Source organism: Panicum virgatum, chromosome 6K (genome assembly GCF_016808335.1).
Source record: "Panicum virgatum strain AP13 chromosome 6K, P.virgatum_v5, whole genome shotgun sequence".
NCBI lineage: Eukaryota > Viridiplantae > Streptophyta > Magnoliopsida > Poales > Poaceae > Panicum > Panicum virgatum.
In genome coordinates this window covers 6,264,256-6,407,678 of record NC_053141.1, presented here as the reverse complement: position 1 = coordinate 6,407,678, position 143,423 = coordinate 6,264,256, and the positions used below count along the sequence as shown (strand labels likewise).

General features: G+C 49.9%; 3 protein-coding genes, 1 long non-coding RNA gene and 3 pseudogenes across 10 annotated transcripts; 5 read left to right on the top strand and 2 right to left on the bottom strand.

Annotated features, from left to right (window-relative positions):
* The first annotated feature begins 39,789 nt into the window (after window positions 1–39,789).
* LOC120711465 lies at window positions 39,790–46,009 on the top strand. Of its 4 annotated transcripts, none has more exons than XM_039997001.1 (2): window positions 39,790–39,972; window positions 40,166–41,950. In XM_039997001.1, the coding sequence occupies exon 2, from the start codon at window positions 40,192–40,194 to the stop codon at window positions 41,545–41,547; it is 1,356 nt and encodes a 451-aa protein (XP_039852935.1). In that variant the 5' UTR covers window positions 39,790–39,972; window positions 40,166–40,191; the 3' UTR covers window positions 41,548–41,950. The 4 variants fall into 4 exon arrangements, with proteins under 4 accessions (XP_039852935.1, XP_039852938.1, XP_039852937.1 ...); XM_039997004.1 differs by lacking the exon at window positions 40,166–41,950 and adding an exon at window positions 44,197–46,009 and having other exon boundaries at window positions 39,827–39,972; XM_039997003.1 differs by lacking the exons at window positions 39,790–39,972; window positions 40,166–41,950 and adding exons at window positions 43,799–43,995; window positions 44,197–46,009.
* Window positions 46,010–52,163: 6,154 nt separating this feature from the next.
* Window positions 52,164–55,560, top strand: LOC120711463. Of its 4 annotated transcripts, XM_039997000.1 has the most exons (6): window positions 52,164–52,302; window positions 52,743–52,841; window positions 52,922–53,134; window positions 53,231–53,248; window positions 53,323–55,002; window positions 55,066–55,560. In XM_039997000.1, the coding sequence occupies exons 5-6, from the start codon at window positions 54,052–54,054 to the stop codon at window positions 55,321–55,323; spliced, it is 1,209 nt and encodes a 402-aa protein (XP_039852934.1). In that variant the 5' UTR covers window positions 52,164–52,302; window positions 52,743–52,841; window positions 52,922–53,134; window positions 53,231–53,248; window positions 53,323–54,051; the 3' UTR covers window positions 55,324–55,560. The 4 variants fall into 4 exon arrangements, with proteins under 4 accessions (XP_039852934.1, XP_039852932.1, XP_039852931.1 ...); XM_039996998.1 differs by having other exon boundaries at window positions 52,973–53,134; window positions 53,323–55,560; XM_039996997.1 differs by having other exon boundaries at window positions 53,323–55,560.
* Window positions 55,561–56,482: 922 nt separating this feature from the next.
* LOC120711462 (stomatin-like protein 2, mitochondrial) lies at window positions 56,483–60,266 on the bottom strand. Its single transcript, XM_039996996.1, has 8 exons — window positions 60,014–60,266; window positions 59,683–59,929; window positions 58,326–58,475; window positions 57,924–57,981; window positions 57,714–57,839; window positions 57,311–57,402; window positions 57,140–57,199; window positions 56,483–57,043 (listed from the first exon to the last, which is right to left on the bottom strand). Exons 1-8 carry the CDS (start codon window positions 60,145–60,147, stop codon window positions 56,819–56,821), a joined length of 1,092 nt encoding a protein of 363 aa, XP_039852930.1. The 5' UTR covers window positions 60,148–60,266; the 3' UTR covers window positions 56,483–56,818.
* A 2,068-nt stretch (window positions 60,267–62,334) lies between these two features.
* LOC120711461 lies at window positions 62,335–65,980 on the bottom strand (annotated as a pseudogene).
* A 1,674-nt stretch (window positions 65,981–67,654) lies between these two features.
* On the top strand, window positions 67,655–70,907 carry LOC120711460 (annotated as a pseudogene).
* A 20,318-nt stretch (window positions 70,908–91,225) lies between these two features.
* On the top strand, window positions 91,226–93,120 carry LOC120711459 (annotated as a pseudogene).
* Window positions 93,121–100,630: 7,510 nt separating this feature from the next.
* LOC120711458 lies at window positions 100,631–101,263 on the top strand. Its single transcript, XR_005690296.1, has 2 exons — window positions 100,631–100,893; window positions 101,064–101,263. It is a non-coding gene; the product is annotated as an uncharacterized LOC120711458 (long non-coding RNA).
* Window positions 101,264–143,423: the final 42,160 nt, after the last annotated feature.

The following is a 143,423-nucleotide window of genomic DNA, read 5'->3' as shown; positions in this document are numbered from 1 at the left end:
TCCCAACATAGCCATTACCCACCATAGCTAAGCCTGACTAGCCATCACGGGATGTACCAAGGGGTCATCGACCGTTCACTCAGGTATAACCGGGCATAAGTCGCTCAGGGCTTATCCCTTTTCCTTAGTCACCCGTTGCTCTCAGCTCTCCTGATGGCTACCACACCAACTAGTGGGATTTATGCTACGCCGTTGCCCATACAACGGTCGAGTGGTTTGCACGATAGTGGAGTTAGGTGAGATGACACACCAACTCGGTCCTTAGACGCGACAAGATGGATATCTCCCTTCTTTGCCCTGCCACACAGGCATAAGCACACCAATCGGCACATCGCACAGAAATGCCGTCCATCTCGCCCATACTCATCTTTCGAAAATCCACGTTTTATCCCTTCCCACACGCACACATTTTCTTTATAAATCAGATAGTATTATGAGTAAAGTCCTAAGCATTCTAATATCGATTAACGTCCAAACAAAATCAGACATTAATCTAGGTGGTCAAGGAATGGTCATCACAAATCAAGGGGTGGCTATCCAACCGTGTTTTCATGCAAGTAAGACATATGCAATTTATAAAACAGGCCATTGGGTTGTGTTCATAAAAACTAGGACAGAAACATGCATCAAAGGATGGGATTGAACTTGCCGTCTTCAAAGCCTTCGGGGAAGTCCTGTCCTTCGGGCTCGGGGTCACGGATTGGGTCCTCGTTCACCTGCTCACAGCTCTGCTCGTCAACGGGTTCTCCTTCGTTCACTCCGTGGTCTACAGCGCACACAAACAAACATTCAATCAAAACAAAGATTTGTCGTCGAGCTCGAAACGGGAACACATGAAATATAGAGCATAGATTGTTATTTTCGAATGGTTTCTGAATGGTATGGCCAAAACTGAGTTAGGAGAGACGGGGTAAAATTTTAGGTTAAACCGGGGTCGTTAGGCACATAAAATGATAGGTCAGGGGAGCGTTTAGGCCCTAAACAGGGGTCTAGGGACCTAGTTGTAATTAGGATTAAGTGGGCAGGGGCTTGGTTTATATTTTAGAAGTTTCTTGGGTTAATTAAAAGGGTCAGGGTTTTATTTGTAATTAGGTTTATAAGGTGGGGGTTTGTTTTGGAAATATAACAAAGGGTAAGGGTTTAATTGCAAAAGGGCTTAAAAGGGCAGGGTCTCTTTACTGATTAAAGGAAAGTTGAGGGGGTTATGGGCAAAAACGCCCTTTCTTCCTCCTCCCTCCACGCTGGAAAATAGGGGAGGGAGGCCGGTGCTCGACGGAGCTCGCGGGCCCGCGGCCTGGGGGCACGGCGGCAGCCCGGAGTAGGGGGAAAAGGGGGCGGGCGCCGTGGGAGGTCGATTCCTCCCGCTGATTCGGAAGATGGTGGCTCGCAGGAGGTGGTTCGACGGCGGCGGGCGGCGACCAACCCTGGCCGGTGTGGCGGTGGCGCCGCAAAGCGTGACGGCGGTTCGGACCCGGGGAAAAAGAAGATGGGGAGCTCGGGAATCCCAGTGCCTACCTTGGCCTGAGCTGCAGCGCTGCGGGAAGGGGGCTCCGCGGTGGCCTGCGCTAGGGGGCGGCGGCAATGGCGGGGGTGGTGCTAGGAGGTCAGAGAGGTGGCTGTGGAGCTCGGGGCTGGGGATGTGGGGCGGAGGAGCGGCGTCGGGGTCTTTTATAGGCGCGAGAGGCGGTGGGATTCGGCGGGACGCGGACAGAGGCCGGCGAGACTTGTGATGCGACTCCTCGGCGGCGTTAATGGCGTGGGGGGGGGCGGCTCAGAGCTGGGCGTCAACGGCGGCAGCGGCGAGGCGGCTACAGGTGACAAGATCATTCGGGCAGGCGCGCGTGGGCAAGGGCCGACCACTGTGTGAGCGTCAACGGCGACGGTGGCGTGCTTGCGCAGCGAATGGTGCGGCGTGCGCGGCGTGCGCGCGCGGGCGTGGCGAGGAGCCGGGCCTGGTAGGAGGGGCGTGCGGAGCTGGGCTGCGTGGGAAGGAGGACCGGCCGGGCCGGGTGTGCTGTGCGGCCGGAGCGGGGTCCAAGGTGGCGTGTCCCGGTGGAGGGCGCGGCCGGGTGGAGCAGGGGGCAGAAGGGGCCGGGCGGCGCTCGGGAGCAGAGAGGGAGGAGGGGGCCGAGCGCGCGGGGTAGGGAGGAAGGAGAGAGGAAGGGAGAGGGAAGGAGAGAGAAAAGAAAGGAAATGAGAAAGAAAATGGGAAAAAGAAAAGAAAAGAAAAAGGAGGGGAGAGAAAAGGGAAAAAGGAGAGAGGGAGAGATTTGCGGTGATCCCGCCGGTGGCGACAGCGACGCCGGTCGGGCACACGCGGCTGTCGCGGCCGCGGGCCGCTGCCAGGCGTGAAGCACGGTGGAGGGGAAAAACAGGGTTCTGGATACGGGTGTCGGGTCTTTGGGGAAATCGGAAGATCTGGCGGAACAGGGAAGTTCCCGAAAAGCTGGGGTTAGGGTTTTAAGGATGGATCGAGCTCAACGACGAGAAACAAATTTTAGCGCATGATTTATTTTGATCAATTTTTTTTGGGATGTTACAGACCTACCCCACTTAAAATGAATCTCGTCCTCGAGATTCGACTGGTTCCTAAACAGGTGGGGAAATTCCTTCTTCAGAGCATCTTCGCGCTCCCATGTAGCTTCTTTTACTCCGTGTCTGCTCCACTGAACTCTGCAAATTCGTACTTCGGAGTTTCTGGTTCTCCTGGTGATGGTGTCTAGAATCTTGACCGGTACTTCCTGATATCGCAGGTCTGGCTGTAGATCTATCATTTCTGCTGGCACATGCTCTGCCTCGGGTACTCTCAGACATCTTCTTAGCTGCGAGACGTGAAATACCGGATGTATATCTGACATTTCTTCTGGTAATTCCAATCGGTATGCTACTGCTCCAACTTTCTTCGAAACTCGGTATGGTCCAATGTACCTAGGGGCCAATTTTCCTTGTACCTGGAATCTCCGAGTTCCTCGAATGGGTGATACCTTGAGATACACGAAATCTCCTGGGTTGAAACTTATTTCCCGTCTTTTCTTGTCCGCATAGCTCTTTTGTCGGGACTGGGCTGCTTTTAGCTTTTCTCGAATCTCGGCGACTCTTTCTTCGGCTTCTTTTATGAGTGCGGGGCCTGACTAGGGCACGTTCTCCAACTTCTGACCACATCAGAGGGGTTCTGCATTTTCTTCCATAGAGAGCTTCAAACGGTGACATGCCCAAGCTTGCTTGGTACCCGTTGTTGTATGAGAACTCGGCGTAGGGTAGACTCTGCTCCCAATCCTTGCCATAAGTGAGGACACACGCTCTCAGCATATCTTCCATAATCTGATTCACCCTTTCCGTCTGACCATCCGTCTGCGGATGATAAGCGGAACTAAAGTCTAGCTTGGTGCCCATGGCTTTATGCAAACTCTTCCAAAATCTTGAGGTGAACTGGGTCCCTCTATCTGAAACGATTCGGCTGGGCACACCATGCAATTTCACTATGTTCTCTATGTAGAGCTTAGCTAGCTTCTCCCCGTCATAGTTGGTCCGTACGGGTATGAAGTGAGCTGATTTAGTAAGGCGATCCACTATTACCCATATGGAGTCATGTCCTTTCTGGGTTCTGGGCAAGCCCACCACAAAGTCCATTCCTACTTCATCCCATTTCCACACCGGGATGGGTAGGGGTTGCAGTAATCCTGCCGGCTTCTGGTGTTCAGCTTTGATTCTCTGGCAAGTATCACAACGGGCGACAAATCGTGCAATATCAGCCTTCATCCCATTCCACCAATACTTCTGTTTTATGTCCATGTACATTTTGGTGGATCCTGGGTGAATTGAGTAGGCCGAGTTATGGGCTTCATCCATGATCATCTGCCTGAAATCTCCTTTCAGGGGCACACAAATTCTGTCTTTATACCACAACATTCCCTTATTATCAACTCGAAAGTCTGGGGCCTTATTTTCTCCGGTTTGCCTCCGGATTTCCATCAGTCCCTTGTCCGATCTCTGGGCTTTCCTGATTCTTTCTTCTAGAGTGGATTGAACGTTCAGCACTTGGCTGGAGCCTCGAGGGACAATGTGCACATTCAATCGTGCCATTTCTTCTTGTAAATGGTCATTCTTGGGCCCGTAGGATTTCCGACTTAGGGCATCGGCTACTACATTGGCTTTACCTGGGTGATAATGAATTTCCAAATTATAATCTTTGACTAATTCCAGCCATCTTCTCTGCCTCAGGTTTAGGTCTGGTTGGGTGAAGATATACTTCAGACTTTTATGATCGGTAAAGATTTCGCACTTATTTCCAATCAAATAGTGCCTCCAGATCTTAAGTGCGTGCACTACGGCTGCAAGCTCCAAATCATGAGTCGGGTAATTTTGCTCATGAGTCCTGAGCTGACGGGAAGCATATGCAACGACTTTCCCATCTTGCATCAGCACACAACCCAATCCTTGCCGGGACGCATCACAATAGATGACAAAATCCCGATGAATATCCGGCAGGGTTAGCACTGGGGCTGTCGTCAATCTTCGCTTCAACTCCTGGAAACTTCTTTCACACGACTCCGTCCAGGTGAATTTCTTCTCTTTCTTGAGCAGCTCTGTCATGGGCCGGGCTATCTTAGAAAATCCCTCAATAAATCTCCGATAGTACCCAGCTAATCCGAGGAAACTCCTGATCTCACTCACATTGGTCGGCGGCTGCCAGTTGGATACTGCTTCGACCTTCTCGGGGTCTACTGCCACTCCTTCTGCGGTCAAAATATGACCAAGGAAGGCTACTTTCTCCAGCCAAAATTCACACTTGCTGAACTTGGCGTATAGCCTATGCACTCTCAGTTTTTCCAAAACTACCCTCAGGTGCTGCTCGTGCTCCTGAATGCTCTTCGAGTAAATAAGTATGTCGTCAATGAAGACTACGACAAACTTATCTAGCTCGTCCATAAAAACTTTATTCATGAGGTTCATGAAATAGGCCGGTGCATTTGTCAGTCCGAAAGACATCACTGTGAACTCAAACTGTCCGTATCGGGTGACAAAGGCTGTCTTCGGGATGTCGCTTTCCCTAATCTTGAGCTGAAAATATCCGGACCTTAGGTCAATCTTGGAAAAATACTTGGCTCCTTTTAACTGATCAAAGAGATCATCGATCCTGGGAAGGGGGTACTTATTTTTGATAGTGACTTCGTTTAATGCCCGGTAGTCTACACACAACCTCATACTTCCGTCCTTCTTCTTGACGAATAGAACCGGGGCTCCCCAAGGTGACGAACTTGGCCTGATGAAGCCAATTCGTTGTAGTTCCTCTAATTGTTTCTTTAATTCTGCCAACTCGGTGGCTGCCATCCTATAAGGTCTCTTGGCTATAGGGGCAGTCCCAGGGACAAGGTCAATGACAAATTCTATGTCCCTATCTGGTGGCATACCGGGAAGTTCTTCGGGAAAGACATCGGGGTACTCATTCACTACTGGGACTTCCTCCAAGGACTTGGCTTCCATGCTAAACACCATCGGGTTTGCTCCACTTTCCCGGGTGTGACAGGTCACTCGGACTCCCTCTGGGTTTGTTAGGTGGACTACCTTGTCCGTACAACCTATGAGGCCATTGTGTTTGCTCAGCCAATCCATTCCGAGGATCACATCTATCCCTTCTGACTTAAGTACTACTAGATCTGCTAGAAACTCTACCCCACTTAAATTAATCCTTACCCGTAGACAACCCAGTTGACACCTGATGTCTCCTCCGGGCGTCCGGGTTAATAGGGGTGTTTTTAGTAGTACTGTAGGTATTTTATGTTTCTCCACAAAACTCGAGGATATAAATGAGTGTGATGCTCCAGAATCGAACAGTACTGTTGCAAGAGTTGAGCTGACAAGGTACTCATCGAGTACAACGCCCTGAGCTCCTTGAGCTTCCTGCGCGTCGATATGGTTGACACGGGCTCGTCCAAAAGACTGCTGGGATTGCCTCTGCTGGTTGTTGTTGTTGTTGCTGTTGCCACGGAGGGGCACTCGGTTGGCACCGGTCAGAACTGGCTTGGGTCCGTTCACTGTGTTGGAGAAAGCCGAAGTAGCAGGCTTGTTCTTGGCATAGGGGCAGTCGGCGATGAAGTGACCTGTCTCACGGCAGTTGAAGCAGGCTCTCACGTTGCTGTTGTTGTTGGTGACCTGGCTCGCATTATTCTGTGAGGCCCTCATGGTGTTCTGGCTTCTGGGCTGTGTGTTAGGGGCCCGTGGTCCTGTCACTTGAGACTGAGTTTTGTACTGCATTGGGGCTTGGGACCTTGGTGCGTTGTAGCTGAGACTTCTGGTCTTCTGAAAACGATCCTGCTGGCGAGACTTACTCTCCAGAAACTTGCGTTTGTTCTCTTTCCTTTCATCAATCTTAGCCTTCTCGGTGAGGATTGCCTTGTTCATCAAGGTGTTGAAATCAGGATAGATCTGAGGGGTGAGCAGGGTCTTGAGTTCTGGGTTTAGTCCCTTCTTGAACATGTCCTGCTTCTTCTCGTCATCGTTCACTTCATCTGGCGCATATCGAGACAGCTCCATAAACTGGTGAGTATATTCTTCCACCGACATATTCCCCTGCTGAAGTGCGCGGAATTCATCCGCCTTGCGCTTCATGGTGGCCGAGGGGATGTGGTAACGGCGGAACTCCCTCACGAATTCATTCCAGGTGATGGTGGAGGCATCTCTGGCAGCAGCGCAGTAATTCTCCCACCAGGCCAAGGCAGTCCCGGTGAGTTGATGTGCAGCCAGAAGAACTTTATCTCGATCCTGGCACCCAAATGGCTCGAGCTTCCTCTGGATCACGCGGAGCCAGTCATCTGCATCCAAGGGGTTGCTGGATCCGGCAAAAGTGGGTGGCTTGGCCCTCAGAAAAGCTGTCAGCTTGTCATTAAAGGTCTGCTCTCGTGGCTGCCTGTTCACTAGAGCATTGGCCAGTGTCTCCAGTATGAGAGTCTGGTTATGGATTACTTGTGCCAGGTCCACGAAAGGTGGTGGTGGTGGTGGTGGCAGCTGTGCACCATGATTTTCTCCTCTGCCCTGACTCACTTCTTGTTCTTCCTGGGGATGGTTTTGCCCGTCAGGGTGTACTCCTGCATCAGCAGCTGCAGGGTCCCTGACGCGGGAGGCCCTTGTGAAGCTCCGGGAAACCATCTGCAGAACGAGCGGATTGGGACTAAGATTAGGTGATGTTTAAGTTGGTTAAGTCGTATTTTTGAAAAGGCAGTATCTATTTACTGCCGGCAAGCACACAATCAACAAGCAATCATCACAAACAACAAGCACAAGCGACTTTATTACAGCAAGGGTGATACAACAAGGGGCAAGGTCAAACGCGTACTACACGACCGGGTACACAACTACAAAACAAAAGGGGCACTGATCTTCTTCGGACCACACGGCTTCATCCCTTGACGGTCGCTAGCACTTTAGGCTGACTCATTGGCTTGAGTGGGTTCCTCCCTCGGAAAGGAACTCACGACCTCCGGGGAAATGAGTGGTCCCGGTTCGCCATCCTCTAGTCCTCCGTTTTCCCGGGGTTGCGTTGTGGCTTCTCTTGCGGCGGCGGCCGTAGACCTTCCAGGATTCTCGGGTGGGGCTAGTGGGTTTCCAACGAGTGGTCCCCATCCTAAGACGGGCGTTCCGAGCAGAACATGGTCTTCCCCTATTGCCGGGACTGGGGTTCCACTACTAGCCCATTCTTGCATACGCCGGTCTCGGGCTTGCCTGAGGCTCTCCTGAGCAACTGCTTCACTGCTGACCGCTGCTGCGGCTCTTGCCTCAGCTTGGACTGCTCGGATCTGTTGCAGTCTTAGTGCGAGCTCTGCTTGCTCGGCTCGATGGGTCTGTTCCCTCAGCAAGTTGGCTTGCTCGTCAAAGAGCTGATCCAAGGAGGCTAGGTAGGTAGCTACTTGGTACAGGAGGACTTCTTCATGGCGGCGTCGTTCCAGGCTCCTCATTCGAGCTTCCCAAACTGGAGTCCTGATGGCTGGTGGGAAGAACCTCATTGGTGTGGGGGTGAGGTGTCCTTCGAAAATCCGGCACAGATAACGAAGTGCTTTCCTGACGGCTAGGGGATAGGTGTCCTGGTGCCTAAACCCTGTAGCAGTCACTCGCCATGACAGGATGTCGGGGTAACGGTCGCTTCTGGCGACGACTAGGATCACCCTGCAGCGGAGAGTGCCATGATGCTCGTACTCTCTGCTGTAGTACCTTGGGCGTTCCGAGACGCCAAGGCTCTCCAGGGCGTTGATCAAGAGGCTGGGGAAGCCGGGTGCAGCTTGGCAGTCGCCCTGGGTCCATCCTTCCTCAGCCATCTGAAAACAAGGATATGGTGAAAAACTTGCACAAATATTTAAGGTACACAAAGGGTAGATGATTTTTATTTATGGCGTCATGGGGGGGTACAACTCCATGGGTACACGATTATTATTAGTGCAAAGGTTCTAGCTTGGAGACAACTCCTATCATGGAGACTCTTCCTCGATCCTAAGAGGGCGTTTCTTCAGTGGGAGATACTGATCTATCATGCCATCTTCGGTCTGAGTTCCTTTATCCCAGTGGGTCTCTTCAGGTTCTTCTTCTTCAGTTTGAGTTCCAACATCCCAATGGGTTTCCATGGGTTCTTCTTCTTCGTCCTCCTCTATCCATCCTCCTATTCCCCAGCGAGCCTCGTACCTCCACATACGAGCTTGGAGAGCGGCAAGCGAATCCTCGGCGCGTGTGGCTCTTGCCCGCTGTTCTTCCAGTTCTTCCTCTTTTTCATCCATTTGGACTTGGAGGGCGGCTAGGGAATACTCGGCATGGAAAGTCCTCGACCGTTGTTCCTCCATCTCCTGGGTTGCTTTTTCTGCTCTGTGGACCTGCTGTTTCAGTTGTGCTGCTTGCTCGCGATAGAGCTCATCCAGGCCGGTGAGATAGATGGATAGGTGAGAGACCGTATCTTCTAGGTCTTCTTCTCTTCCAAGTCCTCTCATCCTGGCAATCCATGTGCGTCCTCTTCCTTCAGTCGGCGGGAAAAATCCCATAGGAGTCCGCTGGAGGTGATGCCTGTAGATCACACGCAGACGTCGCAGGGCTTTGCGGGCGGCTTTCCGATAGGTATCCGGGAAACGGAATCCAGTGGTGGAGATGAACCAAGGGTCCACATCCGGGTAGCGGGTGCTCCTTGCTATGAAGATCATCAGGTCACACCGAAGAGTGCCCTTGGAGTCATACTCCCGGTAAAGAAACTCTGGCGGATCCACAACTCCAATGCGTTCCAGGCTGAGTATCAACAACTTAGGAAGGCCGGGCTCTGCGAAACAGATTCCGCCGATCCATCCATTGTCAGCCATCTGGAACAGGGCAAGAACCAAGGGTAAGTGTTTGTGTGAGGAAAGGATTAAGGATAGAAAAGTCCTAAGGTAAAGGGTCTAAAAACGGGTTTCGCTCCTAGGGTCACGTCCTACGGCCAACCTACGGCTCTGATACCACCTGAAGCGTCCCCTCATAAGAGAAGACTTAAATGTGATACAAAACATCAGTCACAGGAGGCTGATGCCACATTTATTACATCAGATGGTTCAAAACCTTACAAACCTTGGCGGACACTCGATACAGATGATAATAATAATTAACCAGGCTACGACATAACACCAGACCGCGAACCACATAGGGTCTACTACGGGCTCAGAGTACTGCGACAGCGGAGGCATCTCAACAGGGCCGGTTCCACAGGCAAGGTTGGGTGTAGAACGATGACCCTATTCGGCGTCGTCTGGAATGAAGTCCGGGTCTTCTTCTGTAAAAAGTGAGAATGGGGTGAGTACGAACGTACTCAGCAAGTCCAACCACACCCACGGAGGGGTTAAATCAGAATAATATGCATAGGTAAATCAAGGATAAGGTTACGGTTTAATTTGCAGAAAAACAGTACTTTAAGCAGGGGTTGATTTTAAAGAAAGTCCCTTTTAGAAATCAGTTTTTGTAGCAACACGGAGTTCACGTCTTAAAACTGCTACCGGACTCCCCGTCCGTCGTAGCCCACGGCACAACTGCCGGACACAAATCCAAAACAACTCACACCAGCCCATCCCATAGAAACACTAGTTATGTGACCACACCATAACTCGCCCAATACCGTGGGCACGGACTATTCGAATAGATTCTTAACTCTGCAGAGGTGTGCAACTTTACCCACAAGTAGGATACCACAACTCGAACACCGTCGTGTCGGTGTAGATCCCAACATAGCCATTACCCACCATAGCTAAGCCTGACTAGCCATCACGGGATGTACCAAGGGGTCATCGACCGTTCACTCAGGTATAACCGGGCATAAGTCGCTCAGGGCTTATCCCTTTTCCTTAGTCACCCGTTGCTCTCAGCTCTCCTGATGGCTACCACACCAACTAGTGGGATTTATGCTACGCCGTTGCCCATACAACGGTCGAGTGGTTTGCACGATAGTGGAGTTAGGTGAGATGACACACCAACTCGGTCCTTAGACGCGACAAGATGGATATCTCCCTTCTTTGCCCTGCCACACAGGCATAAGCACACCAATCGGCACATCGCACAGAAATGCCGTCCATCTCGCCCATACTCATCTTTCGAAAATCCACGTTTTATCCCTTCCCACACGCACACATTTTCTTTATAAATCAGATAGTATTATGAGTAAAGTCCTAAGCATTCTAATATCGATTAACGTCCAAACAAAATCAGACATTAATCTAGGTGGTCAAGGAATGGTCATCACAAATCAAGGGGTGGCTATCCAATCGTGTTTTCATGCAAGTAAGACATATGCAATTTATAAAACAGGCCATTGGGTTGTGTTCATAAAAACTAGGACAGAAACATGCATCAAAGGATGGGATTGAACTTGCCGTCTTCAAAGCCTTCGGGGAAGTCCTGTCCTTCGGGCTCGGGGTCGCGGATTGGGTCCTCGTTCACCTGCTCACAGCTCTGCTCGTCAACGGGTTCTCCTTCGTTCACTCCGTGGTCTACAGCGCACACAAACAAACATTCAATCAAAACAAAGATTTGTCGTCGAGCTCGAAACGGGAACACATGAAATATAGAGCATAGATTGTTATTTTCGAATGGTTTCTGAATGGTATGGCCAAAACTGAGTTAGGAGAGACGGGGTAAAATTTTAGGTTAAACTGGGGTCGTTAGGCACATAAAATGATAGGTCAGGGGAGCGTTTAGGCCCTAAACAGGGGTCTAGGGACCTAGTTGTAATTAGGATTAAGTGGGCAGGGGCTTGGTTTATATTTTAGAAGTTTCTTGGGTTAATTAAAAGGGTCAGGGTTTTATTTGTAATTAGGTTTATAAGGTGGGGGTTTGTTTTGGAAATATAACAAAGGGTAAGGGTTTAATTGCAAAAGGGCTTAAAAGGGCAGGGTCTCTTTACTGATTAAAGGAAAGTTGAGGGGGTTATGGGCAAAAACGCCCTTTCTTCCTCCTCCCTCCACGCTGGAAAACAGGGGAGGGAGGCCGGTGCTCGACGGAGCTCGCGGGCCCGCGGCCTGGGGGCACGGCGGCAGCCCGGAGTAGGGGGAAAAGGGGGCGGGCGCCGTGGGAGGTCGATTCCTCCCGCTGATTCGGAAGATGGTGGCTCGCAGGAGGTGGTTCGACGGCGGCGGGCGGCGACCAATCCTGGCCGGTGTGGCGGTGGCGCCGCAAAGCGTGACGGCGGTTCGAACCCGGGGAAAAAGAAGATGGGGAGCTCGGGAATCCCAGTGCCTACCTTGGCCCGAGCTGCAGCGCTGCGGGAAGGGGGCTCCGCGGTGGCCTGCGCTAGGGGGCGGCGGCAATGGCGGGGGTGGTGCTAGGAGGTCAGAGAGGTGGCTGTGGAGCTCGGGGCTGGGGATGTGGGGCGGAGGAGCGGCGTCGGGGTCTTTTATAGGCGCGAGAGGCGGTGGGATTCGGCGGGACGCGGACAGAGGCCGGCGAGACTTGTGATGCGACTCCTCGGCGGCGTTAATGGCGTGGGGGGGGGGCGGCTCAGAGCTGGGCGTCAACGGCGGCAGCGGCGAGGCGGCTACAGGTGACAAGATCATTCGGGCAGGCGCGCGTGGGCAAGGGCCGACCACTGTGTGAGCGTCAACGGCGACGGTGGCGTGCTTGCGCAGCGAATGGTGCGGCGTGCGCGGCGTGCGCGCGCGGGCATGGCGAGGAGCCGGGCCTGGTAGGAGGGGCGTGCGGAGCTGGGCTGCGCGGGGAGGAGGACCGGCCGGGCCGGGTGTGCTGTGCGGCCGGAGCGGGGTCCAAGGTGGCGTGTCCCGGTGGAGGGCGCGGCCGGGTGGAGCAGGGGGCAGAAGGGGCCGGGCGGCGCTCGGGAGCAGAGAGGGAGGAGGGGGCCGAGCGCGCGGGGTAGGGAGGAAGGAGAGAGGAAGGGAGAGGGAAGGAGAGAGAAAAGAAAGGAAAAGAGAAAGAAAATGGGAAAAAGAAAAGAAAAGAAAAAGGAGGGGAGAGAAAAGGGAAAAAGGAGAGAGGGAGAGATTTGCGGTGATCCCGCCGGTGGCGACAGCGACGCCGGTCGGGCACGCGCGGCTGTCGCGGCCGCGGGCCGCTGCCAGGCGTGAAGCACGGTGGAGGGGAAAAACAGGGTTCTGGATACGGGTGTCGGGTCTTTGGGGAAATCGGAAGATCTGGCGGAACAGGGAAGTTCCCGAAAAGCTGGGGTTAGGGTTTTAAGGATGGATCGAGCTCAACGACGAGAAACAAATTTTAGCGCATGATTTATTTTGATCAATTTTTTTTGGGATGTTACAATCTTAAACCAACTGGTACCCTTCAGCCCTTACCTATTTCATCATAGAAGTGGGAAGAAATTGGAATGGATTTTATCACTGGATTACCCAGGTCTTCTCAAGGGTATGATTCTATATGGGTAATCGTGGATCGTTTTGACAAAATCGGCTCATTTTCTTCCAGTCAAAACTACTTATCATGCCAAGCAATATGCGGAGTTGTACCTTACTCGCATTCTTTGTATGCATGGTGTCTCTAAGAAAATTGTCTCTGATCGTGGTCCTCAATTTGTTTCTCACTTTTGGAGAAGTCTTCATGAAGCAATGGGAACCGATCTCACTTATAGCAGCACTTATCATCCTCAAACCAACGGTCAAGCCGAGAGAGTCAACCAAATCCTAGAAGATATGCTAAGAGCTTGTGCTCTTATATATGAGAAGAAATGGGTTACTTGCTTGCCATTCCAAGAGTTTTCCTATAATAATAATTATCAAGCAAGTATCAAAATGTCTCCTTTTGAAGCTCTCTATGGAAGACGGTGTAGAACTCCGATCAATTGGCCCGAATCTGGAGAAATGCCTTTCTTTGGCCCTAATTTGGTGAAGGATGCCGAGGATCAAGTCAGAATTATTCGTGAGAACCTTCGCATTGCTCAATCTCGTCAAAAGATTTATGCTGATCGTCGTCGCCGAGGACTCCGCCTCAAAGTTGGCGATTATGTCTATCTCAAGGTTTCTCCATTTAAGGGCACTCACCGTTTCCAAGTAAGAGGAAAGTTAGCGCCACGTTATTTGGGACCTTTTCGGATCACCAAGAAAGTTGGAGCAGTGGCTTATCAATTGGAACTTCCTCAGTCACTCTCCGCCGTGCACAATGTTTTTCATATCTCTCAATTGAAGAAGTGTCTTCGTGTTCCAACCGACACCATTGATCTCGAGTCACTTGATCTTCAACCGGGCCTTACCTACGAAGAACACCCAATTAACATTCTTGATCGTGATGAAAGAAAAGTGAAGCGTAGCATGGTGAAGTTTGTAAAGGTTCAATGGAGTAATCACTCCGAAGATGAAGCCACTTGGGAGCGTGAAGATCGATTACGTCAAGAATACCCTGATTAAATATTCTTTCTAAATATTGGGTAAATTTTCTTTCTGCCACACCCTACTTCCTTAATGAAGTTCATCTTTCTAAATATTGTTATATGTGGACACAGTCACCATCAAGGAAACTCTAAGAATGTCTCATCACATCACATCATCCATGTCTTTGTGCATCATCTCTTAGATATTTATCTTGTCTAGGTGAATATGGCCTCAACCTAGTCTGAGTTTTATCCTTCCCCTCTTGTCTACCTAAATCTCGGGACAAGATTTTCTCGGGACGATATTTTCTTAAGGGGGGAGAGTTGTCACAGCCCAAAGAAAAAAGAAGAAGAAAAAAATTTAGCTCGCCCGGGCCCACCCGTCAGCCTCCTCTTCTCCTTCTCCCTGCTCTGCTCGGCGCGCCCACACGCGTCGCCACCGCCGCCGGCCATCCTCGCGCCATACGCCGGCAATCCTCGCATGCCGTGCCGCCCCCTCACTCCTCTCCTCGCCCTTAAGGCTCGACCGGCCCCTTTCCCCTCAAACCCTAGCTCCATTTGCCCCAAATCTCCATTGCCGTCGCCACCCCCGAGCTCCGTCGCCTTCACGGTTCGTCGCCACCGGTGAGTCCCTCGCCAATTCCTCGCGGGGGCAGCTTCCCCTCTGAAAGGATCGATGGACCAAGAGGGGGGGTGAATTGGGCCTTTTTCAAATTCTAAAACACAATAAAGCAACCTTAACCTATGCAAAGCTAGTAAGGCACTAATTCACCAACCGGACAACTAAGCTACCTACACAAGCTATGAGAGATAAAACAAGAAGTAAAGCCTAGCAAGTTAGAGCTAAGTTATGATCTCTAAGTCAAGCACATGAATAAATTGCATGAAAGAAAATGCTTGAACAAAGAGAGTAGACAAGAGACGACCGGATTTTTTTCCCGTGGTATCGATGTGTTAGCACACACCCCTAGTCCACGTTGTGACACTCACAAAGAGTCTTGTCACTTCCCAAGTCACCGAGACGAGGGCACTCACTAAGACTCTCCGTTCACCATCCCGGCGTGGTGGAGATCAAGCCACGTACAATCTTCTTCTCTGGGCTCCCACAATCCTTGGCAAGCTCCGCGAGAAACACCTCGATCACCAAGATCGCCTAGGTGATGCCAATCACCAAGAGTAACAAGCTAGGGCCTTCACTTGAGCAAGAACCGATCACCAAGAATGGATGCACACAAGCTTCTCTCTACTCAAGTCCTTAGCCTTGCTTCTTGAATGATTGAATGATCAATTTGATGGAAGATGAAGCTCAAGGTGGCTCTTGACTATTGTATAAGTGTATGGATGTTGCCTGGTGTCAAGAGTGGCAAAATGACCCATTGGAGGGGTATATATAGGCAGCTCACACGAATAGAGCCGTTGGAGAAAAGCTATCAGAAAACTGCTTAGCGCCGGTTAATCCGACGTACCTCCAATAGCCAGCGTCGGTTTAACCGATGAATGTAAACTGCCCCTTCTGAAAACTAGCCGTTACAACTTGGGCAGATTAACCGACGTATCATCGGTTTAACCGGTGAGTGTAGTTGTCCACTGATCAACTGAAAAATCAAGTCTCTGGACAACTGCACTGACGTTAACTCAAAACCATCGTCGGTTTAACCGGTGTATAGAACCTTGAAATACCCTGGAAAAACCAACTCTGGACTAATGCACCGACGTTCAATTCAAACACGTCGGTTTAACCGGTGTATTGACTTGTCCAGACTCTGCTGACTTTGTTTAACCGACGTATAGAAAAATGTAAGCATCGGTTAAACCGGTGTTAAAGACTTTTTCTGAATTTGCCTTTTCTGATTTGAGTCTTGAATGAAATCCAAATGTTCTTGAGATATGAGTTGAGAACCACTTATTTGAACTTCTAGGAACTTGAGTGACCATAGTGTGCATCCATTTTTGATTGACCATGTCCATGCTCAAGTTACTTGGCCTTAACCCCTCTTAATAGTGCGATCACTACAAAACTACAAAACCTATACTAACCTAAGTGTCCTTCTCAACCTTATGACACTTAGGACTAGAAAGATCCTTAGTCTTGACATACATATGAGTTGAAAACCGAGATCGCCTTTTTGAACAATGGAATTGAGGGGCCTCTTTTGACATATGACCAAATGAGCGATAATGATCTATTAAGCTGCACAAACTCATTAGTCACAATAATGGTTGTCATTAATCACCGAAACATACCTTGAGGGCCTAGATGCTTACAATCTTCCCCTTTTTGGTGATTGATGACAACACAAACATAAATAACGAGAGAGCGAGAAAGATAAAACAGGATAAACACAAGCAAACTCGAAAAAAAGGACCAAAGAGCTCAACGGCTCAAATGAAATCCATAGATATGTCTCAAACCACAGCAAACTCAAGCGTCAAATGTACATATCCATGAACTAACACCAAATGTGATACAAAACATCAAGGTCCTGATAACTACGAGCTCTCTCTGACTCTACCCTCCCCCTGACTCCAACTCCCCCTGACTCTCTCCCCCTTTGGCATCAAAGTACCAAAAAGGCGAGCTACTGATCCGGCTGTCGTGGCACGGCAAGGAAGCGGTCCGGGTCGTCATCGTCGTCATCGTCGTCAGACGGTGAACCCTCGGTGACAGACGGGAGCTGCTGGTCAGTACTGCCTGATGGATCTGAACTAACTGGGGGTGTAGCTGTCGTCGAGGCTCTCATGCTGACACTGCCTGGAAGAGGGTCCGTAGACATGGTAACCGGCTCAGCAGAAGATGTGTCAACATCTGAAGTAGTAAGTGCTGAAGCTGCCGGCTGTGTCGACTGCTGAAGCAAAGAACCCTCTCCTCCTCCCCCTGAAGGTAGTGTCTGTGGTACGACGGGGAGGGCGACTGACTGGACTGCTGAAGGAGACTCCTGGAAGAGTGAAGTCGCTGGTAGTGGTGAGAAGAGTGGACGACCGGCAGACCCAAGTAGTGCGGACATCGAGAACATGGTCTCCGGTGTCGTCGAGAAGGCTGGAGCTGCAGTAGTAGCTGGAGGAGGAGCTGGTGTGACTGCAAGCTGAGGTGCTGCAACACCCTGAAGTCCTGGCTGCTGCGGGGCAGTCCGGTGTGAGAGTAAAGCTGTGAGATCATCCCGAACATCGCCATCATGCCCTGCTGCATCTGCTGGAACTGAGCGTCTGTCCTCTGAGAGACTCTATCAATAAGCCCGACAAAATGCTCCTCGGTCGCAGCCCGCTCTCGGGCGGCCTCCCTCTTTATAGCAGCAAGCTGAGCCTCATGGGCTCTCCTGGCCTCCTCCTATGCAAGCCGGTCCTCTCTCTGCTGAGTCACGAGCTGCTGTAGAAGTGCGGTGAGCTCGGACGGCTGAGTCACCTAGGACTCAGAGACTGTAGCAGTTTCTGAAGTCGGAGGAGCTGGCTCTCTGGACCCCCTGCCTCATGGTCGTGACTAGCTGGGGCTGCTGCAGGGAAGTACTCGACGTCCTCGGAGGAGTCTGACTCAAGCTCAGACCAGTGTATCTCATCATCTCCTCCGGGAAGCTGGGCCTCGACAGCTAGTAGTGCCTCATCCTCCTGTGCCACTCGGGCCTGTGCCTCTGGGGACAACTGTGCCATGGCAGCTCTCTCGGCCTGTCTACCTCTCCTCCGGTCCTGGGGCGCTGTCGGACGGTAAACTAACCGGGGAGCCTCGTCGTGACGGTAGGGAGCGCTGATGGGTGACTCCGCTGGCACAATCATAGAACATATATAGCTGATCCAGTGTGCATATGGAAATTGTCGCACAACACCCACCCCGTCAGTGATCACATCCTCTATCTCAGCCAGAATAAAATCTACTATGTCAAACGGCTCGTGAGTGAGGATGTGTAGAAGCAGTAACTGCTTGCAGACCAGTAAACCCCTCTGGGTAGCCACTCCTCGGTAACAGAGTCCTCCGGAGTGCCATGTGTACGGCGTACGCCTCTGGGGTCAGCAAGCTCGGAACTCTGGCGTAAGAAGCTGGGAACGGCTGGCGGAAGCACTGAGAGATCGCCTCGTGAGAAGGTGCAATCCCGCCAATCATGGCTCTGCGCGGTGGATCTGCATCTCCGTAAACCATCTCGTGCAGGGAGACGTCAACCAAGTCAACTCCGAGAATTCCTGCTATAGTCGCCCTGGACAGACCAAAGACCTGGCCTCCAAACACGAAGTGTACTGCTCTGCGCTCGGGAGCGATCCAGGCTGTGGCGTAGAACACTCTAACCCAGTCCTCTATGTATCTGTTCTGCTCTATCTGGAGTAACCTGGGCAGGCCCCTGAAGTGAGCGAAGTGCTCTCTGACGTCTACTCCCCCTGCGGCTATCCTCAGTGACACCCAGTCAAGCACTCTGTGCGGGAAGATCCTGTGGCCCCGCCTCTGGTAGGTCTCGTAGAAACTGGCCTGAAGAAGCGTCCAGAACCTACGGTCGACCCTGCTGTCACGGGTCACGGGGAACCAGTCCTCCTCCTCAACACTCCACCTGAGCCTCTTGACCTTTTCCGCATTGGCCTTGGTCAAGTTCTGGAGCAGCACACCTGGCTCCAGACGCACAACAGTGTCCATACGGAACACTGCGCGCTCGGCCTCTAGGGCCTCGGCTCTATGAGCTGCTGCTGCTGCTGCTGCTGCAGACCTACGAGGCTCCTGTGGCTGGTGACCTCCTTGCGTCCTCGGTCTAGAGCGACGCTCGGTCGCTGGCGAAGTCTCTGCTGCTGGGGACGTCTGCCGAGTGCGGCCAGACCGTCGTAGAGTCGGAGACTCCTGTGTGCCCTGCCCCTGTGACTGCTCAGACTGCTCTGCCTCTGAATCTGCATCTGACTCTGCAGCTGAACCTGACTGATCTGACTCTGCTACTGCCTCTGTCGTGGCTCTGGTGGCCCTGGCACCTCTGACTCGGCCCATACCTCGGCCTCTGCCCCTGCCCCTGGCTGGCGGATCCCTGATCGCGAACGGGCGAGCACGGCCTGACGCCTGCTCCTCGGTGGCCTTGGCCGCCATCTCGGCCCTCTCGGCCTCTCTCTCAGCACGAGTCCGCTTGCAGACGGGCTTCTCCACAACTACCTCCTTCCCCTTCCTCTTTTCACGACCCATCTCGATCAGGCAAAAAGTCGAACACTTAGCGAGCGCTTGGCGAGATGGCGCTGCGGCTGCGGCATGGGGGTGCTGCTGCGTGGATGGCACGGAGCGCGTGGTAGTGATGCACGGGCGGCGCTTGGAGCACACGGTGGCGTTTGGCGGCGGAGGCATGCGGGCGGCACGGTTGTGCTCAGGCGGAGTGCAAACGATTGGTGGCGCAGGCTGCGCGCGGCGGCTGTGGGCGGACGCTGAGCGGCGGCACGGATGGCGCACGGCGGCGCGTGGGCTGTGGCGGAGCGGCGACGACGGTCTTGCAGGCGAGCGGCGGCGCGGGATCGAGTTAGGGCACGGCGGCGGTTCGAGATGGAGGGACGCGGGTGAAACAGAGGAAAAGTAAGGGCGGCGGTATGAGCAAGACACATATATGACAAGTGGGCCCGCATTTTTCCTTAACGCCGGTTAAACCGATGCCTAGGTTTAGAACGCCGGTCGATTGCATCGGTTTAGTTCACCCGAGATTCAGCAGAAAATCATCTGAACGCCGGTTGATCCGACGATATGCAAATTTAACTTGCCGGTTGAACGCTACTAACACCGGTTGATTGATAGGTCAGATCTGTGTTACGTTCACCGGTTGATCCGATGATCTGAAATTTGTATACGCCGGTTGAACGCCTGGTTTGACTGAGCTGAGGCTGAAACTTAGTGACGCCGGTTAAACCGATGGGTATAGATCCATTGAACGTCGGTTTAACCGGTGAACCCAAAAACCCTTCACTCAGCTCACTCTTCTATGCTAAGTCCAAAACTTATAAAATTCAACTAAACTCAAGTTAATGGACTTGCATAGGCGACTTTACCCCTCAAAATACTTAGGATAGCACACTAGCTTAAATAGTTTTCTTTTTGAATACAAGGAAAAGCCGCAAAGCGAGACAAAACGCCAAATAAAATGTATGAGCCATGTCAAAGGAATATTGAAGATAGAAAGCTTCAAACTCATCATGACATTGCTCACTAGGCAATAACGCACCTAACACTTTGCTCTTTTCACTTTTCATGAATTAAGATCTTGTATATGAAACAAGTCTTATTTTCATCAAGTGATCTCCTTTGTGACCCTTACGCATGCAATGATGGTGCAAGCTACAACCACATGCGAAAGAAAGAATAAACATGAAGTGCACATCTATATGACAAGGAATGCATAACAAAAATTTAAGATCTACTTGTAAAGTTTGAACCCACGGGAAGCTTCTTCATGATGAGCCTTTCTACAAGCCTAGAGGAAAACAAGTGGACCACCACCTCTAGCTAAACCCTTGCTCATCACTATCTTACCATGGTTAGACAAGTGTCCTATATGTATACATTTTTCTATATGACATAGCAACTTACATGACGTTTGCTGCATCTAAAACATTAAGCTCATTCCTTAGCCTTACAAAAGTACTCTCGTCTAATGGTTTTGTGAAAATATCCGCCAATTGCTCCTCGGATCTCACACCTTGAAGAGATATGTCTCCTTTGGCTTCGTGATCACGCAAGAAGTGATGGCGAATATCAATGTGCTTTGTGCGAGAGTGTTGAACCGGGTTTTTGGCAATTTTTACGGCACTTTCATTGTCACAAAGGAGTGGGATCATATCTAGTTTCACACCAAAGTCCAAGAGGGTTTGCTTCATATATAGGATTTGGGCACAACATGCACCGGCCGCTATATATTCCGCTTCCGCGGTGGACAAAGCCACGGAATTTTACTTCTTACTCGACCAAGAAACTAGAGAACGCCCAAGCAAGTGGCAACCCCCGGAGGCACTCTTGGGATCCACACGGCTTCCGGCAAAATCCGAATCCGAGTATCCCAAGAGATCTAAGCTAGCGCCTTTGGGGTACCACAAGCCTATGCTAGGGGTGTGCTTGAGATACCGAAGGATCCTATTCACAGCCGAGAGGTGTGACTCCTTTGGGTTAGCTTGAAAGCGGGCACACAAGCACACACTAAACATTATATCGGGCCTAGATGCGGTAAGGTAAAACAAAGACCCTATCATAGAACGATAGAGGGATTGATCAACCGGTTTACCGTCCACATCCAAGTCGAGATGCCCATTGGTAGCCATGGGTGTCTTGATTGGCTTGCACTCATCCATCTTGAACTTCTTCAAGATATCTTTAGTATACTTTTCTTGATGGATGAATGTCCATTCCTTCATTTGTTTGACTTGAAAACCAAGGAAGAATGTCAATTCGCCAATCATGGACATCTCGAATTCCCTAGACATCATGGTAGCAAACTCATGGCTTAGTGAATTGTTAGTTGAGCCAAAGATAATATCGTCAACATAAATTTGACAAATGAAAAGATCCCCGTTGACGTCTTTTGTGAACAAAGTGGTGTCCACCCTCCCGATCTTGAAGCCTTGCATGATTAGGAAGTCACGAAGCCTCTCATACCAAGCCCTTGGAGCTTGTTTGAGTTCATAGAGTGCCTTGTGCAACCTTTAAACATGATTAGGATTCCTCGGATCTTCAAACCCGGGAGGTTGCTCAACATAAACAAGTTCGTTAATTACGCCATTTAAGAATGCACTTTTCACATCCATTTGATATAATTTAATATTATGATGTGAAGAGTAAGCAAGAAGGATGCGGATAGCTTCAAGTCTTGCGACCGGAGCAAAAGTTTCACCAAAATCCAAACCTTCAACTTGAGAAAACCCTTTTGCCACAAGTCTTGCTTTGTTGCGTATCACGACCCCATGTTCATCTTGCTTGTTTCGAAAGACCCACTTGGTGCCGATGATGTTCTTATCTTTCGGAGGAGCTTCGAGGACCCAAACTTCATTGCGCGTGAAGTTGTTCAATTCTTCTTGCATGGCTATCACCCAATCCGAGTCCTCAAGTGCTTCCTCTATGCTAGTGGGTTCAAAACAAGAGACAAACGAGTAATATTCGCAAAATGAAGCATGCTTAGAGCGAGTTCTTACTCCCTTGGAAGGCCTACCAATGATTTGACCAATTGGATGATCCTTGGAGATGCGACCATGCTTCACTAGCGGTACTTGCGTGGATGCTTGTTGGGGTGGATCATGGGTGACTTGTGCTTGTGGTGGAACACTTTGCTCTTCTTGTTCTTGGACTTGGGGTATTGGCATTGGCACATTTTCTTGAGGTTGTGGATCATCTTTGTCTTGATCTTCATCCACTTGGGGTGCCGTAGAGATGCTTGGTGTAGATGAGGAAGGTCCTCCCCCTTGATCATTGCCTTCATGCACCTCTTTCGGCTTGATATCCCCAATGGACATATTCTTTAAAGCTTCTTCAATTTCCTCATCACCTACATTGTCATAGCCAACAACCTCCTCTTGGGAGCCATTAGATTCATCAAACTCCACATCACATGTTTCTTCAACTAACCCGGAGATTTGATTGAATACTCTATATGCTCTGGAGTTTGATGCATAACCAAGAAAGAAACCCTCATCACATCTACTTTCAAACTTACCGAGCCTTTTCTTCTTATAGATGAAGCATTTGCAACCAAAGACTCGAAAGTAGGATATATTTGGTTTCTTCCCGGTGATGAGCTCATATGGAGTTTTCTTGAGGAGTCGGTGAGGATATACTCGGTTGGATGCATGACACGCCGTGTTGATTGCTTCCGCCCAAAACTTTTCGGACGTGCCATAATCATCCAACATTGCTCTTGCTAGGGTGATGAGTGTCTTGTTCTTTCTTTCCACAACTCCATTTTGTTGAGGCATGTAGGTGGCGGAGAACTCATGCTTGATGCCCTCTTCATCACACCATTCTTCAATCTTCATATTCTTGAATTCGGTGCCGTTGTCACTCCGAATCTTCACTATTGGTGAGTTGTACTCCCTTTGAGCTCTTCTTGCAAATGTCTTGAAGATTTCCGGAGTTTCACCCTTATCGCCTAGAAACATGACCCAAGTGTAACGTGAAAAATCATCAACGATTACTAGGCAATAGAGGTTACCACCAATGCTCTTGTATGTAGTTGGACCAAAGAGATCCATGTGTAGTAGCTCGAGCAGCTTGGAGGTAGATAACATCGTCTTGATGGGATGATGTGATGCAACTTGCTTCCCGGCTTGGCATGCTTTGCATAACTTGTTCTTGTCAAAAGTGACATCCTTCAAGACGGTGATCATCCCTCTCTTGTGGGCTTTCTTGAGGTTGCTCATGCCGATATGAGCAATTCTTCTATGCCAAAGCCACCCAAGAGAAGACTTGGTGAAGAGGCATGTCATGGAGCTTGTTTGCTTTGAAGAGAAGTCCACCAAATAGATGTTGCCATGCCTAAACCCCGTGAATACCATTGACTTGTCTTCTTCAAGAGTTACTACAACACCATTCTTGTCAAAGGTACACGTTAGTCCAAGATCACACAATTGAGCAATAGAAATAAGATTAAAACTAAGAGATTCTACAAACAAGACATTTGAAATAGATAAATCTTTGGAGATTCCTATTCTACCCAAACCTAAAACTTTTCCCCTTGAGTTATCACCATAGGTGACATCTTCAAGAGAGGTGAACATGCTATCATTGCCGGTCATGTGTTGAGAGCAACCGCTATCAAGTACCCAATGTTTTCCACCGGCTTTGTAGTTCACCTACACACATGAGAATCATTGTTGAGTTTTTGGAACCCAAGCAAGTTTTGGGCCTTGCACATGTGTGACAAGACTTTTGGGAACCCAAAGTTACTTGGGGAGCTTCTTCTTTGACTCCTTAGTGAGTTTGCCAATGAATTTGGTCTTCACCTTGCCCTTCACTTTACTCAAGAGAAAATGGTTATTTTGAAACATTGATGAGTAATTCTTGGATAAATTAGGAAGAGGACGTGATGGTAAAGTGCACTCCCTAGTGTGGTGCCTGGTGACTTGGCAATGTTGGCAATATGAACCAACTTCCTTGATGAAGTTAGTCTTGATCTCCGGAGAAGGAGTAGTAGCTATGTTTGGCTCCGGAAATGAACCAAGACCTCTCTTGCCATAGTCACGGGCATTGTTGAAGAGAATCTCCTTGTGGATGTATTCTCCTCTTGAGAGCTTCTCCACACTACTCTTGAGGCTTGCAACTTGATCCACCAATTCCTTATCCCTAGAAGGTGCAAGCTCAGGCAAAGCATTAGTAGCATTTTCATTGATGAGTAGGTCATCACATGAAGTAGAAGCATTGACTTTTACCAAATTTTCATTGGTAGAGTTCTCAAGACTTGAGTCAATGACTTCATAGGCAAATTCCCTGACAGGCTTAAATGCACCAACCATCATCTTAATACTTAATCAAGTTACTGTGCACTTAAAACGGTGTAACCTGATAGGCTGTCGGGTAAAATCCCGATTAAACTACTGTACTCTAGGATCACAATTGCACTTAGACCCGTACGAAGACGAGCACAGGTGTTACCAGCATACAGAAAACTTCAAATTAATTTACAATACAGGTTTTACATAAAAGGTTTAAATACAAACAACAGAGTTCAAACGCACAGCGGAAGTTTAAAACTGAGTTCGAAATACAATACGATAACTACGACGACGATAAAAGGTGAGCTCCACATCCTGCCCACCGATGTGACGCCAACCTGCCCAACCTTCACGGGGAAGACGGGGCCCACTCGACGGTCCAACCCGGAGGAAGCGGCTGTCCAATCCAGGACGCACAGATCTCCTCGAAGTCCGCAGGGACACAACCTGCTCAGAAGGGTTACAACAACAACCCTGAGTATACTAATACTCAGCAAGGCTTACCCGACTCTGGGTATACTTAGCCCATTACCTAGACATGCAAGGCTTTTTGGTTCTGGAGATCTTTTGCTGAAAGGCTGCTAGAAGTGAATCCTTACTTTCAATATTTTAGCTCCATTTAGTATACCAAGTATTAACTAAATTCGCCTAATCATCTAGAGCACGCATGGTGGAACAGATTATCTTTCAGAACGCACAAACCAACCTTTTTCCATTCCGTTTTCAATTCACTTTCTTACTACGATGTGACGCAGTGACCAAGGTTCTCTTAACCGAGAGAGACGGCGAATCAATCCGATTTAACCTTGCAAGGTGGACCTAACTCACACGACACATGTAAGCCCCGCCGGGCCATGCGCGTCAACTGTTTCCATATTACCACGGCATCTGAACTACGCCTGCTAAAACCCAGGTGATGGGCCCCTCGCGGTGAACTCCCGGAGAACCCGGAGGCGGCATCCTATCCAACACCCGCCAACTCCCACGCCCAGCGTAGCATGACGGATTTCAAATCACCGCTGTAAAGTGGTACACAGCTCACCGGTTTCGACTACCTCCTACTTCCGGTATGTGGTTAGTACTATTCAAACTCGGTCATCAGGGCCAACAACGGTACGGTCCTCAATCGACACAGGCGGAAATTCATTTTCTCAACTATTCCAACTCATTCCCGCCCGGTCTCCAATTCTTTTTACTCATCAACGTATTTCCAAGCCAAAGCTAAGGGATCAAGATCCTAAACTCGCGAGTGACAGCAATCACTCGACTTCTACCGAAATCCTATTTAGCAAAGCATTTCTATCGACACCTGCTTACTAGTATAGGCCCACGGTACCTAGGGAAAACATGCATACTATGGTTCCATTCAACTCCTAGAACATAAATGCACAATACTTAATTAAACATTGAATAAATTAAATTAAGGTTATGCTCCGGGGCTTGCCTTGCAGGTCAGCGGGGTTAACAAAGTCTGCTGGAGCGTGCTCAATGGCGTCCTCCTGCTGCGCTCCTGCTCGTGGCTCCTGGACCGGCTCAGCGACTAGCTCGTGGACAGCGTCGTTCGTGGCGTCTACACGAATAAAAATATGCCATGCAACAATTAGAACACTGTGCAATGCATGAGTGCTGCTGAAGCGATTCCAAAAGTTAAAACATTTTAGCCTGAAGTGTTTCCTTCAAAACAACCACTACTAAAACGGCTTAGGGTAGCGTGGGTTGAACAGGAGTTTGCTTTGCATGCACGAAACAATTAACTATCAACATTAAATAAGGAAGAGCATGGCTAGGGGCAAACTATAAGTAAAACCCTAACCTGCACTCGGACCTAGCAACACAATTAACCAGATCAACGTGAAAGCAGTAAGCATGCCTCACAAAATTTTCCAACAAAAGCTACTGCTAACAAAGCAATTAACTAACCCTAGCAAGGAAAAAGAACATAAATAGATCTACCCAAAAGTGCACAGTAACAGGTTATGAAACTTTTACAGTGGACTACACATGAAATGAGTAAGCCACTGCAAATTTTCCACAATTTTTAGAGCCATGGAACTACCAACAATAATTAAACTAGGTTTAACGCAAACTGAATTTTCATCACAGAAAAAGTGACAAAATGCATGCTTAAGGATTTTTCCTCTGAAGATCATGATTTTATAAACCTAACAAAATTGGTTTGGCATTTTTCTCATTTTTCTGTGAATTTACATGGATTTTTAAAGTTTCAGCTAAAAAAATAAGAAATGGAAAACAATAAAAAGGGGGGCTGACAGCCGGGCCCCACAAGTCAGGGAGCCAGGCCCGCCCCCCTCCTCTGCTTCACGCCCGCACGCGCGGGGCGCGGCCGGGTAGCCTGCGGCGGCGCTCCCCGCCGGCGGGGCTGACCGGCGACGGCGCGGTGGGGCTGCAGGCGAGGCCCATTGCGGCCGGGGGGGTGCGGGGTGGCGGCGGCTCGCGGGGAGGTGCGGGGCCAAGGGCGGCGGCGGCTCGCGGCGGCACCAGGCCATGGCGGCGGCGGCGCGTGGTGTTCCGGCGGCTGCGAAGCTCGGCGGAGGCGGGAGCGGCCGGCGCGAGCACCAGGGAGTCCGGGTGGCCCTAGGGCGCGCGGAGGTGGCGCCCAGGGAGGAGCAGAGGGGGCTGGCGGCGTGCGCGGGCGGCGGCCGGCGTGTTCGCGGCGGCGCGGCGGCGCTTCGATGGCGGCGGCCGCGGATTAGGGTGGGGAGAGGGTCGGGGAGTGTGATAGGGTTGCGGCCGAGCTCACCGTGGATCGATTTTGCGCGGAGGAAGGCCGGAAGGGGGTCTTCGACGTGAGGGCGAAGCTCGGGGCGGAGCTTGACGGAGGTCGGCGATGGCGAGCGGCGGTCTGAGCTCGATTTCGGCCGGGGTAGGGCACGGTCGCGTTCGTGGAGGGATGGACGAGCTTCGGGGCGAGGTTGCGCAGCTCGGGGTGCGATGAATCGTGGCGGGGAGGCGAGCAGTGGCCGGTGCGACGAGCGACGGCGACTCTGCTCGACCTAGCTCCGCTCGAGCTCGAGGATGGGGATGGAAGGGAAGAACAGGACGAGGCAGGAAGGTTCGAGGGCGTCCGTGAGGTGAAGAGCGGCGCTCACACGCGATGGCCGACACGTGGAAGCTCGCCGCCGGCCACAGTCACCGCCTCACCGGTATGGCGTCGGGCGTCACAGTGACGAACACAGTGGAGACACTGTTTCTTCGTTTAAATGATTTTTGCCTGAGTTTGACCAGTTGAAACTCAAATTTTCATATGGGAACATGAAATTTGGCCAAAATAAAACTTGTAGAGAAAAAGAAGATCTACAGCTTTTGTTTTGGGCGAAAGTTGATTTGGAGCTCGGATCAAGGACAAAAACGAGATCGAACACAGCTAAGTAGATGTTTACTATGCGAACGCGATTAGCGTTAACGACGAATTTCAGTCCACGATTAGCGAGTTAACTCTTGATTAGCGAGACGATTAACACAGGGGTGTTACAATATCATTGCAATTTCCATGAGCTAGCATTTTAAAGGAATCATACTTAGCTCTAAACAAGTGATATTTTTGCTCACGAACTTTAGTGGAGCCTTCATGAATTTCAATGAGCTCCTTCCAAATATCACTTGCTAAGTCCATGCCATTAACTCTAGCAAAGACTTCCTCACTAATGGCTTCGAAAATTGCATTTCTAGCCTTGGCATTCCATTTTAATTGTTCCGAGGTGGGAGTTCCGGTGAACCCAGTCTTTGTTGCCAACCACACTTCGGGGGCAATCGCATCAAGGTATGCGGCCATGCGAACTTTCCAATAAGCAAAGTTCTTGCCCTCGAAGTGAGGAGGCGAACCACCCATCTTGGCCATAGCTCTAGGCGGTGAAGCCTAATGATCCAAATGAGCAATGAGGCTCTGATACTAATTGAAAGGATCGATGGACCAAGAGGGGGGGTGAATTGGGGCTTTTTCAAATTCTAAAACACAATAAAGCAACCTTAACCTATGCAAAGCTAGTAAGGCACCAATTCACCAACCGGATAACTAAGCTACCTGCACAAGCTATGAGAGATAAAACGAGAAGTAAAGCCTAGCAAGGTAGAGCTAAGTTATGATCTCTAAGTCAAGCACATGAATAAATTGCATGAAAGAAAATGATTGAATAAAGAGAGTAGACAAGAGACGACCGGATTTTTTCCCGTGGTATCGATGTGTTGGCACACACCCCTAGTCCACGTTGTGACACTCACAAAGAGTCTTGTCACTTCCCAAGTCACCGAGACGAGGGCGCTCACTAAGAGTCTCCGTTCACCATCCCGGCGTGGTGGAGATCAAGCCACGTACAATCTTCTTCTCCGGGCTCCCACAATCCTTGGCAAGCTCCGCGAGAAACACCTCGATCACCAAGATCGCCTAGGTGATGCCAATCACCAAGAGTAACAAGCTAGGGCCTTCACTTGAGCAAGAACTGATCACCAAGAACGGATGCACACAAGCTTCTCTCTACTCAAGTCCTTAGCCTTGCTTCTTGAATGATTGAATGATCAATTTGATGGAAGATGAAGCTCAAGGTGGCTCTTGACTATTGTATAAGTGTATGGATGTTGCCTGGTGTCAAGAGTGGCAAAATGACCCATTGGAGGGGTATATATAGGCAGCTCACACGAATAGAGCCGTTGGAGAAAAGCTGCCAGAAAACTGCTTAGCGCCGGTTAATCCGACGTACCTCCAATAGCCAGCGTCGGTTTAACCGATGAATGTAAATTGCCCCTTCTGAAAACTAGCCGTTACAACTTGGGCAGATTAACCAACGTATCATCGGTTTAACCGGTGAGTGTAGTTGTCCACTGATCAACTGAAAAATCAAGTCTCTGGACAACTGCACCGACGTTAACTCAAAACCATCGTCGGTTTAACCAGTGAGTACAACTTCAGAAATCCCTGGAAAAACCATCTCACTGGTCAATTGCACCGACGTCTCAATTCAAACATCGTCGGTTTAACCGGTGTATAGAACCTTGAAACACCCTGGAAAAACCAACTCTGGACTAATGCACCGACGTTCAATTCAAACACGTCGGTTTAACCGGTGTATTGACTTGTCCTGACTCTGCTGACTTTGTTTAACCGACGTATAGAAAAATGTAGGCGTCGGTTAAACCGGTGTTAAAGACTTTTTCTGAATTTGCCTTTTCTGATTTTAGTCTTGAACGAAATCCAAATGTTCTTGAGATATGAGTTGAGAACCACTTATTTGAGCTTCTAGGAACCTGAGTGACCATAGTGTGCATCCATTTTTGATTGACCATGTCCATGCTCAAGTTACTTGGCCTTAACCCCTCTTAATAGTGCGATCACTACAAAACTACAAAACCTATACTAACCTAAGTGTCCTTCTCAACCTTATGACACTTAGGACTAGAAAGATCCTTAGTCTTGACATACATATGAGTTGAAAATCCAGATCGCCTTTTTGAACAATGGAATTGAGGGGCCTCTTTTGACATATGACCAAATGAGCGATAATGATTTATTAAGCTGCACAAACTCATTAGTCACAATAATGGTTGTCATTAATCACCAAAACATACCTTGAGGGCTTAGATGCTTACACCCTCCCTCTGCTCCTTCGATTCCACCCCTAACCCGACCTCCTCCCTCACCGCATAGGTCCACCGCCGCTTCCCTCCGCCCGCCGCCGCCCAACGCCGCCACGCCGCTCGTCCGTCGCCGATCCCCGTCCGCGCCATTGCCGGTGAGGCTCGCCGCCATCACCTCTATCCCGTGCGCGCCTCCCCTGCCCCGCTCCGGCCGTGGGCGCGCGCACCACCGGGTCAAGGCCGCCCGGCCTGCCTTGACTTGGCCCGGGGGTGGGGGCCCGCCTGTCGACCCCTGGGCCGACTCGGCTGGGTGCACCTACCGTTTTCAAGCATGTTTATTTTAGCAGCGAATTTGCAAAATTCGTAAAAATTCGTGTATAGCTCCAAAAAATATGAAACTTATTTTGTTGGATTCGTATCGCTCAGATATACTTAAAAAATGTTATTTTGCATGTTACCTTGCTATAGATTTATCTATAGTTTTATCTTGCAAAAGTGATTTTAATGCTTATTTATTTTTATATTGCTCTAAAAATTCCAAACTAAATTTTGTTAGACTCCTTGTGAAATATAGTTTCCAAGGGTTTAACTTTTTCCTCTGTTTTATTGCTTTTTGTTAAAGTTTTAGTGTGTTTTCTTATGCTTTGTCTTTAAATGGTTTAATATAGAACTTTTTACTGGGAAGTGATAAAAGTGTGAAACCAGTATTGTTACCTTTGTACTCATGCTTAGTATCTATGATAATTTTCTTAGATTTGTTTAGTTATGTTTTCATACCTTTTTTGATTTACCTTGTTTCGAGTAGCTGAAAATGAATATATTTATGATTAATTGTAGAAAAATGCTTTTGCTGCAAAACCAAATTTCATAAGTTCCTTGTGATGTCCTCTACATGCTCAATTTAATTGGTGATTTATGCTTGTGGTGTAAGTTCATTTCTTAATTCTTGCATCGCATTTATGCATTATAGTGACCGAACCGTCGGAGGTCGAACCCGTGGAGCCCACCGAGTCCGTCAAGCCTGAACCTGGAGTCCCGTTCGTGGTCGAGCCGGAAGTTAACCAAGGCAAGCAGCTAAGCATAATTTCTTGCACCTATCTAATTTGATTAGTTTAGATATCTCACTTGGGTAATGTGGGTTACATATATATGTATAGTTTGTATGTATTGCATTTTAGTACCTACTCTCTTGCATTACCCTTCTTTGAATTGTTATTCATGTCCTTGTCACTTGTTAGTCAGTTAATTACTTAACCTGACTAGATGCTTAGCTCTGCTTAGAATACTTATATCGCTTGCTAGGAAAGAATGTCTTGGAGTATCACACTTACCGATAATCCTTGATTGCACTGGTTCCTTGGGGTAATGTTGGTTGTTAGTATCGAGATTCAAGCGGAATGGTAGGGCCTAGAGAATGTTGTCACATGGGCATAGTCCGCTTGGATCGTTTAAGAATCGTCCATGGATGCCATAGACTTTGAGCACCCTTTCGTGCTACCACATATCCAAATAATGGTACGGATGAGCCAATTATCTTCTTTGACTTGATCATTGATGTGCAGGCCTAGATACGTGGCCAAGGGCTATGTAGAGAGGCTTAGGGGTGTCCCCGGTGGACCTATGTGTAGGAAAGTTTAGAGGTGTCCCCGGCGGACCTAAGTTACTCCACGCGTAAGCTAGGTGTGAAGTTCAATGATCGAGCATCGTTGGGAACGGTTGACACGTGTATCCCCTTATCCAACTCTGGCCAGTTGGGTGAGTCGCATAGTCCTCGCATCGTGTGGGTAAAGTAGTACACCCTTATAAGGTTAATTAATTCTGCTAGGGTTAGGGTAGAGAGCTTATGCCTATGCAATAATTACTTAACCCTAAAGTTTTCATTTGAGCCTTTGCATAATTCTTGATTATTTAATCGCGTAAGTCTTGTGAGTACCTTTTGTACTCAGGTTGCTTTTTAAACCTAGTTGCAGGTGAGCCGGAAGTGGTGTACGGCCACTTCTACCCGCTGATCCAATTGCGGGGGAGGAGTAGGTCGTTGTGGCTGTAATGATGTCCTTGAGCAAGTCATCGTTATATTAGAATGTATTTATCGTAGTCGAGCTCCGTGAGAGCATGTAAATTCAATAAACTTTAAGTTTCTGTTTAATATGACTTTCATGAGCCCAAGACTTGTAATGGAAGTAGTTTGAACCCTCCTATATCGAACCTGTATTGAACTCTGGTATTGTAAAACTGCTCTTTATGGTTCTGTGACGACATATCTGATTGTAAACGGTATGTGCATATGTGGATCCTGGACATATATTGGAGCACATACCGGGACTACCGGATTTGATGTTATTTTGGACGGATGACATGTCGGTTATTCGTGTCTCTATATGTGGGATAACACGTGGCACGCTCTCCGGCCAGCACGTGTTAACTTTCATCTAGATGATAATGACCGACGATTCGTTTAAAATAATATCAAATTGTGCGGTCACAAGTTCCATGTCCAGAACAGCGGCGCCGCCGGCACGCAGCAGGGGCGGCTGTCCGCCCCCCACTACCGCCTGCTCTTGCTGTACAACCGGCGCAACTTCACCACGTTCCGGAGCTACTCGTCGAAGGACGGCAGCTGGAGCCCGGAGCGCAGGGTGACCGGCGCCCAGCTCGGCAAGCAGCAGATGCGCATGGCGCGCAGCGGCGTCGTTGCCGCCGCCGGCGGCGCGGCATACTGGCTCACGAGGCGCTCTGTGTTCGAGCTGCGCCTCGACACGCTGGAAGCGACGATGGCGATCCTGCCTGCGCGGGGAGGAACCCAACCCTTCACGGACCGGAACACCGCGCTGCGGCGCTGGGCACAACGCCGGAGGGGAGGCTCTGCGTCGTCCAGCTTGGCTCGCCGTTTCTCGTGTGGGAGGAGGGTGAGCAGAAAGATACTGTCGGGGTACATGTGTTCAGCTATGGCGACCATGACGGCGACAGCAGGACGCTGCTGAAGCTGAAGGACAAGTCCTTTTTGCTTAAGTACAGAGCCCGGGAGATGAACGTAATAATGCCATGGTGAAGATGCAGTGGGTTTGTGAGAAGAGCGGGGTCGTCTTCTTCACCGGCGGCGAGATCGATAACCCGAGAAGCGACCTGTATGCCGTGAGCCTAAAGACTCAGAAGGTTGAGAGGGTGGCGAGCAACGATGGGGACGGTAGCCTGTGGCTGTGGGGCAACCTTTATGGGTACGAGATGGATCAGGCGTCATACCTGGCGTCCCTTGCTGAGCCAAAAGAGGAGGATTAGTGTAATCGTTGTTCCTGGTAGTTTTAAATTTCCTTGCTAAAAAATTAAGCATACCTTGAACTGTTGCGCAGGGTATGCTGGTATCTTTGTTTTCCATATTTCATATTAAGACTAAATGTAGTTTGTTTTTCTTATTAAGACTGATCTAGTGTGATCAGATCAGCCCATGATAAAAAAATAGGTGAACTGAACTCCTTTATTGGTGTGATTTGAAACTGGCAGTCAGAGTTATGCGGTGTTTTCTGGTTTGAAATTTGACAGGATGTATCAGCTTGTCATTTTCTGTTAGTTCAAATCAGCCATGAGAGACCATCAGATCACATATGGTGTGAATGTTTCACTACATCTGAATATTTGAATACATCTAGTTCTGTTAATCTTTGAATCTGATTAACCACCTCCTATGAGTTTTGACTACATCTGAACTCTTTGGCTAATCCTCTTAACCTTCTGACTAGCTCACCACCTGATGGCTGTCATAAGAGGAGCATGCTGAAACTGACCTGGGTGGTTTAGGGTTTAGAGTTTAGGGTAAACCCCCCCTTGACATCTATTATAATGCGAATTTATTTCTTGTCTGTAAGCCATTCGGATGTATTTCTCCATTGCATTCCGACAAGGGTTTGCTGCTGCACATGTGGCAAAGCATTCCAAGTGTATGCATGCCTGCATGTTGGTATTCCAAGAAGTATCCAGCCAATTTGTGGCTAATAATTCAAATTTCAGTTCAGTGTACGCAATATACAGCTATTAAAATTATCAAAAGATTGCCTTTTTGTTTATATAGTGATCAACAGACTATACACAATATTTCTATCATTTGGATGTCCTACTATCAGTCTTTGCAAAAGTTTCTTTCATTATTGGAATTTACTGAAATTCAGATTTCTGTCAAGACATTCAGTATTCTGAACCTTGATGCCATTGTATTTGCCTCTAACCTGAGAAACTATACTTAGTACATGAATACTTCCTTTGTGCTGTAAGGATCACCGGGGTGTCCGACTCTAAAGGGGGAGGGGTGAATAGGGTCGCTAATCGCTTTCTATCCTAGGGCTCAATCTATTTGCATAAGATAAACCTAACACGTCCTACACATGCTAGTTATGACTAAGATTTATCTATGCTACTCTCTACTTACCCCTAAAAGACTTTGCAACCTATAGCCAATCCTAATCAAACTAACTAGGAAAGTAAAGGTACGCAAGATAAAGTAAATGCGGAAACGTAATATGGTAAGTAAAGAGGTAAGTGTAAGAGGGATGCAAACTCACGAGTAGACACGGTCATGTAATGTGGTTCGGCACAAACGCCTACGTCCACGGGACACTGAGGCTCTTCCGATCACCGTCTTGCACTACGCCACCAAGGCGATGCCGGCAAGCAAAGGCAAGTGCCCACAAGACACCAAGTCTCATGCACCGCCACCGTCTCTCTTGGTCACCCAGCCGAAATCCACTACAGAGCTTCTCCACCAAGGAGGGGGTCTCCTCTTCCCCCGCACAAAGTGTCGTTGCCACTCCACACCAAGTCGGAGGGTCACACGACGGATCACAAGGATTGCTTGCCGCAGCAAGACTTCTCTCAAGGGAGCTCTCGCAAGAACTAATCCCTATTACAAGCACTAAACACTCTCACAAGTGTGTTTAAGCCTATATGATGTATAATGAAGCTCTATGGTGGTTGGAGGTGTTCTTCAAGTGTAGTATGCTTCCTTAGTCTCCAGCACTCTCAAATGAGCCGTGGGGTGGCATATATATAGCCCAAACACCCCAAACTAGCCGTTGGAAAAAGGCTGACAAAAAGCGCTATCACTGGTTAAACCGATGCTCCCGTTTTTGTCATCACCGGTTTAACCGGTGAGTGCATTTTTCAACTAGCCGTTATACTTCAACGGCTACCTCAATCGACCGACGTAATCAACCGATGCAGTGTCGGTTTAACCGGTGAGTGTAGTTGCCGAAAAACTAACTCTCTGGACAACTGCACCGACGTTCACCAATATCTAGCGTCGGTTTAACCGGTTAGTGGATTTTGCCTCAGCTGCTGAGTTCATTGCACCGACGTATTCAACTTTCCTGGCGTCGGTTCAACCGGTGTTACCAAAACTCCGAAACGTGCTCCAAGTCAATGCACCGGCGTATGTAATTTTCTTAGCGTCGGTTCAACCGGTGATACTGAAATATCTCTGTCTTGATTGTTTTGACTTGGTTTATTCACGGTCTCTTCAATCTTTGAATCCTTTGGACCAAAGAGGCGGCCCTTCGGGCCTAGCTACGCCTATCTTCTCTTTGTCATCACTTGAACCTAGAAGCCTGAGAATGGTCATCTTAACAATTATTTTAGTCCAAGTGTTGTATTGTCTATATCAATCACCAAAATATTATATTGAAATATGGCATGAGAGGTCATTTTCGCTACAATATCCCCCTTTTTGGTGATTGATGACAACACAACCAAAGCAAGCAAGATGAATTGCAAGAATGTGAAATTGATATCAATTTGAAAAGTTAGAAACTACTTAGCTTGCTCGGATGATATTTCAATGCTCATTTTTAAAAGCCACCGGTATTTGAAATTGATACTAATTGTTGATACTAATTGTAGAACAATGGCTTGTGTGTGGTTTGAACCATATGAGCACTGAAAATTTTTTGTACCTTAGTCCATGGGATCATCAAATTGCACTTCTCCCCCACATTGACTAAGTACCTCCCCCTATCACCATGCATCCTTTTGCATTTCATTTTTCATTCCTCCCTTTGCTAATGGCATTATTTACTCCAAACTATTTGCTTGCTTTTAGGGTACATTCTATCCTTTTGTCATCAAACACCTAAAAGCTTCATAACCACTAGCAACAAGGAGCATTAGTAGCAAAAAGAAATTCACTAGTGATAGAGTGTTATACCAACTAAATTCGGCTTATCTCCCTTTATTTGAACAAGCTCCCCCTTTTTCAAAGCTTGTGGCACCTCATATCTTGACATCAACTGTGATGGCAATCGTGACCTGTAGGGGTAGTGTTCGAAAGAAATTGAACTCATGGCGATAGCTTTAGGTGACTAGCCATGCCTCCCTATATCATTTATCTCTTTAACCTTTGGGAGTTATGGCTTGGTCTTCTTCCCTTGTCCAATCTTTCTTGATCAATTGATACCAATTGTAAGATTAATTGCAATGTGCATCATCTTGATATCGAAGGATTGAGTGTATAACCATATGGACTAAGGGAGTGTGACTACAACAAATATCACTTTGAAAACATGTTAGTCACAAAAACACAAGCTATAGAGTTAGATCCCCTTAAATGTGTGCATTAGTGTTTGAATCACTTTGAACAAATGTATGCACTAGTATTTCACATAGTGGGGATGAAACTCTACAACTTGAAAAACATGGCACCAATTGAAACAACATACCTTTGTTGAATTTGAGATACCACTTGTAAGATTTTATTTGTGGAAGGTGGTACCATTTTGAAGTGCACGTGCCATGCAAGAGTGGTGCATTTTACACCAAGATTAAGCTCATGTAGAATGCTTCAAGAATAATTATTAGTACAAGCAAACTACCATATGAAATTTCTAGGAAAGCATATCAAATAAAAGATACCAATTGTAAAGATAAGATCATGCATTCCTAGAGAGGCATTGAGCTACAATGATGCATGAAGGATATCAAATGAATTGAGATCATCCTTTTACCTTGCTCATTACCTCATATGTAGGGGAGGGGAATTTGGGTCACTAATCTTTAATCTACGACTTGGCTTTAATCCATCTTTGCATGATGCATCCCTACTCATGCATCCCAAACCTTGCCAAGCCTCCAAATTCCCCGACGCACTTGTTTGGTGCCTAAGTCTTAGGGACCCAAACATTATAAGAGTCATCCATAGTATGAATAATATTCTTGGGCACCCAAATAGGCCGGTTCCATCCATATGTTCTCCACCCCATGACATGAGCCACCACCTTACCATTCTTCTTCTTTTCAAGTATGTAGTGGTTGCTCTTTTGCTTGTTCTTGTGGGTGGGCTTGGTGTATGTATGAAGCCTTCAAGTATGGAGATGTGTTTCAGTATCACCGGTTGAACCGACGTATTCAACTTTTCTGGTGTCGGTTCAACCGGTGTGACCAAAACTCTCAGACGAGCTCTAAGTCAATGCACCGACGTATGTAATTTTCTTAGCGTCGGTTCAACCGGTGATACTGAAATATCTCTGTCTTGATTGTTTTGACTTGGTTTCTTTACGGTCTCTTCAATCTTCGAATCCTTTGGACCGAAGAGGCGGCTCTTCGGGCCTAGCTACGCCTATCTTCTCTTTGTCATCACTTGAACCTAAAAGCCTGAGAATGGTCATCTTAACAATCATATTAGTCCAAGTGTTGTGTTGTCTATATCAATCACCAAAATATTATATTGAAATATGGCATGAGAGGCCATTTTCGCTACATGTGCTCTCACATCTATTTCGCTAACTAATGGATGCTGTTACGAACTTCTTACTGATTCTAGTGTGTTCAGATTTTTGTCAAGACATTCAGTATTCTGAACCTTGATGCCATTGTATTTGCCTCTAACCTGTGAAACTATACTTAGTACATGAATACTTCCTTTGTGCTCTCACGTCTATTTCACTAACTAATGGATGCTGTTACGAACTTCTTACTGATTCTAGTGTGTACAGCTATAGAATGGTTCAGAACAAATATGAGAGCAACTAGTGTTCATCTTACTTACTCCTGGTGAAGTCTTTGTTTGATTGGTGAATTGGGGGTGTAGTTTGGACATGGTACACAGAGTGTGCTGGAGTGGAGTGATATGGCAGGGGTCAAAGTGTAACGACCCGGCTCGGGAGAACGACTAAGATCTACTCTGCACGTTGAGTAGACCACACCTATTAATTAACTCTCTTGCGCTTTCGTCCTCGTTTCGCGCAAAAAGATCAATCTAAAATTAACTAACTCCCCCGGGCTGGTATTTAAGTTGGTCTGCACTCCTTCCATTCTGGACTAAACCTCCGACACTACAGTATTTTTCGCGATGCTACAGTAAGATGGGCTGTTACACAAGGATGGTGCACGACGTGTTCGGGCTGACCAGGGAGAAGTTGCCTTGCCTTCGATCGTCTTCAATGACGAGGTGGACACGGTCACACAAAAACTGCCGTCGCCGCGGCGTGGTTGAATGCCGGCATGGGCCTCGAGGTGCTGCGGGTCGAGTTTTCAGACCGGCACACGAGGCCGTCGCAATCGATGCGCTCCCCGCACCGTCTCCTCTTCGCATCGCGACACGTGCATTGTGCTCACCACGGACGACTACCACGGCGAGAACGTAACGGGCACCGATCCGCCGCGGTCACCTTCCTCCTACCGCCTGTGATTGGTGTACGGACAGCCGCGTGGCTTCACCGCGTTTCGGAGCTACTCGTCGAAGGACGGCAGCTGGAGCAAGGCCTACGGAAGCTGTTCCTTTGCAGTACTGCAGAGAGAGATTATTCTCCCTTACTGACTTAGAGCTTGGCTAGTAAGCTCGCCAGCAGCGGGTGGAGAGAAAAGCTATCGTGGCGAACAGGGTTAACCATTTCGTTTTCCGGTCAAATCCCGGTGTTTAGCGGAAACGGAATTCCGTTCCGAAATTTCGGTAAATTTCGGCGAATTTCGTTGAATTTCGGTCGAAATTTGTTGAATTTTGAATTTGAAAACAAAATATACCGAAAAATACCGAAATTTCGGATCCCGGTAACTAGCGGAAATGAAATTTTTTCTGAAATTTCGGCGAAATTTCGCCGAAATTGTTAACCCTGGTGGCGAGTATTAAATGCAGTAGTGCTCTGACAGGGCGCAGCGCAGCGAGCGGGGCCAATAAGCTATGAGCGCAGCGAGCGGGGCCAATGGCGTTGTAGCATGGTTTTAAATAGCCGGCTATAGCTTCCGCTATAGACCGCTATAGCTTCTAGAAAGGGCGGTCGCTATGGCATTTAGCCCGCTAAAGCCGGCTATAGTCCGCTAAATTCCGGATATAGCCCGCTAAACACCGTAACGTCAGCTCTACCGCTAAACATCTTAGCCGGCGATTTAAAACCTTGCGTTGTAGGCGCGCGCATCCGCCCGCTTTAGGCCGGCGACTCGCCGCTCGCCCGTTTCACTCTCTCTTGGTTTTTCACCACGTTGGATTTGGATGATGTGGCAGTTCATTTACTGTATTTTATTATACTTGCTCTTATAGTTACCACTGCATTTGGACTCACATGGCAACAGGTGAGTTCCCCAGCAGCACTGCAGAGGAGACTCATCCGAGGCGAAGGGTGACCGATGCCCAACATATTTTTTTCATAGCAAAACATTAACTATCGAATTAAGGCCCCATTTAGCAGCTAAATTGATTCTCATTTTATCCGGCATGTAAAATGTTGCCAGCAGGGTGGTTTTCGATTAATGCCCGCGAAATCAGACCAGCGGAACAAAGAGAATGAATTCACCATAAAAATCCACTAATATTTTATAGAACTTAAAACTAAGTGAAGAATCGAACAGAGATATATATGTTTTATAGAACTTAAAACTAAGTGAAGAATCAAATAGATATATATTATGAACTTTGTTTGAAGGTAGTTTAATTTGAAGCAACTTCTAATATTTGCAAGATGTTCTAAAATCCATCGGAACTTCTATTTGAAGCTGGCCCCACAGGCCAGCGTCTGCTGGCCGCCGATCGAGCGAGCAGTACGAGGAGTCGAAGCGGCGGCGGCTCCGATCCCCTTCCTCCACTTCTACAGTTCTTCGATCCATAAGCCATCTCGAGTTCTCCAGCGAGGAACTCAGATCTCGCCCTCCGTCTGAGTGGAGTGCCATAGCGCCCCGCCGCCGTCGGCCAGGTTTGCCTCTCATACGCGCCCCGAGCTCCAATGTTTAAAGTGGGTTTAGGGTTTATAGCTCCTGTTTTAAGTGCAAATGTCTCCGATTCGAGTCTAGATTTCTCCGGTTTGAGTCCACAGGTCTTCGATCTGAGTGCAAAGTTCTTCGATTCGAGTTCAAAGATGATAGTTTGATGTGAAGATTTAACTGCAGGGGACGGGAAACCCGGGGGCAGGACAATGGCGCCGGCGCGGCCCTCTTCGTCCGCCGCGGCGGCGGCGGCGGCGGCGGACCCGCGCGGGGGCAGAGGCTGGCTCTCCGCCCTCCGCCGCGACCCCTCCAAGCGGGCGCGCCGCGCCGACGACGACGGCACGCCGCTCACCGACGAACTCCTCCTCGTCATCTTCACCGGCGTCTCCGACCTCGCCGACCTCGTCCGGTGCGCCGCCACCTTCCAGCGCTGGCGCCGCCTGGTGTCCGCGGAAGCGGCGTTCCTCTGCCGCACACCTCGGCGGCGGCCCGGCAGGTTCATCGGCCCCCTAGCCCTCGGCTTCTTCAACCACCAGATGGACGCCCCGCGGTTCGTTCCCACAGCTGATGCGTCGCGCCGCTTCCCCGGACTCCTCCAGCAGCCGCCGCCGTCCCTGAGCACGCTAGTCGATGATGGCCTCTTCGACGGCTCTTCGCGCATAGTGGCCTCCAGGAACGGCCTTCTTATCGTCGACCTCCGGCGCAGTAAGCAAGACAGGGCACTCAAGCTCTGCGTCTGCAACCCCATGGCTGGCATAGTGCACGTCTTGCCGCGCCTCGGAGGAAAGGACGGCCTTGGGTCCTATGCTTGCACGGTGCTCACCGCAGACGACCGTGACGAGAAGACAATTGAGCCACCTCGGTCCTCCTCATACTTCCGCCTGGTAATGGTGTACACCCGACGTGGCTTCACCGCGTTCCGGAGCTACTCATCTGAAGAAGGCAGCTGGAGCGAAGAGGCAAAGGTGACCAACGCCAGACTAGGAAAGAAGCAGATGGGTTTGACTCATAACGGTGTTGTGGGCCGTGGTGGCAGGCTAGTGTATTGGCTATCCAAGAACGTGGTGTTCGTGCTGAGCCTTGAAACGCTGCAGTCAGCAGTGGTAAGCATGCCTCGGTCCGGCAATGGCCTGAAATTTGATATGGCAAACACCTTGCTGGGCTTGTCTCCAAACGGCATGCTCTGTGCTGTCCAGATCGGCCATGTGTCCCTTAAGCCAGCTAACCGGAGGGTCCCCATACGTGTAACCACCTGCACTGACCGTTGTTGGTGGGATACGGAGGAGTTGATTCAGATAGAACAATCCTTGCCTGCAGATGTGGGTAATATTAGGCTGCAGTGGTTCTGCGAGAGGAGTGGGGCCGTGTTCTTCTCAACCATCTCTGGGGACAGTGACCACCTGAGGAGTGAGATGTATGTTCTGAACCTCAAGACCCGGGTGGTTGATAAGCTGGTGAGCCATGACAGGAACAGCAATCCTTGGGAGTATGTTCATGGGTATGAAATGGATCAGACAGCATACCTGGCATCCCTTGCTGAGCCAGGGAGCATGGAGGATTTGTGATGATCGATTTTCTACCTAGTGTGCAAAGATGTTAGCGAGAGGTCGAGGGGTTGCTTACCAAAACTCCAGGAGGGACTGCAAATCTGTCAATACCCACCAAGTTTATGTGTAGTATTGCTTTGGTGTCTGGCTGTTCTCTACCTAGTGTCAACAATGTTGGTCAGTAAAAGTGGTGGCTGTCTCTTGTTGGATGTTTGGTGGAGCTAGTGTCAATTGTTGGCTTGTTGCCGATCTGTTAGTCGGAGTTAGTGGTAATGAGTCGTGTTTGTCGCATAATGCGACATTGTCGGTTGTCGGTCCCTTTTGATTATCTAAACAATGCGTGTAAGCTGGTAACCCAATGCTTATAACTGCTATCAATTATGTTGAATCTGTATCCCCTGGTGTTCATTGGAACATTTCATTCTTGCATTGGTGAATTATTCATCTGTTCTTCAGCAGAATGTTGTCTTAGTTGCTTGTACTCATGCTACACATGTAGCCAAAACAATTTATCAAATCCCAGCCAAGTGGAATGCCTATTTGATGAGGCTGGGCTCCACATCAAAACGAGGCAATTGGGATTTCATATTATGAAAAGCTACACGGAGAGGCCTTTTGCGACCATTTTTCATATTTACAGTATGGCCCATTTTTAACTAGCTGGACGCAATTGCGTACAGCTAGTTAAAATGGGCTATATTTTAAGTTTTGGAATACCATAAATGCTTTTTGTGAACTTTTTGTGAAGTATACTTTTAATTCCTTTTTCTTTAAAAAACTTTTTAAATCAAAATCCCTTTTACTTGCCAACTATCTACTTACTCAAGTCCATTTCTAAGGAGTATTTATAATTTCCTAAATGCTACAGAGAGAGCTCTTCGTTTAAGCATATCTCAAGAGCCCTTTTATTGCTTTCTTAAACGTATAACAGTGAAAGTAACAAATCAAAACTCCTCATCACGATCTTCTCCTCCTCATCCCTCCTCCTCTGTGATGAAGACCTCATCTACTCCGGCGAGGACACCAACTCTGGTGAGCTTCAATTCGGGTTAGGGCTTCAGGTTTCAGTGTTTGGGAGGCTGGGAAGGGGGATCTATGCTTGTGGGCTCTAGAAGAATGCCGGGGAGGCTACTAGGTCAGCGGTGATGGTGGGTTGTGGGTGGCGAGGCCAGCGGCAATGGCGCCGCTAGGCGAGTAGTAGGGGAGGCTGGTTTGGAGGTGCCGGCGGCGGGGTATCTGGTGGAGGCGAACAGGGTGGGAAAGGGGAAGGGGTGGAGGAGGAGAGGGCAGTCCTCGCTCGCCGGCGTCGGAGGCAACGGCGGGGGGGGGGGGGGGGGGGGTTGCCTGCAGAGCGGAGGCAAGTAGTTGAAGAGGGAGGCACAAGTGATCTACGGCGGGAGCAAAGGTAGTGCTGACAGAAGTCTAATAGATCGGAGGACAGGAGGAGGGGAAGGGGGAGGGAGTGGAATGGAAGGGTGGTACTCACGAAGATGACACCGGCGAAGCAGGCGCGCGGGATATATTTGGCGGAGCGGGGCGAACGGGCGGAGGCGGCCAGGCGGTGGATGTGGTTAGGATGGGCTGTGTGGTGCGGTGGGGTGGGGTGGGATGCAGGTAGTGTGATGCAAGTGGTGAGGTAGTCGCTAGCCGCGAGCGATCGAGAAGGTGGCGGCTGGAGGCGACCGGCGAATCGTGACGAGATTGGTGAGAAAAGAGACGTGAGGAGGAAGAGAGGCGCATGGAGAAAAAAAGATAGCATGTGGCCCACGTGAAAATATAGAGGAGATGGGTGTTCGGATACGATTAAGGTTGCTCTCCACATTAATGCTAAACGGATATGTCTCTTTGTATAGTTGCCTTCTTATAATTTTACCAAATAATTATGTGCACCGTCCAAAAATATCAATGGTGTTGGGCAAGAGGGGCAGAGGAAAAGCTTGAGTACATCGACGCGAATACAATCATTCCATCTTTACACTATAGCTCCACGCATAAATCCCCTTCCCTTAAACTCCATATCCAAATAAAAATGAAAATGTTTTTTTAAGAAGAATCAATGGATTCGTGACAAAACCCCTCCTAATGTTTTACAAAAATTTAAATTAATCAAAGAATCAAATAGAGATATACATTACGAACTTTGTTTGATTTTTGTTTATTTTCAAGCAACTTCTAACATTTGCAAGATGTTCTAAAATTCACTCGGAGAAAAAGCGGAACTTCTATTTGAGGCTGGCCCCACAGCCCAGTGTCTGCGGAGTCCGCCGCCGAGTAGGACAGTCGAATCGGCGCCGACCCCCTTCCTGGCTTCCTCCACTTCTCCCTCCTCTCAGTCCCCCGGTTTCTCACTTCTCGATCCAAAAATCATCAAAATCATAAGCCACCTTGAGTTCTACAGCGAGCGATGCAGAATTCAGATCTCGCCCTCTGAGTGGAGCGCCGTAGCACCACGCCGCCGTCGGCCAGGTTTGCCTCTCGTACGCGCCCCTAACCCAAATGTTTCAAAGGGATTTAGGGTTTATAGCTCCTGTTCTTGTACAGAGTTCACGGCTGTCTCCGATTCGAGTCTAGATTTCTCCGGTTTGAGTCCGTAGGTCTTCGATCTGAGTGCAAAGTTGGTCGATTTGAGTTCAAAGACGATAGCTTGATATGAAGATCTATCTGCAGGGGGGGCCGGCGCGGCGTCCCCGCGTCTCGTCACCGGCGTCGCCCTCTTCGTCCGCCGCGGCGATGGCGGACGCGCGCGAGTGCCGAGGTTGGCTCTCCGCCCTCCGCCGTGACCTCTCCAATCGGCGGCGCCGCGCCGACGACGACGGCACGCCGTTCACCGACGAGCTCCTCGTCGTCATCTTCGCCCGCGTCCCCGACCTCGCTGACCTCGTCCGCTGCGCCGCCACCTGCCGCCGCTGGCGCCGCCTGGTGTCCGGAGAAGCCGCGCTCATCTGCTGCACACCTCGGCGGCCGCCCGGCAGGTTCATCGGCCAACTAGCGCTCGGCTTCTTCCACCTCCAGTTGGAGGGGCTACTGTTCATGCCAACAGCTTTCGCGTCGCGCCGCTTCCCTGGACTCCTCCAGCAGCCGCCACCGTCCCTGAACAAGCTATTCGATGACGGGCTGTTCGATGGCTTCTCGCACATAGTGGCCTCTAGGAACGGCCTTCTTGTCATCAACCTCGAGAGCGGAAATCATGACAGGGCACTCAAGCTCTGCGTCTGCAACCCTATGGCAGGCGTAGTGCACGTCTTGCCGCACCTCGGAGGCATGGATGGCCTTGGGCACTACGTTTGCACGGTGCTCACCGCAGATGACCGTGACGATAAGATAATCAACCCGCCTCGGTCCACCTCGTACTTCCGCCTGGTAATGCTGTACACCCGATGTGGCTTCACCGCGTTCCGGAGCTACTCGTCCGAAGAAGGCAGCTGGAGCGAAGAGGCAAAGCTGACTAACCCCAGATTAGGAAGGAAGCAGATGGGTTTGACTAATGACGGTTTGACTCATAACGGTGTCGTGGGCTGTGGTGGCAGGCTAGTTTATTGGCTATCCAACAAAGTGGTGTTTGTGCTGTGCCTTGAAACGCTGCAGTTATCGGTGGTAAGCATGCCTCGGTCTGGAAACGGCCAGAGTTTTGATATGGGAAACACCTTGCTGGGCTTGTCGCCAAACAGCATGCTCTGTGCCATCCAGCTCGGCCGCATGTCCCTTAGGCCAGCTAATCGGAGGGTCCCCATACGCGTAATCACCTGCACTGACCGTAGTTGGTGGGATACGGAGGAGTTGATTCAGGTAGGACAATCCTTGCCTGAAGATGTTGGTCATGTTATGCTGCGGTGGTTCTGCGAGAAGAGCGGGGCCGTGTTCTTCTCAACCTTCTGTGGCAGTTACCCCCTGAGGAGTGAGATGTATGTTCTGAACCTCAAGACCCGAGTGGTTGATAAGCTGGCGAGTGAAGACAGGATAAGCAATCCTTGGGCGTGTGTTCACGGGTACGAAATGGATCAGACAGCATACCTGGCATCCCTTGCTGAGCCAGAGGGCGTGGAGGATATGTGATGGTCGCTTTTCTGCGGAGGGTGCAAAGAACTTCGCGAGTGGTTGAGTAATGGCTTACCAAAACTACAGGAGGGACTGCAAAGTCTATCAATACTCACCAAGTATATGTGTAGTATTGCTTTGGTGTCTGGTTGTTCTCTACCCTAGTGCCTGGCTGCCTGCAATGTTGGTCAGTAAAAATGGTGACTGTCTCTAGTTGGATGTTGGCTGAGCTAGTGTCAGCTGTTGTCTTTCTTTTAGTTGGACTGGAGAATAGGGTTGGAGTTGGTGGTAACAGGTCATGTTTGTCGTTTTTCGCATAATTTGAGATAATGTGAGATTGTCGGTCCCTTTTGATTATCTGTACTGTGCTTGTAAGCAGGTAACCTGATGCTTATAAGTGCTATTAATTATGTTGAATCTATATCCCCTGGTGCTTGTTGAAACATTTCATTTCCTGCATTGGTGGATTATGTATTTGTTCGCCAGAAGAATGTTGTCTTAGTTGCTTGTACTCAGGCTCAGGTTATGATGATCCACACATATTATTCAGTGAGGAGCTCTCAATCCTGACAGGACTTACAAGATGGAGGATTTGTAAGTCTGTACATAATATATTGGCATCGTGTTCCTGCTGCAGGTACCTTTAATGTTGCATGCTAGGCTATTGGATGTGTGATTTGCAGCACCTTTTATGTTGCATGCTAGGCTATTGGATGTGTGATTCATTTAGTCTCTGCACCAAAAACTGGTTATAATTTTATCAGTAGCAGCATCGGTTATTTGAGCCGAACTTGTCACAGGACCAGCCATGGTTTTCATTTGCCCTCTCGCATTTGCAGCCTGAAATGGGCAAGTTGTCTGAAGAAAAGGTGCATTTGGGATCTAAAAACTACGAAATATGTAAAGCCTATATAATGATTTCTATCTAAATGCGCATTCCCTGCTAGTGATTGCTATTAGAGCCTGTCTCAAAGAATCAAGCTTCTCGTCGTTTAATTCTGTGAATAATTGCCAAAAAGGGTGGTGTTGGGCGTTTCCATGGTTTTGTAGATTTATTTTTCACATGTAGAGATATATAGCAAGTTTTCTTTCCTTTATCTGGCTAAATTTATTTAACCAAAAAAGTTTCCATGTTGATATGGCTGTTTTCTTGAAATTCATGCTACACATGTAGGGAAAAAAAGTTCATCAAATCCCAGCCAAGTGGAATGCCTATTTGATGAGGGAACATATCTGGATCTTTGTGAAAATCCGTACATATCTGGATCTTTGTGAAAATCCGTACAAAATCACGTACACAATTTTGTAAAATATTTTGTCAAAACTCGACTTCGTTTGTGAGATACTCCCTCCGTATCATATTTAGAAGTCGTTCTGTGCATGTACGTGAGTTGAAGAAAAGATGTCGTTGTGCAGGGAGGCCAAAATAGACGGCATTGCCCCTGCACGCGCCGCACGGAGTAAATACGCCTCCTCGTTTTATGCCCCGCGCCGCGCCTGGTTAACTACTCCTTGGTTCCCTGCGCCTCTTGACTCCCTCAGGACTACTCCATCTCGCTCACGCACACGCCTACTACTTCGTTTTGTTGCTATAGAGACCGGCGGCTATGGGGGGCATTCGGTTAGCTCGAAAATTTCGGATCGGGTTTTTGAAATTTCGGGTTTTGATAATTATTACCCGAAATTTGCACCGAATAATAGAAACCTGACATTTCGGGTACCCGAAAATTCGGGTTCGGGTTCAGGTAATACCCGAACTGTCCGATTTCTTTAAACTGATTGCTAGCAAACTCAAAGCAACATGATTTCCAAAACAATGAGACATTAAAAACTTGAATCTCCAAGACTCCAAGTCGGTTGTCCTGAACAAGCTTAAACAACAAACGAAGCATGATTTCATCCATGAATCGAACAAGCCAACAAGGCATACAACATTCGAGAAGAGGAGCAGAGCATTGCATTAAAAAAAGGGATGCAGATCTAAAGAGAACTTGCTTCCTGGTTGTTGGTCTCGCCGATGTGTGTCAGACCTGCCTGCAGGCTGCTCCTGCGCTCACTCGTCGCCCTGTCTCTGCGCGCTTCTGGACCTCAGGCGAGCCCAGAGGCAGGAGCCGGCAGTCAGCACCATCTGAACAAGGCGAGGCGGGGGTGGTGGGCTCAGCAGGCGAGCGCAACAGGCAGCGCAGCCGCGCAGGTGCTTCCGCAGGGGAGCGCAGGCGCAGCGTCGCCGGCGCGAGGGAGATGCTGGTGAGGTGAGATGCGGAGAGGGCGAGAGGCTGAGCTGATGGAGCAGTTGCGGCTAGCGGCCTGACGCAGGCAGCGCCGCGGCGGAGGGGGAGGGGTCTGGGAGTTGCTAGGGTTACCGCCTTGGTGGGCTGGGGTGGTGCCGTGGTGGGCTGGGCTGCAAAGTGTGGACTGGTGGCCTGCAACATCAATGAACAAATATAGTTGGGCTGGGCTATTTTCGGGTATTTCGGGTACCGTGGCCCCATACCCGAACTACCCGTACTAATTTTGGGTACCGTGGGCTGGAACCCGGATTAGGGTTCGGGTTTTTCGGGCTCGGGTTTTTCGGGTTCGGACTCGGCTTTTTTCGGACTCGAGTTTCGGGTTTCGGGTTTTCTGCCCAACCATACCGGCGGCGCTCGGGTGCTGGTAGGTCGCCGCGGACGGCATCGGGACGGAGTCGGAGGCGCTCGCCGCAGAGGACATCGGGCCGGAGTCGGAAGAGGTCGCCGCGGAGGACGTCGTCGACCCGCTGTTGTCCGTGGATGACTCCGACCCGATGGTGCTCGCCGCAGACGGCATGGTGCCGGATTCGCAGGAGGTCATCGACCCGCTGCTGTCCACGGACGACTCCGACCCGATGGTGCTCGCCGCGGACGGCATGGTGTCGGATTCGCACGAGCCCACACAGCGCCATGCAAAAATTGTGGTGACAAAGAAAGAAAAAAGCAGCGGCTGCCAGGGGTTGAACCGTGGACCTCCAGCGGCCTCGGGCCGTGGAGCCTTGCCAACCGATCTACGATAGATTGCTGTATAGGCAGCACCCTCAGCCCTATTTAATAAGGGCAAGACAGGAAAACTAACCCCTAATTAATCACCCATTGGTAATCGTACTCATGTCCTAAACATCATCTAAATATGATACGGAGGGAGTATAAAAATAAAAATAATAATTATTTTTATATCTCACAAACGAAGTCGAGTTTAGACAAGATATTTTACAAAGTTGTGTATCATCATATCATCTATATGTGTGATTTTTTTATAAATTTAGATGACTTTTTTATTATGGTTTACACGAGTTTTTACGAAGATTGTGATTTCCACCGGATATGTTCCCATTTGATGAGTCTGGGCCCCACAGCAAATGAAGGATTTGAGATTTTTGCCGGTTGAAAGAGGAATGGGCTTTGACAATTTACCACTTGGACCCCACACGTCAGACAACCCTGCGGGACAGTGACATCCAGAATCTCTCGGTTCTCCCTCTCCCTAGATCTCTCGGTTCACTTCCCTCTACAGCGAGCGATTCAGAGCTAAGATCGCGCCCTCTGATTCCAACGCCATCGGCCAGGTTTGCCTCTCGTACGTACATACTCCCTCCGTCCCAGCAAAAAATGCAATCCAGAAGTTTAAAAATTTTCCCACAACAAATGCTAAAGTTAGCCTTACTCGTCAGTGCGTAGAAAGAAAAAAAATCCCAACATGCTTCCACTCTCCCCCACTCGTTTTGGCAAGGTGGCCACTAGCAGCCTCATGCCCTCCAGGTCTCCATGACCACACAAAAATTTTAAAAAAATGGCACCCTCATCCTCACACTGCGTCGCCCTCTCCTCAATCCTCATCCACTCCTTCCCTGTTTCCTCGGCGGCATCGCATCCTCTGCCCAAGCCTTCCGCACCCGTTCTACACTCAGTTCCATCCGGAGCTCCCAACACTACCCAGATCGTGTCCCCTCTCTTCAGATCCGGTTCCCTTGTTCTTCTTCCAGTCTTCCTCTTACAGCTCTCGTCCCCGTTCCAGCATGTCTGGTGGCGGCAGGTGCCCGAGGCGTCACCGGTGGAGCCGCCGCCGGCATGAGGGTGGCGTCAAGATATGCGATGCTGAGGATGGTGTGGAGTGTGTCGTGAAGCCGGGCGATGTTGGGATCCAAAGTGATGCCAAAGACTCTATTTGTGTGTGTGACCGGCATACTGTACGGAGTCGCCTGCGCATCAACGCCGAAGGCATCCCGTATGTGCTCGACTCTGAGGATTAAGACTCTGGAATGGAGGTCGACGCGGACGATGTAGCGGTGACCGCCGAAGGTGCCGCGACCGCGAATGGCGCGGATCAGTCCTTGGACAGACCTCCGATATGACTGGTACCGGGGCTGCCGGCGAGGATTTGCCCCTCGGCCCTACGGTGGTGTCCCCAGATGACGCTTCCAGAATAACGGAGGCCCCTAAAGTGGCCGCACATTTGAAGGAGGTGCTTGCTAACATGGATCCCATCTACCATGAGGTCTTCATCAGCATGTACAAGATTATGGTACCTATATTCTTCGGTCCCTAGTTTATATGGCTTTATGTGTGTGATGGAGTGCTTATGGTAAATTCTCTTGATGTACGAGTGCTTTTGTTCTGGGATTTAGGTTACATGTGAGATGTCTTGTTATTTAGGTGTGGGATATGCGGAACTGTTGTACACTTTACTACTTGTGATACTGTGAACTGTGGTTTAGGTGTCGAAATAGAAAATAGGCGCGGCTTTGCCGCGCTCCTATTAGTGACTAGGCCATTTAGATTTTACGCTTTGTAAATGGGCATGAAAATTAATAAGGAATTAATAATGTGCAGAACTTAGTAAAACAACATATATATGCGCATGAAAATTGCTTACTGATTGTATCCAATAGCTCAGATCAATAAATAAATGATATATTTATTTTACTGCATACTGAATATAGCTGAAAATGACATGGTATTATATTGTGGATATTTGTGCCAGAAGAGATTGAATGGCGAAGTCAAGCCAACTACACAACTACCTGGTCATAACATAGAACCCACATGTTCTGAGAGGTCCACAACACATTACTCCTGACTTTATATTATAGCAAACAACACATGACTTTGTGTTACATCAGCACCTACATACAAATAACTTATATTACATCACTACCAAAATGCTCATGATTCTATATTACATCAGCAACTATATATGGGTCGTCGTGTGCATGATTTTGTCCCAAGGATGCGATCACATCCTCATATAGTTGTCGGTCACAACTAAGTGTTTTAGGTAGCATGCCTAATGCCTCCAGCTTGTCTTTGTCCATGTGAGGAATTTTGTATCTGTTTCCTCCTCCATCTTTCATTATCTCAATCATACACCCTTGAAGTGTGAGGAACACTATTCAAAGTATCTGCATTATAGTTATCAAACTCTTTTTTGACATTCTGAATTAGGTCATCTAAGTTCCTATAGACCTTTTCATAGGCTTTGGATTGTAGAGAAGTAAAGAATCCCAAGTCGAGTACATTCAAATCTGGTGAATTTGCAGGTTGGTTGATGAGTCGTATGTCCAGACCTGTTTGTGCCACAGCCGTAGCAAATTCTTCATCATCTACTGGCACATGTGAAGGGGCATTGTCTTGCTGAATCCATATAGTTTGTCCTCTCAGTTCTTGTGGCCACCATTGAACAAAAGCTTTTAGAACTTTACCAATCAAGTATGACCTCATAGTTTTTCGATCTACATTAATAGGCTTAGTGACTTCGGTCCCTCTTCCCCTATTACGGCTTCTTCTCTTTGCTTGTTCCTGGAGTCAATGAAGACTTTTAAGGATCAAAAGTGTTATCACAAGTGATGTAACAAAGTGAAATAAGTTGGTGTCGTACCTTTCTAACAAATGCCCACACTCCTATCTTCCCATCAAAGATGCAATTACCTTCATCATCGTATATAGGTCTTCCTAGTGCCGTCAAGAACATAACTTTGCCAATACAATTCTTGTTTTGCACTGTCCTATGTGGGTCGTCCTCTCCTGGGAGCATATAATACTTCATGTACTTTGAAGTGTTGTTGTACCACTTCTCGTCCATGTGGATGATGCTTTCCATTGACCTGAACTTGGGTTCATGTGGTAGTGTCCGGGAATCTAACATGGAAAGACACCATTTGAGCCTGTCTCTTTTGTTTTCCTCCGTCAATAGAGGCTTCAGTGTGCTAGAATGAAGCCGTAGCAGCCCTTTCTTGAACCACCTATGCAGAGTGCTCCTTTTGGCACCAATGGCTTTTGCTAGAGATCGAATAGTGCTTCTGCTATGTAACGGAACACTAATAACCTCAGATAGGTCTATTTGCACCTTTTTGCAGCCACTTCTCTTAGGCTTCCTTGATCTAACATCAACTGGAATTCCTTGGGCACGACATTCTTTTGCTCGCTTCCAAATGCGTTGCACTTTATACCTGCTAACCTGGAACATTTGTGCTACTATAGTTGTAGTGTTCTTTTTTAGTCTTCCACCAGCACTTCTCTCAAGCAATGCTGCATAGATTTGCTGTCGTTGACTTTCTGTCAAAAAATTTTTGGACTGATGTCCATTGTTTTCATTTGCATGGTGGTCCTCTTCAACATCCGAGTCATACAACTCCTCTTCATCAAATATTATGTCGACAGTGTCAGCGTCAACAGCATAGTCATGCATGTCCTCCATCATGCCTGCTATGTACACAAGATTTAAATGGTGAGTTCGGGAGCAATTTGGTGCAGATTTGTAAGTGTTAATTTTGTTTTACAATTGTGGGTGAACATCAGTGCAAGGAATATACAAAATTTGTTGGTACAAATACATAATTATTGGTACAAGGTATAAATATTTCAAGTAAATAATTGTTGCAAAAAGGTGAACTGAAGCAGCAAAGATGGCAATTGTTTATTGTTTAGTTCAATTTTTGATTCACTTATGATTGTTCGTAGAAGTACATAATTAATGGTATAATGTATGAGTAGTTTTAGGAGCACGAGAGAATTATCTATTGTGGCTGTAAATGGAACACATATTGTATATTGTGGCTGTACATATCATGTTGATTTTCATTGAAGAACTACAACTGCAGGCCTATTCATCCGTTAAAAAGGAAAAGTGTAGCTGATTGTTAGTTTACCGTGCATCTGTTGCTGCAGATCATTAGATGGAAAGTTTAAATCAAATAGATGTGGGCCATCAAAGTAGAGACATGCAGCCTGTTGACGCTCCTCCTTTACTCCAATTGCTGCAATGAGGTGAGGCACAATATTGAGTTGAATTTTCATTGCAGTTGGAAAAAGGTAATTTGAAGTGTACATTTGTTATTGTTGTCCAGATGCAATCAAGAGAAAAAAATCACCTTTATGATGTTCTTGTTCTCCCTCAGAAGCAGCAACATTGAGATCAATGACATGCAAACCAAGTCGTTCATTGTGATGAAGATGAAGGGGCTGACTTTGGAGATGGGCTTCATCTTCATAAAGGTGATCTTCCTGGAGATGAGCGATTTCATCTTCGTGCTCGTACATTGGATTTTTATTGAGATCAGGTAAGAGGTGTCCATGTTGATCTTGGAGATGGGCTTTATCTTCATACACTTGATCTTGCTGGAGACTCATGATTTCATCTTCTTGCTCATTTTGAGACTGTTCATTGAGATCAGGTAGGAGCTTCCCATTAAGATCAGGAAGAGTGTTTAGATCTAAGGATATGGCTGACGATGGAAATGGCTTCTAGGTTGATGAGTGGATGCTCTCGTGTCATGCAGTTATATGAGGGAAGGAGGGGTGTGGCACAGGCGGGAAATGCCCAGGCGCGCTGGTTGAAATTTCGATTTTTGAGTGATTGATTATGAGCCACAAATGTAGTGACAGCTGTACCTCTAGACTGCTCTCCCGAAACTTGGCAACGTTTTCTGTAAGGATACCTGTACCTCTAGATTGTTCTTCCAGAACTTATCAACGTTACACGTGTATTACCTCATTGGTTACATTTGCTGCTGTTTGGATCAAGACAAACATATCAAATCACTTTATAGGGGTATTTTGGTAATTTCTCGGTGTGCATTGGTAGTTGTGCCCCGTCCTTGGATTGCATTTTTTGCTAGGACGGAGGGAGTATCCCGAAGTCCCGAACCCAAATGAACGATTAAAGGGGATTTAGGGTCTGTACTTTATAGCTCCAGTTCTTGTGCAGAGTGCAGCCACTGATCTGAGGTGCAAAAACACAGTTCTTGCGAAGTTCTTTGATGTGATTTGAGTCCAAAGTTCATGGTTTGATGTTGAGATTTCTCTGTAGGCAACGGGAAGCAGAGGCGGGAGAGGAGGATGCCTCCGGCGCGGCGGTCCCGCGACTCTCTCCGCGGCCGCCGCCCCGCTTCCTGGGCCGCGGCGGCGGACCCGAGCGGCAGCAGGGGCTGGCTTTCAACCCTCCTGGGTGCCCGCGCCAAGCGGCCGCGCCCGGCCGATGACGACGGCACGCCGCTCACCGACGAGCTTCTCCTCCTCGCCTTCGCCGGCGTCCCCAACCTCGCCGACCTCGTCCGCGTCGCCGCCACCTGCCGCCGCTGGCGCCGCCTGGTGTCCACCGAAGCCGCGTTCCTCCGCTACTCACCCCGGCGGCCGCCCGGCAGGTTCATCGCCCCCCTCGCCCTCGGCTTCTTGCACCGCCAGGACGACGCCGCGCCGCGCTTCGTCGCCATGGCTTCCGCGTCGCGCCGCTTCCGGCCTCCTCCGGCAGCCGCCGGGTTCACTGACACTGAGTACGCTCGTCGACGGCGCGCTGTTCGATGGCTGCTCGGAGATCGTTGCCTCCAGGAACGGCCTTCTCGTCGTCGACCTCCGGCGCGGGAAGCACGACAGGGCACTCAAGCTCTGCGTCTGCAACCCCTTGGCCGGTGAAGTGCACGTCCTGCCATCCCTCGGGGCCAAAGAAAGCCCCGGGCACTATGCATGCACGGTGCTCACCGCAGACGACAGCGACGAGAACCCACCGCGTTCCTCCTCTTACCTCCGCCTGGTCATGGTGTACGCCCGGCGTGGCCTCACCGCGTTCCGGAGCTACTCGTCGGAGGAAGGCAGCTGGAGCGAAGAGGCAAAGGTGAGCAGCGCCAGGCTCGGCCAGAAGCACATGGGCTTGACTCATGGTGGCATCGTGCACCATGGTGGCAGGCTGGTGTACTGGCTGGGGCTGGCCAAGAACACAGTGTTCGTGCTGTCCCTCGAGAAGCTGCAGTCGGTGGTGGTAAGCGTGCCCCGGTCCGGACAAGGCCAGAAATTCGACATGGAGAACACATTGTTGGGCTTGTCACCGGAGGGGAGGCTCTGTGCCGTCCAGTTCGGCCATCTGTTCCTTACAGCAGCCAATCGGAGGGTCTCCGTGCGCGTGACCACCCGAACTGACCATGGGTGGGATAAGGAGGATTTTTTTTTTGACACCTCTCATCTGGGTACAGCTGTAGTATCTGTTCATAGGGATAAGGAGGAATTGATTCAGATAGAACAATCCTTGCCTGCAGATGTGATCAGTGTCAGGCTGCGGTGGTTCGGCGAGAAGAGCGGGGTCGTGTTCTTCTCTGCCGTTGCTGGGGACAGCGACCACCGAAGGAGCGAGATGTATGCTCTGAGCCTCAGCACGCGTGTGGTCGGTGATCCGTGGGGGCACGTTCATGGGTACGAAATGGATCAGGCGGCATACCTAGCATCCCTTGCTGAGCGAGAGGGCATGGAGGATATGTGATGGTATCTGCCATGGGTATGAATCTCTTGCTTATCTGCAAAATCTGCCAATCCTCACCAGGTTTCTGTGTAATATTGATTTGGTGCCTGATTCTTCTCTACTTAGTGTTTAAGTTAGCGGTGAGGAGTCATGTTTCTTGCAGTGGCGAAATTGTTGGTCCTTTTGATTCTCTGAACTATGCTTGTAAGCTGGCCACCCTTTAAGGCTTATAAGAGCTATTATGACCCCTTTGGTGTTTGTTTGCTGAAATATTTCATTTCTTGCATTGGTTAATTACTGGTCTGGAGAATGATCTGTCTTAGTTGCTTGTACCCAGGCTCAGCTTTCGATAATTCTCACCATTCAGTGAGGAGCTCTTTATTCTGGCAGAGGTTGCACAGGTTTGACACTTATTCAACTGGGCGCCATATTCAAAGTTAGTAGTGGAAAGAGTTGAGTCAGAGTGATCAATTGGTTTTCGGAGAAACATTTTACCTTTGGGTTAGAAGAGGTGAATGAGAGCGGGAGGAACTCGTGCAAGCTCAGAGCTCACGGTGTTCATACGTTCGAGCCCTGCTTTTTCGCCGTCGTCAGTGTACTGAACTTCTTCAGATTGAACACCATCGTCAGACAGAGGAAAGCAGCAGTGGCAGATTCCTTTCTTTTACATGGTACTCCCTTCTATAATAAGGGTTGTTCATGACAATAGAATTTCAATCACAGGAAATTATTTCAAACACAAATCTAGCAGTACTGAACATTGGCTGCACCTGGCCGCGCTGGACTCAGATAATTGAGATGGAGGCGAGCCACGCCGAGGACGGTTGATCCGTGCAGAGTCCGCAGCAAGAGGTTACCTTTGGGTTGCCAGGTGCTAGACATTCAGCATATGTGAAGGACTCAGAAACAGTACTAGTCTGCAATAGCATACATCAAGATCACCGTCCAAGTCTGCAATAGCATACATCAAGATCACCGTCCATTATCTGCCCCTTTCCACGGCAGCTAAACAACACAAACCAGTAGCACAAGCCTCCACCATATGGAAATACTCAACAAATTCAGGTTTCTCAGCTAAACACCCAGCATCTATTCATCCACCCGAGCCACGTTCAGCAAGCAAGCTCCATGTTAGGTGAACTGGGTGAACTAAGAAAGGAGAACACAGCAAAAACAAGAGTAACAGAAGGCATCAACGAAAACATTGCCATCACGTGTACTTTGTTTCACCAACGATAGCCCAACCTCGCATTTTTACAAATTCCCATCAGATTAAGAACGAGCCAAAGTTTAACTTTCACCGGAATCAAAATCTTCCTCTCCCGTCACCAAACTTGCTTCCATTTATCTCCTAGAAACCAATTGCCTAGGCATCCTAACTTATGCGTTGCACAGTAAATTTCTCAGACTCAGAAAACTAGCGCTACTGGTGTTATCAGTGACACCCCCATGTTTGCAGAACAATAAGAGACAAAAAAAGGGGGGGGGGGGCTTCCTTCAGGCACTCGAGTGCAACTCAAATCTTGTTCTTGCGGCGTTGGAGCGAGAAGTTCGTCCCAGGATCTGCATCAGGGATGAGAGGTGGCATCTCGCTTGTTTCAGCAGGATCAGTCTCTTCTTCTGATTCCTCCAGCTCGTCTACCTGGGGGTTGTTAGCCTGGAGTTGCTGGAAGATCTTGATAGCCTGGGCCACGAAAGATGACGGATTGCCACCATCACTTGGAAGCAGAACAGTGGTGCCCTGGATTTAATAGCAAAACATCAGCATCTTGAATACACAAGGAGTGTAAAGCAGCCGTGAATGAAAGTGCTAAACAAGGGTACTTCATCATCTAACCTTTTTGGCCACTTGAGAGAAGGCTCTGACGTATTGCTCTGCAACTCTCAGGTTCGCAGCCTAACAGTGAGATACAAATTGTTAGCATTCAGATGAGCAAGGAACCATTTTGACTCATAACTTCACTACAATGGTAGGGAGGTAGGATATTAATCTAAGAAATCATGATACCTTAGTACTGCCTTTAGTTGTCATAGCCTCTGAAACCAATCTAATTCCACGAGCTGAAGCTTCTGATAAGGCAAGAACCGCTCCAGCCTCACCTAGTGTTCATTAACAAATATAAGTGAACTCTTCATGGCTGAGAAAATTAAAAGCAAAATAGTTGAGATGATGCATGCTGTCATGCTGGACTAATTTAAGGAAACGGAGAACATGATAAAATAAAATAAAAATGTCAACAGCATTATGTACTCCAACAACGTCATAACTTGCTCTTGCATACAGGTTACATCAAAAGAAAAGCATCTGGAATGAATTTGCAGGTTAAACTGTCACCAGATTATCCTTTTTCCAGAGGAAGAATTAGAACCACATATCGATCTTCAGATGAAAAAGGTTGCATAGTCAATACCTTCTGATTCAAGGATTTGGGCACGCTTTTTCCCTTCTGCTTCAAGAATTTGGGCACGCTTTTTCCTTTCTGCTTCAACTTGCATCTCCATAGCCACCTTAACACCATGTGGAGGAGATATGTCCCCTGCATCATCAATTTTAAAACATGAGAAGTAGAAAAATTGATGGCTCTCTCCATAATTCAAAGATGAAGAGGAAAAGGACATACTGATTTCATAACGGAGACACTTCAGGCCCCAATCTGTTGCTGCCTCATTGATAGCCCTCTGGCAGAAAAATTAGCAGAAAACAGTAAGCACATAAAAAGGCAGTTTCCATGTGTTTCAAATGATCTGTGTGCTTCATAGAGGTTCTCTAATAAATTGGCTTTCACTTTACTATCTAGAAAATCTATGCAACGCATATTTCCATTGGCCTGAGAGATTGGACTAAACAAACAAAATAGTGATTTCACAATATGTACACAAAGTCTTCAGTAGTATGGTAATGCAGAGTTCAGTATAGCCTATTGCTCGTTAAAGTATACCTCATATACATTTTCTCCAGCCAAATGCAATGGTATGATCATTAGAAAGTACAACAACTCGAGATTGCGAATAAGATGACATACCACAATGTTCTCATTTAGTGCATCTCTCTCCTCAAATGTTTTGTCCAATGTCATTTTCCCAAGCTCACTCCTCATCGTTGTTTGTGCGAGTTGTATGACTGCAAAAATTGGATTTTCTGCGCCATAGGAAGCAAGGTAGGGGTCAACGATCTGCAGAATTCAACAAAATAATGAATTAGTGTTCAGTTCTAGACTAAACAAGTTTCCCAATAATGACCGAGTATAATTGCAAGTTAGTGAATAAATAGTCTTGAAAGCAAAGAAAGAACTTGACACAGACAATGACATCACCTGGTCACAACTCTCAAGACATAGACAACCTAAATTACATTTTTCACAGCAGGTGCACCAAAATCTCATTAAGATATCAATAAAATTACAGCATGCTCAGTACCACAAAACTACAGAAGTTCTACTCCAGTGACTATTAACGCAGGTTTGAGCCCTGCCTCCTTCTTAAATCAAAGTATCAGGACTGTCTGCCCCTTCCCGTCTCTTTTTTTTTCACTCCAGCGACTATTGTAGTCAAGTTGCAGCACAATAGGTTGTAAACCTGATTATACTGAAAAACACCATCAACTACTGACTAAAAACCGAGTAACACCATCCAACAACTAAATACACCAAAAGTGAAGTTTAAAGGCTCTATTGCAACTTTTAATGACATCACCAGATACACTGACAAACAACATGTATTAGTCATCTCTTCTTCTTCATATGTTCATCAAGCATCTTCAACCCCTGTGAAAATGAAATGCTTTCTATCCTATCCAAAAACAGAACACATCTTGCATCCCATAAAGCTTATATCACAAGGGCATAACAGTCTATTGAGACTCATAATAACTTCTCATAGTACAACCTTCCCATGATACCCTCCACAACAGCCAAGCTAGAGGTAAAATCTACAATTTGGATCTTATGTTTGGATTGACCCCAAGAAAAAAGATCTGATTTCAATAGAATTCTAACTTAGAAGCTACCGAACCAAAATAGTAAATCGCAAAAAGGATGCACACATTTCATACAACTGCTTGCTGTGCAACTAAGAATTCTTGAAAGCAACTATCTTTCTCACTGGTATCTTGAAGCAATCAATTCAGCTTATACAAAAATTCTACAGCCTTACAAATCCTGACCTTTTAAACAACTTCCTTTTCATTATGCAAGGCCCTGCTCATGTACAATGTAGTCCCTAGGACTACGAGTACCAACCAAACGAGGTCTGTAACATCCAATTCAGTTCCCAAAGGTCTTCACCATACCGCACGGGAAGCACCAGCAACCAACAGCATCACCCAATCATGGTAACGAAACACGAGATTCGAGAAGGCGAGGTGGAGAGTTGGTCGCAAACCTTGATGTAGATCACGCCATCGATCTGTATGAGGACGTTGTCCTTGGTGATGGCGGACTGGTTGGGGATGGGGATGGCCTCCTCCTTGAGCGAGTGCACGTAGGCGATGCGGTCAACGGCAGGGATCAGCAGGTGAATCCCGGAGCCGAGGGTCCTGATGTACTTGCCGAATCTTTCCACCACGAACGCCTTCTTCTCTGGGACTATGGCCACGCCCCAGTTCACCGGCGTGCCCGGCGGATCGTACCTGAAAGCAACAGGCACGATGGGGCTCCAATATCGTCTTCTGGAAGGTTCCGAATAGAAGCGAGCACGAAAGGTGGGGTTCTACCTGGCGCTGTCGTCGCGGGGGTAGTAGCGGGAGAAGGCGCGGGACGAGGCGGGGGCGGAGCCGGCGGCGGCGAGGTGGCACGGGAGGAGGAGCTGGCGCACTGGGGTGGCGGATCGCCGGAGGAGGGTTGCCATCGGCGGCGGCGGCGGCGGCGGCGGTGGCTGCGGAGAGCCCCCTTTTTCTGTTACCGGATTTGAGGGAGGAAATGGGGAATGAGAAATAGGAGCTCTCAGCCCAGCAAGCTGTTTGGTTGCCACTTGCAATTGCAACGAGGCCTTTCTTCCCAAGAAAGAAAACGTCGGCTTTTATTGACCGTCAAAATGAACACCTCCGTAACATTCAAACGAAACTACAACAACATTCAAAATCACTATTTGTAACCTTACAAAAATATATATAGAAATAACTCTATCGTTCGGTCCTACGATAGACAATTCCGTAGTTGTATAAGACTACGTTTCATGCAACATTGAATGAGAATGATAGTGTGTGGAAATATATTTCTGTAACATGGACATCGACCTTTTGCGATATTTAAAAATTATAATTTTAAAATTTTAAAATTCAAAAAATAGTTTTTAGAAAATAATAAAATAAATAAAATTAGTCGATTAGATTAAAAGGTGCAACATGGAAAATGAATTATTGAAATACTTAGAATAAATTTATGCAATATTCTTAATAGTTGTTGCAGCATCACCTCACATTTCAAACATACTGAAAATAATCATTGCAATTATCAGATATTGATCCATCAAACAAATCTTAAAACAACTATTGTGACAACAATAACAATTGAAACTTTAACTATAACATTAACAATCAACATAAACTCATGCTACAACATGCTATCGCAACAAAAATTATGTATAGGAAGTTTACCATAACATCTCTCATGGAGATTGGAGTGTCTTTCCCACTACAACATCAGTTCATATTTATCATAATAAAATTATATTTATGCAGTATGAACGTGTTAGGCCAGGGCATTCTATTTTTTTCTAGACGTTGGACGTCCTAATCCTAGCATTGCCGTTATTAATTTCCACCAACCTAATTCTAGCATTAACGTTATTAATTTCCAACCCATGCATAGTCTAAGGTGTTTCAGAAATTTAAGTGTGGAAATGTGCTTGCTCGCTCGCCACCACTCGCCACGAATAGTGAAGATGTTTGGTTGGTGATGATGGACCAACCAAAAGCGGTCATAGTTAATTTTATCGTCATATTTGTGGTGTCCATTTTGGGCGTTGCATCTTCGACTGTTCTTTTGCTTGGCCGATCACACACCCGTCGTTTGGATTTAGATCTTTCTTTTTTATAAAATAATAATAATAATTGAGTTGTAGTTCTGGGCTCACTGGTGACCGGCGGCCGCGAAACCAAGGATTCCTGGTGCTCTGGTCGAGGGGGCTCGCGAAGGAGAGTTCGAGGAGGAGGCTAGGAAGGTAGACGAGCTTCGGGTGAAGTGGATTTGGGATTCATGGAGGGGAACTCGCGATTCGGGCCGGCGAGCGCGAGCTGCTCAAACACCGTCCATGACGAACTCAGGGAGGAGAAGGAGAGGAACGGAAGGGTGTAAACGGGAGTGAGGCAGGTGGCGAGCTCGAGAAGGCGTCGTGGACGACTTGGCGACGCTCGACGGCCGGGAAAACGGGATCGGCCTCCACGACGGCAAGCATAGCGGTGGGGGCTTCGGGAGAGCTCGGGGCGCCATTACTGCGAACGTGCAGCACAGGGAGAAACAGGGAGAAGAGAGGGAGAGAGAATGACACGTGGGGTCCACGTGTAAGGTTTGATTTTCATTTAATCCCTAATTTTTGGATTGTTACACAAACCAACCAGAGACCTTTTTTTCATTTCAGAAAAAAAAAAGAAAAGAAAAAGAGACATAAACCGATGATGGAAACCACTTGTGTTATGCAGTAATGCCTCCAGTTTGGTTAACGTCTCTACTCTCTAGCGAGATACATGCAAGAAGCTAAATAGTGCGAATCTTTCAATAAGTTACCTTGGCAGGTGCAAGACAGACACCGGATGTGAAGGGATCAGAAACAGTAACAGTACTAGTAGCTGCACTGGCCACTGCAACATAGTTCGAGATTACCTTCCATCATTTGCCCTTTCCCATGGTGAACTACAAAACCCTGGAGCACACAATCTAAACCTGAACCATATGGGAATGCTGATCAAACAAATTAAATCTGGTTTCTCAACTGAACCCGAATCATCTATTAATTCGTCCACCTGAGCTACGTTCAGCAAGCAAGCAACAGATAAGTGAACTGGGTAAGCTGAGAAAGTAGAACACTGCAAAACCAGCGTTGAACAAAAACATATTGCCATCACGTTAACCCCAACCTTTCATTTTTACAAACTACCATCAGATTAAGAACAAACCCGAAGTACCTCCTCAACTCAGAATCAAAATCTCTCCCTGCTCGCTAAACTCTCTGACTCAGAAACCAATGCACAATTCTCTGACTCATAAAACTAATGCTACTGGTGCTATCAGTGACACTCCCATGTTTGCAGAGCAATGGAGACAGCAAAAAAGGGGGACTTCCTTCAGGCACTCGAGCACAACTCAAGCCTTGTTCTTGCCGCTATGCAGAGAGCAGCTCTTCTCAGGATCTATATCCGGGATGAGTGGTGGCATCTCACTTGTCTCAGTCTCTCCTCCTGATTCCTCCAGCTCTTCTACCTGGGGGCTGTTGGCCTGGAGTCGCTGGTAGATCTTGAAAGCCGTGGCCACAAAAGATGAAGGGTTGCCACCGTCACCTGGAAGCAGAATAGTGTTGCCCTGTATTTGGTAGCAAAATGTCAACACCATGAAATTCGCACAAGAGGGGCGAAAGGCAGCAGTAGCAAGGTGCTTCATCATCTCACCTTTTTGGCCACTTGCGAGAAGGCTCTGACGTATTGCTCTGCCACTCTCAGGGTCGCAGCCTAACATTGAGATACAAATTGTTAGCATTCAAATAAGCAAGGAACCATTTTGATTCATATACACTGGTAGGCGCTTAGGGTAGTAATATAAGAAATCGTCATACCTCAGCACTGCCTTTAGTTGTCATAGCCTCTGAAACCAATCTAATTCCACGAGCTGAAGCTTCAGCTAAGGCAAGAACCGCTCCAGCCTCACCTGGTGTTCATTAACAAATAAGCAAATCTTCATGTCTCGGAAAATCAAAATATTTTAACCCCTTTCAGAAGAAAGAAAGGACAATGGTTTACAGAATTTTTTTTTTAAAAAAGGTAAAAGTGAGCAAAATGGCTGTGGGATGATGCTGGCTGAACTGATCTAAAGAAAAGGAGAACATGATAAACTTAAAGAATAATTTGTCTAACAGTATTATATTCTCTAACAAAGTCATAACTTGCTCATGCATACATTTTACGGCAAAAGAATTTGGAATCAACTTGCAGGTTAATCTAACAGAATATTTTATTAGGAGTTTATCCAGATTATCCTTTTTCCAGAGGAAGAATTAGAATTGTGCACCTTCTGACAGTCATATATATAAAGATGAAAAGGATTGTGCGCCTTCTGATTCAAGGATTTGGGCACGTTTTTTCCCTTCTGATTCAAGGATTTGGGCACGTTTCTTCCTTTCTGCTTCAACTTGCATCTCCATAGCCACCTTAACACCATTTGGAGGAGATATGTCCCCTGCATCATCAATTTCAAAACGTGAGTAGTAGAAAAATTGATGGCCCTCTCCATAATTCAAAGATGAAACGAAAAAGAAAGACATACTGATTTCATAACGGAGACACTTCAGGCCCCAATCTGTTGCTGCTTCATTAATGGCCCTCTAAAGAAAAAAAAAATAGAGAACAGTGAGCACATAAAAATGTAGGTTTCCATGTGTTTCATATGTTCTTCTCACATCATCCTTCCATGATCTACGGACCTCCTAACAGTTCTCTAATACAGTTTGAATATGAAGATATCCTATTGCTCGTTCGACTACATAACTCGTATGGAGCTTCACCATGCCAATTGCGATGATATGGTCGTATGGGAAGTAAACAAACAGCTTGAGATTAGAAATAAGATGGCATACCACAATGTTCTCGTTTAATGCATCTCTCTCCTCAAAGGTCTTGTCCAATGTCATTTTCCCTAGCTCACTCCTCATTGTTGTCTGTGCAAGTTGTATGACAGCAAAAATTGGATTCGCTGCACCATAGGAAGCAAGGTAGGGGTCAACTATCTGCAAAATTCAACAAAATCATGAATTAGTGTTCTATCTGCTTTCTAGAATAAACAAGTTTCTCAAATATGACTTGGTAACATTTACAAGTAAGTGCAGGTATATATAACAACTTCACCAACCACAGCATAGTATAACTTGATAGACCAAAATGATCAGGATATTGTGGCAAGAGGAAAAGAGGGTCAGCCACAGCCCAGAAAGAACTTAAGACAGACAGGAGATAACCTGGACAGTCTCAAAATATAGATAGCCAACCCAAAATTACATAGCATTCAGAAACCCCTGTAACAAATGAAAAGCTTTCTATCCTATCCAAAAACAGACCAAACCTTGCGTCCGACAAAGCTTACATCACAAGGGGACATTGTAGTGACTATTCAGACTAACAATAACTCGTCATAGTACATTTTTCCCTTGATACCTCCCACACCAGCCAAGCTAGAAGTAACATTTACAGTTTGAACTTAGGATTGGATTGACCCCAAGACAAAGATCTGATGATTTCAATAGAATTTAACTTAGACCCAACCTAATTTAAAAACTAAATCACAAATAAGATGCACACACTTCATACAACTGCTTGCATTATGCGCAACTAGTAAGGATTATTGAAAGAACCTTACCTTTCTCTTGCATTTGGAAGAATAAATTCCTTGCAAATTAAATCCTAAACCCTCACTAACTTTCATTTTATTGTGTAAGGACCCAGTTCACGTACCATCCATAAACGAACCGCAAGCCTCAAAACCATCCATAAGTCACTACCAGTACGAACCAAAATTCAAAGGCACTTAACGATGTCTTAACAAGCAAACCCCCCTTCACGCACCACAACAAACCTCCAACCATCCACATAAACACCCTAAACCCTTAATCCAAGCCTATAACAGCCAACCCAGTTCCCACAAACCCTCACCGTAATAACGCATCACATTCAAATCCAGTACGTACGGAAGCCCCAAATCACCCAATCATGCAGACTAGTAACGAACCACGAGGTCGCCCCGAATCACCCAATCATGCATACTAGCAGTAACGAACCACGAGGTCGTTCGATCGAGAAGGCAGGCCGGGTGCAGACGAGCCAGAGTTGGCGGCGGCGCGCGCGCGTATGTACCTTGACGTAGATGACGCCGTCGATCTGTATGAGGACGTTGTCCTTGGTGATGGCGGACTGGTTGGCGATGGGGATGGCCTCCTCCTTGAGCGAGTGCACGTAGGAGACGCGGTCGACCCCGGGGATGAGCAGGTGGATCCCGGCGCCGAGCGTCTTGATGTACTTGCCGAACCGCTCCACCACGAACGCCTTCTTCTCCGGGACGATGCTCACGCCCCACGGCCCCAGTTCATCGGCGTGGGCGGCGGGTCGTACCTGCAAACAATCGAGCGAGCGGGAGCCGCGACCGCGAGACGGCGCTCGTTAGCTCCCGCTCGGGCTCCTCGAAACCTCGGCGGATCGATTAGACAGGAAGAGAGGACTGGGGTGTCACATACCGAGCGTTGATGTCGTCGCGGGAGTAGTGGGAGAAGGAGCGGGACGACGCGGCGGGGGCGGCGGCGGCGAGGTGGCGCGAGGAGCGGGCGAGCTGGTGCGCGGGAGCGGCGGCGGAGAGGTGGCGCGAGGAGCGGGCGAGCTGGAGCGCGGGCGCGGCGGATCGGCGGAGGAGGGCCGCCATGTCGGCGGCGGCGGTGGCCGGTGGGAGGCGAGACGAGCACACGAGCTGGAGGAGAGGAATGGCGTGGGTGGGGGGATTCAAATGGAACGGGGGAGCATCTGGAGGGTAATAAAGGGCCGGAGGTTCCCGTTCCCATTACGGCAGCCGCGCCGATCAACTTGCTCTCCAAGACTCGGGTAGCTTTCCAAAAAAAAAAGTGTCGGGGACTCCTAAAGCGGCCGGCCCAGAAGCTGAAGCCCATGAGGATGAGGACACCTTCCTTCCCGAGCTCGGCCGGACCAAAGAGCCCGTAAACGCAGATGAAGCCGTTGGGCCCAGCAGCCAAGAACGGAAAACAGAAAAGAAATTATGAAAAGGAGGATTCAGGCCAAAATATTACGAGTCACGTGTATGATTAGTAGTCAAATCATCATATAAAATGAATTTTTTACATTTCTGAAATAATTGTTGCAACTTTAAAAAATTATTCCACGTACAAAAAAATATTCCACACAAAAAATCATCTAAATATGATCTTGTTTTGAAGATTTCGTCGCGAGGTACACAGTGGGGTAGTCGGATTTTGATTTGGATATACAGTTTTGGAAAATATTACGGCGTGACACCTTGACTGCTATTCACACGTGTTACGCATAACAGCCCCCTGATTCCGGCCAGTCATAGGGAATGTTTGCCAAAGCTTATTTTAGCTTGGGCTTTACTTTATTTCACGCAATCGAGATATTGCAATGTGAAGCTATTTTATGCTCACTCCATTCATAAAAGAACTAATTAAATTCTCACTTTTCAATAAGTCAAATAGCTCGAACTTTGGCTGAAATTATGTAAAAAAAGTAATAACATTCATGATATAAAATAAGTATCATTAGACTAGTTATAGAATATATTTTCACAATAAATTTATGCATGTGTTTGCTTAAGGATACTATAAATTCGATAAAACTTGAACTAGTTTAACTGGCACGAATCCCATGTAATTGCATTGTTTTGTGGACGAAGGAGGTAACCTCGTACAAAAATGAAGTTGAAGCTAGTTTTTTTCCCTTCGCAGTTAACTATGCCAAACGGCCCTTAAATCAATGTACGGCCTGCTCTAAGCAAGTAATCAATTAATTGAACCGCTCGTTACAAAAAAAAACCAAAAAAAACACAAGAGGAATGGGATGGTGAGCGGGAAGTGTTAGGCTTGTGGCCGGCCGCGGCCGGCTTAGACCGTCCACAGCGATAGGAGGAAATGGAGGAGTAAATCTACTGTTTGGCACTGTAGATGCACTGTTTGGCACTGTAGACAGAGAGGGCGTGGGAAACGAGGCAAGAGCAAATTTGCTCTTGCTCTTGCCATTGTGGACAGCCTTAGGGGAAAATGAAGGCGATCGACGGCTTGCGAAGAGTTATCCGACCGCCGGCCCAGCGCCGCCCTGGAAAGTGGAAACCAAGCGGAAACCCCCGCCGACACCCATCGTTTCGCCCCCATCTCTCTCGCTCGGTCCCACCTGCTGCGCCTACTGCTTCGTCGCATGCGCTGCTCTCTTGTTTCTGACGAACACCTAGCTAGGATTCAGCGATACGGTTCGAGATCCTAACTAGGCAGTAAGCAACACACTGATGCTCTCACACTGGTGCAGAACACAGTTTCAGCAAACGTGTTTAACTGTATCTCGACCGACGGTTAATAAGCCGGTGCCATCCAACATGACAACGGATATGATCACTGACACTGTCCAGCCAAGCCGCGTTGTCTTTTACGCTTGTCTTAGCTCGAGCGAAGATGGCCAGGTGTAGCAGCCGTGGAATGCGAGCACGCCCAAGCGTGCGCGTGGAATCCAACAACGCCGCCGTCGTCTTGCTCCGGCCGGCCGCGCCGATTATTAATCCCGACGAGCTACCGGAACACCACGGTTAACCACTTTGTTAATGCTCCTAATCAGCCGTCGCTCTCTCCGACCTCACCACCACCTCCTCGATGAAACCAACAACTCGATCGATCGCGCATGCCACCAAAAACCTCAGTGATCATTCGTGACGTGCATAAAACCCCACCCGCGCGCGGCTACCTCGATCGTCGCTACCTAGCTTCTTGCTTCCTCCCGTCACCATGGTCGCCGCCCTCGCCCTCTTCTCCCTCGTGCTCCGCCTGATGATCTTCGCCGTGCGGGCAGCAGGCGCCGCGCGAGACGACGACGGGGCGAGCTTCACGGCGTGCCAGGCGGCCGCCGGCGTACGGGACGTGACGACGCGCGGGTCCCCCGGGTACGGCGCCGCGCTGGGCGCCTCCATCCAGAACCTCCGCTTCGCGGGCGCCGGCGCGCCCAAGCCAGCCGCCGTCGTCGCCCCGGCGTCGCTCGAGGAGCTCCGCGCCGCAGTGCGGTGCGCGCGGGCGGCGGGGCTCGTGGTGCGCCTCCGCAGCGGGGGCCACAGCTACGAGGGCCTGTCCTACACCACGGAGGACCGGAGCGCGTTCGCCGTCGTCGACCTCGCCGCGCTCGACCGCGTCCGCGTCGACGCCGCCGCCTCCCACACGGCGTGGGTGGAGGCCGGCGCGACGCTCGGCCAGGGGTACCACGCCGTCGCCGCGGCGAGCCCGGCGCTCGCGTTCTCGGCGGGGTCGTGCCCGACGGTCGGCTCCGGGGGCCACATCGCCGGCGGCGGGTTCGGCCTGCTCTCCCGCAAGTACGGGCTCGCCGGCGACAACGTGGTCGACGCCGTGCTGGTCGACGCCGAGGGCCGCGTCCTGGACCGCGCCGCCATGGGCGAGGATGTGTTCTGGGCCATCCGCGGCGGCGGCGGCGGCGCCTGGGGCGCCGTCTACGCGTGGCGCGTCCAGCTCCGGCCTGTTCCCGCGCGCGTCACCGACTCACCGCGTTCGTCGTCAACCGCCCGGGCTCCGCCGCGTCGGTGGCTCGGCTCGTCTCCGCGTGGCAGCACGCCGCGCCGTGGCGGCCCGACGAGTTCTACGTCTCGGCGTTTGTCGGTGCCGGCTTGCCGGAGTCCAACCGGACCGGCACCATCTCCGTCACGTTCAAAGGGCTCTACCTCGGGCCCACTCACGAAGCCTTACAAATACGGACGGCAAGGTTCCCCGAGATCGGGCTATCGGATCTGAACCCGAGAGAGATGAGCTAGATCGAATCCGTGGTGTTCTTCTCGGGTCTGCCCGAAGGGAGCTCGGTCTCGGATCTCACCGACCGGGTGCTTCACAAGAAGAACTACTTCAAGGCCAAGTCAGACTACGTGCGCCGTCCGATGGCCTTGGATCAGCTGATCAGAGCCATCGATCGACCTCTTGTCCGAGCAGCCCAAGGCGTACGCCATCTTGGACCCGTATGGCGGGGCCATGGACCGGATCGGGTCCGGCGATCTACCATTCCCGCATCGCAAAGGTAACATCCATGGCATCCAGTACCTCATCGAATGGGCAGCTGATGAAGATGGCCACCGAGACGAGTACATGGATTGGCTGCGCCGGTTCTACGACTTCATGGGAGCGTATGTGGCCGAGAACCCGCGAACCGCGTACATAAACTACATGGACCTTGATCTTGGCACCAACAATTGGTCCGACAGCCGACTCAATAGCACCAACAAGATCCCCAACCCGCAAGTCGAAGCGGCGCGAGCATAGGGGGAGAGGTACTTCTTGGGCAACTACGACCAGCTCGTTCGCGCGAAGACGGTGATCGACCCCGACAACGTGTTCCGCAACGCGCAGAGTATCCCGCCGATAAGAGTCCCGAGCGTGACTAGGGAATTTTTTTTATTTTAATCATTTTTAATCTAATATTTTAATAATAGCCCGTCCAGATCTAATTTTCAAGAACTAGCCCTTTTGATCGCGTCAAGCCCCGTGGCGCGACTCCCCGTGGCGCGACTCCCCGTGGCGCGACTCCTTGAAGTGTCACGCCACATGGTTCGGCGCAACCGAGCTGCCACGCTGGCACGCGTGTGCCAGCGGGCCTGGCGCGACTGTGGCACGACTCAGCCTAATACAGGCCCACCCGGCCAGCCTCCTCTTCCTCCTCCTCCCATTCTTTTTTCCTCCACTCCCTACTCGACCTAACCTCCATGGTGCCGTTTCTCCCTCTCCCCCTCTAGATCCACTCCATCCTCCACCCGATTCGAAGGGGAAACAAAGGGAAACTGATCCTTGAAGGTAACTCCTCCATTCTAACCGATTGGTTTTCCTCCATTTCGTGGATTTTTAGGGTTTGAGTTGGTTAGGCTTTGAGATGGCGGGTCCGAATTGAGGCTGTGCGCGGGCCATTCTCTTGAGCGGATGTCGATTAAGGTCCCCATCTGTACGGTGCCGCCTCGCAATTGCTCTCCCGTTGCATTACCGTGGCATCGGTGGTGGCAGGGGCTGGGAACTGTGCGGTGGTACCTGACGTGGCTTCCGAGTCGGGTTTGGCTGGCCGCGGTGTCCTGATTCGCTGTTCCTGATGGATACATGGATGGATCATGCATATATACCTTGCTTGTGATGCCTTCTCTCTATTCCTGTCGATACCCGGCTGCTGCTGCTGCTGCAGAGGTGATCTCTTTCACCTGCTGTTGCCTCTGTGTGCTGTGCTGTGATCTGCTCTGCTCTGCCTTTGAATGTTGCTAGCCCCTCCGCTCCTCATCTCTCTCAGTTGAATTGAATCTGAAAGCTTGTGCCTCGATCTATTCTTGACGCAGGTGGTGGAGGTCTGTCGCATAGCCCTCCCGCGACGAACAGATCCTCGGAAAACACCAGCGGTGGACAGAGCAGGTCCAGGCCCCCAACGGCGTCAGGAAGCGGTGGAAGAGAGCGTCTTTTGTTGCACATGGATCTTGTTTATCTATCAAGCACTACTGTAATTTGAATTATTCTTGTAGTGGACTTGTAATGTATACTTTGTGGTCATGTATTGGTACTACTATTATTAAACGTGTAATGGACGACACTTTGTGCAATCGAGTATATTGTAATGTCCTATCAAACTGGTAATGTGATATCTATAATCTTGTGATTGGCAATCAAGTATCTTGTCTTGCAAGGAGTCGGGCCATTTCCCTTGGCGCCAAAGTATCTTGAGCCAAATCTGGTCGGCACCAATGCGAGGGAGTTGTGCCATTTCTCTTGGCGTGACTAATTGACACGTAACTACCCTAGTCCAGATCTGGTCGGTGCTATCGTGCGGCGTGACTCCTTAACGAGTCGCGCCGAGTGGCTTGGCGCGACTCTTTGAAGAGCCACACCATTTCCAGCGGCGCAGCTCAGTGAGGAGTCGCGCCAACCTTTGACCCCGACCAGATTTGGCCCAGACCAAATTTTTGCTATCTAGTCACGCCAAGATAAATGGCACGACTCCTGTTAACTAAAAAGAGTATGAAAATAAAGTATAAAATAACAACAACTTGGAAAGCAAATATAGTAAAGAAAGTGCTAAGCCAAGTTTAGCTTCTCATAAGGAAATCAAGGCCAAAACATCTATCATTTAAAAAAATTGCTCTCCACAATATTACAGACCTGAAATAACACCACACTAATAATCTTGAATAGATACATCCAGGCATACAACAAGTGAACATGGGCACTGAGTTACATAATCCTACAATTTAAATGTAGACAGAGTAAAACAATTAGCCATTTGTGGACAGGTCCTGATAATAACCTCCCATGCAGATGATGCATCATCAGTAGTGGCACAAAAGGAGCTAGATAGTTAGGATCTGCATCCTCTGAGCTTGATGTCTCCTCGGACTCCTCGCTAACGATGTCTTGAGGTATATTATATATCTACTATGGTACCTGAGTATGGCCACAATGAGGGCCATAAAAACATGCTAAATCCCATCTGGACGACTGAAATCATACCCTAAACATCTTTCCGTATCTTTTAATGCCAGTTATTCACTGAAGGTAAGTCACTAAATCCTCCTCATAGTAATAGAGCATTCTAGTACCAGATTCATTGCTATTGTTGTTGTTGTTGTTGTTTTATTTTGTTCAAAAAAAGAGAGTACAGTACCAGATTCACAGTTCCACCAAAAGAAAAAAAAGGCAGGTTCGCAGTTGTGTATTTGTATTCCAGATTAAAAGAAAGAAAACTAGATACATACATACAGTATATAGTAGCAGTAGCATGTCCTGACAAATTACACACCATCTACATAACATTACATACAGTGGTCTAGCTAGCTAGCTAGCTACAAGGGCATGAACTCATCGTCGATGACCTTGTAGTGAGCTACAAGGGCATGAACTCATCGTCGATGACCTTGTAGTGCTTCTTGGTGTCGTACTGCTGCACGATGAGCACGGAGGCGGTGGGCGAGAAGTCGGAGGACGCCATGATGTCGCCAACAGGGCCCTGCTCCAAGCACTCGGCCCACTCGTCCAGCCCCTCCGTCAGCACCAAGCTCCGATCGCGGCCGCGCCCCACCATGAAGAGCCGGTACTCCGACTGCAGGCCACGCAGCACCGCCACCAGCTCCGCGCTGTCCGCCACGTGCTTCTCCAGGTACCCCATGCCCCCGCCGCCGCCCGCCACGTGCTTCCGGTAGAACTCCGCGAAGAACTTGTCGTCCACCTGCATCTGCGCCTCCTCCTGCCCCAGCGCCGACGCCGCCGCACCGGCTCGCGGTCGTCCGCACTGCCGATGAACACCACCACCACTGCCTGCTCCTGCTTCCCGAGGTCCCGGTCCACGACCACGCCCACCGAGCACGGCGCCAGCTGGAGCACCTTCTAGTTCACCAGCCGGAAGCCGAAGTGGCCCGCGTCCATGCTCCCGTCCACCCGCTGCGCCTTGTGGAAGGGCAGCAGCACCAGCGCCGCCATGGCATCCTCGGCGCAGATGCAGATGTCGCTGTGCTTGTCCGAAAAAAAAACGACAGCGCCAGCAGCTGCCGCACCCTCACGCCCCCGGGCCCGCCGCACTCCGCCTGGTACGCGTCCAGCGCCTCGCCGATGAGCTTGCGCATCTCCGACACCTCCTCGTCCACCACTGTCACGCCATCGAAGCCCCTGCCCTTGACGATGGCCGCCGCTGTCTGGTCCGTCAGCTGCATCATGTTCACGGCGTAGGCGGCCAGCTCGTCGCCGCACCGCAGCACCTCCATCAGGGAGACCAGCGTCGACACGTCCTGCGGGCCGTGCAGCCCCTCTCACGAGGCGGAGCTCCCCCGATGGGTCGTGCTGCTGCAGCCCCATCAGCCGCCACTGCACGCTGCGGCGGGACCCGGCTGCGGCGGGACCCGGCAGCGGCGGGAGGCACAGGTGGCGGCTGCCGGCGGCGCCAAGGAGCCTAGCGAATGAGGGAAACATGGAGAATACGAGCGGGCTAGGGTTTCTTGTTGGGCCCATTTCAACTCGAACCCTACAAAAACCCTAACCAACTCAAACCCTAAAAATCCGCGAAATGGAGGAAAACCAATCGGTTAGAATGGAGGAGTTACCTTCAAGGATCAGTTTCCCTTTGTTTCCCCTTCGAATCGGGTGGAGGATAGAGTGGATCTAGAGGGGGAGAGGGAGGGGCGACGCCATAGAGGTCGGGTCGAGTGGGGAGTGGAGGAAAAAAAAATGGGAGGAGGAGGAAGAGGAGGCTGGCCGGGTGGGCCTGTATTAGGATGAGTCGCGCCACGGCGCATGGCGCGACTTAGTCGCGCCAAAGTATGTGGCGCGACTCAGCCTTGCCACGTCAGGCCCGCTGGCACATGCGCTGCCAGCGTGGCAGCTCGGTCGCGCCGAAGCATATGGCGGGACCCTTCAGAGAGTCGCGCCACGAGGCTTGGCGCGACCAAAAGGGCTAGTTCTTGAAAATTTAGATCTGGACGCGCTATTATTAAAATATTAGATTAAAAAGGATTAAAATAAAAAAAAATTCATAGGTTAGGGGTGCAGAAGCAGAGTTCTGCCTCTTGGTCTTGTGAATAGTTCATGCATCCATCAATGCATGGATTAGGTTACATCATCCCTAGACGATCGATGCGCGCTCATCATACTTTTACCTACCTTTTTGACAGTTGGTGTGTGAGTTGCAGTGCTTGATTTTTGTTGGCTTGAGGCTTGAACATAATATTTGCTGAACTTGTTCGTCGTTTCTTTTCAGTTCCCGTCTTAAACTAGGCTATGTTAATTTTAGGTGTTCTTAGTTGGGGGCTCAATTTTCGTTGAAATTGATTCTGCGTGTTTAGACTCTCCTAAGGATTTCAGTGAGATTGTCTTTGTGGTTTGCAGTCAATTCTCGCCTATAAATTTCGATGTTACAGCAGTGACATCAGGAAAAGGAAGTAGGGAGAGACAGTCGACGCATGCTATAAAGCTTCTGATCTTTTCTGAATGAAAACGTGCTTCGGAGTTAATTCTGGTCCGGAGTTAATTCTGGGTTAACTGCTGCATCGATTTATCATGGCAAAATTTGCACTGAATTTGTATCAACGTATGCTTTTTTTTTAAAGAAAAACGACATGCGTCAAGGTGAGCTGATCTGCAACGCATAATAACCAAGTAAATTAAACAATGTAGAGAGGGCCTCGTGATCACGTCGAACATACTCCTACTTGTTACCGAGTTAGCATCATGCTGCACCTCGCCCATCTGGTGATCCTGCTATTATATATGACCTGTTATCACTTGTTGAAAGTCTCTAAAACTACTTGGCCAGGTGTCACCATATGAATGGAAGGGGGTAGTATGGTAACTTTTCTCATGAACGCTACCTTTGGTAAAAGATAATCAATCTTGTTTATCTATGGGATCGAACTGGGAAGAGACAGAAACTATCAGTATATAGGATGAAATGCCCTTTCACGGTCATACTAGTAAGTATAGCAAGTGAAATCATGGAACCTGCCGTATTTCTGCTGAAAGAAAGTCATCACTGGTTGTTAAAAAGAAAAGAAAAGGTCACGATCTTATTCATAGAGTATTTTCGATTGTACGTAATTCTTAATCTTTACAGTATTTCTGGTGTTTTTTCATGAGAGGTTTATATGGGTTGCTTTCCCTGATCCGTGACAGGGCAAGTTGAAAGTTCACGGCCGCATTACGGCATAATGCCCGTGCATTATGAGTTTTGATCCTCCATGAAGAGAAGAAATGAAGGACGATAGCTGCTTTGAGCCATACTATGCCTTAACTTCCACGGCTCGCGGCTGTTTTCTTTTCTTTTTTTTCTTCAAAAAAGTGAAGAGAGATGAGCTAACCATCTCATTGCCGTACAGCACGCAGATGATGAACAAGAGCTGATACCATCTCACTCTGCTGTGTTTGATCTCCAGCAGATCTTCTCTATTTTGCCCGTATATGTACTCTATTCGATGATGTGTTTGTACTGAACAGATGAAATTGATTCAGAAAACAGATGCAAGTTTCCATGCCTGGGCTCTCAGTCTCTCACTCTCTCAGTCAGCTGCGTATCGGTCTCTGAATTCGAAGCTGATCGCGAGCCCTCCTTCAGGGACCTGTCAGAATTCATTCCGATCTTATCGCGAAGCAGTGGATTTTAACTCCGATGATGGTTCCGCCGGACCTACAACCGCACCTGCACGGCGCTAGCAAACGGCCAGAGACCTTTCCAAGCCAGGCAGGACCACACAGCGGAGAAGCAGCAGCTAGCGCCATCAGCTGCAATTAGTCCGAGCAGATCACTGACCATCATCCAGCCTCGCCGCCGAGAGCGAGTTCCTCCGGGTCGTCGTCGTCGTCCCGGCACATGTCATGACAGGGTTGCCCGAGAAATATCGCGCGAAAGAGCCGGCCGGGGGGGAATCGAGAGAAAGGGAGCCGGTCGCCGGAGCTTGGCGCGGACGGATTCACAGCGCGGTTCCCTTCCCTCCACGAGTTCTCGGAGCGGGGCGGCCGGCGCGCGTCGGGGTCACGCGCGCGCGCGCACCACCCCACCCCCTGGCCGCTTCGCTTGCAGGAGTTGGACGGGAATTGATGAGCGGAAAGGGATCGGCACGGCGCGCGTGGAGTGGAGTGGAACGACCAAAGCCCAAGCAAGAGGCGCGGGCGATCGGGCGGCCCGGGCCGTTGCTGTCGGCGTCGCGATCACGGGGCGGGGGCGCCGTAGCGCGCTCTCTAGTTCGGAGGCAAAAGCGAACCGCGATGAGAACTTGTTCCGGCTGGGTTAGGTACGGACGATACGTGGTTAGTGTGATGATTAGGAAATGTGATGACCGCAAGTCCGCAAACATTGGATCGGACCGAACCATCTGAATATCTGATGATCATGAGGCCAGTCATGGTGGTGACGTCGTCGATCGATTCGAGAGACGGCAAAGCGTAAAGTGAAGCAGCTTGATGGTATTCTTCTCGGTCTTCTGTCCTACTGTCTTACATGATGGTGCGATGCATCAACGAAGAAGGGCTCTAGAACTTTTGCGTGCTTTTCTATTGTGTTTTGTGCCGAGTCCTTTTATGAAACATTGTATTTTTTTTTGAAAGGAACAGCAAGAGTTTTGCCATAATTTTCATTAGACGAAAACAAGGAAAAGGTTACATTTTTTTTGTGTTCTGTTTTCGTTTGCTAATAAATACTCGGAAAGCTGCCTGCACGCAGTGACGCATTACGTTTCAAAGGCTCTCCTCAGGTCGCACATTAATGAAAGTACGTCTTCTTCTCTTTTTTTTTTTGAAAAAAGTCTAAATTACTCTACTAAACTATAGCCAAAGTTTTTACCACACTGCTTTGCACAGAGTAACTGCCAGCCATACTGAGCCATCTTCAACAAGTGTAATGCCAGCGTTTTCAATCTCTAACAACTCACTATTTAAAATCACTCGTTAAAAATCATTTTTTTCAAATTTTTGCAAAACTAGTCTCGAGCTCTCGAATCCGTTTCCATCTAAAATCCATCCCAAGCCTAATCCCCATTTGATTAATCCCTTCATGATCCGTCATCAGAATAATTAGCAATTTATCTCTCTCTTTCTTTTTCTCCATTTTCTTTTCCCTTTTTTCTTTTTTTTTCTTTTCCCTCCTCCTTCTCCTTCTTCCTGCTTCTCTCCTCTCCCGCACGCACGGCGCGCCGAGCGCGCCCAGCCCCGGCCACCGCCGCCCCCACTTGCGCAGCCGCCTCCTGCTCACCCCGTCCCCACCGCGCACTCGAGCCCTTACCCGCCTCGACGCTCACGCTCGGGCCACGCGCGGCGCCCCGCCATCGCCGCCGGTCGCTCCCTGCCCGTGCACGCGCGTGTGCGCGCCCCGGCTCCCGGCCGCCCCACGCGCTCCATGCGCACCACACGGCAGCGCCGCTCGCCGCGCCGCTCGCCGACCCGTCCCGTCACCTGGCCACCTCGCCGCGCCGCCCGCCGAGCCGCACTGCTCGTACAACGCCGCTGCCTCGCCGCTCGAGCCCGCTCGGCGACAAGCACAGCGCCCGGGGCCCCTCCACGTGCTCATCCCCCCTGCGCGCCCTGCTCAGCAGAGTCGTCGCGCCACCGCCGCGAATCGCGCATCGCGCCGCTCCGCGACGCCCCGAGCGCCATTAATGGCCGCGGGATGCCCGCCGGCCGGCCGCCACCGCGTCCCTCCCTCCACCGCCTTCCAGCGCCTATAAAGGGGCCCTCCGCGTCGCCTCCGAGCTCCGAAACCGGTCCACCACCTCCAGCTCTCCACCCCGGCCCTCTAGCGCCGCCGCCCAGAGTTCCTCCGCCCGCCACCGTCGGTCCTCGTGGCCCGGCCTTCTTGTTTCGCCTCCGCCCGAGGTGAGTAGGAGGATAGGATCCTCTCGCCCGGCGCCCCCTTTTCCCCCTAGCCCCGGCCGCCGCCAGGCCCTGCAGCGCCGCCGCCCGCCGCCATGGCTCCCCTCCCTGCGGGCCTCCTTACTTGAAATCGAGGGGGGGAATCGAACCCCCGCACCTCCCTACCCCTTTTCCCCCTCCTCCCAGCAGCCACCGTGGCCCAGGGCCGCCGGCCAGGCGCCGCCGGCGTCCGCCCCTCCCCTCCTCTGTTTCCCGTCACGGGAGGGAGGAAGAAGGAAGCACATTTGCCCAAAACCCCCTCTCCTTCCCTTTATTCTTTAAAGAACCCTTCCACTCTCTAGTCCTTTTCCAAAAGAAACCCTTCCTATTTTTTCTATTTGCAAATAAACACTCCACCATATAGGAATAATTCTAAATATGTCCTGCCCCTTTTCAGAATAACCCGTGTATTTCTAGAAATTACAACCAAGTCCTTTTCTATTCCAAAAGTATTTACGAATATGTCTCTGAATCCTTATTTAACCTCTGAACCCCTCTTTAACTCGTCATTTCATGCACCACAAATCCTCCGATCGACCTGGAACATTACCACGCCATTTCTAATATAATTTTGGCCCTGCCATTAGAAAACCGCCCAAAAATATTACACCTATCCCCATATCTTAATTGTTTCCGATTCGAGCTCAGCGATAAAATCTTTATTTCTTTTTCCTGATTGTGTGCTTGTTTTTGTGCGTCGTAGATCACGGTGTGAATGAGGGAGAACCCGTCAACGAGCAGTACAGCGAGCAAGTGAACGAGGACCAGTACCGCAACCCCGAACCCGAAGGACAGTACCTCGATCAGGACTTCCCGGAAGGCTTTGAGAACGGCAAGTTCAATCTCATCCTTTGATGCATATTTTGTCCCAGTTTTATAAACACAACCTATTGGCCTATTTTACAAAACAGCATATGTTTTACCTGCTGAAAACATGGTTGGATAACCACCCATTGATTTGTTACAACCATTCCTTGACCACCTAGATTAATGTCTGAATATGATTTGTTTGGACGTTAATCGCTGCTAGAACGCTTAGGACCTTAAACACGGTACAACTTGTTTCATAAAAAGAAAATGTGTGAGTGTGTGCGGAAAGGGAAAATATGAAATTTTCGAAAGATGAGTTTAGATGGGATGGATGACACTTCTGTGTGAATTGCCAAATGGTGTGCTCGTACCTGTGTGGATGAGCGAGGAAGGGAGATATCCATCTTGTCACAATTAAGGACCAAGTTGGTGTGTCATCTTGCTAAACTCCACTATCGTGCAAACCACTCGACCGTTGTATAGGCAACGGCTTAGCATAAACCCCACTAGTTAGTCTGATAGCCATCAGGAGAGCTGAGAGCAACGGGTGATCAAGGAGAAGGGATAAGCTCTGTGTGACTTATGCCCCGGTTAAACATCGGTGATAGGTCGACGACCCCTTGGTGGATCCCGTGGAGGCTAGTCAGGTCTAGCTAAGGTGGATAATGACTTTGTTGGGATCTGCACCGACACTAAGGTGATCGTGCTATGGTACCCCGCTTGTGGGTAAAGTTGCACACCTCTGTAGAGTTAAAATATATTCGAATAGCCGTGCCCACGGTACTGGGCGAGTTACAGTTTGGTCACACAACTAGTGTTTCTTCTGGGAATGGATGGGTTGGCGTGAGTTGTTTTGGAAAAGTGTCTGGCCGCTGTGCTGTGTGCTACGGCGGATGAGGAGTCCGGTAGCAAATTTAAAACTTGGGTCCTGTGTGGATCAACCCTACGTGTTACTCGGTGCGAGAAAGTTGCTTTGAAAATCCTTTTCATTCAAATGAACTCCTGCATAAAAATTAGCTTTCCGCAAATTAAACCCTAGCCTTATCCTTGATTACCCTGTGCATTATATTCTGTTTATACCCCCTCCGTGGGTGTGGTTGGACTTGCTGAGTACGTTTGTACTCACCTCTTTATTAATTTTTACAGAGGAAGATCCAGACTTCGTTCCCGAAGACGTTGAGTAGGGGTTCCGTCCTACACCCAACCTTGCCTGTGGATAGGGTCACCCGCAGGAGCTCCGCGTCCGGCCAAGGGGCCGCGCCAAGATCCGATCCGGCAAACGATTTTTCTCTCTGGGAGAGGTCACGAGGCCGAGCTGCGGCTGTTCGGGGGCTTCTCCGGCTGAAACCACCACCCCTTTCTACACTGAACTGTACTGCGTAGGCGTGTACCAGCAGCGAAATTTTTTTATTTTAATCCTTTTTAATCTAATATTTTAATAATAGCCCGTCCATATCTAAATTTTCAAGAACTAGCCCTTTTGGTCGCGCCAAGCCCCGTGGCGCGACTCCTTGAAGGATCACGCCACATGGTTCCTGACGTGGCAAGGCTGAGTCGCGCCACTTGCTTTGGCGCGACTGAGTCGCGCCATGCGCCGTGGCGCGACTCAGCCTAATACAGGCCCACCCGGCCAGCCTCCTCCCATTCTTTTTTCCTCCACTCCCCACTCGACCTGACCTCCATGGCGCCGTCTCTCCCTCTCGCCCTCTAGATCCACTCCATCCTCCACCCGATTCGAAGTGGACTTGTAATGTACACTTTATGGTCATGTATTGATACTACTATTATTAGACGTGTAATGGACGACACTTTGTGCAATCGAGTATATTGTAATGTCCTATCAAACTGGTAATGTGATATCTATAATCTTGTGATTGGCAATCAAGTATCTTGTCTTGCAAGGAGTCGGGCCATTTCCCTTGGCGCCAAAGTATCTTGAGCCAAATCTGATCGGCACCAATGCGAGGGAGTCGCGCCATTTCTCTTGGCGTGACTAATTGGCGCGTAACTACCCTAGTCCAGATCTGGTCGGTGCTATCGTGCGGCGTGACTCCTTTACGAGAGTCGCGCCGAGTGGCTTGGCGCGACTCTTTGAAGAGTCATGCCTTTCCAGTGGTGCAGCTCAGTGAGGAGTCGCGCCAACCTTTGACCCCGACCAGATTTGGCCCAGGCCAAATTTTTGCAAACTAGTCACGCCAAGATAAATGGCACGACTCCTGTTAACTAAAAAGAGTATGAAAATAAAGTATAAAGCAACAATAACTTGGAAAGCAAACATAGTAAAGGAAGTGCTAAGCCAAGTTTAGCTTCTCATAAGGAAATCAAGGCCAAAACATCTATCATTTCAAAAAATTGCTCTCCACAATATTACAGACCTGAAATAACACCACACTGATAATCTTGAATAGATATACCCAGGCATACAACAAGTGAACATGGGCACTGAGTTACATAATCCTACAATTTAAATGTAGACAGAGTAAAACAATTAGTCATTTGTGGACAGGTCTTGATAATAACCTCCCATGCAAAGGATGCATCATAAGTAGTGGCACAAAAGGAGCTAGATATTTAGGATCTGCATCCTCTGAGCTTGATGTCTCCTCGGACTCCTCGCTAACGATGTCTTGATGTATATTATATATCTACTATGATACCTGAGTATGGCCACAATGAGAGCCATAAAAACATGCTAAATCCCATCTGGACGACTGAAATCATACCCTAAACATTTTTCCTTATCTTTTAATGCTAGTTATTCACTGAAGGTAAGTCACTAAATTCTCCTCATAGTAATAGAGCATTCTAGTACCAGATTCATTGCTATTGTTGTTGTTGTTTTTTTATTTTGTACAAAAAAAAGAGAGTACAGTACCAGATTCACAGTTCCACCAAAAGAAAAAAAGGCAGGTTCGCAGTTGTGTATTTGTATTCCAGATTAAAAGAAAGAAAACTAGATACATAAAAACATACATACAGTATATAGTAGCAGTAGCATGTCCTGACAAATTACACACCATCTACATAACATTACATACAGTGGTCTAGCTAGCTAGCTAGCTAGCTAGCTACAAGGGAACGAACTCGTCGTCGATGACCTTGTAGTGCTTCTTGGAGTCGCACTGCTGCACGATGAGCACGGAGGCGGTGGGCGAGAAGTCGGAGGATGCCAGGATGTCGCCGACGAGGCCCAGCTCCAGGCACTCAGCCCACTCGTCCAGCCCCTCCGTCAGCACCGAGCTCCAATCACGGCCGCGCCCCACCATGAAGAGCCGGTACTCCGACTGCAGGCTGCGCAGCACCGCCACCAGCTCCGCGCTGTCCGCCACGTGCTTCTCCAGGTACCCCATGCCCCTGCCGCCGCCCGCCACGTGCTTCTGGTAGAACTCCGCGAAGAACTTGTCGTCCACCTGCATCTGCGCCTCCTCCTGCCCCAGCGCCGCCGCCGCCGCCGCCACGCCACCGCACCGGCTCGCGGTCGTCCGCACCGCCGATGAACACCACCACCACCGCCTGCTCCTGCTTCCCGAGGCCCCGGTCCACGACCTCGCCCACCGAGTATGGCGCCAGCTGGAGCACCTTCTGGTTCACCAGCCGGAAGCCGAAGTGGCCCGCGTCCATGCTCCCATCCACCCGCTGCGCCTTGTGGAAGGGCAGCAGCAGCAGCGCCGCCATGGCATCCTCGGCGTAGATGCAGATGTCGCTGTGCATGTCCGAAAAAAAATGACAGCGCCAGCAGCTGCCACACCCTCACGCCCCCGGGCCCGCCGCACTCCGCCTGGTACGCGTCCAGCGCCTCGCCGATGAGCTTGCGCATCTCCGACACCTCCTCGTCCACCACCGTCACGCCGTCGAAGCCCCTGCCCTTGACGATGGCCGCCGCCGTCTGGTCCATCAGCTGCATCATGTCCACGGCGTAGGCGGCCAGCTCGCCGCCGCACCGCAGCACCTCCATCAGGGAGATCAGTGTCGACACGTCCTGCGGGACGTGCAGCCCCACCACGAGGCGGAGCTCCCCCGACAGGTCGTGCTGCTGTAGCCCCATCAGCCGCCACTGCACGCTGCGGCGGGACCCACCAGCGACGGGAGGCGCAGGTGGCGGCTGCCGGCGGCGCCAAGGAGCCTAGCGAATGAGGGAAACAGGGAGAATACAACGTGGGCTAGGGTTTCTTGTTGGGCCCATTTCAACTCGAACCCTACAAAAACCCTAACCAACTCAAACCCTAAAAATCCGCGAAATAGAGGAAAACCAATCGGTTATAATGGACGAGTTACCTTCAAAGATTAGTTTCCCTTTGTTTCCCCTTCGAATCGGGTGGAGGATAGAGTGGATCTAGAGGGGGAGAGGGAGGGGCGACGCCATGGAGGTCGGGTCGAGTGGGGAGTGGAGGAAAAAAGAATGGGAAGAGGAGTGTGACACCCTAGGTGTCTGCACAGTAGTTGTGTATCTATTTTATGCATCATGTGCTTAATTTGCTTGAAAAAGGATCTTTTTGTAAATATAAAGGTTATATGTGTAATTATGATTTTATGCAAGGTCCTCTCTATAGTTTTATTTGAATAGGATGTGTGATTATAGCTTTTGTGGAGGGTGTATTTGCAAAATGTAGTGCAATCATTGCATGGCTGAAAATCTTTCATTTCAGCCTAAGTTTAAAGTGAATTTATCTTGAAAAAGACAAAAGTCCTTTGAATTCAAAATCCCTTCTATGTTTTCAAAATTAGCTATTTATCCTTTGATCAAATCAATTTTTGCACAACATCAAAGTTGTAGATCTTGAAAAGTTGAATAACTTTCATGTTGGGCACTTTTTCATTTGAGCCCTAGATTAAAAGTTATTGCTTGCTTACAGTCAGGTCTCTGGAATTTTCAGAAATTACAAACCAGCCCTTGTCTTCCACCTCATGCCTGCCTTCCTGCTTGCTCTGCCGCCGGCGCACTGCCGTGCCGCCCGCCGCTCTGGGCCGCCCCCGAGCCACCTCCTGCTTCACGCTGGCGCCCACGCGTCGCTCCCGACCTCCTCCACCGCTTCTTGCCCACGCGCTGGAGCTCTCCAACCCGTGCCACACAGCAGTAGCGCACCGCGCGGCCGACACCTCGCCGTCGCCGTGGCCCGGCCAAAACAGAGCCCACCGCTCTCTTCTCTCGCGCGCAGCAGCACTACAAATACCCCGGCGACCCGTTTCCCTCGCTCTTTCGCCTTTTACTCGCTTCCACGCTTCAGAACGCCGCCGCCGCTCCACCCCGAACGCCGGCGAGCTCAAGCCGCCGTCGACCCATTGCTATAGGAAACTACTCCCACTTGTTTAGGAAGTTAGTATAGCTTTCTTGTGCGGTTGATCATGATGCCTTGTGTAGTTAGATATGTTGAGTTACTACTCTATAAATGATTGCCCATGTGTGTATTAATTTTATTTGCTTAGCTTCACCACATCGTGAGCGTGTTTATAATTTCATCTCTTGCATCACATATAGATACGACTGCTTTGTCGGACGGGACGTACGAGCTGATCCCGGAGTCTGATGGAGGTGATTTCGAAGCTCAAGTGAACACTGCCATACTAACTGAAGCTCCGGACCAAAGTTCGGAAGAGCCCAGGGCTGAAATAGTTAGTGACTACCGAGAAGGCAAGCCCCGGACATAACCTATATTTCAAAGTATTACCATTTATTGTTATTACTTACTTGTGCATTTACAGTTCTTAGGATTTGAATTGAAACCCTAGATGGATGATCCTAGGAACCTATGTACTGAACACTAGACCTGAGTTCGAATAATTGCTAAGCTTATAGGACCAGTAAAAGTCGAGTGATTGCCTGTCACTCGCGAGCTCTATAGGAATTGCTTGTTTACTTTTTGTTATCAATATAAGGACGACGGACGGGGTTGTGCTCGATATCATGACCTTGTGTGAGACCCGTCTGTGTTGATGAACTTGCTAAGGTCGCGGTGTGTGGTAGTGCTGGTTAAGTTTTTGAACATACTAGCCACATGCCGTAAATATGGTACGCGGTAAGCCTAGTAGCCGATTGGGTCGGGGAGTGGATATACCTCTTACTCTCTCTTAGGGATATGTTTTATTTTTATGTTGCGCAACACTACGGCTAGGAGGGACAAGGTTGGACCTTGGAGCCCTGTAGTCGGGGAGAGTGACTCTATCCACAAGCCGGAAAGAAAGACAAACGGTTGTTTGGGAACGACCCGACGATGTTCCAAACGTGTGTGTTAGGTCTGTCTGGAAAGGTTAACAAATTTGATTCGAATCGTCTGCTTCCCACAGTTTGGGACTGCTTGATCTCTTTGCCACACAGAGTAATAAGAGCAACATTATTTATGATCAATCTTGATGTTTGCTTAAAGTTCTACCATGATTGAATAATAGTTGCTTACATAGAATGGTTAATCAACTAGAATCTTGGAAGCTAAAATTTGAAAGTAAGGACCTACTCTTTAGTGCTTTTCAGCAAAAGAAAAACCAGAGCCTCACAAAACCCTGCATAGTCTAGTTAGGTGGGCTACGTATACCCGTTGACGGTTCAGTCTTGCTGAGTATTAGAATACTCAGCCTTGCTGTTGAAACCTTTTCAGATATGAGTTTTGAGGAGCAGATCACTAGCTTGACCTATCCCTGCTCTTTGCCTCCTGGCTGGTCCGTAGAGTGGGATACGTCTTCGGCCGGCAATGATCCCGATGAGTGATACCATGCTTGGGCTAGCCTGGTATACTTTTGCGACGTGTTGTAGCCGTCGTGTGTTATCTTCCGCTGTTTAAACTCTGAAGCTTTACACTTTTTTACCTACCTTTTTGACAGTTGGTGTGTGAGTTGCAGTGCTTGATTTTTGTTGGCTTGAGGCTTGAACATAATATTTGCTGAACTTGTTCGTCGTTTCTTTTCAGTTCCCGTCTTAAACTAGGCTATGTTAATTTTAGGTGTTCTTAGTTGGGGGCTCAATTTTCGTTGAAATTGATTCTGCGTGTTTAGACTCTCCTAAGGATTTCAGTGAGATTGTCTTTGTGGTTTGCAGTCAATTCTCGCCTATAAATTTCGATGTTACAGCAGTGACATCAGGAAAAGGAAGTAGGGAGAGACAGTCGACGCATGCTATAAAGCTTCTGATCTTTTCTGAATGAAAACGTGCTTCGGAGTTAATTCTGGTCCGGAGTTAATTCTGGGTTAACTGCTGCATCGATTTATCATGGCAAAATTTGCACTGAATTTGTATCAACGTATGCTTTTTTTTTAAAGAAAAACGACATGCGTCAAGGTGAGCTGATCTGCAACGCATAATAACCAAGTAAATTAAACAATGTAGAGAGGGCCTCGTGATCACGTCGAACATACTCCTACTTGTTACCGAGTTAGCATCATGCTGCACCTCGCCCATCTGGTGATCCTGCTATTATATATGACCTGTTATCACTTGTTGAAAGTCTCTAAAACTACTTGGCCAGGTGTCACCATATGAATGGAAGGGGGTAGTATGGTAACTTTTCTCATGAACGCTACCTTTGGTAAAAGATAATCAATCTTGTTTATCTATGGGATCGAACTGGGAAGAGACAGAAACTATCAGTATATAGGATGAAATGCCCTTTCACGGTCATACTAGTAAGTATAGCAAGTGAAATCATGGAACCTGCCGTATTTCTGCTGAAAGAAAGTCATCACTGGTTGTTAAAAAGAAAAGAAAAGGTCACGATCTTATTCATAGAGTATTTTCGATTGTACGTAATTCTTAATCTTTACAGTATTTCTGGTGTTTTTTCATGAGAGGTTTATATGGGTTGCTTTCCCTGATCCGTGACAGGGCAAGTTGAAAGTTCACGGCCGCATTACGGCATAATGCCCGTGCATTATGAGTTTTGATCCTCCATGAAGAGAAGAAATGAAGGACGATAGCTGCTTTGAGCCATACTATGCCTTAACTTCCACGGCTCGCGGCTGTTTTCTTTTCTTTTTTTTCTTCAAAAAAGTGAAGAGAGATGAGCTAACCATCTCATTGCCGTACAGCACGCAGATGATGAACAAGAGCTGATACCATCTCACTCTGCTGTGTTTGATCTCCAGCAGATCTTCTCTATTTTGCCCGTATATGTACTCTATTCGATGATGTGTTTGTACTGAACAGATGAAATTGATTCAGAAAACAGATGCAAGTTTCCATGCCTGGGCTCTCAGTCTCTCACTCTCTCAGTCAGCTGCGTATCGGTCTCTGAATTCGAAGCTGATCGCGAGCCCTCCTTCAGGGACCTGTCAGAATTCATTCCGATCTTATCGCGAAGCAGTGGATTTTAACTCCGATGATGGTTCCGCCGGACCTACAACCGCACCTGCACGGCGCTAGCAAACGGCCAGAGACCTTTCCAAGCCAGGCAGGACCACACAGCGGAGAAGCAGCAGCTAGCGCCATCAGCTGCAATTAGTCCGAGCAGATCACTGACCATCATCCAGCCTCGCCGCCGAGAGCGAGTTCCTCCGGGTCGTCGTCGTCGTCCCGGCACATGTCATGACAGGGTTGCCCGAGAAATATCGCGCGAAAGAGCCGGCCGGGGGGGAATCGAGAGAAAGGGAGCCGGTCGCCGGAGCTTGGCGCGGACGGATTCACAGCGCGGTTCCCTTCCCTCCACGAGTTCTCGGAGCGGGGCGGCCGGCGCGCGTCGGGGTCACGCGCGCGCGCGCACCACCCCACCCCCTGGCCGCTTCGCTTGCAGGAGTTGGACGGGAATTGATGAGCGGAAAGGGATCGGCACGGCGCGCGTGGAGTGGAGTGGAACGACCAAAGCCCAAGCAAGAGGCGCGGGCGATCGGGCGGCCCGGGCCGTTGCTGTCGGCGTCGCGATCACGGGGCGGGGGCGCCGTAGCGCGCTCTCTAGTTCGGAGGCAAAAGCGAACCGCGATGAGAACTTGTTCCGGCTGGGTTAGGTACGGACGATACGTGGTTAGTGTGATGATTAGGAAATGTGATGACCGCAAGTCCGCAAACATTGGATCGGACCGAACCATCTGAATATCTGATGATCATGAGGCCAGTCATGGTGGTGACGTCGTCGATCGATTCGAGAGACGGCAAAGCGTAAAGTGAAGCAGCTTGATGGTATTCTTCTCGGTCTTCTGTCCTACTGTCTTACATGATGGTGCGATGCATCAACGAAGAAGGGCTCTAGAACTTTTGCGTGCTTTTCTATTGTGTTTTGTGCCGAGTCCTTTTATGAAACATTGTATTTTTTTTTGAAAGGAACAGCAAGAGTTTTGCCATAATTTTCATTAGACGAAAACAAGGAAAAGGTTACATTTTTTTTTGTGTTCTGTTTTCGTTTGCTAATAAATACTCGGAAAGCTGCCTGCACGCAGTGACGCATTACGTTTCAAAGGCTCTCCTCAGGTCGCACATTAATGAAAGTACGTCTTCTTCTCTTTTTTTTTGAAAAAAGTCTAAATTACTCTACTAAACTATAGCCAAAGTTTTTACCACAGAGTAACTGCCAGCCATACTGAGCCATCTTCAACAAGTGTAATGCCAGCGTTTTCAATCTCTAACAACTCACTATTTAAAATCACTCGTTAAAAATCATTTTTTTCAAATTTTTGCAAAACTAGTCTCGAGCTCGAATCCGTTTCCATCTAAAATCCATCCCAAGCCTAATCCCCATTTGATTAATCCCTTCATGATCCGTCATCAGAATAATTAGCAATTTATCTCTCTCTTTCTTTTTCTCCATTTTCTTTTCCCTTTTTTTTTCTTTTCCCTCCTCCTCCTTCTTCCTGCTTCTCTCCTCTCCCGCACGCACGGCGCGCCGAGCGCGCCCAGCCCCGGCCACCGCCGCCCCCACTTGCGCAGCCGCCTCCTGCTCACCCCGTCCCCACCGCGCACTCGAGCCCTTACCCGCCTCGACGCTCACGCTCGGGCCACGCGCGGCGCCCCGCCATCGCCGCCGGTCGCTCCCTGCCCGTGCACGCGCGTGTGCGCGCCCCGGCTCCCGGCCGCCCCACGCGCTCCATGCGCACCACACGGCAGCGCCGCTCGCCGCGCCGCTCGTACAGCGCCGCTGCCTCACCGCTCGAGTCCGCTCGTGCTCATCCCCCCCTGCGCACCCTGCTCAGCCGAGTCGTCGCGTCTCCGCCGCGAATCGTGCACCGCGCCGCTCCGCGATGCCCCGAGCGCCATTAATGGCCGCGGGATGCTTGCCGGCCGGCCGCCACCACGTCCCTTCCTTCCACCACCTTCTAGCGCCTATAAAGGGGCCCTCCGCGTCGCCTCCGAGCTCCGCAACCGGTCCACCACCTCCAGCTCTCCACCCCGGCCCTCTGGCACCGCCGCCCAGAGTTCCTCCGCCCGAGGTGAGTAGGAGGATAGGATCCTCTCGCCCGGCGCCCCCTTTTCCCCTAGCCCCGGCCGCCGCCAGGCCCTGCAGCGCCGCCGCCGCACCGGCCAAAGCCGCCCGCCGCCCGCCGCCATGGCTCCCCTCCCTGCGGGCCTCCTTCCTTGAAATCGAGGGGGGGAATCGAACCCCCGCACCTCCCTACCCTTTTTCACCCTCCTTCCAGCCACCACCGTGGCCCAGGGCCGACGGCCAGGCGTCGCCGGCGTCCGCCCCTCCCTTCCTCTGTTTCCCGTCAGCCGCCACTGCACGCTGCGGCGAGACCCGGCAGCGACGGGAGGCGCAGGTGGCGGCTGCCGGCGGCGCCAAGGAGCCTAGCGAATGAGGGAAACAGGGAGAATACGACGCGGGCTAGGGTTTCTTGTTGGGCCCATTTCAACTCGAACCCTACAAAAATCCTAACCAACTCAAACCCTAAAAATCCGTGAAATGGAGGAAAACCAATCGGTTAGAATGGAGGAGTTACCTTCAAGGATCAGTTTCCCTTTGTTTCCCCTTCGAATCGGGTGGAGGATAGAGTGGATCTAGAAAGGGAGTGGGAGGGGCGACGCCATGGAGGTCAGGTCGAGTGGGGAGTGGGGAGTGGAGGAAAAAAGAATGGGAGGAGGAGGAAGAGGAGGCTGGTCGGGTGTGCCTGTATTAGGCTGAGTCGGGCCACGGCGCATTCGCGCCAAAGCATGTGGCGCGACTCAGCCTTGCCACATCAGGCCCGCTGACACATGCGCTGCCAGCGTGGCAGCTCGGTCGCGCCGAAGCATTCGTCTCTGCTCTCTATTTGCTGACTCTAGGTGCATAGCGTAGCAGCATATGTATTTCATATTGACTATTTAGTTTATTGTTTAGGTAATTATGTATCCATTTTATCATTTTTGATCTGTATCATGTGAATCCATTTTGGTTATGCAAATGAATATATTATAGGTTATTATGGAGAGGTATTTTAGACGGAAAGCTAGCTGTTCGGCTGAAGATGAAATCAATTGGGATGACCCCGGTTTTAAGGAAAGAAATTGATTCTAATCATCCTAACCTTCGAGAAAAGGTGAGAAAAAAATATTTAGAGAATGGACTTTGTCAACCTCGCACAATAGATTTCCCTTTGCAAAAGATTGGAGACAAAGAGAAGCAAAGAAGATTTATTGGAGAATGGTTTGATGAGTTTGGCCCTTGGCTTGAATATAGTGAGAAAAAACATAAAGCATATTTGTTCGCTAAATAATTGACCTATTTGTTCTTTTTTTTTTCCTTTAGGTTGGATCATATATTTTGCTATATGGAAATTCTTTTGTTAATGTTTCGGGCTTTTGGCTAAAGCGATCAATGTCGTGTTTCTTTATTTATTTTGCCTACCTAATGGGGAAGTCGTTGGCGAAGTCACAAGGCCCTCCACTTTTCATTATAAAACTGATAAACCAGAAAAAGATGGCTATATATGGCGACTGTTGGTAAGTGTTGTTGCCCTATCCTCTAACTATTTGTGTATGTATAATATATTGACTAGTGACTAAAATGATATTGCCATTATTGAAGTTCAATTTTGATGTTAAAAATTACGGATTAGTTATACTATGAGAGTATGAGTCACTATATCTTGATGAAGTTGTGTGCACACGGCATCCCCCACCCATTAGCTCTAGCTTCGCCCCGTCTTACGTGATGACAATGCATAAATCGGAGTTTGAAACCAGAGGCTTTATTTTCTTTCTTGATCTTTACACAAGGTCGCCTAGCCATGATATGGCCTGATTTCGGCGTAAATAATAAAATAGCACCTTCACCTGTAATTTCTTCTTCTTTGGCCAACATTTATCTGCTGCCCTTCTTCCGTGGTTCTTGACAAGTCTCACATGATTCAGAAGCACACTCATGAATTCGATCATCTTGGAAGCTTCTGCTGACTTCCATCCGTTCCGGATATACACCTTAGATCTCAGATAAATCTGGTGAATCATCGGCGTAGAAATGTCAGCCAAAACTATTGAACTCAGATTGAAATTTTCATAATTTGCACGGAGATGTTAATTTGCACCTGATATGTTCCTCAACTATTGACATCGATGCATCATGGGCAACAAATTTCTTCACACACGATTATCAACAAATTTCTTCACACACGATTATTAGAGGTATTATATATGGGAACGTATCAGGTGCAAACCAAACTCTTCGTGCAAACTATAGAAACTTCAATCTAAGTCATTGGATCAACATCCAAGGGGCATGGGAGATTGGGTAATTTTATAATCTAGACCCGCCCTTAGATTGGGTAATCACACTTTTGCAAATCCCCCCTCCCACCTCTCTGGACCCCTCCCCTTAGATGTCGATCTAATGGTCCAGATTAAAATTTCCATATTTTGCACGGAGATGTTGGTTTGCACCAGATATTCCCATTATATATACAGCAGCCATGTATCCATCTCCGGTAGCATCCATCCGCCATGGCGATGCACACCATGGCAACAGCTGCTGCAGCTCTTGCTCTCTGTCTCTTTGCAGCCGCCGCCACATGCGCCGGTGCTCAGCCACCGCCGCCGCTACAAGCCTACGACGACATCTCCTCCTGCCTCCTCTCCAACGGCGTCAGCAACTTCTCCCTCCCGTCGTCCCCGAGCTACACGCCGCTCCTCGACTCCTCCATCAGGAACCTCCGCTTCGAGCTCCAGGGCGTCGGCAAGCCGGCCGCCGTCATCCTCCCGGGCTCCGAGCGCGACCTCCGGCGCGCCGTCCTGTGCGCGCGCCGCGCCGCGCTGGCGATCCGCGTGCGCAGCGGCGGCCACAGCTACGAGGGCCTCTCCTACACCTCGGAGAACCGCGTCCCCTTCGCCGTGATCGACCTCGCCAGCCTGAACAGCGTCCGCGTCGACCCGGGCTCCGCCACGGTCTGGGCCGAGGCCGGCGCGACGCTCGGCGAGCTCTACCACGCCGTGGGCCGGTCCAGCCGGACCCTCGCGCTCCCGGCCGGGTCGTGCGCGACGATGGGCGTGGGCGGGCACGTCGCCGGCGGCGGGTTCGGGCTGCTGTCGAGGAAGCACGGGCTCGCCGCCGACAACGTCCTGGACGCCGTCCTGATCGACCCGAGCGGCCGCACGCTGACCCGCGACACCATGGACGCCGACGTGTTCTGGGCCATCCGGGGCGGCGGCGGCGGGAGCTGGGGCGTGGTGTACGCGTGGAAGCTCCGGCTTGTCCCGGTGCCGGACACCATCACCGTGTTCACCGTCCGCCGGACCGGCCCGGCCGAGCTCATCGCCGGCCTGATGTACCGGTGGCAGTACGTCGCGCCCAGCCTTCCCGACGAGTTCTACCTCTCGACCTACATCCCGACAGGCTCATCACCGGATGGCAATCTCTCCATGTCGTTCACCGGCCAAGTTCTCGGACCGAAGCATCTCGCCATGTCAGTGCTGGACCAGACCTTCCCGGCGCTGGGCCTCGCCGAGGCGGGCTCTCCGAGGTGAGCTGGCTCGAGTCGGCGGCGAACTTCGCCGGCCTCCGCTCCGTCGCCGACCTCACAAACCGTCAGCCCGGCGCGGGGGAGTACGCCAAGAGCAAGTCCGACTACGTGCGGGCACCAATCTCGATGCAAGGCGCGACGAGGATCCTCCGGCACATGTCGACCGGGCCGCCGGGGTCGATCCAGCTGGACCCCTACGGCGGCGCCATGGCGCGGGTAGGGAGCGGCGCGACGCCGTTCCCTCACCGCGCCGGGCACCTGTACAGCATCCAGTACGCCGTCACCTGGAACGCGTCGGATCATCGTCTCGGCCGTGCGGAGGAGCGCATCGGATGGCTCCGGTCGTTCCACGAGTTCATGGCGCGCTACGTGTCGAGGAACCCGCGCCGCGCGTACGTCAACTACTTGGACCTCGACTTGGGGACCAATGGCTGGGCGAATGCGACGGGCGGAACGTCGGGCGAGTCCGTGGCGCGTGCGGCGTCGTGGGGCGAGCGTTACTTCTTCACGAACTTTGATCGGCTGGTTCGGGCCAAGACTAAGGTGGATCCTGAAAATGTGTTCAACAATGCGCAAAGCATTCCACCCTTACGGCATGATGATCGAGAGCACTAAATCTATAATGGCACGTAATTGCCACAATAAATAAATAGATAGTTTAATGTTTGGAGTAGCAATGTTTTCGTCTTCAATAAACACTGGTCGGCTGGCTGTGGCTGTGGCTGGTGCTGATTTGTTGTTGTGAGAGAAAAGCACTGTTGACTGATTGATAGCTGGTGGCTGGTGCTGATTTTGTGTGAAAGAAAAACACTATTGATCGATTGAAGCGAACAGAGAGTGTTTCACAAACTGGTGTAGTTCTTTGTGTTAAGGTGTTCTTGTTCCCCCGACCTTCGCTGATTGGATCTCTGATGAGTGACAACTATGGTGCCAAATCTCGGCATCTGCCAAGAAGATGAATGTGTGTTAGAACCGTAGCTTATGACGACTTTAATTAGAAACCTTTTATGCCTGGTCATTAGGTTGGTCACATACTCACATCCGTCGAGGATTTGAAAACTAGATCACAATCAACAATAGGTGGGTTAATAACAATGCAGGGAAACGACAAGAGCACACTCATTTATACATGTTCCTCCGTAGTCAGTAGTAATACTTCTCCGTCCTTTTCGCCAGAATCTTGTTGATCTGGATTGAAAAGAATCATCCTATTACAAAGAGCACAATCAACTCGACATGTTGATGAAAATAATTAAGAGTTCCTAACTAAGGCCACCTTCAAAGGCCGGCTAGTAGCCGGCTCATATAATTTTTTAGTCGATGAATAGTGCCAAAAATGAAAAGCTATCTCTTGTTTAAGAGATAGTCTTATACACGAACTTCGAGATTATAACAGGATGAAGTGTGGACTTATTCACGTTATGAGCTATGTGCTAAGAGCCAGATTATTGAAAGGGTTGTCTCTTAGAGTGCGTGGAGCTAGGTACTGGCTCATACCGTTGGAGAAGGCCTAAGACGGTGCGTCTATATGTCGCTTCGGGTGATAATTACGGGAACCATCGCTTGAAGGATATTAAATAGGCCGTTGTCAGCCCAATTACGAGACTGTTTCCGCGTTTAACATGGATGATTTCAGCTAAAGTGGAAAGATTGTATGCATACAAAAAAAGATAGCTATAATGACATCACCTATGTGCATGCAAATTACAAAATAAAAGAAGCTATAAATATTAAACTGAGCATCCAAATTAAATTTGGATTGCATCATTATCTTTTATAGGACAAGATTTTCAAAATAAGGCCACATTTGCCTATGTTTGCACGATATTTTTAGAAAAAATATTTTTAATACTAAATAATTAGTTTCAGCTACTGGAAACAAATATTTTAAGAGCATGAATAAATAATTATTCTTATGAACAAAAAAGCAAACATAAAAAACAATAATAATGTATAATGAATAAAATATTAAGCATCACGAAAATTCAAGTCAACATGAAGAACAATTTAATCTAAAACATGAATAAATAATTTGATATTTCGAACAAATTAGTTACACGTAAATAAATATTTTTACATGGAGTTAGATGAATTTTTTTTATAAGTATACATGCTTGTTCGAACTAATTATTTATCAATATTTTACACAAACTTGTTCTTTACTCCTCCCTGTATGAATTGCATAAGTATATGAAAATGAATTATTAAATAACTCTACACAACATGTCCACAACTTACATAAATTCAAAACTACGATTAACAAGTTTGTCAAACAAAATATAAAAGAATAAATAAAAATGAAGGAAAAAATTGAAAAGCAAAAAGTCTAGATTGCTCCCCTCAACTATAGCCAAAGTCTGAATAACCCCCTAAACTATCGTTTGATTCATTTTACCCCTCAAACTATGCCTTTTGGTTCAAATTACCCCCTAATAAAATTTGTCTTTTTCATTTCTCTATGCATAGGTGGAGTTTTAAATTGAATTTGTACAAGATAATAGTACACAACATAACACATTAAGAAAAAATATATCATAATTTTTATCATTATTTTGATAGGTTAGAATATTTAACAATAAATTAATCATTGGAGTTCAAAATTATATTAAAACTAATGGTAAAAAATTATAATTTTTTTTAAATATTCATTGTGATGTCCACTACTATCCTACAAAATTTGAAATTAAAATTCAACTTGTGTATGGAATAACAAAAAAAACAAATTGTATTATGGGGTAAAATGAACTAACTAACATAGTTTAGGGGGTTTTGGGCATCGCTCAAAGATAACACTGTGGAGGGCCTAAATCTGTAACACGGGCGATGCATAATCATACTGGCCTAGACCTTTGATTTTCAACTTATCTTCCAAAGCATCACTTCATCTATATCATAAATGCGAACTGATCATCATAGATCAGTTGGTTAGGTCTCTTGTGGTGGAACCTGTCTATCTGGATTCAAATTCTCGACTTGGCACGAGTGCTCGCACTTTTCTGAATTTATTCCAGAATTTTCCGGCGTTATGCTTTAAGTGGTAAGCGATGTTTCCGTCGACAACGAGGTGACAATGGTGACTTCGGAAATCTCCAGATCTGCCGGTCCAGTCCTTCGGAGGTGCTCATAGGGATAGGGTTTGTGTACGTGTGTTCATCGGGGTGAGTATGCGTGGGTGTTGTAAGCGTCTGCGTTGTACTGTGTACTTAAAAAAATCTATACCATAAATATATCTATACTATAAAAGTTGAAATAACTAAAACTCAAAAGTTCGACGAAAGGGGGTGTAGACCTACAAAATTGATAGAAGAAAAATGTTTCCATCAAAATCCTAATACTTTTTACATCGACGAGTTCCTATACCCACCTCTTATACTAGCGCATTATTTTTTTTGACACAAACTTTACTTTTTTTTGCACATGCATTCATCCATAATTCACGTCATTATTTATTTTGAAAGGATGATAATTGACATTATTGTTTCATGGGAAAAAACTTGAAGGAAAATAAATACTATCATTATTTGATGGAAGAAAAATTTACATCTCGTGCATATTATGTGGAGAAGCCATTTGCCAGGTTCGTTTGGAAATTCTTAACCCCACTGGGTTCCCGGTGTTTTCCCTGGGCCGGGAAGCCCACAGGCAATGCTCCCCCGTGTTTTCCCCAGCGTGACGTTTCGCGGCCCGCAATCTATCCTCCTCGCCGCCGCCGCCGCCGCCTCCTCCTCCAGTCCTCCTCGCTTGCGCCGCCGCTGCCTCCTCTGCCTCCTTGCTCGCACGCCCCCGCCGCCTCCTCCCCATGATCCGTCTCCTCACGCGGGAAGACACTGCCCTGGCCCCTCTCCTCTATTTCATCTCGCACGGTGAGGAGTTTGATAGCACTATAGCAGAGAGGAAGCTCAGGTAAGACACAAAATCTCTGGAGGCCATGTAGCTTCTTGAGGATGGCGATTCAAGGAACAGAAGATTTCTGGGGGTAAAGGGGAAGACTAGCATGCTTCTTTCTTCTCAATTTGACCAAAAGTATGGAGCCAAAATGCTCTCGTGTGCTAGAAATGTGTGGTGATGGAGGCATGTTGCTTGTTCTTGTTCGATTCATCAGTTACTTGTGTTTTTTTTTTCTCCAAAATTGGTAGGTCTGACTTAGTGCTAGTATATGCTTTTATATAAAGTGGTTTTCTCATTTTGAGTACTCAATTTTGGTTTATATATTCAATGCTGTTTTATGTAAGTTTTCCAGTTATCTCTTTATTTCTATTTTTCTTTTGAAAAATATATTGATTGTCGGTACCACTGGACTAGGGTATCCCCTCTTACAATATCAAGATTCGCGTAGTTATCCGTAACTACGCCATAAAGGGTGAGCAGCCGGACTCTCGCGGTCTGAAGTCCTTCTCACCCGGCCAGCGGCCCCGGACCCGTCCCTTGCTAGGGAAGGGTCCGGTGACGCCACGTGTCCCGGAGAAGGGAGCGATCAGCCAAAACGGCCGGGGACCCGGACCCCAACGGGGTCCCGGACCCCATATACTATTCGGATCCCTCAGCGGAAGGGAACAGACACCCCGCTTGGGGGGGGGGGTCCGGAGCCGCCACGTATCCGCAGGCGCAGGCACGTGCACGGCTGTGAGACTTCCTCGGGAAGACTCGCCCACCTACCGCATTCAATGCGGGAGGCGTTAAGTGCGCTCTGCCACAGCAGAGCCCGAGGTGACTTTTGCCAGGCTGTACTGTTGATCGCGCGTTACCAAGGCGCACAGTGCAGCCACTGGCGCCACCCACACCACGCGCGTCAGTCTGCAATGCCAGTTAGACACGACAGCTCGGCGACGGAGTATCATAACGCCTACACGGTAGACCCAACAGTCTACGCCGCAACCTACACCACCTCAACGGGCACCTTGCCGATGGGACAGGTGAAGACCCCTCTCGGTCAGAGAGTCTACAAGGCGATGAAGTGTATCCGGCAAGAGACTCACAAATCACTATTAATGTCTTTTTCGTGGTATACTATATATCCTCGTTGGGCCCACCTGTCGGGGTCCAACACCGGTGTACGCGCCTCCCTTGCGCTATAAAAGAGAGACACCCGTTAGAGAAGAACTCAAGTCCAAAAGAGGACTGTGAGGCAGAGGATAGACACATCCACATACACAAGAGCAATACAACTCTCAGTGGACGTAGGGTATTACGCTCCGGCGGCCCGAACCACTCTAAAATCCCCGAGTGTTCATGTGTTCTTGCTTCATGAGTAGATCTAACGAATTGTTTGCGTATCCCCGAGTAACCACCCTCTGGGATTTGGCGGGTGTATTACGCCACCCGGCTGTGGCCCTCCTCCTAGAGCCTCGACATCTGGCGCTGTCCGTGGGGACGCGCAAGCGTTGGCCAGATCTTCGCTCACCTCCTGGCTTCTGAGGTTGAGCTCATCCTCTGCAACGACGGTGAGAAGATGAAGAGTGGCACGGCGTCACCTACGCCGCATGTCCTAACACCGAAGCAGCAGTGTCCTCGGTGCGGTGGCGCACGGCAGCGGCGCCTGCTGTGCGTCGCCACTACGACACCTCAGAGCCGGCACGGTGGCGGCAGGGGCGACGCCTGCTGCGCGTCACCCTGCGACACCTTAGCGTCGGCTCAAGGTTTTCTCTCAAGCAACCACCAGGGATCCCCTGCGACGGCACGGCGTCGGCTCAAGGTTTCCTCTCAAAATGGGGCCTGGAGCCGACGGCTGTGGCTCGGGAAGGATGTCTGTCGCTTTCTCCCTCGCCCGGCTCAAGCCTCCCTTGGAGCTGCTGCAGACAGGCGTCGACCTCCACCGCAAAGTGCGGGGGCCCTGTGCCAGCACCAAGGTGGAGCCGGCGAATGACCGCCCTTCTCCACGCTCCGTGCTCGTCCAAACGAGCACCCGTCCTTCCGCTGCGCCAGGGTGACAAGCTGGCTTCCGACGGCAGCTGGCAACGGTAGGGCCACTCCCATTCAAAGCCAAAGAAGTTGTTCTCATGCTATCTGAGCATGAAACAGCTCTTGTGCTGAGGAGGGCCCTGCAAGCTCCCGAGGTGATGCTGGATGATGCTGTATAGGCCCGTCTAGGGCGCCTTCGTCCCCAACGACTGAGAGGAACCCCCAAGGTGGCAGTTCCACTCCTGCCAGGAACGTGCATGCCGTACGATGCGACGGCTGTAGGTTACCACTAGATAAGATTGAGTGTGTTTCTCCTTTGTGATGATGTGGTGCCTATGTGTGGTCCAGAGCGGTAAAGGTCCGCCCTTGTATACCTGACCTCTGGCTTCATCGCACAAACAGGCGACACCAGCAAGTGGTCCAGAGTGGTAGAGGTCCGCCCTCGTAATCCCGACATCTGATGTACACCACGAATCAAGTAATGAAGGAGATTTGCTTTCTCAGTCCTATCTTTACATTAACTTAATAGCACTTGTCCGTTCAGCTTGCATGTTTCCTCCTCCCGAACGGAGTTTCTTCTTTTGTTGCTAATGATCCAAATCGAGTTGCTGGCTTGTGGTCAGGTTGGGACACCCCTTCTAGCTGGAAGGCGGCCCGAACCCCCTAGGGACCTGCTCCGGAGAAGTGGTGCTTGTATCCTGGGGTGGAGGAGTTCTGCGTAGCCGCTTAGCCTGGTAATGTACCCTAAGCCTACGCACTTCACTTCCCTGTTACGAGTACCCTAGCATCCGAGGCAGCCGTGTCTAGAGGTCCGGACTCCTTTTTAGTATAAGGCGTGGTTTTCTATGCTCCACTACAAGGTCCGGTAACGTATCTCGGTGGATCGATGGCAACAGCTCAAAGTCCACTGCGGTGGCCTGCTCCAGCGGAGACTGCTCGCCACGGTTGCTCAAGTCCACTCCGGTGGCCCGCTTCGGCGGAGACCGCTCGCCACGGTCGCTCAAGTCCACTCCGGTGGCCCGCTCCGGCGGAGACCGCTCGCCACGGTAGCTCAAGTCCACTCCGGTGGCCCGCTCCGGCGGAGACCGCTCACCACGGTCGCCTGGAGCCGGGTCCGGGGAAGTGGTGCTTGCTCCCTGGGCAGGTTCGAGGTCCGTGCAGCCGCTTAGCTTGGTTCCGTATCCTAAGCCTGCACCTTCGCCGCCCTGCGGAGAGCGCTATAGTACCTGAACCTGGCAACAAGTGCTATGGCCTTTAGGGGGTCCGGAGCACCCGCTCGCGACATGAGCACGCCAACACAGCCAAGTTGCGCCAGAACACATCACAATAATGGCCCCACCTGCGGGTTCGTACCTCCCCCGAGGTGGGCCCGGGGGCCACTATCGGTACCTCTGGACTAGGGTACCCCCTCTTGCTGTGTCAAGACTCGCGTAGTTATCCGTAACTACGCCCTAAAGGGCTGAGCAGCCGGAGCCTCGCGGTCCGAAGCCCTTCTCACCCGGCCAGCGGCCCCGGACCAGTCCCTTGCTAGGGAAGGGTCCGGTGACGCCACGTGTCCTGGAGAAGGGAGTGTTCAGCCAAAACAGCCGGGGGCCCCGGATCCCCTACGGGGTCCCGGACCCCCATATACTATCCGGACTCCTCAGCGGACGGGAACAGACACCCCGCCTGGGGGGGGGGGGGGGTCCGGAGCCGCCACATATCCGCAGGCGCAGACATGCGCACGGCTGTGAGGCTTCCTCGGGAAGACTCGCCCACCTACCGCATTCAATGCGGGAGGTGTTAAGTGCGCTCTGCCACAGCAGAGCCCGAGGTGACTTTTACCAGGCTGTACTGTTGATCGCGCGTTACCAAGGTGCACAGTGCAGCCGCTGGCGCCACCCACGCCACGCGCGTCAGTCTGCAACGCCAGTTAGACACGACAGCTCGACGACGGAGTATCATAACGCCTACGCGGTAGACCCAACGGTCTACGCCGCAACCTACACCGTCTCAACGGGCACCTTGCCGATGGGACAGGTGAAGACCCCTCTCGGTCCGAGAGTCTAAGGGCGATGAAGCGTATCCGGCAAGAGACTCACAAAGCACTATTAATGTCTTTTTCGTGGTATACTATATATCCTCGTTGGGCCCACCTATCGGGGTTCAACACCGGTGTACGCGCCTCCCTTGCGCTATAAAAGGGAGACGCCCGTTAGAGAAGAACTCAAGTCCAAAAGAGGACTGGGAGGCAGAGAATAGACTCATCCACAGACACAAGAGCAATACAACTCTCAGTGGACGTAGGGTATTACGATCCGGCGGCCCGAACCACTCTAAAATCCCCGAGTGTTCATGTGTTCTTGCTTCATGAGTAGATCTGACGAATTGCTTGCGTATCCCCGAGTAACCACCCTCTGGTATTAGGCGGGTGCATTACGCCACCCGACTGTGGCTCTCCTCCTAGAGCCACGACATTGATTCTTAGGGATTAATTAATTTTGAAATGCATCATGCGTACCTGCCTCATAGAACAATGATTCAATGAACAAATCAATTTTTCCATGGGACCTTTTACGCATATGAATTCGTGAAAGCATGTCGGACTATTCGTATACCAGACTAGTGATCATTTCATTACTTGGAGATTCAACCCCATTGTATTTTTGCCCCTCTTGTTTCCAGATGGCAATACCGACATCGCAGTTCGCCCTGATGGAGGACCTCAAAGCCACAGAGATTTAGGTACTTATTTTTTTAACTTCCGTAGATATGCTGTTATATATGAACACCATCATGCTCTGAAAATACAAGTATAACTAATAATGATTGTTTCTAGTGGGGATAGTTTAAAGGATGGCACAATTTTCAGTTCGATTATGCCATATTACAGTTACAACTTATGTTTTATGTAGGAAGTTGAACATGGCAGATGGAGTATCTAAGGTGGAGAGCCGTTATCCTTGTAGGATATATTTTCAAACCTCCTTCAGTAGGAGTTACTCGTGCTTGCAAGTTCTGTAGAGTCCCCTTGGTGTAGGCTGAGATAAGTGATGGGATACTTGAGTGCTTACTGCTAAGTATTGGCAAAATTTTGTTATAGTTTCGAAAGTAACTCATGTCCTATTTTATTATATACCCAAATTGTTGGAGTATATTCCATCCAGAGGCCCATGTATAGGAACTATATATCCCAACCTTCTAGGTTTTGGAGGAATACAAGCCACTATTCTCTCCTATCCTCTCCTTTACATGGTATAATCAGCTAGCTTCTCCTTCCTCTAGCCGCCGCCGCCGCCCCATGGCTGGCTGGCCACCGGCGCCTCCTTCCCTTCCTCCCCTTGCTGCTGCTCCCTTTCCCGGCGCCGCCGCTGGCCCCATGGCCGGCTGGCCGACGGCCCTTCCCCTCTCCCCTTCCCTCCCTCTACCTGCTGCTTCCGCCATGGGAGCTGGTGCTGCGCGCGCAGGTGCCGCGGGCGCCTCCGCCGCAGGCACCGCGGCCCCCCTCGCGCCGCTGGCTGGCATGGCCGGCCGCCGGCCGCCGGCGCCGTCCCTCCTCCCCCCTTCCTCCTTCCCTCCCCTTCCCTCCCCTTCCTCTGCTGCCGCGCCGAGCTCTGTTGGCGCCGCCGCCTCCCCTGCATGGACCGCTGCGACTTCCTGGCTGCAGATCCAGCCCGCTGCCGTCCTGCAGCCCGCCGCCGCCGGCGCTGCAGCAGCTGGCGCGGGCGTGGGTGCCGGGAGCCGCGCCATCGCCCTCGTCGCCTCACAGCCGCTGCCGGATGGTGCGCCCCTGCCGGATCCGGCAGCTGCTGCTCCTGCCGCCGCCGTCGGGGGTGCCGGCGTGGGGGGTCTGCGGGCGCGGGGGGGAGCGCCGCCGCCCAGGCCCCTCTCCTGCAGCCGAGCGCCGCCGCGCAGGCACCTCCCCTCGGCGCGGAAGGGAGCGCCCCTCTCCTGCAGCCTAGCGCTGCCGCGCAGGAACCTCCCCTGCAGCAGGACACTGCCTCGCAGGCGCTGCAGCTGCAGCCTGGGACGCAGCGGCCCACGACCGAGGCTGCCACAGCTACGGCCGCCGCCCAGAGCACCCTTGCTGCTACCCAGCGTGCCGCCTCTCTGCCCTGGCACGTCTCTGGCGCTGCCGGGCTGATCTCTGGCGCTCCTCCAGCCGTCCTAGGCGGACCCACGGGGGCGTGGCGCGGCGCAGACCTAGCAACCCCTGCGGCTGCTGTGCTGCGAGCTGGGCCTGCCCCTGCCGCTGGATCCACGGCCCACGCCGCCGCCGCTGCCGCCTCCCTCGCCGCCGCGCATGCCGCGCGGGCCATCGCGCCCAACGCGCAGGCCGCCATCGCGCCCGCCGCGCAGGCTCAGGCCATCGCGCCCGCAGACCTGGCCGCCGCCGCCGCCTTTGTGGCCGCCGTCGCGCCCGCCGCGCACACCGCGCAGGCCGCGCGGGCCGCTGCCTCCCTCGCCGCTGCGCACGCCGCGCAGGTTGTCGCGCCGAGGGACTCTGCGCGGGCCATTGCCTCCCTTGCCGCCGCGTGGCCTGCGTTCGGGATGCCCCCCGCGGCCGCGCCGTTCGGCGGTGCTGCTACTGCCGGAGCTGCTCCCCTGTTCGCGCAGTCCTTAAGCGCCATGGGGCGGACGCCGCCGGTCAGCACCGAGTGGATCGCCGACTCGGGTGCCTCCTTCCACACCACCCCACATGCCGGTATTCTCTCTTCTGTCCGACCCCCACACCCCTCTTGTCCTTCTTCCATCATGGTTGGTGACGGATCTTGTCTTCCTGTCACCGCCGTGGGTTCTGCTCCTGGCTCTTTTCGTCTTCCCAATGTCCTTGTTGCTCCTCAGATGATTCATAACCTTCTTTCCATTCGTCAGTTTACAGCTAACAATTCTTGTTCCATCGAGTTTGATTCTTCTGGCCTCACTGTAAAGGATTCGGCCTCCCGGCGTCCACTACTCCGGTGTGACAGCACGGGGCCCCTTTACACCCTTCGCCTTCCTTCTTCCGCTGCACCACTCTCGTCTTCCTCTTCGCCCTGGCCGTCTTGGTCTGCCGCTTTTGCCGCGACCCCGTCTTCCACCACTTGGCACCGTCGTCTTGGTCACCCTGGCCGCGACGTTCTGGCTCAGCTCGGTCGTAGTACCGATGTTCCTGGTACTAGGGCTCCTGCTCAGCCCCTCTGCCATGCGTGCCAGCTCGGTCGTCATGTTCGACTTCCTTTTTCCTCTTCTTCTTCGCATGCGACGCATGCATTCGACCTTGTTCACTGTGACCTGTGGACCTCCCCTGTACTCAGCCTCTCTGGCTACAAGTACTATCTGGTGGTGGTCGACGACTTCTCGCACTACTCTTGGACGTTTCCTTTGCGTGCCAAGTCTGAGACCTTCCCCACCCTCCTCCACTTCTTTGCCTGGGTGTCCACTCAGTTCGGCCTCACCGTTAAGGCCGTGCAGTGCGACAACGGGAGGGAGTTCGATAACTCCACTTCCCGGTCTTTCTTCTTGTCTCGGGGTGTTCAGCTACATATGTCTTGTCTGTATACCTCTCCTCAGAACGGCAAAGCTGAGCGGATGATTCGCACGACGAACGACGTCGTGCGCACCCTTCTGATCCAGGCTTCTCTCCCCCCGCGCTTCCGGGCTGAGAGCCTCCACACCGCCACCTACCTGCTCAACCGCCTTCCGTCCACTGCTTCTCCTACTCCCACTCCACACCACGCTCTCTTCGGTACCCCTCCTCGCTACGACCACCTTCGGGTCTTCGGGTGTGCGTGTTACCCTAACACCTCCGCCACAGCTCCTCACAAGCTGGCGCCCCGCTCGACTCGTTGTGTGTTCCTCCGGTACTCCCCTGACCACAAGGGGTACCGATGCTTTGACCTCACCACTCGCCGCGTCCTGATCTCCCGACACGTCGTCTTCGACGAGTCGGATTTCCCCTACTCCAGCTCCTCTACACCTTCTCCTGACCCCGAGCTGGAGTCTCTGTTTCCGACTGACCCGGTGGTTCAGCCACCATTACCTGTCTGTCCTTTTCCTGCAGGTTTTCCCGGTGCGACGACACCGTTTCCGGTGATCCCTGCTGCGCCGAACGCGGCCCCGGTATCCGCAGTCGCCCCACGCGCGGTCCCCGGACCTCCGGTCGTGCCGCGCGCGGACCCGGTGTCACCCGCTGCGCCACGCGCGGCCCTGGTGCCTTCCCCTGCACCTGCGCGGTACGATCAGCCGGTATAGGTGTACCGGCGCCGCTCGGCGCCGACCCCGACACCGCAGCGGTACGCTGAGCCGGTGCAGGTGTACCGGCGTCGTTCGGCGTCGACACCGGCGCCGCCTCCTGCTCCGGAGGCTCCTGCGACGCCGACACCGGAGCCGTCGCCGCCACCGCCGCCGCCTCCTCTGGCTCCCTCTCGAGTCGAGTCGGAGGTGTACCACCCGCCGGTCATACATCGGGATCCTCGGCATATCCATCCCATGGTGACTCGGCGGATGGCGTCCCAGACCGCGACTCTCTCCGCCACCGAGGGAGAGCCGAGGGTCTCTCCGGTACCCTCCTCTGTCCGCGATGCCTTGGCAGATCCTCACTGGCGTCGCGCGATGGAAGAGGAGTACGCGGCTCTTCTTGCCAACCAGACGTGGGACCTCGTGCCGCGTCCGTCTGGTTGCAATGTGGTGACTGGCAAGTGGATCTGGACGCACAAGCGTCGGGCTGACGGCACACTGGAGCGCTACAAGGCTCGCTGGGTTCTCCGGGGGTTCACTCAGCGGCCTGGTGTGGACTATGATGAGACCTTCAGCCCGGTCGTGAAGCCCGCTATGGTGCGCACAGTCCTCTCGCTTGCGCTCTCGCGCGCTTGGCCTATGCACCAGCTGGACGTGAAGAATGCGTTTCTTCACGGCACCTTGTCAGAGACTGTCTACTGCTCTCAGCCAGCGGGATTTGTGGACTCGAGTCATCCGGATATGGTCTGCCGGCTCAACAAGTCTCTCTATGGTCTGAAGCATGCTCCTCGGGCTTGGTACTCTCGGTTCGCCACGTTCTTGCTGACACTGGGATTCACCGAGGCCAAGTCTGACACGTCTCTCTTCATCTACCGCCGTGGGGATGAGACTGCCTATCTACTGCTATATGTCGATGACATTGTGCTCACAGCTTCCAGTCAGCAGTTGCTTCAGAGTGTCATCTCCTCTCTGCAGCAGGAGTTCGCTATGAAGGATCTCGGTCAGCTCCACCACTTCTTGGGCGTCACTATTGAGCCTCGCCCGTCTGGTCTTCTACTTCACCAGCGGCAGTACGCCCTCGATATTCTGGAGCAGGCTGGGATGACTGATTGCAAGCCCTGCTCCACTCCAGTCGACACTCAGGCGAAGCTGTCTGCTGCTCTGGGTGATCCGGTGGCTGACCCTACTGCCTACCGGAATTTGGCCGGCGCTTTGCAGTACCTCACCTTCACCAGGCCGGACCTCACCTACACTGTTCAGCAGGTCTGTCTCCATATGCATGATCCCCGGGAGTCACACCTTGCTGCGCTGAAGCATCTCCTCCGGTACGTCCGTGGCACTGTGGACCTCGGCCTGGTACTTCACTGCTAGTCCTCTGCTGAGCTGGTGGTCTACACCGACGCTGACTGGGCTGGCTGCCCGGACACTCGTTGCTCCACCTCCGGCTACGCCGTCTTCCTGGGCGGCAACCTGGTCTCCTGGTCGTCCAAGCGGCAGCCGGTTGTCTCCCGCTCCAGTGCCGAGGCGGAGTACCGGGCTGTCGCCAACGGCGTGGCGGAGGCGTCCTGGCTACAACAGCTCTTGGCGGAGCTTCACAGCCCGCTTGCCAAGAGCACGCTCGTCTACTGCGACAACGTCAGCGCTGTGTACCTCTCCACCAACCCCGTCCAGCATCAGCGGACAAAGCACGTGGAGATCGACCTACACTTCGTGCGCGACAGGGTCGCCATCGGCGATGTTCGGGTACTCCATGTCCCGACTACCTCCCAGTTTGCTGACATCTTCACCAAGGGGTTGCCCTCGTCGACCTTCTCGGAGTTTCGATCCAGCCTCAACGTAGCCGGTGGCTAGTTGTGGCTGTGGGGGGGGGGGGTATTTGCCCTTTGTACTCTATTTGTACTCTCTTCTTGTCCAGTCTTGAACACCGTTGTGTCGGTAGTTCAGACTGCGGGGGGTGTTAGCTTTCTTGTTGTCCAGTCTTGAATACCACTGCGCCGGTAGTTCAAACTGCGGAGGGGTGTTGGAGTATATTGAGCCCATGTATAGAGGCCCATCCAGAGGCCCATGTATAGGAACTATATATCCCACCCTTCTAGGTTTTGGAGGAATACAAGCCACTATTCTCTCATATCCTCTCCTTTACACAAACCTCTGTTACGCGGATACTCCTAGAGGTGGCGTATTGGTATCCGATACGTATCGGATACGGATACGCCCCGGATACGCCTCGGATACATTTCTAGCCGTATCCTGAAAAAACGGATACGTATTTGCTTGGATACGCGTATCCGATACTTTTGGGCCAGATGAGATACAGCCCAAAGCAGTAATCAGCCCACCCAAATGCTGTTTTGGTAATAAGAGATGAATAGATGATACAAAATGATGAACTTGCTGCAATAGAACTAGATGAGCAGCAACTGAAGAACCCCTTGTGGAATCAGTTGTGCTTTTAGAGAAGGCTAGTTATAGAGGTAATGTTATATGGACATGCAAGTCTTGCACATCTGAGTATAGGAGAAGTTACTCAAGAGTAAAATCTCACTTGCTGAATATCTATGTGATATTTATATATAATTATTAATTATCCTAGCCGTATCCCCGTATCAGTGTTTTTTGGGAAAGTGCGTATCCGCGTATCCGATACGTATCGTATCCGATACGTATCGTATCCGATACCTGTACCAGTATCCGTGTAACATAGACCCAAACAATTTTTTTTTTCCTCCCCACAGATCTTAGTATTCGCTGCAAATCTATTACAGATATTCCTCCCAGTATGTGGCATGCATCACAATGAAGCTTCTATATGACTGTATAAACTCTTGTCTCAGCAAGGAAATTTCAATATGGCGTTGAAGCTGGCCAGGTACTGCATCATTTCATTTTCAAAGTCTCGGTTATCAGATTGTGCAATTCTACTAGTAAAAGAAGATCCAGGATATCATAGTCAGGATCTCATAAAGAAGCATTTCATTCAAGCATATTTCTGATTTTGTTTTCATTAAAGAGCTAAAACTAAGTGATTAAACCATGATGCAGTTTTACAATATCAGTTTGTGAATCCTTAAATGCAATACTACAATCTGAAACCCTACTAATTTTGTGAGACAATAGTTGGTTCATGTGTATTGTTGTGTAACCTTAAATTCACTCGTGAACCATCAAGTATAGAAGCATGGCATATATACATGTAACCGTATAAGAGTGTTTGTGATCCATCAGTTTGCTCCTCCAAACTATGGATAAGTTTGTGATTGATTTGCAGGGCTGAAAACTTTCCGATATGATGTTTGTGACTGTGTCTGTGCCATGCAAAATAAGAATTGACTGGGCCGACAGCATTGCTTGACATGGATTAATGTGACATGGATTGTGTGGGTTGTGCAGCAGTCAGATGTATATTGATTAATTCTTGGTTGAGCTGAGCATGTCACACTTTACCAACAGTACAATAGAACAAAGTTTTTTGTGTGCATAATTGTTGGCTCATTGGCGGGTTCTATCCTTGCAGTGCACAATTACAATTTCCTTGAACTAAATTGACAAATTTGTTAATCCCAGGCAGCATCTGGATCAGAGTGATGGTGGGCATCAGGTTCAAGGTCAAGCGAATTTGTCGTTACCCTGTAGCAGGGATACCCACTTCTACTGCACCAAGGCAGGACTCGCATAGTCATCCGCGACTAACGCCATAAGGGGCGGAGCTGCCGGGCCCCAAGGGTCAGGCTCCTACCTCACCAGGCCAACGGCCCCGGACCCGCTCCCAGCTCTGGGGTGGGTCCGGTGACGCCACGTGTCCCAGAGGAGGGGATGCTCCGAACCAACTACCGGGGGCTCGGACCCCCCATAGGGGTCCGGGACCTCCCCGCGAGCTGTTCGGACCTCCCATGCGCGTAGAGCTAACATACCACCAGGAGGGGTCCGGATGCTCCACGTGTCCCGCAGATACGGGCGCGGGCGCGGGTCTTCCACTGGAAGGCTCGCCCACCCACCGCATTCAATGAGGGTGGTTGAGGCGTGCTCTGTCACCGCGGCACGCGGGGCAGCCTTTGACAGGCCTCACTGTGGACCGCGTGTTACCGAGGTACACAGTTCAGCCGCCTGCGCCGCACCCATGCAGAGCCCGTCTGCTGCATTAATTAGATATGACGGCACGACACTTTTACCATCATGCCGCCTACGCCGCAAGCTACACGGCCCGTTCAGCTACGTGGCAGGCGACGCCGCTAGCTACACCTGGCGCCGTTTCGACAAGACAGTGCCTGGACATGCTGAACGGGGGATTCCAGGAGCAGGCAAGAAATCCAGGAGAGAGATACCCTTCGCCTGCAACGCCATAATGTATGAACAGTACATTATACTACACCGGTTGGGCCCACCTGCCGGGGACCCAACGGCCATGTACGCGTCTCCCTTGAGATATAAAAGGGAGGCGCTCGCTGTACACAACAGGCTCTCTCGGGCTCTCTCAGGCTCTCTCAGGCTCTCTCGGGCAATTTAGAGCACACTCAGACGCACGCTGGACTCAGCTCCAACTCTTCAGTCTTGAGCAATACAACACTGTTGTCGGTCAAAACCCACCGGCGAGCAGCGACAGGCAACACGAAGAGCCGGGAGGTTGCCGGGGCGCTGGCAGGCACTGCTCCCTCGTTGACGGCCCGCAATTCCAGCACACGCCACGGCTTGTGAAGACGCAGGGCGTGCCACCTGACCTATACCTGGTCAGGAAGGTGCGGACGTGATTGCAATGATTCGCCTGCATACACAAACACGTGGAAACATAAGTCCGAGCCGTGATCAGCTCCCCGGGACGACTCTTGCATCGGCTTTAAAGAGCCGATCGAGTCCCGGTGTCAGATGGGATCTGTTTGCATCCGGATATTGATGATTAAAGCGAATAACTATAAAGCTGCTTCAATTAAATCTAAAAAGATCTAATCCACGATGGTGAAGGCTTCACTACTAGATCGGAACATCCTACACGTGATTGGGCCTAATAAACGTAACAGACAACTAAACCATAACCAAAACAGAGGCCTAAGAACTAGCAAGAGCCGATTCCCGGATCAATTCCCTGTTAAGACTAAAGCAGAGCATCTAACACGCCACCGGATCATCCAACCCGTTTGCAAGGCCTAACCTAGCAGATATTACGCCAACTCTCAAGAATAAGAGCAAACCGTGACAGATCAAATCTACTAAACATAAAGGAAGCAGGGTGTTGCCTTTACGCAGCTAACTCTATGCAACAAGAGCTAATGTAAGATGATAACATAATCGCGTAAAGACAACATGATATTTGTAGACAATAAGCAACAAAGCACGACAGATCTACTAAAGGTCATGCTACGAACATCAGGATAACTAGTACTACTCGCCATCAAAAACGCTTTAGTACGAGTAATACCAAGGTAAAAGCAAGAACAACGCTGCCCTGATCGCGAGAAGCGATCAGGACAGCATGGCGCTTACTTGGATGAAACCCTAAGATTAGGGGTGGCGATGCGCCGAGATTGTTGATTGCGAGACGTGATGGTATCCTCTCCTTATGAATAACATAGGGTACATATTTATAGTCCGGAGACTTGGGAAACAATCTAAACTAATCTTGTCCCGATCAGACTCTATCTCTAATCTTAAACTAAATCTAAAAATACATGGCCCATGTAGCCCAAATGCTCACACAAGAGCCAATTTACAAGCCTTCTAATTCTCCTGCTTCAAGCCCATCTTGCTTTGGGCCCATAAATTAATCCTGTTAATTTATGACGATAACACATGCCCCCCTGGTTTTGGCAATGATAGTTCCAAAACCATTCCGTCGCTTCATCTTCCCGTTAATGCTCATTAAACATACTGCAACCACCAAGGAAGATGCAACGTCTCTGCAACTGGCTCCTCGTAGAACGTGAAACTGCCAATTCGTCTTCCATCTTTTCACTATTTAATTTCACCCCGAATCGGCTCTTCTTCACAGCGAACTCCTTCTACCAAAGCCAGTAGCGCAGAAAACCCCAATCCTTCACCAGCCATGGCCATCTCTTCTTCCTCTGGCTCCAACTCTTTTGGAGATTCCTCTTCTTCCTCTTCCTCATCTCCTTCTTCTTCCCTCTTCGCCTCCTCCATCGACTCTATCTCGGAGGGAGTCGACTCCTCCTCGGAAGAGGAGATCGACCCCTCCTCCGATGAAGACGAACCGATGGGCGGAAAGCCCTTACGGTTCCTCGGGTCCTCCGAGGAGGACATCGAGGAAGAGAACAGCGGCGGCGGCAACGGCTGGAGCGACTTCGGGTCCGAGGGCGGCAGCAGCGCCTTCGGCAGTGACGATGATGACGACGATGACAGCGGGGACGCGCCAGCTCGAAGCCCCAAACGCCGTAGGTACTAGGTACCTACGAGGAGTAGAAGTAGTACTGTAGCATCGTAGGGGTAGGATCACAAAGCCGAAGGATTAATTCCTTTGTAAAATGGCTTTCCTTATAATGAACTTTCCTTTAATGAAATCGAATTTCTTTCAATTTCGTGCATCTGTTTACTTTCCAAAAAGCCGATGGCAACGCATCAGGCTTCTATAAATTTGCAAGAGCCGACGAAATTCAAACTAGAAGCAACCCACACAAGAGTAGAGTATCACTTCCACCTTGAACTGAACTCGACAAACTCTCAAATTCGAGCGTAATTCGAAAACCAAGCTCTACAAATTCGAGCAAGAACTCTCCAAGCACCCGGAATTCGAATCAGAATCCACAGCAAACAAACCCTAAGTCAATGGATCTAGACCATGGCAGATTCTGCAGCTCAGACGACAAGCTCTGTAATCGATGATGCGGCAATCTGCAGCCTGAAGGTAATATTCGGCTTAATCCTTTAGTTTTCTTCAGCTTACTAAGCCTCTGAAACAATGAACTCTGAAATATGACACCATATGCATACTTCTGAATTTCTGAACTTCAGGTGTCAGACATTCTTCTGCTGCATCCTTCCAATCCAAAATCTTTCTGTCTTGGCCCACGAACCCAGGAAAACCCCATAGATTTGATCTCTTGTGAAGCAAATAGGATCCCTTTTGTGAGTCAAAACATCGATCTGAACCTCTGGGCCGGCTGCTTAAGAGCCTGGCCTAATCCCCCTGAGAGCTGGATTACATGGTACAGCAGAGTAGCAAAAACCTATATGCCCTTGTGGCAGGATTTAAACATAGCCGATGCACTTACCTTATCATTGTCTCCATTTGACAAAGATGAAAATCTTCTGAAAACCATCGGCTATTTTTGGTCTGATGCTCTGAACTGTTTTCTCTTTGGTCATGGACCCATGACTCCCACTCTGCTAGATGTCACCATGATCACTGGCCTAGATATTGGATCTCCTATTCAACTGCCCATAAAATGGTAGAAGTCCCCTTCAAACTTTCTTCCAAGGTTAACTGCACAAACTGGGGTACTTACATGAATCAGCACATGAAAACAAAAGGTCTAGTGACTGAGAAGGAACACACAGCCTTCTTAAATATTTGGCTAGAGCATTTCATCTTCTGTGGCCCTTCTTTAGCTCCAACTAAGAACTATCTTCCCTTGGCCTACCACCTGGCCCATGGCAATCACATCGGCCTAGGCAAACTTTTTCTTGGAGAAACCTACAGATATCTCCATTTGATGACATCTAACTATCTTAACCAGAAGAAGCTGAGAGCTAGAGGCCCTTGGTGGTTTATTCAGTTGTGGGCACAACTATACTTTCAGCATCATATCCCCAAATTCCAAGGCCTAACCAAGAACTCTTTTTCTGGTGAGAGTGGCAAAACAATTAGATGTACTAGCTATGGTCAAGCTTTATTTAGTCTTCCTGGCAGTAAACTGAATTCAGCAGATGCAGCAAACTGGTTCAGAATCTTCTATAAAGGCTTAGAGAATCCCCTTTACTTTCCATTTACTGAATCTGAATCTTTCGAGAACCCAACTGCCTTCAGACTAGATAATTTTGCCGATGACGACAGCACTCGGCATCTATATTCCCTGATGATTTGACCCGGCTTCCTTCCTGTTGGCATCAGCACCTCTAATAGAATCATCAAGCCAGGTTATGAATCTTATCAACTAGTCATAGCAGCTCGGTAATTTGGCCTAGGACAGGTCCCTCCCCACTTCCATATTCACCACTTGGTGGAGAGCAGAGCCGATCTGACTGATGGCCTCACCAGTTCAAGATGCTATAGCATGCTCAATGATCTCCACATTCCAATACCAGTCGATCTATCCTTTGATCCTTCATCGATCGATTTTAGCACATGGTGGGGAATGTGGAAAACCCATGTTTTCAGAAAAGCTCTAGGTCCTCGACTGCAGCAAATTGATCCTGAATATGTAATCCCCGAGGAAGAGGTATTGAATTCATGCATTTTGCTCTTTCTAGATCATCCATTCCTTTACCTGACTAATCCTTGCTTACCCTGTTGGCAGCAACAAGATGGTCCAGAACCTATGACCAGCAACGGGGAGCCATTCCACTTTCTTCCAACTGCTCCTGATGCACTTTTTTGCAAAGGATCACCATCAATGAAGAAAGTGATAATGACTATTCAGCCAGACTTACTTCAGCCGGCTTCCAAACGAAGATAAACTTCTGCAAGCGTTGCCCTCCGAGTCTTGACCAAGAAAAGGAAGATGATCACTAGACGAGTCATCAAGAAACCAGCACCAGCTTCCCCAAGTCCATCAGAGTCCAACACCAACCAGGTAACTCATCTTCTAAAACTTCTTCTTCATTGCACACACATGTACTCTGGTTGACTGTAATTCTATTTTCAGGACATGGCTGAAGACATCTCCAACGCAGAAAGCCCAGTACAACATGAGATGATTGCAAATCCCAACATACTGATAGAGGCAAACGAAGGGCAAGCTAACGCAGTCAATGTTCTTGATGACGACACAAACTCTATTAGGACGATTGCTCTTGAACCGCCCAACGCTTCTTCTTCAGAACAGGTATCATTACAAGAACCAATCCTGAACCAGCCGATAGCTTTATAAATGCATCTTGCTCTAACTCCAGATATATCCACAGGGCTTTGACATTTCAAGCTTGCTCTCCTTTGACCCGGTATCAATGGGTCTGACCGCCCCTGGAGCAAAAACACCATCTTTACAGCAATCGGCTAATTTGGCACATCAGCTTCATCTCATCAAGGATCTGCTATCTGCTCCACTCACTGCTCTAGTTGGCGATTCCAGTGAAATAAAGAACATCTTCGAGCAAATAGAATCCCAACTCTCGGAGCCACTGCAAATCAAGCTTTGGCCAGCTTGCAATCTTCCATTCTTCTGGGTAGAAGTGAACAAAGCACAACAAAGAATAGAAGCACGTCGCTCTCATGCTTCTCTGAAAGCTGACATTGCTCAAAAGTGCAAGGCCCTCAGCCAGAAGAAGGCAACTCTAGATACCAAGGCTGACGTGTCTGCCAACAAGAAACGACTCGACCTCCTGAAGAAAGAACTGACAGAACTCGAAGAAAAGGTCCGTACCACCAAGAAACTCATCCTAGGCCGAGGAAACTTCCATCGCAAACTCCGAACAAGAAACCCAGGAAATAGCCGAGCAGATACAAGCAGAGTTTGCAGAGATAAGCACCTTGAGTCGGTAGATAGTTACAGGCGATGACAAGGATGACGAAGCAATCATAGCAAGAGCAGACGCCGTCCGCACAGAAGCCATCCACGCCATAGAAGAATTCCTGAACCAGTAGATAGGCTCAAGAAACAATTATACTGCCTGTTAACCTGGAACTTGTAACTGTTTAAAACATCTTAAGTCGATGGTCGCACATCGGCTATCTTGCTCCTCACATGTATTTTTTTACTAGCCAACTCAACGTGTTGGCCTTCTCATTCATTTTTTTTACCGGCCAACTCAACGTGTTGGCCTATCTCAGTACAGCCGGATGGATCTCATCGGCTCTTGTCACTCACCTTCCCACATGCTCGGGAAATACTTCTTGAGGTGTTGACCATTGATAGCAACATGAAACTTGACACCATCCAGCTCCTCAAGCATGTATGCATTCCCAGGCAAGACTTGATCAATCTTGTATGGTCCGTGCCAAGTTGGAGACCACTTGCCATATTTTCTATCTTTAGTTCCCAATGGCAATACTGCCTCCCAAACCAAGTCTCCAACCTGAAAATTCTTTGGCTTGACCTTTGTGTTGTACGCACGAGCAACTTTAGCCTTATTCTCCTTGATCTTCTCCAGCGACCAAAGCCTTAGCTCTGTCAGATCCTCCACATTATCGTTCGTCAGGGCCGCATACTATTCAGCAGATAGATCATTCTGAAACTCGACACGCCTTGACCTGGCCGTGATTTCCCAAGGTAACACAGCATCTTGGCCGTAGACTAAATGGTACGGCGATGTCTTGGTGGACCCGTGACATGAAATACGATATGCCCACAAAGCTTCTGACAACACCTCATGCCAGTGCCTAGGATATTCATCGATCTTTCTCTTTATGAGCTTGATGAGGCTCTGGTTGGATGCTTCAGCTTGTCCATTGGCTTGGGCATAATACGGAGATGATCTGATCAGCTTAATCCCGATGTCATTGGCAAACTTCCTGAATTCCTCTGATATAAAGACCGATCCTCCATCGGTCGTAATGGTCTGAGGGATCCCAAATCTATGAATGATGTGTTCTTTGATAAAGCTGATCACATCTCTTGACGCTACTGATCTCATGGGCACTGCTTCTACCCACTTTGTGAAATAATCTATAGCAGCTAAGACCCATTGGTGACCCTTGCTAGACGATGGGTTGATCTGTCCAATCATGTCCATGGCCCAACCTCTGAATGGCCACAGCTTGATGATAGGATTCATTACTGATGCTGGCACTATCTGAATTTTGCCAAACCTCTGACATGCCTGACATCCTTTGTAATACTTGAAGCAATCTTCAAGCATAGTGGGCCAGTAATAACCCGATCGCCTAATCAGCCACTTCATCTTATGAGCCGATTGATGAGTACCGCAGGCTCCTTCATGAACCTCACGCAAGAGCCGATTTGACTCTGAAGGTCCCAGACATTTAAGCAGTAGTCCTTCCAAGGTCCTGTAGAACATATCATCCCCTATCAGAACATACTTCATGGCCTTGAGTCTTATCCTTCTGGGTGCCCCCCGAGCCGAATCCTTCAAATAATTGAAGATATCGGCTCTCCAGTCTCCAGGTTCAGAAACTGAACCTCTACATCAACCCCATCGGCTGTTTCTTTGTACCCTGAAGCCATCTGTGCTAAATCATTAGCTTCATTGTTTAGAGTTCTTCGTATCCAGTGGAAATTGATGTACCTGAATCATGTCATCAACACACGGCACTGCATCCATATCGGAAAAAGAGCCTCGCTCTCACATCTATATTCTTCCGTGAGCTGAGAAATCACCAGCTTGGAATCTCCGAATATTTCCACCGCTTCTGCACCAGCTTCGAGGAGTAGTTCCATCCCTTTGCGAACGGCTTCATATTCCACCAAATTATTGGTGCATGGGGCAGTCAACCTGATGGAAAAAGAGTAACTCACCCCTCTAGGCGACACCAAAAGAATTCCCACACCGCACCCATCATCACAAGCCGATCCGTCAAAAAACATAACCCAAGCACGAATAAATAATGCAGCAATATCAGTGCTGATCCTGTCTGCAACAAGATCCGCCAGTGCCTGTCCTTTGACTGCCTTCGCAGGCTGATATCGGATATCGAACTCTGACAATGCAAACATCCACTTTCCGAGCCGGCCTTTTAGGACAGGAGCTGACAGCATATGCTTTATGACATCCGATTTGCATATGACAATTGTTTCCGCCGAGAGCAAAATATGACGAAGCTTTGTACATGTAAAGAATAAGCAAAGGCAAAGCTTCTCGATTTCAGGGTACCTGGTCTCGGCGTCTAACATGCGCCTGCTGAGGTAGAAAACCACCCTCTCCTGGCCGTCGTGCTTCTGGATTAACACCGAAGCAATGGAAATGTCACCCACAGATAGGTACACATAGAACGGCCTATCTTGCTGAGGAGGAACCAACACTGGAGGCTTTGATAAATATTCTTTAATTTCATCGAAAGCTTGCTGCTGTTCTGCCCCCAGCGAAATTCATCATCGCATTTGATCTTCACTAAACCCATGAACGGTTCGATGCACCCAGACAGATTAGAAATAAATCGTCTGACAAAGTTAATTTTACCGATGAGCTTCTGTAACTCTTTGTTTGTAGTAGGTGGCTTCATCGTCTTCATAGCTTCTTGACTCTTCAGGCCGATCTCGATTCCCCGTTCATGCACCAGGAATCCCAAAAATTGACCGGCCGACACGCCAAAGGCGCACTTCTTTGGGTTCATTTTGAGCCCAAACCTTCGAGTCCGCTCCAAAACTTGACGTAGATCTTCTAGGTGCCCCCAGTTGATTTGGATTTGACCACGACAGCATCAATATAAATTTCTACTAGTTTGCCGATGAGATCATGAAAAATGTAATTCATGGCACGTTGGTACGTTGCACCGGCATTTTTCAGTCCAAAGGTCATAACCAAATATTCGAACAAGCCGACTGCGCCTGGTACTCTGAACGCGGTCTTGTTTACATCTTCTGGGGCCATGAAGATCTGGTTGTAGCCGGCATTACCATCCATAAAACTCATCATTTTGTGGCCGGCAGCTGCGTTGATCAATGTCTCTGCAACGGGTATTCGTCCTTCGGCGTTTCTCTGTTGAGATCTCTAAAATCGACGCAGACATGCCATCGGCCATCCTTCTTTTGTACCGGTACCACGCTAGAGACCCATTCTGCATACCGGCACGGCCTGATGAACCCAGCATCCAACATCTTCTCCACCTCTTTCTTGACTTCTTCTAAGACTTCGGCCTTCATCTGACGTGCTCGTTACTGAAACGGCCGAAACCCCTTCTTGAGCGGGAGCTGATGCTCAACGATGCTTCTGTCTAGACCGGGCATCTCGGTGTAGTCCCATGCAAAACAATCCTGGTACTCTTTCAGCAGTGCAATCATCTCCTCACGCAAGACCGGATCCAACTTCTTGCTGATAAATGTCGGCCGTGGCTTATCCCCAGGACCGATGTCAATCTCTTCCAAATCATCAGCTGACGTGAACCCGTATCCCAGCTTGCCGTCGTCTGAAAAACCAGCTGCGAACGCAGGCGGGTCCTCATTTTCCACAAGATCAGCGGCAAACACAGGGAGATGACAAGAAAAATTATTTGGCCAACCGCATGGGCTGGCCGTTTCTACTCTTCCATTATCATTCGAAACCAAACAATCAATGAGTGGCCAACTGCTGGAGCAGGCCATCGTATGTACATGATGTAACAATTCCGACCCTAAATAGGATTTTTCTATTTTTCGGGGCCGGTCGCTGGGACCGGCCTCTCTATCTCTATTACACCCCGTAGCATGCCAGGATGTACTTACTCTGTGAGGCCAGTGGATAAGACCAGCCTCAGTCCATTTTTTGTCGCTTCGATCCGATCACAATCTTCCAGGTCGATCCCTGAGATTGGATCTTGTCCTTCTGCATCCCAGGCATTCATATCTGCAAGCGAGACTTTGCTGGAATCGTCTGCAGGGACCACTTCCACTTCATCACCATACCATTGGACGAGATACTGATGCATTGTAGAAGGGATACAACAGTTGGCGTGAATCCAATCCCTCCCAAGCAGTACCGTGTATGTACTCTTGTTGTTGACGATGAAGAACGAAGTCGGGATCGTCTTGCGACCCACTGTCAGCTCCACATTAAGAACCCCCATTGCCACTGATGGTTGCCCGTTGAAGTCATTGAGCATCACATTGGTCTTAATTAGGTCGACAGAAGAATGTCCCAACCGGCGCAGCACTGAATATGGCATCAGGTTGACCGTAGCACCGGTGTCAACCAGCATCCTATTGACGTGTTTACCGTTGATGAAACCTTTGAGATACAGCCCCTTCAGATGTTTGTAGATTTTTTCCTTTGGCTTCTCAAAGATGATCGGCTGGGGGCCAAGATCCAACTGTGCAACAGGCAAGTCCTCCGGTTGGGGTGCCCGGAACTCTGACGGGAGCACGAACACCATGTTCACATCAGCCGATGGCTTCTCATCGGCTTTTGTCTGCTTGGGGCGCCACTCATTCCTTGAAGGGCGCCTTTCCACCCTTCGCGGATGCTTGACTTGTTCCGCGAGGTCCGGACGCGCCTTCCTCAGCACGTCAAGGTACTTTGCTTCTGCCTCTTCTAGATTACGCAAGGGCTGCACCCTGCGCTTCTGCGAGCGATTAAGCGTGTGGGCCACCATTCATCAGGCTCTGAGAGTGCCGATGAAGCGTGTGGGCCACCATGTAATTCATCTCCTGACGCAGAGCCCTGGTGCGCTCCTCTGATGGTACAGACAAATCTACGTTGTCGAGAGCGCCTTCAGGTGAGAACCCCTTCCACTTAATGCCGTGGTTGCGGGTCCTTTCAAAAGAGCCGATGAGATCGGCTTCCAACAGAGCTTTGATCTCATCATACTTCTTCTTGTGTTCAGGAGGGAGCTCTTCATATGTGATGAGCTTGGGAGCGGGTTCTTGATCTTGAGCTCCTGCCATCTCTGCGGTGGGCGTTGTTGTTGATGAAGGTCCCACCGGGTGTGCCAGAATGTGTTGTCGGTCGAAACCCACCGGCGAGCAGCGACAGGCAACACGAAGAGCCGGGAGGTTGCCGGGGCGCTGGCAGGCACTGCTCCCTCGTCGACGGCCCGCAATTCCAGCACACGCCGTGGCTTGTGAAGACGCAGGGCGTGCCACCTGACCTATACCTGATCAGGAAGGTGCGGACGTGCTTGCAATGATTCCCCTGCATACACAAACACGTGGAAACATAAGTCCGAGCCGTGATCGGCTCCCCGGGACGACTCTTGCATCGGCTTTAAAGAGCCGATCGAGTCCCGGTGTCAGATGGGATCTGTTTGCATCCGGATATTGATGATTAAAGCGAATAACTATAAAGCTGCTTCAATTAAATCTAAAAAGATCTAATCCACAACGGTGAAGGCTTCACTGCTAGATCGGAACATCCTACACGTGATTGGGCCTAATAAACGTAACAGATAACTAAACCATAACCAAAACATAGGCCTAAGAACTAGCAAGAGCCGATTCCCGGATCAATTCCCTGTTAAGACTAAAGCAGAGCATCTAACACACCACCGGATCATCCAACCCGTTTGCAAGGCCTAACCTAGCAGATATTACGCCAACTCTCAAGAATAAGAGCAAACCGTGACAGATCAAATCTACTAAACATAAAGGAAGCAGGGTGTTGCCTTTACGCAGCTAACTCTATGCAACAAGAGCTAATCTAAGATGATAACATAATCGCGTAAAGACAACATGGTATTCGTAGACAATAAGCAACAAAGCACGACAGATCTACTAAAGGTCATGCTACGAACATCAGGATAACTAGTACTACTCACCATCAAAAACGCTTCAGTACGAGTAATACCAAGGTAAAATCAAGAACAACGCTGCCCTGATCGCGAGAAGCGATCAGGGCAGCATGGCGCTTACTTGGATGAAACCCTAAGATTAGGGGTGGCAATGCGCCGAGATTGTTGATTGCGAGACGTGGTGATGTCCTCTCCTTATGAATAACATAGGGTACATATTTATAGTCCGGAGACTTGGGAAACAACCTAAACTAATCTTGTCCCGATCGGACTCTATCTCTAATCTTAAACTAAATCTAAAAATACATGGCCCATGTAGCCCAAATGCTCACGCAGGAGCCGATTTACAAGCCTTCTAATTCTCCTGCTTCAAGCCCATCTTGCTTTGGGCCCATAAATTAATCCTGTTAATTTATGGCGATAACAAGCACACAGTGGACGTAGGGTATTACGTTCCGGCGGCCCGAACCACTCTAAACCCGGTGTGTGTTCATCGTGTTCTTGGTGTCCTTGAGCGAGATCGAACTAGTCCTAGCTAACCCCCGAGTACTCACCCTCTGGGCTTAGGCGGGTGCATTCCGCCACCCGGCTGTGGTTTGCCACACCACGACATTTGGTGCGCCAGGTAGGGGCATTTAGCTGGTCGCAGTTCATCTCTTCCTCGTCTCCATGGTTCGTGTGGACGACGTGGAGATGACAGAGGGTGTGGCATTATCCGCGCTACACGCCTCTCGCCTTCCTGCTCCAGGGGCAACTGTGCCTGTGGAGCAACCACCATCGGCGGCGGCGCATGCTGCTCGCCAGCAAGAGTCAAGGCACCCATCTAGGGCCCCTTCACAAGCTGCGAGCGGCGGAGCGCTGGCGGCGGCTAGGGAGTTGCTTCGCAACCCCCCAGTTGCTGCAGCCTCGCCAGACGCCCTGAGGCAGTGGCGGGACGACGTCGACCGTCTCCTCCATCTGGCTCAGGCCTCCCCCAGTTCTGCAAGGACTGGGCAGCGACCTCCTCCTGGCAATGCGGTGGTACCCTACCACCGGCGCCAGGGTGGTGCGTCAGCATCCGTGCGCTCCCCCACAGTGAGGGGTGCACGAACAGAAGACCTGCGGGCGGAGCTCAACTGCAGGCGTGTGGGTGAGGATGCTCGCATCTCCGTGGACAGGGCGCAAGAGCGCCGTCTCAACATTGAGGGCCGCAACCTCAACGCCGACTTGGACGTGGCAGCACCCAAGCCTCCGGTGAACGCCCGGATACAGGCGAGCGCTCCGGTGGCTGGGGTGGGCTGCGCTGCGCTGGTGGAGCACCTCCGCGAGGTGGCATGGCTGTCCAAATTCCGCCCGCACCTGCCGGAGAAGTACGACGGTACCACTAACCCGTTGGAATTCCTGCAGGTGTATGTTACTGCCATCACAGCAGCTGGTGGTAACGACGCCGTCATGGCGAGCTACTTTCATGTAGGCTTGTCTGGGCCAGCCCGAACTTGGCTAATGAACCTCACTCCTGGGACGATTCGGTCCTGGGAAGAGCTCTGTGCGAGGTTCACAGCGAACTTCGCCAGTGCATACCAGCAGCATGGTGTGGAGGCTCACCTCCACGCCATGAGGCAGAAACCCGGGGAGACGCTCCGGGCATTCATCTCGTGCTTAACCAAGGTACGGGGTACCATTCCTCATATCTCTAACGCATCTATTATCACTGCTTTTCGTTAGGGGGTATGTGATGAAAAGATGCTCGAGAAGCTGGCGACGCACGAGGTAGAAAGAGTCACCACGCTTTTCTCCCTTGCAGACAAGTGTGCCAGAGCCGCTGAGGGCCGCGCATGGCACTCAGCCCCCCAAGACGGAGACGCCAAAGCTGGTGGCTCCGGTGCTGCCGCTCAGGGCAGTGGCAAGAAGAAGAAGAACAAGAACCGGAGTCGCGGGGAGCCGCAACCGGCGGTCCAGCCGTTGCAGCAGCAGCACCAGCTGCCATGGCAGCGGCTGGGGGCCAGAATGCTCATGGCAAATGCCCTCGCCCACAAGGTGGCAGCGGAGGATCATGCCTAGTGCATCCCACCGCTCGCCATAGCGCCGCTGACTACCGCGAGATCCAGAAGCTCGCGAAGCGGGTCAGTGGGCGGCGTGAGCAGTCCTCCAAGAACGGCTCACCCCCTTCTCGCCAGCGACCTGGCAAGGAGAAAGCCTCCGACAGCGGGGCCGCTGCTGGGGAGAAGGAGCTGGGGTACCAATCCCCCGCTCGGGAGCTGAAGGGCGTGTTCCACGACGACAACTCCGACTCCGACAATGACGACCGCCGCAAGAAGCTGTACGTAATGTACGGTGGAAGCTGGGAATTTGTCTCCCAGCGGGACGTGAAGACCCTTCCTCGAGAAGTCCTTTCGGTGAAGCCGGGGGTCTCGAAGGCGGCGCCGCACCAAAGGTGGATGAACACCACCATCTCATTCGGGCCATCCGACTTCACGGAGAACATGGCTGGGGCTGGTGTACTACCTCTAGTCACCGCCCCCGTCATATCCAACGTAAGGCTCTATCACGTGCTAATAGACGGTGGGACCGGCCTCAACGTCATCAGCTATGCAGCATTCAAGCAGCTACAGATCTCGGAGTCCAAGCTGACTCCCTCTCGCCCATTCTCCGGAGTGGGCCCACATTCGGTGTTACCTCCGGGGAGCATCACCCTGATGGTCACGTTCGGGACCGAGGAGAACTTCCGCACAGAGAGCATCCAGTTCGATGTTGCGGAAGTAAACTTCCCGTTCAATGCCATCATTGGCCGGCCGGCTCTTTACCGCTTCATGGCCATTGCCCATTACGGGTATTTGGTCCTGAAGATGCCTTCCCCTGTCGGTCTCCTCACCATGCGGGGTAACCGCACCACTGCCGTCGCTGCAGTTGAGAGACTGCATGCTCTGGCAGCAGAGGCTACACATACCGAGGAGGACCCATCCACCTCGCAACCCAGGGCGTCTGCAAAGGTACCCAGGGTTCAGCCATCTGATCCGGACGATGTTCCCGTGAAGATGGTGCAGATCGGGGCGGACTCCTCCAGGACCACCCGCATCGCGGGGAACCTAGAGGAGAAATAGGAAGACGCGCTCATCACTTTCCTCCGGGCAAATGTAGACGTGTTCGCCTGGGAACCGTCACAGATGCCCGGGATCCCCAGGGAAGTGATCGAGCACAATCTGAGGATCTACCCCGACGCCACGCTAGTGCGCCAGAAGCCTCGGAAGCAGTCCGTGGAGCGGCAGAACTTCATCCGTGAAGAAGTCCACAAGCTGCTACACGCTGGCTTCATCGAGGAGGTCCACCACCCCGAGTGGTTGGCCAATCCGGTCGTCGTCCCAAAGGCCAACGGGAAGCTTCAGATGTGCATCGATTACACCAGCCTCAACAAGGCATGTCCTAGAGATCCCTATCATCTTCCACGTATCGACCAGATCATGGACTCCACCTCCGGGTGTGACCTATTGTCTTTCCTAGATGCATACTCTGGTTTCCACCAGATTCAGATGTCTAGCGAGGATAGGAAGCATACTGCTTTTGTAACAGTAGATGGGCTTTATTGCTATATTGTCATGCCATATGGTCTAAGGAATGCCTTACCCACGTTTGTACGAGCTATGATCAAAACCTTGTGTAATCTAATTAGAGATATTATTGAGGTGTATGTCGATGACATTGTGGTCAAGACTAAGGTAGGGTCAACACTAGTGGAGGATCTGTCCCTCGTCTTCGACTGATTGCGCGCCACGCGCACGAAGCTGAATCCCGAGAAATGCATCTTCGGCGTCTCGGCAGGGAAGCTGTTGGGTTTCCTGGTCTCACATCGAGGCATCGAGGCAAACCCAGCCAAGATCAAGGCGATCGAAGCGATAAGGCCTCCTGGCCACATCAAGGACGTCCAGAAGCTTACTGGATCTCTCGCTGCTCTTAACCGCTTCATATCGAGGCTGGCTGAGAGGGCCCTCCCCTTCTTCAAACTGTTGAGGAGGTCCGGTCCATTCTCTTGGACCGAAGAGGCTGAACGAGCCTTCCAGGAACTGAAGCAGCACCTCACCTCACTGCCAGTATTGGTGGCTCCAGAGCCCGGTGAGGTGTTGTTTCTGTATCTTGCTGCATCTGCAGAGGCGGTCAGCATGGTGCTGGTCACCGAGAGGACGGAGCAAGCTCGCTAGGGGGACACCAGGGTCTCCCCGGCCAAGGATGGTGAGCCGGACCCCAGACGCGGGGGCCCGTTAGCCTCACCTCTGCCTGAAGGTCCGGACCCCGGACAACGAGGGTCCGGAGGAGCCTCGTCCCAGTGGGAACCCAGAATTGCTGGGGGCCCAAGGACCGGACGTGGTGGATAAGGGCGAGCCGGACCCGGTCACCAGGGTCCGGACTATCCAGAAGCCAGTCTACTACGTCAGCGAAGTCCTCCATGAGGCGAAGGCCATGTATCTTGAGACGCATAAGCTAATCTATGCCATACTTATTGCGTCCAGGAAACTGCGCCACTACTTTCAGGCACACCGAGTTGTCGTAGTGACCTCTTACCCGTTAAGAGCGATCCTACTGAACTCCAACGCCACGGGCAATATCGCCAAGTGGGCAGCAGAATTGGCTGAGTTCCAGCTGGACTTCCAGCCTTTCCATGCAATCAAGAGCCAGATCCTGGCTGATTTTATAGCGGAGTGGACTCCTTCCCCAAGCAATTCTGGGGGTCCGGGCTTCAACGCCGGACCCCCGGAGCCGGAAGTCAGGACACCAGTCTTCACCGAGCCCCACTGGACACTTTTCTTCGATGGGTCCGTACGCAAGAAGTGGGCTGGAGTTGGTGTGATCCTCATCGACCTAAACAGAGATCAGCTGAAGTACATGGTGCACCTTGAGTTCAAGGCCACCAACAACATGGCGGAGTACGAAGCCCTGATCTTTGGCCTGACACAAGCCCTGACTCTGGGGGTCCGGCAGCTTCTGGTGAAGGGGGACTCAGCTAATCATCAAGCAGGTCCGAGGGGATTGCAGCTGCAACAATCCCCAGCTTGCAGCATACCTCATCCATGTGAGGAAGCTCGAGAAGGACTTCGACGCCTTGGAACTGCAACATGTTCCCCGCGAACTCAACTCAGCAGCAGATGATCTCTCCGTGAGAGCTTCTACCTGGGCATCCGTGCCCGAGGGCGTCTTCGAAAGATGGCTGCTGAGACCTACCGCCCAGCCTGCCGAACTGGGTGAAGGGGATCAGGCTAGCACCTCGAAGCTAGCGGTCCCGGCGGCATTCCACCTGTGGTGCCCGACTTGGGTTGTGAGCTCTGTCGAGGATCCTGGAGACCTTGTGGAGTCACTCCCACCTTCTCAGGGAGCTCCTGATGCATGGATCTCCGAGATCCAGGAATACCTAAAGGACAATATCCTTCCTGAGGATGATGTGTCCGCTGAGCGCATAGTACGATTGGCTAAATGCTACGCGGTGGTAGAAGGGGATCTCTACCGCCGTGGCGCCAATGGTATCCTCATGCGGTGCATTTCCTAGGAAGAGGGCCGCGAGTTGCTCGCGGAGATCCATGGAGGCGAGTGTGGAAATCATTCCTCATCTCGCACGCTTGTTGGCAAGGCGTTTCGGCATGGCTTCTACTGGCCGACAGCACTCCAGGATGCGGCTGAGCTGGTGAAGTCCTGCAAAGCGTGCCAGTTCCATGCAAAACAAATACACACACCAGCTCAAGCTCTGCAAATGATTCCGCCCTCATGGCCATTTGCCGTGTGGGGTGTGGATATCCTGGGGCCATTCCCCCGGGCCGTCGGCGGGTACCGGTTCCTCTACGTCGCCATGGACAAGTTCACAAAGTGGCCGGAGGTTACCCCTGTGATGAACATCACCAAAAAGTCAGCAGTCGCATTCCTCAAGTCCATTGTGTGTAGATTCGGCGTCCCAAACCGCATCATCGCGGACAACGGGACCCAATTCAAAAGCAGACTCTTCCAAGAGTACTGCGAGGACATCAGCATCTAGCTATGCTTTGCGTCCGTGGCACATCCCCGCAGCAATGGACAGGTTGAGAGAGCGAATGCAGAGATCCTCAGGGGACTCAAGACCCGCACCTACAACTGCTTGAAGAAGCATGGTGCCAAATGGCTTGATGAGCTTCCGTGCGTCCTATGGGGCAACCGGACCACACCCAGCCGAGCCACCAGGGAGACTCCATTCTTCCTGGTCTACGGGACTGAAGCATGCCTTCCCCCAGAAATTCACCTGGGCTCACCACGGGTCCAGGCCTTTAATGAATCCATGCAGGAACAACTGCGGTGCGACGACCTGGACTTCATTGACGAACGAAGGTGGCGAGCTGCAATCCGAAATGCACGTTACAACCAGGCACTCAGGCGCTATCATCAACGGTTCCTGCACAGTAGGGAGCTCCGGGCTGGTGACCTCGTCCTGAGGCGGATCTTGAACCGAGCAGGGCTCCACAAACTCTCCCCCAGCTGGGAGGGGCCCTTCAAGGTCACAGAAGTATGCCAGCCCGGATGCGTTCGCCTTGCCACAGAGGATGGAGTGCCGCCGCCCAACCCATGGAACATAGAGCATCTGCGTAAGTTTTACACTTAGGCAGAGCGGGGAAATGAACTTTTCCTTTGTAATAAGATAGAATCAGCGTGCGGCCCAGAGAGGTTGGGGTCCACCCCCGTAAACCCGGCCTCTGGCATCCATCGCACATCCGGCTAGCATTAACGCGCGACCCAGAGCGGTAGAGGTCCGCCCTCGTAAACCCGGCCTCTGGCATCCATCGCGTGAGCCATGTATATCAAGATGCAAAGGAAACATTTGCCCTGTTCTGTCTTTGTGTCAAATTTTTATTTCGCATTTCGATTCTCAAAATTTTGCCTTTCTAACCCCCGTGCGGACTTCCACTCTTGTCGCTACAACTCAGATCTGTATTGAGTTGCTGGACTGCCGTACAGATCTGGACCCTCTTGCTGCTGGGAGAGAGGTCTGGACCCCTAGGGACCTGCTCTGGAGAGGGGGTGCTTATTTTCTGGGGTGGTCCAGAGTCTTGTGTAGCCGCTTAGCCGGTTCGGTACCCAAAGCCTACACACTCCACCACCCTGTAACGAGTGCTCTAGTACCCGGAGCCGGGTAATTAGGGGCCCGGACCTCGTTCTAGCTCAAGAGTTGGCTCCCTAAGTCCTACACGGCATGTCCAGCTCCATATCTCAAAGGATCGAGTACGACAAAATGACCTCACCCACTGCTAGGAAGGGTCTGGAGCATCGGAGCCAGGTCCGGAAAAGTCGTGTTGTTTCCTGGAGTGGTCCGGAGTCCTGTGTAGCACCTTAGCCTGGTTCCGCACCCTAAGCCTACACACTCCAACACTCTGTAACAAGCACTGAACTGCCTGGACCTGTGCATATGGAGCTCCGGACCTCGTACTAGCCTGGGGGCTGGTCCAAAATAGGTCCCGCGGGTCTGCTACTAAGCTGTAACTTTGAAGTGGTGCACAGGTTAAGCCTTGGCTGGTGGTACCTAGCCTCAAACCATTGAGCCTACCTACCAGGGGGTCCCGGCATCCGCTTTTAAGGTTTCATGCAGATCGAAGTCCAGTCTCGGTGGTAGACAGACTCAAAACAACTGAGTCTATCTCCCAGGGGGCCCGGAGCATCCGCTTTGAGCCAGACATCACAGATCGATTCTGCATGCGACAAACAGCTAAGTAGCAATATCATTACTACCATGCAAGCGAATTAATTCTCCTTTCTGTAGTTCTTTCTGCTACACAGGGAATAAGACGCTCGCTCGACTTGCGATCTATGCTACACCTATGCCCAAGGATGCTTGCTCAACCTCATACGGGGGTCCGGAGTGTCTCCTGCGGCTCGGATGGCAGATAGGTCATAACAACTGAACCTATCTGCCAGGGGGACAGGGCGCCGGGGTGCTGCATACCGCAAACCAGCAATTGACGAACAACTAAGTTGTAATTTTTCCTTCTATTTAAAATTTCAACTAGTACAATGTTTGTTGCATAACGCAAAAAAAAGGGGTACAATGTGCAGCTTAGGAGTCTGCAGGCTCCCGCTTGAAGTAGGCGGCTACGAAGTCCACGACCTCCCGCACGCCGTCCCGAGCGGTGGCCTCCGTCTCCGCCACAGGACCATCGACCACGAGAGCTAGCGAGATGGCCGGGTCGTGGCTCTGGAGGCAGGACAGGATGTGCTCCGCCACCATCCGGATCAGCTCGCGACCCTCGGCTTCAAGCTGGCCAGCAAGGACCGGCTCCAGACATCGGAGCCTATCCGAAGCGGAGTTTAGCACTGGGAGGGCGTCAGCAATCGATGCTGGCAGCTCCGCCACTTGGATTGGGCTCATTCCAAGTGGCGCCAGCGCTAAGCTCGCTTCGCTCGCCCAGTCGACGATTCACTGGGCCCCCACGCGCTGGTCCTCCTGCAACTTCCGGACCGCCTCCTGGACTGCCTCCTGCACCCAGGTGTCCAGAGCTGCCTTGGCTGTTTCCACCTCACGAGACCTCTCCTCGAGCTCAGCCTTCCTCTTCTCCGCTGACTCCTTCAGCTTCTTGAGGGAGTCGCGCTGTTTGTCAAGCTGCTTCTCCATGTTGGCAGCGTGGGATTCCCGCCTATCAAGGGACTTCCTATCCTCCTCCAGCTCCAACTCGGCAACAGCCAGCTTGCTGGCCCTCTCCTCCAGCTGCTTCCGCCATCCAGCCAGGGTCCCAGAGAGCTTGTCTAGCTCCAGCTTGCGGGTCTCGAGACCCTGGCTGCGGGTCTCAAGCTCGGACCACTGAGCCGCAAGGCGAATCTCCAGCTCGGACCGCTGAGCCGCGAAGCAGACCACCTCCTGGGCAAAAGTCTCCTCCCGCTGCGCCAGGGCTTTTTCCCGGCTCGATACTGCGAACTCCCGATCGAACACCTTCCAAAGGTTGGCTCGGTAGGCCTCTTGGTCGGCCTTGAGCTTGGACCGAGTTTCCGCAGCATGGGAGGCTTCGGCCTTCGTTTGCGCCTCCAGGCGGGTATGCCAGTCGAAGAGGCACTGGCGCTCGCTCTCCAAAGCAGCCCACTCCTGCCGGAAGGCCACCTCGGCGGAAGAGGTTGCCTCCTCTATCGACCGCCGGACCTGGATCAGCACCTGAGGGAGGGGAGGAGCCGCTTCCTCCTCCGAGAGACCCTGCAGAGGATGCCTGCCAGAGACCTCCTCCAACTCTTCCGCAGGTTGAGCACTGGGGGAGGGGACATCTGGTCCATGCGTCGGGTCCTCAGGAGCCGAGGAACTCACGGTTGCCACACCTGCTGCCGTTGTGCTTGTCGCTGCCGCTGCGCTCGCCAACGCCGAGTTCGCTGCCGGCGCGACGGTCGCCGTAGCCGAGGCCTCGGGGGTCACTACGTCCGGAGTGGCTGCACCTAGTACTGGCGCATCCACCGCCGCCGCGTCGGGTGCAGCTGCACCTGGCACCGGCGCATCCGCTGCCGTAACGTCGGGCGTAGCAGCGCCTGACGTCGGTGCACCCGCCGCCGCCGTGTCGGGCGCCACTGGGCCTGCGGAAGCCGCCGCACCTGCGCTCTCCGCACCCGCCGTAGCCCCCGCCGTCGTCGCCGAGGCCCCTGTCGCCTGGACTCCCGCTGACGGAATGGCGGCGGCGGAAGAACTGCTTGGGCGAGGAGCCGTGGCGAACAAAGAGAAGAAGCCTTCAGCAAAAAACGGAGCACCGAGAATATGGGGAGTGAACAGCATAACACTAACCCTGAAGCGCCGGGTCTCCAGCGTCCACGGAGGCTCCACGACTGCTTCTGTTGCTGCCACTGCTCCCGTGGCGGCGACGGAGGCGCAACCCGAGGCGCCTCGGACCAACCTGCGCCGGCCCGCATCTCCCGACGACGCGCCGAAGCTACTCCGCGCCTGGCTGGGACGGCTCGTGGCGGTTGTTGACACTTCTTAAAGCGCCAATTTACGTACCGCAAGCGCACGGATCGTGTAGCTTTTCCCTTAGAGTATTCCCCCAAGGTTTATCAATCCACGGAACAAGTGTATTACAATGCTTAACTAAGCACTAATGATGTTGGTAAAAGATCTATATTGAGTGTATGAGTGTAAAATAGATCTAATCTAACCAATCTAATCTAATCTAGACTAGTGAGCAATGATAGATGTGTGCACAAGATATGAAGAGCATTTGTCCATAGGGTCTAGAATCACTAGAGAGGTAATCACCAAGCAACGAAGAACTAGATCTAATCTACCAAAGGTGTGTTCCAAGATCAAAACCTTTCCCTCCCGCATACTGTCACTACACGAGGATAATCGGTAACGAATCAACAAGAACACGATAGTTGATGTAATCTAAGTAAACCATGCAAGAGCAAAGCAAACCCAAAGCCAAGTCGTGAACTATTAGGCATCAAAGCATCATCAACAAGAATCGTGATAGATCAATCTCATAAAGGATTCGGCAATTACAACTCAAGATCTCCTTACAACCCCATGAACAAATGAGGACTTTACCCCATGAAGCTAAGCGAAGCGTAGTCGATCATGGTGACGCAATCTCCGGCAAGGGATGGATCCCTTGCTGACCTCCAACTTGCAGCGGCACCGAGGGACGATGAGGCCTCCGGTGTCGCCTTTCTCTTGTGTCTAACTCGAATGTATCTCTGGATGCTCTTTCTCTGCGATCTCTGTGATCTTTCCGCGATGCCCCCTCTTTGACGGCGGCTTCGGGGTATTTATAGGAAGATATGGTCGATGGTTTTGATAAAACATAGATTAGGGTTGACGCATACTTCGTGCTGAAGAAAACCGAGACCAATTGATCTCCGAAAAGGGCTAGGCCGGCCGGCCCAAGGACTCCAGGCCGGCCGGCCTGGGCCTTTTCTGGCCCCTTTCGGTCCCATCTTTCGCGTGTTGAATATTCCTCTTATTCCTCATCTTAGCCCAGTTGTAACCATGCGTCAAAACATCTCCGAAAATGTCCAATTTCCTGTCAAAATGCAACATGCTCCAAAATCCAGGACAAAATCGAAAACGGTCAAGTTCGGGTGCCAAGTGGCGGGTTAGTACATGAATCATCCCGAAGAATTTACCAAAACAACTCCTAATCATATAGTAAAATGGGTACTTAAGGAGTGCCAACATTCCCCCCATGCTTAGCTTTTGCTCGTCCTCGAGCAAATCAAATCATCAAATCCTTCCATGGGTTGCTCAAGAGTTCTCGAACTGCAAAATTTACTTATGCAAATAAGTCTAACAATATTTCTTCAAACAAAGGTCAGAGGAGCAGCGAGGATAATCATATCATGGGCGTTTAAAAACTCATCCAATATTACTCCACAACTCTTACCTTTAGCCGGCAACTCGAATATCGACAACACTTGCTTTTCTTGCCATACTTGGAGGTTTTTCTCTCTTTGTTTATTTAAGAAACAAAATACCCTGTAACAAAGGTTAGACCAAAAATTCTTGCACAAGTCCTTTCATGTCTCTCAATATAAGTGGCTATCCTATTTTATTTGCAAACTCTCATCTCCCAAAAGTCTCTCAAGTATAAAGTGGGGCTATAGGTGAGGCTTAGCAAAGTATATACATATATTGTCAAATTAAGAAAACCTTATAATGATTGCTTACCTTCCGAGCCAATGATCATGAGAGTTTCTCCATAATGTAAAGGGTTCAAGGGTAAGAAGATTTAGAATGGTGGACATGTGCAAAGGTATACAAAAAGATTGACTTCAAGGCACAAGCATCGTCCTCGTTGTCAGATTGCACATGGTTGGAATTGAGGATATTGTTCTCAAACAACAAGGTGATATCTCTTTGCACTTCTCTAACCATAGAATCCCTTCATTCATTTTTTCTTCTCTTCTCATACATTTTTTTTCCTTTCTTTCTTTCTCCCGACTTTTCTTTCTCTTCTCCGAACCTTTTCATAGGACACTTTCTATAAAACATAGATAGGCAAAACTCCAAAGTGTCTCGCTAAATTTTTAGAGCCCGAACCGAGACCAGAGAGGCCTAGGCCGGCCTGCTCAAGAGGTGTAGGCCGGCCGGCCTGGGGCTTTCCCAGGTCGGATTCGGTCCATCTTTCGAATACTCCTTCCTTTCTTCATCCCAAAATTATGTTTTACACAAATCATGCGCAGAAACAGAACGTATCCTCACAATTGGGTTGTGGTCAAGGAAGACGATAATAAACAAGAAAATCTCGGGTTCGGGTTTTGGAATCCGGTAGATTTCATGAGTTGTTCCAATGAGGAATTCTCATTACCGAATATTGACGTGGCTAGCAATTCAAAGATGAAAAATATGGACATGATCATTGCTCGAAATTAAAACTCCCAAGAGAAAGAAATCCTAACTCAACTCAATGTACATCCAATACTTATTGTGGAACGAATAAAACTTTTGGATGATAGGATTTTTACTCTCAACTTGTCAAGAACTTGATCAACCTTATGCTTGTAGGGGTTTTATTATTTTTATGAAATTAAAGTCCTCCAAATCATGCCTTACTCGCAAGCGTAATCAAAACTAAGTGCTAGATCAAAGCTCAAGTGTGGGTATTGACATGGACGAATAATCTACTAAGCTCCACAAATACGAAATAAATTTCATGACAACGCTCGTGAACAATTGCTTTAAAGAAAATAAAGTAAAACTAAATGCATAAATAAAAATGCACGATCCAACAAAAAAAACAAAGACTCTTTTTATTTTGTTTTCATGACTCTACACTAATTTAAGACTCACTCTCACACATGTGAAAAATAAAGCACACAACGCTAGACTATGACTCTCACACATGCGGAATTAAAGACACGCACACGACGAACTTTCAAGTAAACAAAGACTAACAAAATTATTCTACGAGTTGTCACACCTCCCCCCCCCATGCTTAGATTATGTGGCGTCCTCGTCGCAATGATATAAAAGACGAGTGTGACGCTCGTCGGTGTTCTCAATGGCACCTCGGGCAATTGCATCTTGGACGCCCTCCTCCTTGCTTTTGTAGGTCTCCGACCATCCCGAATAACTTCCTTATGTTGTGGACAAGGAAGTTGTAGTCTCTCTCAACCAAGCTCTCGATGTCGTCCATCCTTCGATCCATTGCCATGATTCGATCGTGGCACCTGCCAATGGTGGTGCGGAGATCCGCGATTTCATTGCGGCACTTGAAACAGCACCCGAAGTGATGCCCGCCGTGGTTGGGGCTGTCATCTTCGGGCTCGCCGTCGTCCTTCTTCTTCTTGCCGCTATCACCTCCGGAGGGGTCGTCTTCTTCCCTTCTCTCCTCTTCGGACCACCCCGTCCAATCATCATCGTAGTCACGACCGGTGGCACCCCATGAACCAGGGCTCATGATGCTCTCCCAATCGCTGTCTCCAGCATAGTCCTTCGGCTCCGGGGTGTGCTCGATGTAGTTCTTTCTTTTGACTCCGAGGAGGCACAAGGAACGCCTAGGCGCGGGTGGCTTTTTGTCTTGTCGCCTCTCGCCTTCGTCTTCGTCGCTGCTGATGACGACAACCACCCTTTGGGCTTGAGCTAGCTTCTCGTTGCACCATTGAAGGCCCTTCCCTCCGACGCTCATCTGTGCTTGGGTATTGAATTTCTTTGGAGAGGCCTTCGCTTCACATCGCTTTGCTTCAACAAGGAGGGGTGTCGCACCGGTTGCCAAGATGGGGCTAGGTGTCTTTGGCGTGGGGGTGTCGGGCGTCAAGCCCCTCTCCTCGATCTCCATTGCTGCAATCATGGCTCTTGCGCTCGCTGGACCAGCCATTGTCGACGTCTCTCACGAGGTGGTGGTGTAGATTTGAAAAGTATGAGAGAATAGATCTACCCCGCGCCTCTATTTATATCCCGAAAAGACTTGGACGAGAAGTCCAAAATCTCTTCGGTTTTGGCATGCGAAATCTATAAGGCACAGGTTTGAAATTTCCTTATCTCGCACCTACCAAAAATCGAGACCGAAACACACACGAAGTGGCATAGGCCGGCCGGCCTAGGGGTGTTGGGCCGGCCGGCCCAGGGGGTTTTTCAGCCCCCTGGACTCCAACTTTTTCCGAGGTGCACACCAATAAATTAGAAGCCTATGTTTTACTCAAAGTTCATCCAGAATAGAAATAAAACTATAAAAATAAAATCTAAAAGAGAATATTTACAAACTTACCTTGCTTAACGTCGTTAGGCTTGACGTTTCGGTTCCTCATCCATGGTGTATATGTCAATGTAATGAAGGGGCACGACATCGGGCTCCAAGAATACCTTTAGTCGTTGTCCGTTCACCACATATTGGTCGCCTTTCGCATCCATGATTGTCACCGCTCCCATGGGTGAAACCGAGTGTGCGACGTATGGTCCATCCAATTTGCTTTGTAATTTTCCTTTGCCAAAGAGTATGAATCTTGAATTGTACAGTAGGACCTTGTCTCCTTCTTTGAATTCCTTGTTTTGTAATCGTTTGTCGTACCATCTCTTCATCCTTTCTTTGTAAATTGATGCACTATTGTACGCTTTCAATCTTAACTCCTCCAATTCGCTTATTTGGATTCTCCTTTTAATTCCAGCAGCTTCCGCATCAAAGTTCATTTCCTTCATTGCCCAATACGCCTTATGTTCTAGCTCAACCGGCAAGTGGCATGTTTTTCCATAAACAAATTGATAAGGAGTCATACCAATCGGGGTTTTGTGTGTCGTACGATATGCCCATAGTGCATCATCTAGTCTCTTCGACCAATCTTTTCCTCCTTTTACCACGGTCTTCTTTAAAATGTCCTTTAATTGCTTGTTCGAAGTTTCCGCTTGTCCGTTTGTTTGGGGGTGATAAGCCGTGGACACTCTATGTTCAATTCCCAATTTCTTCAAGCATTTACCAAAGTATTTGCCCGTGAAGTGTGTTCCTCCGTCGCTTATCAATATTCTCGGGACGCCATATCGAGGGAAGATTACCGATTTAATCATGTGTGTGGACTCCTCCGTTGATGCCTTCCGACACGGCATAGCTTCAACCCACTTAGAAACATAATCCACCATCACCAATATATGTTCGAACCCATGTGAGTTCACAAATGGTCCCATGAAATCGATTCCCCAGACATCAAATAGATCTATTTGCAAATTGTAGTTTAATGGCATGGCATTCCTTTGAGAGATATTCCCCGTACTTTGGCATTCCGGACAAGTCGAAACAAATCTTTTCGCATCTTCATGCATCTCGGGCCAATAGAATCCACTAGCCCATACCTTAGCTTGAGTTCTAAAGTGCCCATAATGTCCTCCATATCCCGATGAGTGACACTTTCTTAGAACTTCTTCACGTTCCTCTCTCGGTATGCATCTTCTTAGGACCCCATCTTCTCCATATCTATATAAATATGGTGGATCCCAATAGTATTTTCTTCTTTCTGCGATCACTCTTTTCTTTGCATTCTTCTCCAAGTGATCCAAGGGCATCCCTTTTATTGCCCTTATTATTTCATTCATCCAACTATCTTTGTCGAGAATTCTATATAGGTGATCATCTCTCATTTGATCCTCGATAGGTTCTTTTCCATTATCTCAGTGGTTCATCCTTGATAAGTGATCAGCCACAACATTTTCTGCCCCTTTCTTGTCCCTTATCTCCACATCGAATTCTTGTAGCAATAGGATCCATCGAATCAAGCGTGGCGTCTTTCTTGGACAAGAGATACTTGATTGCCGCATGGTCCGTATAAACTATCACCTTTGAATTTACTATGTATGATCTGAATTTTTCGAAGGCGAATACCACGGCAAGCAATTCTTTCTCCATTGTCGCATAATTAACTTGGGCTTCATTGAGAGTCTTGCTTGCGTAGTAGATAGCATTTACCTTCCCCTCTTTCCTTTGTCCAAGAACGGCTCATACGGCGTAGTCGCTTGCATCACACATGATTTCAAAAGGTAGATTCCAATCCAGAGGTTGCATGATAGGAGCACTTATGAGAGATTGCTTGAGTGTTCGAAATGCGTGAAGACAATCACAATCGAAAATGTACTCCACATCTTTTTGGAGAAGTTGTGTCAATGGCTTGGTGATTTTTGAAAAATCCTTTATAAACCTCCTATAGAATCCGGCATGACCGAGGAAACTCCTCAAAGATTTGATGTCCGTAGGTGATGGCAACTTCTTCACGGTTTCTATTTTTGCTCTGTCCACCTCTATCCCTCTCTCAGAGATAACATGACCGAGAACAATTCCTTCTTTCACCATGAAATGACACTTCTCCCAATTAAGCACAAGATCAACCTCTCCACATCTTTTAAGAACTTTCTCCAAATTTGCCAAGCAATTATCATAGCTAGTACCATGCACCGAGAAATCATCCATGAATACCTCCATAATCTCTTCTATGAAATCTGAAAATATAGCCATCATGCACCTTTGAAAAGAAGCGGGCGCATTGCACAATCCAAAAGGCATCCTCCGATATGCAAAAGTTCCATATGGGCAAGTAAACGTGGTCTTATGTTGATCATCCAGATGAATAGGTATTTGGAAGAATCCTGAGTATCCATCAAGGTAACAAAAGTGTGAATGCTTTGCCAACCTTTCTAGCATCTCGTCAATGAATGGTAGTGGAAAATGATCCTTCCTCGTTGCCTTATTCAATTTTCTATAATCGATGCACATCCTCCATCCCGTGATGGTTCTTTGCGGTATCAATTGCTCCTTCTCATTTTTCACAACCATGAGTCCTCCCTTCTTCGGAACGCAATGCACGGGGCTTACCCATTCACTATGTGGCACGGGGTATATTATTCCGGCATTCAACAATTTGATAACCTCCTTCTTCACCACATCGCGCATAGCATGGCTCAACCTTCTTTGATGCTCTACGACCGGCTTGTATTGCTCCTCGAGTTGTATACGATGTGTGCAAAAAGCGGGGCTAATACCTTTCAAGTCATTAATCGAGTAGCCAATCACCTTTTTGTGCTTCTTTAATAAATTCAGCAACTTCTCCGTCTCTTCCGGGCTCAATTCGTCGCTAACAATCACCGAAAAAGTCTTGCCATCTCCCAAAAATTCATATTTCAATCCCTTGGGGAGTGCCTTCATCTCAACATCGGGCGCACCACCCTCTTCTTGATCTAACTCTCCAATGTCTTCAAATTTTTCTTCCTCCGAATTCCCATGTTGTGGCTTCAACTCTTCCATTGTTTCCACTAGTTCTTCGTCTTGATCATCTTGAGCGTCTCCATTCTCCAAAGCGCGTTGGAGAGGATCCCTGAAAGAATCAATGGAACAAATGCTCTCTACCTCTTCGTTATCAAGAGGTAGAGGTGAAGCAAAAGACGGTTTTGAATGAAATTCAAATGAGCGCTTCTCTCCATCTAGATCAAAAGTGACAATCCCTTTTCCAACATCTAGAACAGCATTTACTAATTTGAGAAAGGGTTTTCCAAGGATTATGCCTTCATGCTCATCATCACTAGCGTTAATCACAAAAAAGTCGGTAGGAATTTTTTTACCCGCTATGGCAACATTTAGATTTCTAAGCACTCCTAGCGGTTTGATTAATCTACCATCTCCCATGATCAATTTAATGATTGTGGCATCTAGGTTTGATGTTTCGTTAAAAAGCTCAACATAAACCTTAGAACTCATCACACTAACATGGGCACCAACGTCACATAAAACATTGCAACATTCTATTCCTTCTATTATGCAATCAACACGAGGTGTGGGTGATAGGTTACCTTCGCCTTGATCGCTTCCAATCACATATAATTGGGCTATGTGCACGTAGGGTGACGATTCCGAGTTCACTCCTAGGGTCCTTTTGATTTCCAGCACTTCGTCTAAGTCAATCTCTTCCTCTTTTTCTTCAAAAAGTTTCCGAATAATATCACCGGCCGATTCCTTGCCAAATGTATATCCCGTGTGATTATCTAGCGGGAAGTCTTCCACTATCACCTTCGCCATTCCTCGCTGATTTGGATGCGGTCTTGCTTTGTCGAACAGTCTTCCAAAGTCAATTGGTATCCAATCCATTTGCTCGAATTCCCTTAGCGATTTGGCGGTGCCCATGGTTCTTCCTTTCTTTTCCGGGTCGTCTTTCATTGCACTCCGGATCGATGCTTCTTCATCGTGGTTTGTCTCTATGACTTTCCCATGCTTCGGTTGTTCTTCCTTCACTTCCGATGCCTCTTTTCTAAAAATTCCAGCAAGCACCCGCACTTGAGATTCTTCCTTGGAGCTTGTCGAACATCGTTTTTCCAATCTCTTCGCATGGCCGCACCCTTGCTGATTTTTTGTAGGAGTTGGGCGGCTTCCGTGAGTGTTTTCTCCATGAGATCTCCTCCTGCACACATTTGAACAAATTGCATGCACTCGGGGGTTAGGGAAAAGTAAAAGGTATGCAAGAGTACTTCACCGGAAAATCCGAGCTTCGGTCCTTGTTCAATCAATCCATTGAATCTATCCCATGCTTGATCTATCCCTTCTTCTTCTCCTTGCGCGAAGTTGATCACTTGCTTCCGAATATGTTGAACCTTGCTTAACGGAAAGAACCTCTCGCAAAATTTCTTCATCAAGTCATCCCAATTTCCTTTTGCCTCGAAGGATGAAAGTGCAAACCATCTTCTCGCTTCTTCCGCAAGTGAGTATGGGAAAAGATTCCATCTAAACCAAGCTAGCGGAACTCCGTCTTGTTGTACCATGTTGCATAGCATTGTGAACCACTTGATATGTCTATATGGGTTGTCCGTCTCATCTCCTCTAAAGGGGTTTGCCGCCGCCATCTTGATGATTTGAGGCTTGATCTCGTACTCGGTGGCTCGCAACACCGAATCTGATTTTTGCATGTCGAAGTCCTCCGATCGCGGGCTTGCATAATCCCTTAGTGATTTTTCTCCTTCCTCCACGTGTTGAATGAGATGGCCCATCTAGACAATCAAAACAAAAACAAAAACAAAAATTTTCTAGGGAAAAGGTTAGGTGTTAGCAACCAACAAAATTAATACAAAGTTAAACGTAGCAAAATCGCTTGTTCCCCGGCAACGGCACCAGAAAAGCTTGTTGACGCTTCTTAAAGCGCCAATTTACGTACCGCAAGCACACGAATCGTGTAGCTTTTCCCTTAGAGTATTTCCCCAAGGTTTATCAATCCACGGAACAAGTGTATTACTATGCTTAACTAAGCACTAATGATGTTGGTAAAAGATCTATATTGAGTGTATGAGTGTAAAATAGATCTAATCTAACCAATCTAATCTAATCTAGACTAGTGAGCAATGATAGATGTGTGCACAAGATATGAAGAGCATTTGTCCATAGGGTCTAGGATCACTAGAGAGGTAATCACCAAGCAACGAAGAACAGATCTAATCTACCAAAGGTGTGTTCCAAGATCAAAACCTTTCCCTCCCGCATACTGTCACTACACGAGGATAATCGGTAACGAATCAACAAGAACACGATAGTTGATGTAATCTAAGTAAATCATGCAAGAGCAAAGCAAACCCAAAGCCAAGTCGCGAACTATTAGGCATCAAAGCATCATCAACAAGAATCGTGATAGATCAATCTCATAAAGGATTCGGCAATTACAACTCAAGATCTCCTTACAACCCCATGAACAAACGAGGACTTTACCCCATGAAGCTAAGCGAAGCGTAGTCGATCATGGTGACGCAATCTCCGGCAAGGGATGGATCCCTTGCTGACCTCCAACTTGCAGCGGCGCCGAGGGACGATGAGGCTTCCGGTGTCGCCTTTCTCTTGTGTCTAACTCGAATGTATCTCTGGATGCTCTTTCTCTGCGATCTCTGTGATCTTTCCGCGATGCCCCCTCTTTGACGGCGGCTTCGGGGTATTTATAGGAAGATATGGTCGGTGGTTTTGGTAAAACATAGATCCGGATCCCACGGTCCGGGTCGCCTCCAGTCTGGCGCGCCGCCAGTCCGCCGTCGTCGAGGGTTGGAAGGGTGGCCAACACCGCGGTCCTCAGGCGCGGATCCTCGCAGAGGGGGACATCTCGCACAGGTGCACGAAGATGGCCGTCAAGAGGATGGAGTGCGGCGTGAGGTGTTGAAGCTGGAGGCCGAAATCTTCCAGCAGCAGCAGGAAGAATGTGGAGATCGGCAGCCCAAGGTCGGTGGAGATGTGCGAGATGAACAGCTGTTATCGCCATAAATTAACAGGATTAATTTATGGGTCGAAAGCAAGATGGGCTTGAAGCAGGAGAATTAGAAGGCTTGTAAATCGGCTCCTGCGTGAGCATTTTGGCCACATGGGCCATGTATTTTTAGATTTAGTTTAAGATTAGAGATAGAGGGGCAGCGTTGTTCTTGCTTTTACCTTGGTATTACTCGTACTGAAGCGTTTTTGATGGCGAGTAGTACTAGTTATCCTGATGTTCGTAGCATGACCTTTAGTAGATCTGTCGTGCTTTGTTGCTTATTGTCTACGAATATCATGTTGTCTTTACGCGATTATGTTATCATCTTACATTAGCTCTTGTTGCATAGAGTTAGCTGCGTAAAGGCAACACCCTGCTTCCTTTATGTTTAGTAGATCTGATCTGTCACGGTTTGCTCTTATTCTTGAGAGTTGGCGTAATATCTGCTAGGTTAGGCCTTGCAAACGGGTTGGATGATCCGGTGGCATGTTAGATGCTCTGCTTTAGTCTTAACAGGGAATTGATCCGGGAATCAGCTCTTGCTAGTTCTTAGGCCTCTGTTTTGGTTATGGTTTAGTTATCTGTTACGTTTATTAGGCCCAATCACGTGTAGGATGTTTCGATCTAGCAGTGAAGCCTTCACTGTCGTTGATTAGATCTTTTTAGATTTATTTGAAGCAGCTTTACAGTTATTCGCTTTAATCATCAATATCCGGATGCAAACAGATCCCATCTGACACCGGGACTCGATCGGCTCTTTAAAGCCGATGCAAGAGTCGTCCCGAGGAGCCGATCACGGCTCGGACTTATGTTTCCACGTGTTTGTGTATGCAGGCGAATCATTGCAAGCACGTCTGCATCTTCCAGATCAGGTATAGGTCAGGTGGCACGTCCTGCGTCTTCACAAGCTGCGGCGTGTGCTGGAATTGCGGGCCGTCGACGAGGGAGCAGTGTCTGCCAGCGCCCCGGCAACCTCCCAGCTCTTCGTGTTGCCTGTCGCTGCTCGCCGGTGGGTTTCGACCGACAACACATTCTGGCACACCCGGTGGGACATTCATCAACAACAACGCCCACCGCAGAGATGGCAGGAGCTCAAGATCAAGAACCCGCTCCCAAGCCCATCAGGTATGAAGAGCTCCCTCCTGAACACAAGAAGAAGTATGATGAGATCAAAGCTCTGTTGGAAGCCGATCTCATCGGCTCTTTTGAAAGGACCCGCAACCACGGCATTAATTGGAAGGGGTTCTCACCTGAAGGCGCTCTCGACAACATAGATTTGTCTGTACCATCAGAGGAGTGCACCAGGGCTCTGCGTCAGGAGATGAATTATATGGTGGCCCACACGCTTCATCGGCACTCTCAGAGCCTGATGAATGAGCTCGAACGCGTGGCACATCGCGTCATCCAGGAGATAATCAAGAACCAATACTCTCCATCGGGACCAACCCTGGGGAGTCACGCAGAGGAAGCTGCACTGCATTCTAGACCGCATTTGCCGTTCTCGTTTGCGGCTCCAAAATCACAGAGTGCGCCGATCTACGTCATCCACAAGATCGGCGGTGATCCTGGAGAAGGCCAGTTCCTGACCGAGCCACCCAAGGAGATCCCGCACGGCTACACGTGCGCCTACATCCCTGACAGCGTCAATCAACACGCTCGGTGCAGTTGGTAAACCCAGGAGCTTCTGGAGCTGACGCAGAGAAGCAAGCGTGGCTGGCAAAGTACGCTACTGGGCCGACTACTGAGCCATCGGCCCCAGGAGTTCTTAGTATGGAGCAGGTCGGTGCAATATTGAGAGACCAGTTCGGCATCCTGCCCAAAAGAAAAGCGGTCGGCTATTCTTAGCCGTATCCGAGTGACTATGACTTGATCCCATTGCCACCCAAGTATCGGCTCCCTGAGTTCACCAAGTTCAACGGGTCGGAAGGAGCCAGCTCCATCGAGCATGTGAGCCGATACTTAACGCAGCTTGGGATGATCTCAGTATCGGATCCACTGAGGGTCCGGTTCTTCGGCCAATCTCTTACAGGCCCAGCTTTTGGATGGTACGCATCATTGGCTCCAGATTTGATTCGAACTTGGAGGCAGCTGGAAGACCAGTTCCATACCCAGTATCACTCAGAGGCTGCTGAAGCTGGGATTGCCGACCTCGCCCAAGTCAGGCAGAAGCGAGGAGAGACCATGTCGGAATACATACAGCTCTTCAGAGAAGTCAAGAACCGATGCTACTCATCACGCATCACAGAGAAGGAGGCAGTCGATCTGGCTGTTCTGGGACTCGCTAAGCCGAACAAGGATCTGGCTTTTAAGTTAGAAATCACCTCTTTGGCACACATGGTGCAGAAGCTTACGGCATATGAGCTTTACCATCCTGAGCTGTACCAGGACAAGTTCAAGCACCATGTAAACATGGCCCAGGAGGATGAATCTGATGACTCTGGCGAGGAGCAAGAAGTGGCCGTGGCAGAGTGGACTCGGGGGGCAAACCCCGTCCCGTGCAAGTGGATCAAACAGCAAGGGCTTGTGAAGGGCTTCGACTTCGACGTGACCAAAGCAGAGCAGATATTTGATCTACTGCTTAAAGAAAAGCAGCTGAAGCTCCCAGAAAATCACAAGCTACCGACGGCACAAGAGCTGCAGGGAAGACTATACTGCAAATGGCACCATTCGTTCACTCATGCCACGGGTGAATGCAAGGAGCTCCGTCGTCAGATCCAATCGGCTATCGAGCAAGGCCGAATAATTCTGGCTCAACACACGATGAAGGTCGACACGAAGCCCTTCCCCACAAGCCAACTTGGTAGAGCTGTCAGATTTCACTCCTACGAGCCAGAATTTTTCATTCCAGATCAACATGGCGGGGACGCAGAAGGACAAGAGCCGATCTCAGGGATCGCCCTGGAAGATTGTGATCGGATCGAAGCGACAAAAAACGAACTGAGGCTGGTCTTATCCACTGGCCTCACAGAGTAAGTACATCCTGGCATGCTACGGGGTGTAATAGAGATAGAGAGGCCGGTCCCAGCGACCGGCCCCGAAAAATAGAAAAATCCTATTTAGGGTCGGAATTGTTACATCATGTACATACGATGGCTTGCTCCAGCAGTTGGCCACTCATTGATTGTTTGGTTTCAAATGATAATGGAAGAGTAGAAACGGCCAGCCCATGCGGTTGGCCAAATAATTTTTCTTATCATCTCCCTGTGTTTGCCGCTGATCTTGTGGATAATGAGGACCCGCCTGCGTTCGCAGCTGGTTTTTCAGACGATGGCAAGCTGGGATACGGGTTCACGTCAGCTGATGATTTGGAAGAGATTGACTTCGGTCCTGGGGATAAGCCACGGCCGACATTTATCAGCAAGAAGTTGGATCCGGTCTTGCGTGCGGAGATGATTGCACTGCTGAAAGAGTACCGGGATTGTTTTGCATGGGACTACACCGAGATGCC

Excerpts from the sequence above, each read along its gene's own strand:
- LOC120711465 (XM_039997001.1), top strand. The coding sequence starts at position 40,192 with ATGGCGCCGGCGCGGCCCTCTTCGTCCGCCGCGGCGGCGGCGGCGGCG.
- LOC120711462 (XM_039996996.1), bottom strand. The coding sequence starts at position 60,147 with ATGGCAACCCTCCTCCGGCGATCCGCCACCCCAGTGCGCCAGCTCCTC. Across the intron at positions 57,840-57,923 it reads GTGTCTCCGTTATGAAATCA|GGGACATATCTCCTCCACAT; the intron begins GTATGTCCTTTT and ends TTGATGATGCAG. Across the intron at positions 57,200-57,310 it reads CAACTAAAGGCAGTACTAAG|GCTGCGAACCTGAGAGTTGC; the intron begins GTATCATGATTT and ends TCTCACTGTTAG.
- LOC120711463 (XM_039996998.1), top strand. The coding sequence starts at position 54,052 with ATGACGACGGCACGCCGCTCACCGACGAGCTTCTCCTCCTCGCCTTCG.